The sequence below is a fragment of the Bubalus bubalis genome, chromosome 9 (assembly GCF_019923935.1).
Source record: "Bubalus bubalis isolate 160015118507 breed Murrah chromosome 9, NDDB_SH_1, whole genome shotgun sequence".
In the NCBI taxonomy this organism is placed as follows: Eukaryota; Metazoa; Chordata; class Mammalia; order Artiodactyla; family Bovidae; genus Bubalus; species Bubalus bubalis.
In genome coordinates this window covers 93551103-93658515 of record NC_059165.1, presented here as the reverse complement: position 1 = coordinate 93658515, position 107413 = coordinate 93551103, and the positions used below count along the sequence as shown (strand labels likewise).

Genomic DNA, 107413 nt, shown 5'->3' with positions numbered 1-107413 from the left:
AACAGTACATGAACTATGAATTTCCAGATGTTCAAGCTGGATTTAGAAAAGGCAGACAAACCAGAGATCAAATTGCCAACATCTGTTGGATCATCAAAAAAGCAAGAGCATACCAGAAAAACATCTACTTCTGCTTTATTGATTATGCCAAAGCCTTTGACTGTGTAGATCACAACAAACTGTGATCACAAAATTCTTCAAGAGATGGAAATACCAGACCACCTAACCTGCCTCTTGAGAAAAACTGGACTTGGAACAACAGACTGGTTCCAAATTGGGAAAGGAGTACATCAAGGCTGTATATTGTCACCCTGCTTATTTAACTTCTATGCAGAGTACATCAAGCAAAATGATAGGCTGGATGAAGCACAAGCTGGAATCAAGATTGCAGGAGAAATATCAGTAACCTCAGATACACAGATGACACTATCCTGATGGCAGAAAGTGAAGAAGAACTAGAGAGCATCTTGATCAAAGTGAAAGAGGAGAATGAAAAAGCTGGTTTAAAAATTAACATTCAAAAAATGAAGATCATGGCATCTGGTCCCATCACTTCATGGCATATAGATGGGGAAACAATGGAAACAGTGACAGACTTTATTTTCTTGGTCTCCAAAATCGCTGCAGATGGTGACTACAGCCATGAAATTAAAAGACACTTGCTCCTTGGAAGAAAATCTATGACAGACCTCAGTTCAGTTCAGTTCAGTGGCTCAGTCGTGTCCGACTCTTTGCGACCCCATGAATCGCAGCACGCCAGGCCTCCCTGTCCATCACCAACTCCCGGACTTCACCCAGACTCACATCCATCGAGTCAGTGATCCCATCCAGCCATCTCATCCTCTGTCATCCCCTTCTCCTCCTGCCCCCAATCCCTCCCACCATCAGAGTCTTTTCCAATGAGTCAACTCTTCACGTGAGGTGGCCAAAGTACTGGAGTTTCAGCTTTAGCATCATTCCTTCCAAAGAAATCCCAGGGCTGATCTCCTTCAGAATGGACTGGTTGGATCTCCTTGCAGTCCAAGGGACTCTCAAGAGTCTTCTCCAACACCACAGTTCAAAAGCATCAATTCTTCGGCGCTCAGCCTTCTTCACACTCCAACTCTCACATCTGTACATGACCACAGGAAAAACCATAGCCTTGACTAGATGGACGTTTGTTGGCGAAGTAATGTCTCTGCTTTTGAATATGCTATCTAGGTTGGTCATAATTTTCCTTCCAAGGAGTAAGCGTCTTTTAATTTCATGGCTGCAGTCACCATCTGCAGTGATTTTGGAGCCCAAAAAAATAAAATCTGACACTGTTTCCACTGTTTCCCCATCTATTTCCCATGAAGTGATGGGACCGGATGCCATGATCTTCATTTTCTGAATGTTGAGCTTTAAGCCAACTTTTTCACTCTCCGCTTTCACTTTCTTCAAGAGGCTTTTTAGTTCCTCTTCACTTTCTGCCATAAGGGTGGTGTCATCTGCATATCTGAGGTTATTGATATTTCTCCCGGCAATCTTGATTCCAGCTTGTGCTTCTTCCAGTCCAGCGTTTCTCATGATGTACTCTGCATATAAGTTAAATAAGCAGGGTGACAGACCTAGACAACATATTAAAAAGTAGAGACATTACTTTGCTGACAAAGGTCCATCTAGTCAAACCTCTGGCTTTTCCAGTAGTCATGTATGGATGTGAGAGTTGGACTATAAAGAAAGCTGAGCACTGAAGAATGGATGCTTTTGACCTGTGGTGTTGGACAAAACTCTTGAGAGTCCCTTGAACTGCAAGGAGATCAAACCAGTCCATCCTAAAGGTAATCAGTCCTGAATATTCACTGGAAGGACTGATGCTAAAGCTGAAACTCCAATACTTTGGCCAGCTGATGTGAAGAACTGACTCCTTGGAAAAGACCCTGATGCTGGGAAAGATTGAAGGCAGAGGAGAAGGGGACAACAGAGGGTGAGCTAGTTGGATGGCACCACCGACTTGATGGGCATGAGTTTGAGCAAGCTCCAGGAGTTGGTGATGGACAGGGAGGCCTGGCATGCTGCAGGCTATTTGGTCTCAAAGAGTCCGACACGACTGAGTGACTGAACTGAATTGAACTAAGCAGCAGGAGGACAAGTATCAGATTTTTTTCCCTTCTCTATACAAAATTGAAAGGAGGTTTCTTTTAAAATTCTGTGTTGCCATAACAACACCTGGTTACACCTAAACTTAACTTTTCTCAAACCTTGATCTAACCTATGCATTTTTCTTATGGAAATGTTTTCCTTAAGCTATGTTAATGAACTACCTATTTACCTTAGACTCTCTTTCTTCAAGTTGGTTCTGCCGAAGACTCAGAACCGACTTGACAAATCAGTATGTTTTACTCAACAAACCAGTATGTTTTACTCATGTAAATGTTCTCTTAAGCTCTATTAATGAGACTATGTATTTGCTTGGAAATCTGCCTTTCTTCAAGATTCATATTAATAGTTTTATTACCCGAGATGACTCACCTTGTGCCAATATTATCACAGAATGCATGTTGTGTATGAAGGGCCTGGTGACACTCTCTGAGTTATGAGACATTTCCTTTCTCTAATTAGCAGCCTGCTAGTAGGTATATAGCTCCCTGCTAAAGACTAGCAGGGGGGCACTCATTCTGCCCCATTCTGATGTCTATGTCAGAAGCTTTCTCTATCTCTTTTATACTTTAATAAAACTTTATTACACAAAAGCTCCAAGTGATCAAGCCTTGTCCTGGCCCTGGATTGAATTTCTTTCCTCCGGAGGCCAAGAATCCCAGCGTTTTTCATGGCTCCATAACAACCTTTCAGTAGGAGCACTTGCATGATGGGTCTATTACTTCTCATTGCGTAAGGGTCCATTAGTTCTCTTTTCATCCACGTAATTTAAATAGTACATCACCAGGATGGACCATACTTCAGAAAATGAATTTGGAAACAATGATGGTGGCCAAGGGGGAAAACCAGGTCATGGCGAGTGGCCCCAATCTCCATCTATGCCAAGAAAATAGATGCAACTTTGAGAAGGCTTCTTTAATGAGAGGATTGAAGTCCAGGGTGTGGAAGAGTGTGATAAACTTTATGTTACCCAGTTCCCTGTTATCCTTTCATTTCTCAGCTTACCACTTCTGCAAAGTGAGTACCCATAACTCTGGTCTTAGAGATAGGGTCACCCAGTATGTTATTGTTGCTGTTTAGTCACTAGGTTGTGTCCAACTTTTTTGTGACACCGTGGACTGTAGCCCACCAGGCTCCTCTGTCCATAGGATTCTCCAGGCATGAATACTGGAGTGAGTTGCCATTTCTCCTCCGGGGCATCTTCCTGACCCAGGAATCAAACCTATGGCTCCTGCTGCATGTCCTGCATCGTGGGTGGATTCTTCTACCGTTGAGCCACTGGGGAAGCCCCATCACCCAATGTAATTAAATTCAACCACTTGACTAGTAAAATTCATGACTGGTCCCATTAATATGGTGTCCTGAAATTGTCTTCTCATTCATATTTAAAGAGTCTTGGTATGATCCACCACAAATATTGCAAATATCTCCTAGTTTGACAAGTTCAAATATACATTTAGTGATTGATGTCTTGCCTTGGTTTTATTATAGTTGTGAAACATATCCCTGTTGACCTTGAAAATAAAACAGCCTAATTAATGTCACATTGTAAATGCTTCAATAAAAAAATTTTTTTAATAAAGAAAAAAATAAAACAGCCAGTTATTTTAGCAGAAAAATGAGTTTATTTGAAAGTAGCAGAGAATTGCAATACAGGACAAGCATGCTATCGCAAAAACTATATGTAAGTCCAGAGAAACAAAGGAGAGGAACTGCTTTTTAGAGGGGAACTAAAACCGCTTTTTAGAGGGGAACTAAAACTGCTTTTTTGGAGAAGGCAATGGCACCCCACTCCAGCACTCTTGCCTGGAAAATCCCATGGACGGAAGAGCCTGGTGGGCCACAGTCCATGGGGTCACTAAGAGTCGGACACGACTGAGCAACTTCACTTTCACTTTTCACTTTCATGCATTGGAGAAGGAAATGGCAACCCACTCCAGTGTTCTTGCCTGGAGAATCCCAGGGACGGGGGAGCCTGGTGGGCTGCCGTCTATGGGGTCGCATAGAGTTGGACACTACTGAAGCGACTAAGCAGCAGCAGAAAACTGCTTTTTAGAGGGGAAAAGCAGTTGGGAAGGATTATTGTAAACAAAGGATCCATTGGAGGAATCTGGGAGTTGAAAGTGTAGTGGCTTATCATTGGCTGACCTGTGACAATCTCTCATTGGCTGGGCTGTCACCAAGCAAGAAGAAAAACCTTCCTCCCTTCCACTGGCTAATAAAGCAGTAGTCTTCCTGTTGAAAATGCAAAGTACCTCTCTTTCTGTTTGAGGTCTGCAAATGGCAGTGACTGGTAAGGCATGACAGCGCCCCTTTCTGGTTTTCCCAACTCCATTTTAAATACGGTTTGCTTTATTCAGCTTCACATCCTTGCAATGAGTATCTTTCAGTTTCCCATTTCTTGTTATAAATTATTTAGAGGCAATGCAGTAAAATATTCAAATAATACCTAGATATGGCTGCATAGGTAGGCTGGCAGTCAACCCCTCTGGTAGTATTCAAAATATTTGCTTCATGTGATACTCAAAAAATGTTTCTTTTGAAATAATGCAGCCTTGTAAATCAACCATACTTCAATAAAAGTTTTAAAAATTACAGTTATTAAAACATGGAAAAAAGTTTATTTTGCATGGCAACTTAAAGAACATTTAGATCTATCTTTGTCAGCTGAGGTGAAGTGAAAAGTGTATAAATATTAAAGTGAAATGCCTGAATCCAAGAGAAGTCCATGAAATTCTGAGCATTCCGTGTGCTAGAAGATCAGTCTGCAAGTGAGAGATTATTTGCATGAATAGATGCAAGAATTACCCATCTTTGTGTGTAGTCCACCCATGCTGGCTCTACACTTGGCCATGTAACTGACTTTGGCCAGTGGGATAGCAAGTTCACAGGATACAAACAGAGATTTAGAAAATGTTCACATATTGGGGCTTTCCCTCTCCTGGTGCACTTGAAACCCTAAGATCACCATGTAAATGAGCCCAAGTTAACCTGCTAGAGAATGAGAGGCCATGTGGAAGAGAAACAAGGCTGTCTAGCCAATAATTCTTCACCCTGATTGCCAACCTGCCAGATGTAGGAGTGGGCTGTTTGATCATCCAGCAAACAGCTGACCCACCAACTGACCAAAAATGCATGAAAGAACCAGCCAAGACCAGCCAGGTAGACTAGACCAGAAGAAATCACTTGCCAACCCACAAAATCATATACAGAATAATACAGTTGTTATTTTAAGCAAATGAAATTTGGGGACTGTTTGCTGCACAGCCAAGTCTAACTGATACACTTCACAAAGTGGACTGGAAGGAGTTCTTTCCACACATGTTGCCAGGCATCATACCATGTGACTTCACCTCCCATCCTTTAGGATTGGACCATGGTTTGGTCCGTGGGCATCAATAACCTATGATGTATCCCAAGCAGAGAAGTCTATCTTAGAGCAGTTCTCTCTATTGGATGTTGATTGATCAATCTATCCAAGTTGTGTCTCTCTTGGAGAGTTTGAATCCAAAGCCCGCTAGAGAGGGATTCAGGCAGACAATGCAGTGTCCCATAAATCAAGGAACAAATTGAAAAAGAACAAAAGCAGAGATCATCAGACAGGAGAATCTGCTGATGACCTCCTTCTTTAATCTCATCCTTCCTTGGTCAAGCAAGCCTGTCACACATCACAGGATTCCCGTTCTTTCCTTCACCAACCAAGGGAGCAAATGTTCCATCTAAGGAACAGTTCAATAGGGTATGGCCAACCTCTCAAGCTTTAATAAACATGAGACCATTCAGTTTGAATGATTGTGGAAGAATCTGCTCTCCATCCTACCATCCTTTTAGATGCTGCTTTGTGTACTTGGAGCTGTCCTGTATGGATCATATAATCAGGCTCTTCTTGTGCTCTCTCTTCCAGTTGGGTTTGGAAGAGAAAGAAACAGACAAATGTCAGTGGAAGCCACTTGAAAAACTCCGACAAAGGGTCATAGAGTCAAAGCTATGGTTTTTCCAGTAGTCATGTACAGATATGAGAGTTGGACCCTAAAGAAGGCTAGGTACCAAAGAATTGATGCTTTCTAATTGCAGTGCTGGAAAAGATTCTTGAAGTCCCTGGGACAGCAAGATCAAACTCATCAATCCTAAAGGAAATCAACTCTGAATATTCATTGGAAGGACTGATGCTGAAGCTGAAGCTCCAATCCTTTGGCCACCTGATGTGAAGAGTCAACTCATTGGAAAAGACCCTGATGCTGGGAAAGATTGAAGGCAGGAGGAGGAGGGGGTGACAGAGGATGAGATGGTTACATGGCATCACCGACTCGATGGACATGAGTTTGAGCAAACTCCAGGAGATAGTGAAGGATAGGGAAGCTTGGTGTGCTACAGTCCATGGGGTCACAAAGAGTCAGACACGACTGAGGGACTGAACAACAACAAAGCCAACTAAAGGAGGGAAGAAGGATTTTAAAGAGAGTTGGGGATATTTATTTTCCCAACTCCTTATTCCTGGCAGGGACTGCACATCTGAACAGTGGTTGGATTCTTCTGTCACAGGCTAAAGCCCTTTCCAGTTTGCTATACTTGCCACGTCCAGATGCTCCCTTAAGCCAAGAAGTTATAAGAACCCCACCTCCCCCACTGCTATTATACTTCCAGGGTGCCCCACTCTCCTTTGTTTCTTTTAAACCTGTTGTGGTATTGTGGGTTTTTAAAAATCATTTAATTAATTAATTTCTTTTCTGTTTTTGGCTGCACTTGATCCTTGTTGCTATGCACAAGCTTTCTCTAGTTGCAGTGTGCAGGCTTCTCATTGACGTGGCTTCTCTTATCGCAGAGCACAGGCTCTAGAGCACAGGCTCAGTAGTTGTGGTACACGGGGTTAATTTCCCCATGGCATGTGAAATCTTCCCAGACCAGGGATAAAACCCATGTCCCCTGCATTGGCAGGAGGATTCTTAACCACTGGATCACCAGGGAAGTCTGATATTGTGTTTTAAAATAAGAAATGTGTATTTGGTCTTCATCCTATTTCTGGCACAGAGCTTCTAAAAACCTTGGAACTTCCTGAGTGATGAGAGCAATGGGAACATCTTTTATTACAATATCTTGTCATTGACTCCTGAAACCACTTTACAGCCATAGATGTGAATATTATTGTTATTGTTCAGTCACTCAGTCGAGTTTGACTCTTTGTGACCCCATGGACTGTAGCACACCAAGCTTCCCTATCCTTCACTATCTCCTGGAGTTTGCTCAAACTCATGCCCATCGAGTCGGTGATGCCATCTAACCTTCTCATCCTCTGTCACCCCCTCCTCCTCCTGCCTTCAGTCTTTCCCAGCATCCGGGTCTTTTCCAATGAGTTGACTCTTTACATCAGGTGGCCAAAGGATTGGAGCTTCAGCTTCAGCATCAGTCTTTCCAATGAATATTCAGAGTTGGTTTACTTTAGGATTGACTGCTTTGATCTCCTTGCTGTTCAAGGGGCTCTCAAGAGTCTTCCACACCACAGGTCAAAAGCATCAATTCTTCAGTGCTCAGCTTTCTTTATGGTCCAACTCTCACATCCGTACATGACTACTGGAAAAACCATAGCTTTGACTAGATGGACCTTTGTTGGCAAAGTAATGTCTCTGCTTTTTAATATGCTGTCTAGAGGTGAATATGAATTATTCATAACAAGCCCCTTTCCACCACAACTGCATTTATGTTAATGAGGTGACTTTGGGAAAGTACCTAATGGTTGGGGCTGGTTGCCAGTGGAACCAACCACATAATGAAAGTCCCATCCTCCTGATTTCCAGGGAGGGGAAAGGGGCTCGAGGTCAAAGCAGTCACCAATGGCAATAATTTAATCAGTCATTCCTATGTAATGCCCCGTGCTCATGCTCAGTTGTGTCTGACTCTTTGCCACCCCATTGGACTGTGGTTCAACAAGCTCTTCTGTCCTTGGAATTTCCCAGGCAAGAATACTGGAGTGGGTTGCCATTTCCTCCTCCAGGAGATCTTCGTGACCCAGGAGTTGAACCCGTGTCTCCTGTGTCTCCTGCATTGCAGGCAGGTTTTTTACCTGCTGAGCCATCAGGGAATCCTGTGTAATGAGCCTCTATAAAAACTCAAAAGGTTGGGATTTAGAGAGCTTCTGGGTTGGCTAACACATGGAGATTTGGGAAGAGGGAAGAGAAATAATGTGTGCTTTCCTAGTACCTTGTCCTATGCATCTCTTCCACTTGACAAATCTTGAGTTATACCTTTGATAATAAACCAGTAATCTAGTAAGTAAAATGTTTTCTGAATTTTGTGAGCCATTCTAGCAAACTCATGGAACTCATGGAGGGGGTCATGGGAATCTCTGATCTATAATCTGTTGGACAGAAGCACAGGTGACAACCTGGACTTGTGTTGGCATCTGAAATTGGGAGTTGCGGGGAGTGGGGGCAGTCTTGTGGGACCAAGTCCTGAACTTATAATGCTACCTCTGGGTAGACAGTATCACAGTTGAGTTGAATTGTTGGACTTTCAGCTGGTGTCAGAGAATGGTTTTGTGAAAACCACACACATCGGTACTAGGTTCAGAACTGCTTTTATCTGCCCACACTATTAAGTCTCTTCATTACATCTTCACTAAGTCTCTGTTTAATTCACTTGACTGGTCCAGCTGCTTCTCACCATGTCATTAACTAATACACACCCTGGCACTCTAGCATATCTAGCATTCTACCAAGAAGCTAAACTTCTCTCTCTTTTTTTAAAGATAGTCTTTTAAAAATCTTATGTATTTATTTTGGGCTGTGCTGGGTCTGTGTTGCTGACTTTCTCTAGTTATGGCAAGTAGGGGTTATTCTCCAGTTGCAGTACGTAGGCTTCTCATCATGGGGGCTTCTTTTGTTGTGGAGTATGGGCTCTGGAACCTGGGCTCAGTAGTTGTGGCACATGGGCTTAGTTATCCCAAGCCATGTGGGACCTTAGTTCCTGGACCAGGGATCCAACCTGAGTCCCCCTGCATGGGCAGGCAGATTCTTAGCCACTGGACTACCAGGGAAGTCCTGAAGCTAAACCTTTCTTAGCCACTGTCATGGAAGAGGAAGATATATTTCAAGAGAATAAGGAAACATTCTCCTTTGACCAACACATGAACTTAAAGCACAAAACATAAATGCCACTTCCTCTATTGCCCATCATCTACAAAAAAGTGTTTCTCACCGAACAACACACACTTTGAAATGGTGGGTTTTGGTGTGGGAATTGGTTGAAAATATGATGAAGGTGTCTCATCCTGCAAGACACAAGAATAAAGTAAAGCCCAGTGTCTATGCCCTATTAGAATGGCAGCTTAGATTTGATGCCAAATGGTCCTGGTTAGTGACTTATACAAATATTTTTTTTTTGCCTGGCTCACTGGGCATGAACTGAACCTTGATTGTAGAGTATACCATCACTTCTGTTTCAAACAAACTCTTTGTACCAAGTGGGCTTGGAACCTCTTAGTTCTTCAGTCACAAAATCATGTCTGACTCTTTGCGACCCCATGGACTGCAGCACACCAGGCTCCACTGTCTTCCACTGTCTCCCAGAGTTTGCACAAGTTCATGTTGGCTATCCAACCATCTCATCCTCCATCACCCTTTTCTCCTCCCGCCTTCAATCTTTCCCAGCATCAGGGTCTTTTCCAATGAGTTGGCTCTTCCCATCAGGTGGCCAAAGTATTGGAGCTTCAGCTTCAGCACCAGCCCTTCCAATGAATAGTCAGGGTTGATCCCTTTAGGATTGACTGGTTTGTTTTCCTTGCTGTCCAAGGGACTGTCAAAAGTCTTCTCCAACCCCACAGTTCAAAAGCACCAATTCTTCAGTGCTTAGCCTTCTTGATGGTCCAACTCTCACATCTATGCATGACTACTGGAAAAACCATAGCTGTGACTATATGGTCCTTTGTCGGCAAAGTGATGTCTTTGCTTTTTAATATGCTCTCTAAGTTTGTCATTGCTTTCCTTTCAAGGAGCCAGCACCTTTTAATTTTAAGCTTGGGACAGAAGATGGTTAAAATCATGGTACCATGTGGTTGCACACTTTGACTCTTTGATAAGACACTGAATTATATACACTATAAAATGAGTTAAATGGTAAATTTTACATTATGTGACTTTGATCTCTTAAAAAATTAAGACTAAATTAATTTCTGGCCCCATACAGATTGAAACAGGGAATCTGGTTGACCTGTTTGGATTTTGGCAAAATTATATCCTTTATCCATGAATTTTGATGGGTGTTATTTTTCATAAATTCCAAAAACATTGGCTTTTGTTTTCTGTGGTATTTGTGTAGTTATTTGGGATTCCCTTGTAGGTCAGCTGGTAAAGAATTCGCCTGCAATGCAGGGGACCCAAGTTTGATTCCTGGGTCATGAAGATCCACTGAAGAAGGAATAGGCAACCCACTCCAGTATTCTTGGGCTTCCCAGGTGGCTCAGCTGGTAAAGAATCCACCTGCAATATGGGAGACCTGGGTTTGATCCCTGGGTTGGGAAGATCCCCTGGAGAAGGGAAAGGCTACCCACTCCAGTATTCTGCCCTGGAGAATTCCATGGACTGTATAGTCCATGGGGTTGCAAAGAGTCGGACAAGACTGAGCAACTTTCATTTTCTTTGTGTAGTTATTACAACATGCAAAATGCTAGTGGGGAGAACAAATTATTGTAGTTTGTGTCCTTAAAAATGTGTATATTAATTCCAAAAATTGCATAACTGAAGCCTTCTACATCTTTTTGACTGCACCTCATGGCTTGTGGGATCTTAATTCCCCCTCCAGGGATAAAACCCAGGCAGGCCCACAGCAGTGGAAGCGCTGAGTCCTAACTTCTGCACCACCAGGCAATTCCTTTCTACATTTTCTTTTTAAAGACATTTAGAAATTGCATGTCAAGCTACTGAGAAAATATCAGAACAGACGAGGAGTAAGAAATTGTAATTGAAAAGACTCGGTATACCAGATCATGGAGCTCTGATCTCCATTCAAGGGACAGAAACCCTTGCACGGTGATCTGTAAGGAAGGAGCTAAGAAAACAAATACCCTGACCTCACTCTCCTCCATTTTTATGATATTCTGTTGGTGTTTCCCATTGGCCAAAACCAACTGAAAGCCAGAGGCCAAGAAAGTCCACAGTTATACTCCAGATGTGTTGTCATTCCAGGCAGACCACTGAATGGCTTTGGAGGGTCAACAGACAACATCCAGCCCACTTAGATATTCATTCACATATTTATTGGGTCTCCTTCGCCATTAGAAAGTAGGTTCTATGGAAAAAAAGGCAATGTACTTCTTGCTTATTATCATATCTAGAGAGTAGATACTTAGTAAATATTTACAGAATGAATAAATGACACTGCAAATTTCTAAAATCTTAATTTTTTTTTTGGCCACACTGCACTGCATGGGTGAGATCTTAGTTCCCCTACCAGGGATCCAACCTCATTCCCTGCAATGGAAGCTTGGAGTCATAATCACTAGACCACCAGGGAAGTTTCCTATTTTTTTTTAAAACTGAACTATATATGTCCATTGACCTAGATGAATGGATAAAGAAGTTGTGGTACATATATACAATGGAATATCACTCAACCATAACAAGGAATGCATTTCAGTCTGTTTTAATGAGGTGGATGAACCTAAAGACTATTACACAGAGTAAAGTAGGTCAGGAAGTGAAAAACAAATAGCATATATTAATGTATATATATGGAATCTGGAAGAAAGTACTGATGAACCCATTTACAAAGAAATGGAAATGCAGACATAGAGGACGGACTTAAGGACACAGCAGGGGGAGGAGAGGTCAGGAGAAATTGAGAAAGTAGCATTGACATATATATACTCTCACATGTAACATAGATCACTAATGGGAAGCTGCTGTGTAACACAGGGAGCCCAGCCTTGCACTCTGTGATGACCTAGAGGGGCGGAAATGCGGGTGGGGTGCTCAAGAGAGAGGGGATATATATATATATATATATATATATATATATATATATATATATATAAAATTATGACTGATTTTCATTGATGTAAGGCAAAGACCACACAACACTGTTAAACAATTATCCTCCAACTAAAACAATACAATATAGTTGATTTACAGTGTTTCCTTAGTTTCAGAGGGCTTCCCTGGTGGCTGAGATGGTTAAGAATCTGCCTGAAATGCAGGAGACCCAGGTTTGATCCTGGATGGGAAGATTCCCTGGAGGAGGGCATGCCAGCCCACTCCAGTATTCTTGCCTGGAGAATCCCCATGGACAGAGGAGCCTGGTGGGCTACAGTCCGTAGGGTTGCAAAGAGTCAGACACGACTGAAGCGACTTAGCACGTGCACACATTAGTTTCAGATATACAGCAAAGTATGAAATTTTTAAACATCTCCAAGCCTCCTGTGTTTCCCCAGCTACCTAAAAGATTTTCTTGCCTTTTTTCCTGGCATATGGACTGAACCAGAAATGGAATTTCCATACTCCTGTATAATGATTATGATACACCCTTCTAAAGCTTCCAGAACACCTGCCTGAGTGAGCTGATAGATATGGAGGTTTGGAGAAGCTGCCACTGAAAGGACAAGAGAGAAGTCAGAAGGGTGGAGAGTATCAGTGTGTCCAAAAGGCCTCGGACACGGCTCAACTGAACTGAAAAGACCTATGTGGCTACATGGAGGCCCCTTAAGTTAAGGATAGGCTGGGAGATGGTGCTGCGGTGTTCATGAGTGTACGTAACTCTGTGCCTAAGTGCAGCAGCTCTGGAGCCCAGGAGACAGTGGCAGCCCCCACAATGGGTACAGAACTGCTTCTTACAGCCCAGGTCAACCTGCATCTCAGCGTTCTGTAGACTTGACCAGGCCGTGGGTTGAGATTGCTGTGCTGAGCAGGGAAAGATACCCTGGAGAGGCGTATGAAGGACTTTCAAGATCAAAGCAGAGAAAAGGATGGGAGAAACACGCCCTGCTCCTGCTGCTAAGTCGAGTCAGTCATGTCCGTCTCTGTGCGACCCCATAGACAGCAGCCCCTCACGCTCCTCTGTCCCTGGGATTCTCCAGGCAAGAATACTGGAGTGGGTTGCCATTGCCTTCTCTGGAAACACGCCCTGAGCAGATATCAAATAATACTTCAGCAACACCCACAAACTCCTGAGGAGGATTTTTTTTTTTCTGAGAACTAAGAAAGAGGAAGGAAGACAATCTGAGATCCTGTGGTTCAAACCTAGATATGGAAACTGAGCCAACCCATATTTGTAAGTAAGGCAGGTGAAGCTTGAGAGTTTCAAATTACATGAAAACTGGGGGTTTTTTTTATCATGTTGGGCATGATTCGTGAAGTAAGGTTTCAGAAGATGGAATATTGATTATAAAGAAGTGAGATGCATGTGTGCTAAGTCACTTCAGTCGTGTGCAATTCTTTGTGACCTTATGGACTGTAGCTCGCCAGGCTCTTCTGTCCATGGGATTCTCCAGGCAAGAATACTGGAGTGGGTTTCCGTTCCCTCCTCCAGGAGATCTTCCCGACCCAGGGATGGAACTCACGTCTCTTATGTCTCCTGCATTGGCAGGTAGTTTCCTTACCACTAGCGCCACCTAGGGCTAAAAATTGCAAATAGCATTGGATGCCGTACCTTATAGAACTGCAAAAGAGAAGACGTGCTCCCTCCCAAGAAAAGCATTAGAAATGTCTCCTTCTGCTGCTTTTCCTATTTTTTTAAAAGATGAAAACACTTTATCAAAAATGTATTTGGAAGTATAACAGCCCTGCAGTCTAAGCACATATTTAATATCTTGTATCAACCTTTAAGGGAGAAGGCAATGGCACCCCACTCCAGTACTCTTGCCTGGAAAATCCCAAGGATGGAGGAGCCTGGTAGGCTGCAGTCCATGGGATCGCTAAGAGTCGGACACGACTGAGCGACTTCACTTTCACTTTTCACTTTCATGCTTTGGAGAAGGAAATGGCAACCCACTCAAGTGTTCTTGCCTGGAGAATCCCAGGGACGGGGAGGGCTGCCATCTATGGGGTCACACAGAGTAGGACATGACTGAATCGACTTAGCAGCAGCAGCAGCAACCTTTAAAGTGGTAGTTGCTCAGTCATGTCTGAATCTTTGCGTGTCCAACTCTTTGAGTCCCCATGGACTATAGCCCGCCAGGCTCCTCTGTCCATGGAATTCTCCAGGCAAGAATACTGGAGTGGGTATCCATTCCCTTCTCCAGGGGGTCTTCCCAAGCCAGGAATCAAACCTAGGTCTCCTGCATTGGCAGGTGGATTCTTTACTGTCTGAGTCAAGTATAATCAAAGCTATGGTTTTTCCAGTAGTCATGGATGGATGTGGCTCAGACTGTAAAGCGTCTATCTGCAATGCAGGAGACCTGGGTTCGATCCCTGGGTTGGAAAGATCCCCTGGAGAAGGAAATGGCAGCCCACTCCAGAATTCTTGCCTGGAAAATCCCATAGACAGCGGAACCTGGTAGGTTACCGTCCATGGGGTCTCAAAGAGTCGGACACGACTGAGCGACTTCACTTTCACTTTCACTATGGATGGATGTGAGAGTTGGACCATAAAGAAGGTTGAGCGCCAAAGAATTGATGCTTTTGAACTATGGCTCTGGAAAAGACTCTTGAGAGCCCCTTGTACACAAGGAAATCAATCCAGTCAATCCTAAGGGAAATCAACATTGAATATTCATTGGAAGGACTGGTGCTGAAGCTACAGCTCCAGGACTTTGGCCAGCCATCTCATTGGGAAGGACCCTGACACTGGGAAAAATAGAGGGTAGGAGGAGAAGGAGGCGATGGAGGATGAGATGGCCGAACAGCATCATCAACTCAATGGACAAGAGTTTGAGCAAACTCTGGGAAATAGTGAAGGACAGGGAAGCCTAGAGTGCTGCAGTCCATGGGGTCACAGAGTCAGACATGACTGAGTGACTGAACAACAACAAAATAACCTATAATGGAAGATAATCTGAAAAAGAATATATATACATATGAATTAATTTGATGTATACCTGAAATTAACACATTTTAAAAACTTTTAATTTTGTATTGGGATATAGCCAGTTAACAATGTTCCGATGGTTTTAGGTGAATAGTGAAGGGACTCAGCCATACATATACAAGTATACATTCTCCCCCAAATTGTCCTCCCACCTAGGTGGCCACACAACATTGGGCAGAGTTTCATGTAACACATTTTAAATCAACTATACCTCAATTAAAAAAAAAAAGTTGCATTCTAGTCTCAATAAAGCCAAATGGAAAATGATACAGATGAACCTGTTTGCAGGGCAGGAATGAAGACGCCCTCGTAGAGAACAGGCTTGTGGGCACAGGGTGGGAAGGAGAGGGTGAGATGAATTGAGAGAGGAGCACTGACATATATACACTGCCACGTGTAAAATAGATAGCTAGGAAGAAGCTACTGTAGCACAGGGAGCTCAGCTCAGAGCTCTGTGATGATCTAGAAGGGTGGGATGGGGGGATGTGGGAGGGTGGCTCAAGAGGGAGGCGATATACATCGAGCTGATTCACAATGTTGTACAGCAGAAATCAACACAACATTGTAAAGTTATACTCCAATTAAAAATAAATAAATAAGATCATTTAAAAAGTCAAATGGTATGGTAAACAATCTCTAAGATCTTTTAGAAAGGGAAAGGTTTATCAGAATGTCTGAGAAGTTTGGAACATCATTTGAAATAAACATCTTTTTAGTGCCGTTCAGAATCTCATTAGAATGAGCTCTAAACACATATCCAAATGCTCATACAAGTTCTTCTGTTTGCTGGTCATGAGGATGGGCAGAGTCGTTATTACTGTTGGTGTGTCTCCCTGACCCCCTTTTTGGGTCAGTTGTCTGCCCCCTTCTGAAAATGCTCAGTCGTGTCTGACTCTTTGAGATCCCATGGACAGTAGCCTGCCAGGCTCCTCTGTCCGTGGATTCTCCAGGCAAGGATACTGGAGTGGGTTGCCATTCCCTTCTCCAGGGGATTTCCCAACCAGGGATCAAACCCGTGTCTTCAGCATTGCAGGCATTCCCGTTCTAGCTATAGGATTCGTTGCCGTCTGAGCCACCAGCCCTGCAATGCTCTGTTGGAAATTGGTCTCCATGAAGCAGGAGCTGCTAAACATCTTCCCATCACAGCGTGGGCCGCACACAGCCAGTAACTGACTGACAGAGATTTTTTTTTAATGGCTGTTTCCCTTGTGTCAAAATGGGATGAGGCTGAGATACAATTCATGGATCAGGCTAAAAGTAAGTTCCAGTCGAGACTGTAAACTTGCCTGGCTCCTTCTATTCCTCATCCTGTTTCTTTCACTTTTTCTCTCTTTTCAGAGCATTCTGTCAATAAATCATGAGCACCAAAATCACCCCTCCCACGTTCCGCTTTTAGGGAACCTGACTTAAGTCACCTGTTGTTATTTTAGAAATAGTAGTGTTCAGTGGAAAACAGTGTGGAGCTTCCTTAAAAAAACAACTAGAAACAGAGTGATCATATGATCCAGCAATCCTACTTCCAGATATATATCTGGGAAAGATGAAAAGTCTAATTTGAAAATGTACATGTACCCTAATGTTCATAGCAGCGCTGTTTACAAAATAGCCAAGACATGGAAACAATCTAAATGTCCATGGACAGAGAAATGGATAAAGAAGATGTGGTAAGTATATCCAGTGGAATATTACTTGGCCATTAAAAAGAATGAAATAATGCCATTTGCAGCAACATGGATGGACCTAGAAATTGCGATACTAAGTGAAGTAAGTCAGACAGAGAAGGAGAAATATCATATGACATCCCTTATATATGGAATCTAAAAAGAAATGATACAAATTAACTTACGTTCAAAACAAAAAGAAACTCACAGACTTAGAGAATGAACTTATGGTTACCAGGGGGAAGTATGTGATGGACATGTACACACTGCTATATGTAAAATGGATAACCAAAAGGGACCTACTGTATAGCACAGAGAACTCTGCTCAGTGTTATGTGGCAGCCTGGACGGGAGGGGAGTTTGGGGGAGAATGGATACATGTATGTGTGTGGCTGAGTCCCTTTGCTGTCCACCTGAAACTATCACAACATTGTTTGTTAATTGGCTATACCCCAGTACCAGGGGAAAAAAAGTTTAAAAAAGAGCTGGAGGGTTCTTGGTTGAAAAGCAAGCCAGCCAGTCAGAAAACAAATCATTTATTAAGGGCTACTCTGTGTGTGAAGCATGTGATAGAAGCTGGAGAGGCACGCTTAAAGCCACACATCAGTGGACTTGGGACAAATCAAAGTGGTAGCCAGAAGTTCTTGGTCCTGCCATCTCACTGCGATCTGTTATCTCCATAAAACTCTGAAAAGTCAGAGTTGCAGAACATGGAAGATAAAATGGTAAGCTGGAACAGAAGCTCTTCTTTTCTCACCAGGGCAGGAAGCCATGGGAAGACCACCCCACCCAATCATCCATAATCCAAATTTCCCAGAGAGTTCTAGGGCTGGCGAGATACTGCATTTCCACATTAAGCTGAGAAGAGATTTCAGAGAAGGCTTCTGCAGGCACCTGCTTTCCTGAGATGTTGTTCCACTGTATATTTGAAAGCAAGAAGAGACTTCAACCCTGTGAGAGAAATCAGGATCAGAATCAATGGCAGGATTAGTACAATTTGAATTCAGGGATCATATATATGTGGGCACAGGTCTTACAAATACAGGCAGAGATAAATATGGCAACAAAAACTAGAAGGATAAACATTAAAATGTTAGCAATGATTACCTCCAGGCACTGTTGACAAACTCAAAAGCTATTCTCAGCCTCTTGACTATTGATATTCCCATACTAGAAGCTAGAAAGCAGAATACTTGTTTTGTCAAATTCCTCTGTAACTCTAAGTGTTCATGTGATACTGTTCTGACCAATTAGGTGAAAGGGAAATTCACTAAGGGGCTTCTGGAAAAGCTTTTGTTTCTTCTTAAAGAGAGAGGGTTGAAAGGTGAGTTTGCCACTCTGTCCCATCATTCTTCTTCCTGCCTTGAACATGGTCATGATTACTGGAGCTATGGCAGCCACCTTGCAACCATGAAAATAATTGATGAAAAGTCAGTATGTTATTGGTGAGATGGAAAACTAGGAAGAGCTTAGATCCTTAGCAATCTTACTAAGCAACCGAACCAATACCAGCAACGCCTAACTCTGAGCTTCTATTCTTGCAATAAAAAGAACTTCCTATTTATTTAAGCCACTGGATCTTAGTTACTTGTTCTTGGAATACATCAGAGGGGGAAAATTAATAAGACATTCTGGTAGGAGATGGAAGACCACAAAAGATAAATGCAATAAATAAGGGAATTGTAGAAAGTAGATTGTTAGAAAGTACTGAAAAGAAAATCAAGAAAAGGGGGTGGGAGAAGCATGAATACCTGGATGGATGAATAGGAAGCTGCACAAAATAGAGTTACCAGAGGAAATTCTATTGAAAAGAAATGACTGGAACAAAGATTTGAAGGAAGTGAGGGAGTTATCTATGTGGGTGTCAGGACAAAAACATTCAAGGCATTCAAGAACATTCAGTTCAAGGCTCCAAAGGAGGAAGTGAGCCTGGCATGTCTGAAGAATCTTGAGCAGACCAGTGTGGGTGGAGCAAAGTAAAATGAGGGGTCTATTAATAGATGACAAGGACAGGAAGGAAAAGAGAGTCAGATCAGATAAGGCCATGTGGGCCACAAGGAGGACTTTGGCTTTGACTCTGAATAAGGTGGGAGCCATGGAGTGTTGTAGGTAGCTGTTGCTGCTGCTAAGTCACTTCAGTCGTGTCCGACTCTGTGTGACCCCATAGACGTCAACCCACCAGGCTCTCCTGCCCCTGGGATTCTCCAGGCAAGAACACTGGAGTGGGTTGCCATTTCCTTCTCCAATGCATGAAAGCAAAAAGTGAAAGTGAAGTCGCTCAGTCGTTTCCGACTCTTAGCAACCCCATGGACTGCAGCCTACCAGGCTCCTCCGTCCATGGGATTTTCCAGGCAAGAGTACTGGAGTGGGGTGCCGTTGTGGGTAGAGAAGGGAAGATATCTGACTTGGGTGTTCACAAGTACCCTCCAGTTGCTGCAAGGAGAACAGACCAAAGATAAGGCAGGGGAAAGATTAGAGAGGCAGCAAGGTAGACCTCTTTTGAGTTTATTTCCATCATCCTGGATAGAGACAATAGGACTTGGACCACAGTAGAAGGAATGAAGGGAAAGAGAAGCAACCAGATTCGAGATCTATTTTGAGGAAGAATCAACAGGCTTTGCTGACGGAGCAGAGATGAGGGAAGGGGAGAGGAAAGGCAGGGTCAAGCAGAGTCCACGTTAATTTCACAACTTCACTCTTGAACAATAGAAAAATAGAGGGCCCTCTGTGGAAATGAGAGGTGGGGGAACCTGCTGATGTAACATATTCCAAATGAGATGCTCATGTGGGACAGGTTGCCTCTGAAACATCTATTGGATATCTAAGTAGGCACTTGGTAGGTGGTAGGTTATATGAGTATAGAACTCAGGAGACAAGGCTGGACTGCATGTTATTTAAATTTTGGGGGTCGTTGCTAATAGATGGTGGTACAGCCATGAAACTGAATGAGATCCATTGTGCAGAAGACAATGTGCACTTCAATGGATAATGATGTGTTGTCAGGGGATACCTTCTCTGGGTTATCTGGCCCTGATCTGTAGCGGAACTACTTTACAATTTTATCCATTTGAAGCAACTGACAGTGATGGGAAATAATTTCACGGAAAAAATAATTTTGTCTCTACTTGTGCATTCATGTCGATAATTGAGATTATATATGTATTATAATTAATACACTAGTACACAAACACATTTGTGAATTTTATGTGTTATGTAATATAAATGATTCTATTCTAAATATGTATATTATATGTACATTTATATATTAAATAATATGAATAATTATATATAATGTCTATATATTTAACATTTTATGTACAATTTGTATATAATATAAACTTATATTTATATAGTACATAATTTGAAATGTATATATTATGCAATATGAATAATTACATATACAAAGTCTGTATATACAATTATATGTATAATTTATATATTACATATAAAATTTTTATATACTATATGTATTTATCAGAGAAGGAAATGGCAACCCACTCCAGTACTCTTGCCTGGAAGCTCTATATATTTGTACTTATATGTATATGTATACTTATATGTATATTTATACTTATATATATTTATATTTATTAATATATAGTTGGGCTTCCCTGGTGGCTCAGTGGTAAAGAATCCTCATGCCAATAAAGGAGACATGGGTTCAATCCCTGGGTTGCGAAGATCCCCTGGAGCAGAATATGGCAACCTACTCCAGTATTCCTACCTGGGAAATCCCATGGACAGAGGAGCCTGGCAGACTATAGTCCATGGAGTCACAAAGAGTGGGACATGTCTTAGCGACTAAACAACAATAACAAATATAAAATTTATATATTATAATATGAATAATTAGATATAATGTTTGTTTATTTACAATTATGTGTATAATTATGATATATAATTATGTTATATTATATATACTACATTTATTTACCAATGAGGAAACCAGGCAGATGTTATACCTGGTTCAAAAGACAACACAAAGAGCATACATATGCATAAATTAAAAGTATAGTAATATTATGTATTATGTATACATTGTGAACATTGTATACATTATATGAGTGCTATGCATTATGTATACATTATATGTTATATGTATGATGTAATACACAGACATGTCTGTTCTTTGCATTCTCTTGTGAGCTAGTTACAACATCTGCTCATTCTTTCAATGATTAATAAGCAGAATAAAATCCTTAATATATGCTTATTTCATATCCATGAGTCATGATTTTATCTTTTTTAGTTTGCACAGCTACTGAAATGCAGAGATGGGATTTAAACCCAGGCAGCCTAGCTCCCCAATCCCCACCTTTAAATACCACAGTTTATCAAATGAGTTAGTACACATGAACGTCAAAGCTATGGTTTTTCCAGTAGTCATGTACAGATACAAGAGTTGGACCATAAAGAAGGCTGAGCACCAAAAAATTGACGCTTTTGAACTGTGCTGGTGGTGATTTAGTTTCTCAGTCGTATCTGACTCTTGCAACCATATGGACTGCCACCAGGCTCCTCTGTCCATGGAACCCTCGAGGCAAAAACACCGGAGTGGGTTGCCATTTCCTTCTCTGCCTTTGACCTGTAGTGCTGGAGAAAACCTTAAGAGTCCCTTGGACAGCAAGGAGATCAAACCAGTTAATCCTAAAGGAAACCAACCCTGACTATTCATTGGAAGGACTGATGCTGAAGCTGAAGCACCAATACTTTGGCCAGCTGATGGGAAGAGTCGACTCACCGGAAAAGACCCTGATGCTAGGGAAGATTGAGGGCAGGAGGAGAAGGGGGCAACAGAAGATGAGATGGTTGGATGGTTACCACCAACTCAATGAACATGAGTTTGAGCAAACTCTGGGAGACAGTGAAGGACAGGAAAGTCTGGTGTGCTGCAGTCCATGGGGTCACAAAGAGTTGGACACAACTGAGCGATGAAACAACAAATGCTTAGCTTACAGCACATAACACTTGGTCTGACCAGAACATGCAGACAACACACAGTCTCACCGTTTTGGAAGTGGAGGGAACGGACGACAGTAAGATCCCTGAGGTCTGGGTCTCAGAGCTGGGTTTGGTCTTCCTGGTCATGCATCTTCTGTATTCTTCCCGTACCTGAAGGTGGATACACACCATGGGGAGATGAATCACGTTTAGATACAGGGGGAGTGTGTGTGGCAGGGGCAAGCTCCCTGGAAGGAGCAGGGCTGGGAGGGCAGCAGGTACGCACCTGGCGGCTGAGCACACAATGAATGAGAAAGATGAAGGCCCCCTGCAAGCTGTTGATGACGGTGAACAGATAAGCCATGATATTGGCCATGGGTCCAATTTGGAAAATGCCTAACACCCAGGAGCACCCCAAGATGAAGATCTGGGCAAAGGCTTTGAAGGTCAGCAACCTGGAGGGGAAGATATGCAGAGGATATAGTTCTGGCTGTCACCCTCATGGGCCACCACACTCCCAGGTATAGTCTGAGGCTGCCACCACGTGACCCATCACCTGGGTGAGAATCAATGTGGAACACAGGTTCCAAGCCTAGAGGTAGGGAAGTCAAATCCTACAGCCATTGAAAAGGCAATTGGCTTACAGGTACACATGGTCACAAAGATGTGTGGACACATGTGTTGAATGAAATATTGTCTATGGTAATAAAAGGCTAGACATAAAGCAACCAAGCCATGGAAGCAACCTAAATGGTCATCAGCAGATGGATGCATAAAGAAGATGTGGTATGTATAGACAATGGAATATTACATAGCCATAAAAAAGGATGAAATAATGTCATTTGCAGCAACATGGATGGACCTAGAGATGATCATACTAAGTAAATCAGACAGAGAAAGACAAATACCATATGATATCACTTATATGGGGAATTTGAAATATGGCACAAATGAAGCTATCTACAAAACAAACAGACTCACAGACACGGAGAACAGACTTGTGGTTACCAAGGAGGAGGGGGTATGGGGGAGGGGTGGAATGAGAGTCTGGAATTGGTGTGTGTGTTCAGTCACTCAGTGGGGTCTGACTCTTTGTGATCCCATGGACTGTAGCCTGCCAGGCTCCTCTGTCTATGGAATTCTCCAAGCAAGAATATTGGAGTGCTCTTCTCTGGGGGATCTTCCCAACCCAGGGATCAAATTCAGGTCTTCCACATTGCAGGTGGATTCTTTATCATCTGAGCCACCAGATCATTTAAATAAACTGTGTTCCATCCTTACACTGAAACACTATATCTTATAAAAAGGTATTGTCAATAGATTTTAGTATTGGAAACACTCGTTCCTCCTAGCAATGGTGCTAAGGCATGCTTCACATGCCTTCCTGATCTAGACACTGTGCTATATTCCATTTGGAGTGCGGGACCAGGCTTACAAAAGGTACTCAGTGAATATTTGGGGAAAGAAGGAAAGGAGACTAGAAGATGAGGGGAAAGGAAGGCTGGACTGTACCTGGTGTCTTTGAGTGTGGAGACTTCCGCATTGACACTAGAAAGCTTCTGCCTCAGGATGCATAGTGTCCAAGTCAGGAGGATGGAATTGACCTACAGAGCCAAGCAGAAGGGATGGAAAGACTGGATATACAAATGGATGATGGCCAGACCATTTATGAAAAGAGAACGTTGACCTATAGTCTGCAGTAACCACTCCAGGAAGCCAAACAATAACTCCTTCAGCAACTCAGCCCAGATGATCAGACCTTGACTGATAGTTGACAGCCTCCCTCATTTCTGCTCTGCTTCCAAATTAGGACCAAAAGGAAAAAGCCAGTATATAACCCTAACCAATCACCTAGGATGCCCTGCATTTAATCAGCCTACCTGTAGAGTCCTTGGGTCCACAGCCTCTGAGCAGGGCATACCTGAAGCCTTCCGTTTTTTCCTCTATAAAACTTTCCCACTCATCTGCCTGTTTTTGAGTCTCTGACAAAAGCAAGTGATTTGACAAATGAAAGTGGCTGACTCCCTTACCATGTGTGTTCGTTCTCAGTCGCTCAGTCGTGTCCGACTCTTTGCAACCCCATGGACTGTAGCCCGCCAGGCTTCTCTGTCCATGGGATTCTCCAGGCAAGAATACTGGAGTGGGTTGCCGTGCCCTCCTCCAGGGGATCTTCCCGACCCAGGGATTGAACCTGCTTTTCTTACATCTCCTGCATTGGGAGGCGGGTTCTTTACCACGCAGCGCACCTGGGAAGCCCTGGGTCTCTTTGATCCTCCTCCAAAACACACCAAACCAAGCAATCAACTTACCACTATAATTGTGCACACCGGCCCCAGGAAGCTCCAGATGAACCCCGTTTCTGTATTCAGCCAGCAGCTATAAAGAAAAACAGGAGTCAGTCATTGTATCAAAGTCCTAACCCTAAAATGACTCACACCCTGCCAGATATGCTTATGGAAGAGTATTGGAGGATGAGGTTGAAGTGAAAATTTTCACGATGACCAGGCCACATTTCAGTTTTCTTCTTTCAGACCTTCTTCTTTAGTGACCGTTTCTGAAATGTTCTCTTAACGCCTGGGATAGAGATCATTTCTCAGTTCATAACTTTTGTATTCCCTCTCTCCAAAACTCTCCATGGTACACATTGTCGTTCAATTCTCAGCTCGAATATCACCTCCTCTGAAAAGTCACACTGTGTCTGGTCCTTCCCTAGCAGAATTTGCTGAATTTTTTTTTTCATAACATCTATCAGTATCATAAATTATCTTGCTCAGTTGTTTGTTTAAATTATCTATCTTTCCCTACTAGACTATGAGCTGCAGGAGAACTTGTACTTTGAATTTTTTGTTTATCTCTGAATACCCAGCACTCAGTCCAAAGCCTGGCATGGATGAGGCATTCTGTAATTACTTCTTAATAGAAATGAAGTGAGAAATGGAGTGTTTCCTGCCATATCAGTAAACAAGGATGTCATAGCCATCAGCGATTCCAGCCCTCCAAAAGTGAATTTCTGAGCCTGGAGGGCAATCAGGAAAAACAATACCTGCTATCAGACAGCCATAAACCACTCCCCACGATGAGCACTGAGGACCTAGGTGTGGGGATGTGAAAAACCAGGATACTGGCCCCAGATAGCTGGGATGCAAATGTAAAGAATGATTTTAGTGAGCCCAGACTTTGTTAACAAAGGTCCATATAGTCAGTTATGGTTTTTTCAGTAGTCACGTATGGTCCAAGAGTTGGACCATAAAGAAGGCTGAGTGCTGAAGAATTAATGCTTTTGTACTGTGGTACTGGAGAGTGAGAGTCCCTTGGACAGCAAGGAGATCAAACCAGTCAATCCTAAAGGAAATTAATCCTGAATATTCATTGGAAGGACAGATGTTGAAGCTGAAGCACCAATACTTTGGCCACCTGATAAGAAGAGCTGACTCACTGGAAAAGACCCTGATGCTGGGAAAGATTGAGGGCAGGAGGAGAAGGGGGCAACAGAGGAGGAGATGGTTGGATGGCATCACTGACTCAATGGACATAAGTTTGAATAAATTCCAGGTAATAGTGAGGGACAGGGAAACCTGGCGTGCTGCAGTCCTTGGGGTCACAAAGAGCTGGACACGACTGAGCGACTGAACAACTGTAGCTACTATCTTCTCACACAGAACCTTTGATAAGCCTACCTCACTACCTGTGGCGGATTCATTTTGATATTTGGAAAAACTAATACAATTATGTAAAGTTTAAAAATAAAATAAAATTAAAAAAAATTAAGTCAAACCCCTAAAAAAATAAATAAATAAATAAAACAGACCATGGCAGAGTATTTTCTAAGCCATAAAAAGGGACGAATTTGGGTCAGTTGTAGTGAGGTGGATGTACCTAGAGCCTGTTATACAGAGCAAAGTAAATCAGAAAGAGAAAAACAAATATTGTGTATTAATGCATATACACGGAATCTAGAAAAATGGTACTGATGAAAGTATTTGCAGAGAAGGAATGAAAATGCAGATGTAGAGAACAGATTTGTGAACACAGTGGAGGAAGGAGAGGGTGGGACGAATTGAGAAAGTAGCATTGAGATACACACACTATCATGTGTGAAATAGATAGCTAGTGCATGCATGCCCAGTTGCTTCAGTCGTGTCTGACTCTTTGCAACCCTATGGACTGTAGTCTGCCAGGCTCCTATCGTCCATGGGGTTGTTAGTGAGAAGCCGCTGGGTAATACAGGGAGCCCAGCATGGTGCTCTGTGACAACCTAGAGAGACTGGGGTGGTAGAGGGGAGGGAGGCTCACAAGGGAGGGGACATATACATAATTATGATTGATTCACATTGTTGTATGGCAGAAACCAACACATTGTAAAGCAATTTTCCTCCAATTAAAAACTAAATGAAAAAAGAGAGACCAACAATAACATGTATAATGCTTTACACTGTACCAGACACCGTCTAAATATTTTGCAGATACTAACTCATTTAACACCCACAATAACACTATAATATAGGCATTGCCATCAGCTTGCATATAATAGATGAGGAAATGAGAGTATAGAGTTTAAGTAAGTTGCCCAAGACAGCATAGCTAGATAGTGGTGTAGCCAGGATCCAGACCCAAGCAAGTTGGCTCTAGAGTCCACGAACTGAAAACTTTGCAATCAAGTTTGCTGTTTCCATTGCCACTACCCACCGATAATATAATGCAAACAATGGCTTCCGGATTTGTGCAGTGCACAACCTGGGCTACTGCCCCTGGCAGCCCATAAAGTAAGAGCTCAATATATGGTAGCCATGACTACTGCTCCTGTTATTGTTCTTTTGTGTGTTCATTTAATTATCACCACGGAAAAATTAATAATAACAATAATTTTCAGGGAAAGAGAAGAATGTCACTTACCGATTATACATCCCATAACCCTGTGGTTGTAAGCCAGCAGAGACAGCCACCACCAGCCCCGGGAGCCCATAGCCAAAGGCGCAGAGATACAGCATCTTAATGTTTCGAGAACTGAAGTAATTCACCACTTTCAGGTTCCGGACCATAAGGAAGAGCATCACAGCCTCCACCAGCATCCAGAAGAAGCACGCAAGGAAAAGGTAGTGCAGAAAGCCTGCGATGAGGGCGCAGCCGATCTGCAGAAGAGAATCAGGCACCTTCAGTCTCCCTTACTCCAGGGAGTATATTCAGAGGAAGAAGGCAGAGAAGGGGCTCTTCTGTTGCTGTTGCTCTTGCTTTTGATAGGTAAGAAGTGGATTTATTTAGAGTGCGCATTATTTATTTAGAATGTGTATCTATACATTCCATATGGCTTCCCAAGTGGCTCAGTGGTAAAGAATCCTGACAATGCAGGAGATGCAGGACACGTGGGTTCGATCCCTGGGTTGGGAAGATCCCCTGGAGGAGGGCATGGCAACCCACTGTATTCTTGCCTTGAGAATCCCATGGACAGAGGAACCTGGTGGGCTACAGTCCATGGGGTCACAAAAAGTCAGACGTGACTGAGCATGCACACCACACACACCCCCCCCCACACACACACACACACATTCCATGACAGAATTCTGTCTATCTCAAAAGGCAAAAGCAGCTGTGGTTAGTTTTTATGGGCTGGGTAATTTCATAGGTTAACAAGTAGGAAGATTATTTCAACTATATATTTGGGGGAAGGAGCAGGGGTTTCCAGGAATTGGGCCACTGCCCACGTTTTGGTCTTTGATGGTGGGCCTGGGTGCCTATGGGTGGTCATGTAGCATCCTAATGTATTACAGTAGTGTATAATGAGGCTCAAGGTCTACCGCAAGTTGAATCTTCTGCCATCTTGGACCCGCTGCTGCTAAGTTGCTTCAGTCGGGTCCGACTCTGTGCGACCCCATAGATGGCAGCCCACCAGGCTCCTCCATCCCTGGGATTCTCCAGGCAAGAATACCAGAATGGGTTGCCATTTCCTTCTCTTGGACCAAGTTGGCTCTAATCAGTTCATATTGTATCCTCACCAGCTATATCCTTCTTTCAGGGTTGTGTCCTGCCTCCTTCCCTGATTCATGTTGATGTATGGCAGAAGCCAGCACAGAATTGTAAAGCAATTATCTTCCGATAAAATTAAAAAAAAAAACCATAATGTGGCTACTTTGACTGGACTTCCCCAAACACGGCCTCTTCATTCATTCCACAAATATTTATAGATATAGTCTTCACTACAGGTAGTTCCATCCCTTTAGTAGGGACACCAATCATTCTGGTTTCCCTAGAAATGAGTTTTCTCAGGATGTACAGCTTCCAGTGCTAAAACTGGGAGAATTTGAGAGAAAAACAGATAGATGACCACCCTACTTTAGGGGATGTTTGAAGATACAGGGGTGGGGGGAGGAGAAGGGACCCACAAACTACAGCCATGGACTGGTTGCAGGTTTTGTAACTAACATTTCATTGACACACAGCCTTCCCCATTTACGTATCCTCTATGGCTGCTTTCAGGCTTCCCTGGTGTCTCAGCGGGTAAAGAACCCGGGTGCCAGTGCCAGGAGATGGGTGAGGAGAGGTTCAGTCTCTGTGTCAGAAAGATCCCCTGGAGAAAGAAATGGCAACCCACTCCAGTATTCTTGCCCCATGGATAGAGGAGCCTGACGGGGTACAGTCCATGGGGTCACAAAGAGACACGACTGAGTGACTAAACAGCAACATGGCTGTTTTCATGCTAAAGTGGCGGAGTTGAGCAGTTGCCAACGGAGACCACGGCATCTGCAAAATTAAAAATATTTTTATCTGCTTCTTTACAGGAAAATTTTGTTCACCCTTGGTCCCATGATGACAGGTGGGGAGTGCTACTAGCCTTTGGTTCCCAAGGGGTCTAGGAAGTGAAACATCCCATAGTGAGAGGGTAGTTCTGCTTTAAGAATGATCTTCCCACCTGAAATGTCAGTAGTGCTTCCTTTGGAAATACCCCGAGAATCTACTGTTTTGGACACAGTTAATGGAGCTTAATTGGCCAAAAGTTCTTGTTCTCATGGGGCACACAATCTTGTGGAAGAGGTAGATACACAATGAGTAAAACAACAACCACAAAAATCAATATGGTTTCAAATATTAATAGGTGCTGGGAAAAGATGCAAAATAGAGTGTTTGAAAAGTAAAATTTCTCACCTATGGATGCAACTAGAGATGATCACACTAAGTGAAGTAAGTCAGAAAGAGAAAACAATTACCGTATGATATCATTTATATGTGGAATCTAAACTATGACACAAATGAACACATACATAGTGAACAGACTCACTGTCGCCAAGGTGGGGGGAGGGAGAAGGATGAACTGGGAGTTTGGGGTTGTTAGATGCAAATTATTAAATTTAGAATGGATAGACACAAGGTCCTACTGTACAGCACAGAGAACTATGCTGAACATCCGGTGATAAACCATAATAGAAAAGTATATTAAGAAAGAATGCACTTATGTATATAAATGAGTCACTTTGTTGTATAGCAGAGATTGCCACAACACTGTAAATCAACTATATTTCAGTTTTTAAACAAAGAATTTCTCAACTGTCGTATTACTAATATTTATAACACTGCTATTGCTGTGCTGTGTGCAGTCATGTCTGACTCTCTGTAACCCCAGAGGAGCCCACCAGGCTCCTCTGTCCATGGGATTCTCCAGGCAGGAATGGAATGGGTAACCATTTCTTCCTCCAGGGATCTTCCTGATCCAGGGATTGAACCCGGGTCTCCTGTGACTCCCGTACTGGCAGGGGGATTCTTTACCAACTGAGCCACCTGGGAAGTCCCTATTTGTAACACTATTGCCTTATTATTTTCTGCTATGGGAAGATGAGGGAGACTGTCCTGTGCATTGTAAGATGTTTAGCAGCATCCCCTCCCAAAGGTGACAACTAGCAACATCTCCAGATATTGCCAAGTGTCCCCTGAGGACACAGAATCAACCTGGGTAAGAACCAAAGGCTTAAAGTGTAGGAAGAGAGACCACCCCCATACATTACATGATCAGGAAAAATCATTCTAAACTGAGACCTATCACCAGAAGGCATCAACTAGAAGCTGGCAGATGAGTATGGAAAGAGGGGAAAGCATGTGCAAAGGTCCTGAGGTGGAAACTGGCATTGAGGGAGTTAGGTGAGGATGAGCAGAAGCAGATGGGGAGATGATGGGGATGGATGGGGTCAAAGCCTGAGGGATATGAGACCTGGCTGTCAGTCTTGTCCACACCAGTGAGAAACAGCATCTTGGCCAAGAAGAGGCATATGCAGAGATGCAGGTGGATGTAGGTGTTCTGGTTTCGGAGGGTGCGGCACAGAAGGAAGGTGATGATGGCCATGGCAAGACACACCAGTGAGATGATCGTGCCCACGTGACTAATGAGGTACAGGGTGAACTCCATCTGTCAGAAAAGAGATACACTGTTGGCCTCCGAGAATGACCAGTTATAACCCCCAGGCAGCAAAAAGAACTATCCAGACTCTTGGCTTGGGTATATAGAGCTTGGAAGCTTTTTCTCCCTCGGGCGCTCTGTGTGAAGTAGATATTGTTCATCACCACCCTTCGGCATCCATCAGCACCCATTCTCATCCCTCTCCTATGCCCTATTCCTATAGGGTAAGACATCTACAAACTGCATTTCCCATAATCTCTCGGGGCTAAGGTCCTGAACATCATTTAGGTTCTCCAGTGAGATGCACACATGAAGGTTTTAAAAGGCAGGATGGAGGCAGATACCACTTTTCTGCAGACAGGATTGAGCTATGGCTGGACTCCACATTCCGACTATCCGATCTTTAATTTCATGGATGTGGGGTGAAATGCCAAAGGTAATTTATGGCCTCTGGCTGCAGAGGGGTGATCTTGAAGCCACATTCAAGTGGCAGAACCCCTGACTTCAAGACCTCCATCCCTTCCAAGAATTCTGTGAGCATCCAAGCCCCTGTATTAAAATACTTTCCTTGACATACCTTGAGAGGTTCCTGTTACCTGCACTGAACCAGGACTGATAATAGGTGTTCCGAGATGCTCCAACTTCCGGGAGTGGAGGTGACAAGTTGAGTCCTTCCCTATGCCATTATTTGTAATTAATTTTATCGGGGTGCTTTCTGTGTGTTAAAGATATGCCAGGCACCAGCTTCTCTATGATGTTGTGATATAGTGGTTAAGACTACAATTCTGCCAGTTTCTGGCTGTTTAAGCTTGGGCAAGATACCTAACTGCTCTGTGCCTGTTTCCTCCTCTGTTAAAATGAGGATACCAACAGTAAGTATCATGTGGAATAGTTCCAAGAGGATTCCATGAAAATGCTTAAAGTACTTACAACAGTGCAGAAAACACGCATAAGTGTTCATCATCATTTTCTCTTTTTCCCTAATTAAATGCTGATGCTTTTAATTTTTTGTTTTTGTCTTTTGGCCACACCTTGTGGTATCTTAGTTCCTAGACCAGGGATTGAACCCAGGACATGGAAGTGAAAGTGCTGAATCCTAATCACTGGACTGCCAGGGAACTCCTGAGTCATCATTTTTCTCTTGTTCTCATTTTTAAGATGAAAAAATTTGGCTCAGCTCAGAGAGGTTGAGTGATACACCAATGGAAACACAGCTACAAAGTGATTGAGGTGGGACTTGAAACTAGGCTAGACTTGCTCTGGATCTAATTTTCTTAAGTCTTAAGCCTTATATTCCTCTAAGTAGCAATTTAGGACCTGCTTGGCAGAGAACTGAACTTGGGATCCTGTGATAGACAAGGATACCCATCACAGCACCAATGAGCCTGTCTTTCCTCTCTACCAAACCTAACTTCTCACCAAGGCTTATTTCATGTTCCACCTCCTTCCTGACCTAACCCCAGTTCTCAGTGACACAACTCTCAGTTTCTGTAACACAAATTCTTGCACCATTTACAGGCAGATCTCAGAGACAGCGCAGGTTCAATTCCAGACCACCGCAATAAAGCAAATATTGGCAATAAAATGAGTCACATGAATTTTTATCTCCCAGTGCATATAAAAGTTATGTTTACATGCCACCATACTCACCATACACATTTAAAGTGTATAATAGCATATGTCTGGGAAATGTAGATACTTATTTAAAAATACTTTATTGCTAAAAGATGCTACCATCATCTGAGCCTTCAGTGAGTCATAATCTTTTTGCTGGTAGGTTTAAGATATTGCAAGAACGACCAAAATGTGACACAGAGACATGAAGTGAGCAAATGCTGTTGGGAAAGCGGTGCCAACAGACTTGCTCAATGCACACAGGGTTGCCACAAACCTTCAATTTGTTTTCTCTGTTTTTTTAAAAAGTGATGTCTGCAAAGTGCAATAAAATGAAGTATGCCTATGGACAATTTTGTAGAAAGAGACCTCTGGACTCAGGCCATCCTGGGTTTGAATCCCATCTCTACTAATTACTGGCTTCATGACTAAACAGACTATTGAGGTCCAGCCTCCTGTCCTGAAAAGTGCATCTAAAAAGAGCTAAAGAGTCAGGCACATTGTGTGTTAAGGCGCTTCAGTCGTGTCTGACTCTTTTCGACTCCATGGACTATATCTTGCCAGGCTCCTCTGTCCATGGGATTCTCCAGGAAAGAATACTGGAGTGAGTTGCCATTTCCTTCTCCAGGGGATCTTCCCAATCCAGGGATCAAACCCACATCACTTTACATCTCCTGCATTGGCAGGTGGGTTCTTTACCACTAGTGCCACCTGGGAAGCCCAGGTGCTCTGTAAGTGGGGTTTGTGGTTATTATCGTGCCTGCACCTGTTTAGCGGAGAAGGCAATGGCAACCCACTCCAGTACTCTTGCCTGGAAAATCCCATGGACGGAGGAGCCTGGTGGGCTGCAGTCCATGGGGTCCCTAAGAGTCGGACACGACTGAGCGACTTCACTTTCACTTTTCACTTTCATGCATTGGAGAAGGAAATGGCACCCCACTCCAGTGTTCTTGCCTGGAGAATCCCAGGGATGGGGGAGCCTGGTGGGCTGCCGTCTATGGGGTCGCACAGAGTCGGACACGACTGAAGCGACCTAGCAGCAGCAGCACCTGTTTAGGGTCAGTTCTCATTTCATATACCAGTGTCATGGCTTCTCAACCAGACCATGAATTCTCTAAGGGCAGAGACACGGTACACACCCCTTCTGTCCCCATGACTCCCTCCCACAATGCCCAATTCTATGAGAGGCACACAATGAATGTTAATCAGTATTTTCCCATTGGATTTGAGGATCCAGACTACAGAGCGTCATTACTGACCGTGACCTCCCCGGAAGCCATGATGACGGCCAAGTTCACCATTCGGTTACAGCCGCAGACAGTATGCGTCTTGGAAGCTTCAAGGAGCACACAGCCTGATGCTGTCCATCTGCCTCCCTCCACGTCCGGTTTCCAGGAAACGCAGATAGCACTCTCAAAATCCTGCTTTGGCTGAAAATTCAGAGCCTTTAGTTACCTGAGAATCCATCTTGAATGGATTCAACCTGACCAACCTCAAGAAGATGTGGGCACGTTCTGTATGGAATGGAGAAAAATGCTGATATTTCAATGTGCAGTGATAAAAAGAAATGTCTCGGGTGCCAGACCTGTATCCATTACTAATTTGGTTATAATTAATATAAATAAAGTTCATGTAAATGTTCCTGCATCAACGTTACTTAATCTAACCTCAACCTTGCCCATTGATGAATGGAAAAATGCCACATTGAAATAGAAGAGCTCATTTTTCTAGCAGTGGATTTTGGGAAGTGGTTGAGTTATCAGAAATTGTGGACACTTGCTGCTTAATGTTGTCACTAAGTCGTGTCCAACTCTTTGCGACTCCATGGATTGTAGCCCACCAGGCTCCTCTGTCCATGGGATTTTTACAGGAAAGAATACTGGAGTGGGTTGCCATTTCATTCTCAAGGGGAATGTTCCAACCCAGGGATCAAACCCATGTCTCCTGCGTTAGCAGGTAGATTCTTTATCACTGAGTCACCAGGGAAGATCTGCTTAATGGGTCCCTGTCAAAAAATGAGTTAAGCCAATAGAGGATGTGGAGGCCCAGTGAAAACCTCGTCACCAACCTTAATGTTCTCCAGAGTATAGATGACTGGTTTAGAGAACCCGTCTTTCTTCCCTCCTGTTATGATGCCCCCAACAACACGAGAATTCATCTTCAGCTTCTTCTTGGAGATGGCCCAGGGGATCTGAAGATCTTTCAAGAAGCGCTCATCCAAAATAGACTCCATACCCGCAAAGGAAACGAAAGCCACCCCGTTGATCCCTGAAATTTCCCCCCCAAATTAAAAAAAAAGCCAATCATTTGCTTAGTAGCTATTACAGATGACCAGCTCATCCACACATACACACACACTTTAATATCTCACTTATTTCTGCACCTTCACTGGCCTCCTCTGAGGACTGAAACACCAGTGGACTTCCAGATAGTAAACTCTCATCAGAAACTTTTAAAAAAATCTGAGACTTCCCTGGTGGTCCAATGGTTACAAATCTACCTCGCAATGTAGGGAACGCAGGTTTGATCCCTGGTCAGGGAACTAAGATCCCACATGCCACGGGGCAATTGAGTCCAAGCACCAGAAGTAGAGCTACCATGTACCACAACAGAGACTCAACACAGCCAAATAAATAAATTAACTTGAAAAAAAAAAATCCTGAGGTGGTAGTACCTAAAAAAAAAAAAAACTTGGCTACATTTAAAAATTAATTTGAATTTGTGTTGTTTTTAAGGGACGATTCAACTCAGCAGTGGGAAATAAGTTTCCCTTCTCACATTTATGGTTATTCTTGTTCAGTCTCTTTGGTGGGCTTCCCCTTTCAATGTTGGTGGTCTGTGTCCTAGCCTGTTCCTGGGCCATCCAGACAGCATATAGATCAGGGGAGTGATGAACAATGACCTACAAGCCAATCTGGCCATCATTGCCTTTTTTTTTAATTAAAAACATTTTTTTATGCTGTGCTGGTCTTTGTGGCTGCAAGCAGGCTTTATCTAGCCGCAGTGGGTAGGGGTACTGTCCATTTGCAAGGGAAGGGCTTCTCATTGTGGTGGCTTCTCTTGTTGTAGAGCACGGGCTCTAGGGCATGCAGGCTGCATAGTTCCAGTGAATGGGCTCAGTAGCGGTAGCACACAGGCTTCATTTCCCTGCGGCATGTACGATCTTCTCTGACCTGGGATCAAACCATGTCTCCTGCATTGGTAGGTGGATTCTTAACCAATGGACCTTAGGGTAGTCCCCATTGCCTGTGTGTGTGTGTGTGTGTGTGTGTGTGTGTGTGTGAATAAAAATTTCATTGCAACACAGTCTCACCCACTAATTTACATATTGCCTAGGAATGCTTTTGCGCACCCTGATGGCAGAGTTGAAATAGTTGCAACAGATCCTATCGTGCTCAATGCCTTAAACATTTACTAACCACGGTTTACAGGAAGCGTTCGCTAATCCCTGATACAGATTAGCACTGTATGTTAGAAATTTAGTATGAGTCACATGTGTAATTTTAAATTTTCCAGTAACCACGTTTCAGAACAAAAAAAAAGGGGGGGATTATTTAAATTATATATTTACTCACTACCTGCAAAATATTTTCATTTCAACATGTAGTCATTCTAAAAATTATTAATAAGATATTTTAATTCCTTCATCTCTGGCATCAAGACATTGAAATCTAGTATGGATATTACACTCACAGTCTAACCACACTTAAAGCTCTCAATAACAAAATGTGACCAATGGCTGCTGACTAGACAGGAAACATCTTGTCATTCCCATATTGTAAGATTATTTTTAAATTAATTTTTTGTTGAGATATAGTTGATTTACAATGTTGTATTAGTTTCTGCTGCATACCGAAGTAAATCAGCTATTGTTGTTCCGTCTCTAAGCCGTGTCTGACTCTTTGTCACCCCATGGACTGTAGCACACCAAGCTTCCCTGTCCCTCACTATCTCCTGGAGTTTGCTCAAACTCATGTCCATTGAGTCGGTGACGCCATCCTACCATCTCACCCTTTGTCACCCCCTTCTCCTCCTGCCCTCAGGCTTTCCCAGCATCAGGGTCTTTTTCATAGACTTGCCATACATATACAAATATCCACACTCTTCCAGACTCTACTCCCAGAGATTATTTAACGTCTGACTTCCCTAGAAGATGGGAAACTCCCTGAGGGCATGGGCTATTTCTGCCTCTATCATTATTTTATTTTCAATAAATATTTGCTCAAAATAATAAAAAATTAAAGTTAAAAAATAGAAGCACCCCAATGTTCATTGCAGCAATATTTACAATAGTCAAGGCATGGAAGCAATCTTTTTTTGTTGTTTGTTTGGGTTTGGGTTTTTTTTTAGTTTTTAAAAAATTTATTTATTTTAATTGGAGGCTAATTACTTTACAATATTGTAGTGGTTTTTGCCATACATTGACATGAGTCAGCCATGGGTGTACATGTGTTCCCCATCCTGAACCCCCCTTCCACCTCCCTCCCCATCCCATCCCTCTGGGTCATCCCAGTGCACCAGCCCTGAGTGCCCTGTCTCATGCATTGAACCTGGACTGGTGATCTATTTCACCTATGATAATATACATGTTTCAATGTTATTCTCTCAGATTATCCCACCCTCGCCTTCTCCCACAGAGTCCAAAAAACTGTTCTATACATCTGTGTCTCTTTTGCTGTCTTGCATATAGGGTTATCATTACCATCTTTCTAAATTCCATATATATGCATTAGTATACTGTATTGGTGTTTTCCTTTCTGGCTTACTTCACTCTGTATAATAGGCTCCAGATTCATCCACCTCATTAGAACTAATTCAAATGTATTCTTTTTAATGGCTGAGTAATATTCCACTGTGTATATGTACCACAACTTTCTTATCCATTCATCTGCTGATGGACATCTAGGTTGCTTCCATGTCCTGGCTATTATAAACAGTGCTGATGTGTTTCTTTCAGTTCTGGTTTCCTCAGTGTGTGGCATGGAAGCAATCTAAATATCCATGGACAGGTGAATAGATAAAGAAGATATGGTACATATAAACAATGGAATACTACTCAGCCATGAAAAAGAATGAAATAATGCCATTTGCATCAACATGGATGGAGCTGGAGATTACCATACAAAGTGAAGTAAGTCAGACAGAGGAAATAAACCATGCTGCTGCTAAGTCGCTTCAGTCGTGTCTGACTCTGTGCGACCCCGTAGACGGCAGCCCACCAGGCTCCCCCGTCCCTGGGATCCTCCAAGCAAGAATACTGGAGTGGGTTGCCATTTCCTTCTCCAATACATGAAAGTGAAAAGTGAAAGTGAAGTCGCTCAGTCGAGTCCGACTCTCAGCGACCTCATGGACTGCAGCCTACCAGGCTCCTCTGTCCATGGGATTTTCCAGGCAAGAGTACTGGAGTGGGGTGCCATTGCCTTCTCCAGAAATAGACCATAGGATGTCACTTATATGCAGAATTTTAAAAAATGATCCAAATGAATTTATTTACAAAACTGAAACAGGCTTGCAGACGTAGAGAATGAATTTGTGGTAACTGCTGGGATCAGGGTGCGGAGAGTCTGGGGAAAGGATACATAGGGGGAGTTTGGGATTGATAGAAACACACTGCTCTATTTGAAACAGATAACCAACAAAATATTGTTTTTGTTGTGCTCAGTCAAGTCTGACTCTTTGCTACTCCATGGACTATAGCCCACCAGCCTCCTCTGTCCGTGGGATTTCCCAGGCAAGAATACTGGAGGGGGTCACCACTTTCTCTTCCAGAGGATCTTCCCGACCCAAGGATTGAACCCGCATCTCTTGCATCTCCTGCTCTAACAGGCAGAGTCTTTACCACTAGTGCCACCTGGGAAGCCCAACCAATAAGGGCTTACTATAAAAATTTTGTTTAATTAAAAAAAGGTCTAAAAAGCAGTCAATCTGTGGGGAGGGTGGGAGGGAGGCTCAGGAGGGAGGGGATATATGAATACACATAGCTGATTCTGGAGAAGGAAATGGCAACCCACTCCAGTATTCTTGCCTGGGAAATCCCACGGACAAAGGAACCTGGTGGGCTATACAGTGCATGGGATCACCAAGACATGACTAAGCGACTGAGCACACATATAGCTGATTCACTTTGTTGTACAGCAGAAATGAACATAACATTGTAAAGCAAGTACACTCCAATTAGAAAACATTAAAAATTAAAAAATTTTAAAAAGCAATCAATCCATTAATATTTGTTGCTTGAATGCACCATAACCCTCCTCTTTGTTTCTCAGGAATGGGTTTGTACCTGTGGATTCAGATTCTTCGATTGTGGAACACCAAATCTTCATTTCATCCCCTTTTGCTTTCAACTTAAACGTCTCATTCTCTTTAGTGCATTTTTTGCCAATCACTTTGCTCTCCATATCTAAAAGGGAGAAAGGGAGAAGTGGCAGGAGGTCACCCAGAAAGTGGGATCTGAATTTGGTTTCTGGCCAAGAAAGGAATGCATCTCTAGTTGTAAGCGAGGGAGAGAACAGAAAGAATGATGGGTCATGGGAAAGATCTCAAGGACCTTGATTAATGGCAGGCAGATGGAGGCACCAAACAAATTCGAAACCCAGTTGGAACTCTAGGAGTAAGGGTTCACATCTCAGGAGATGCTTCAGGGAAAAATGAACTTGAAGTGAACAAGGATGGAAGATAACAGTCATGAGCCTCTGACTATGTCAGAGTTAGACTGGTTTTCCAAAACCAAAGGAAATCTAGAGGGTCTGGAGCAAGCCCAGCAGGGTGGAAAAGGGCTCGGGTTCTGCAGTCACAAACTAGGAGGCCCAGCTCTACCACTCACCTGCTGTGTAAACTTGACCAGTGACTTAACCTCTCTGAGCCTCAGATTTTGTAACATGGCAATAATTACAGGACTTTTAATGAAAACAAGATAGATAATGGAACCAGAGGTGTCCTTTTAAAATATAAGCTAGATGAGACTGTGTTTATTCCCAAACTTTTCAATCCCACTCCCTTCCATTACCTCAAGTAAAATTGTGACTCCCTACTATGTGTTCAGTCACCTCCAACTCTTTGGGACCTCTTGGACTGTAGCCTGCCAGGCTCCTCCATCCGTGGGATTTCCCAGGCAAGAATACTGGAGTGGATTGCCGTTTCCTCCTCCAGGGGTTCTTCCTGACCCGGGGATCGAACCCAAGTGTCCTGCATCTCCTGCATTGCAAGCAGATTCTTTACCACTAAGACATCAGGGAAGCCTGCGTTTGTCTACAAAATCTGCCTCTCTCTCTTCTGATCCCTTCTCCTACAGATTTTACTGTGCTCCATTCCACTTTAGGGCTTCCCAGGTGGTTCAGTGGTAAAGAATCCACCTGCCAATGCAGGAGACACAAGTTGGATGTGGTATATGAGAAAGACATGGGGAATCACAATGTCAAAGTCACCCGCCTAAGTCAGCCCCCAGGAGCGACCTTGAAAGATATATCCTACCTAAGTGTTTCGTCTGAATAGTCTGACTGACATTCGCTGAGGGTTTCAGAAAAGCTGCCAACATGGTGCTTTCCACGCTCTCCATCAAGACTGTGGCCAGCGTAGAGGTCTCTTCTTTGGTGAAGTTGGACCACTTGGATGTTTTTTCAATCACAGAAGCAAATCTCTTAGCCGTACTCTGCAAGGAAAGGTGTGTGTTTGCTCTTTCTCTCATCAGTGAAACAGCAGTTGTCCCCCGTCTCTCACCATGAGAATGGGTTGACAGTCTGGGTGGTTAAGACTCGTCCATACAATGCAGGTGGTGTGGGTTCCATCCCCGGGTGGGGAGCTAAGATCCCACATGTCCCACATCCCACACATCCCTGGTTGAGGAGTTAAGATCCTACACATCATCCTACATTTTTTTTTTTTGGCCAAAAAAACCCAAAAGATAAAACAAGCAATATTATAACAGATTCAATAAAGACTTTTAAAAAAATCTTAAAAAAAAAAAAAAAAAAAAAAAGACATTTCCTCAGCCTCTTTTTCCTGATTCAAGAAGCCCTACTGGGGATGTAACTTGGTGTGCCGTAAGTCAGCACTTGCTGCCTTATAAATAACATGTATCCTTTTGACTTAGCAATTTCCCTTCCGGGAAGTCCCTCCTTCAAGAAATACTTTAAAATTGTGCAAGGATCTTGTGTAATGATGTTCATCTCAGCATGGGTTTTGAGAGCAAAAATCTGGAAAGCCTGAATGTCCAAGCAATTGGTTAAATAAAACATGTGAAAATCAAATCATGGGATAGTGTGAAAGTGTTAGTCACTCAGTCGTATCTGATTCTTTGTGATCCCATGGACTGTAGTCCGCCAGGCTTCTCTGTCCATGGGATTCTGCAGGCAAGAATACTGGAGTGGGTAGCCATGCCTTTCTCCAGGGGAGCTCCCATATACAGGGGAAGCCCCCTATGCAGTTGCTAATAAAAGAATGATATAGTATATCCATATACATTAACAAGCAGAAAGGTTCATGAGCTATTTTTAAGTAAAGCAAAGTACAGAATCACATTTGTTGTTTTTCACCTGGTTTTGACATTTACTTCATTATATGAGATGTCACCACCGGGGAAATTTGGAAGTTTGCATAGGATTCTATGTCTATTTTTGCAACTTCCTGTGAGTCTACAATTATATGTCCTCTTAAAAAAATTTTATTTATATTGAAGTATCATTGATGAATAATATTGTGTTAGTTTCAGGTGTACAGTAAAGTGATTCAGTGATACATGTACAAGTATCTATTCTTTTTCAAATTCTTTTCCCATTTAGGTTATTACAGAATATTGAGCAGAGTTTCCTGTGTTCTACGGGGAAAAGCCAGAAACTCTGGCTGTCTATTTTAAGCATAGCATTAGGTACATGTCAATTTCAAACCCCTAAACTATCTCTCTCCCCACCTGTCACCCCCATAACCATAAGTTAGTTCTCTAAGCCTATAAGTCTGTTACAGAACCATGTGCTATATTATCTCATTTTGCTTTTAAAACAGCAAGCATTTTAATTTAAACTTTCATATTTATTGTATTTATGTTTCTGGCACTAATTGAGATTTTAAAATAAATATAATTAATACTTATTGTGAACCAAGTATTGATTATATATTATTTAATTATATATACATTATATATTATTTTTATTTTATAAAATAATATATATTATTTATTTAATAAAATGAATTATCTAATATATGTTATATATATTTATTATATAAAATATACATGAAGATTCATATATAAATACATTTTTATATATTATTTTATATATTATTTAATTTATAATTAAATTAATTATATTTAATTTACATATATTTAATATATATTATATTTTGTTATATATTATATGTATTATGTATAATATAATATACTATATATAAATAATGTGTATAATTTATATAGTGTATATAAATATTATATATTATCATATATAATATATTTTAGATATAATCATATATAATATAATTTATATTATATTATATATATTGCATGTTTTATATTTTTTATATTTTATTATATTTGTGTATTATCATATATATTATATATTATTATATTCTATATTTATATTTTATAGTTATATATAATATATATTTTATATTATATATGTTATATATATTATATTATATATATAATCTTATATATATTATTATATATAATAAGATATATGAGATATCTTATATATAATATATAATATAATATATATACTATATACTATATATAATAAGTATATGATATTATTTATATATTATATATGTAATTTATGTATAGCATATATAAATATTATATATTATATATTATTATATATGATATATTTTATATATAATCTTATATATATAATATAATATTATATATATAACATATATATAATATATAATATAATATTTATATATTATATATTTATACTTTATTGTTTTTGTATATTATTTATTGTATATAATTACATATAATCATATATATTATATATGATTATTTATAATTATATATTATATATTTTTATATTTTTATATATATATTTATATATTTTATATATAATCTTATATATCTTATTATATATAATAAGATATATAAATATTTTATATATCTTATATATAATATAATATATAAGATATATAAGATATATTATATATCTTATGTGTAATATATAATATATATAACATAATATAATATATATACTGTGTATACTATATAATATATATTAAATATAATTAATATATATTATATATTATTATATTATATATTATATAGCATATATAAATATTATATATCATATATAATATATTTTATATATAATCTTATATATTATTTAATTTTATGATATATTATATATTATTTATTTATTATTTATATTATTTAAATAATATTATATATATTATTTAATTTTATGATAACTATGAAATAGAGGCTACTGTTAATACCACTTTGGATAGGAAAACATGAGTACATATCTTGTAGGTAGCAGGACCAAGATTTGAACCTTGGGGGGGTCTGACATCAGACGTTGGATTCTTAATCACTGCTATAAACCACTCAGTAGGTACTCAATAAATGATTCAATGTGTGTGTGTATGTGTGTGGTGTGGATCTGTTTTCCATGTATTCACAAAGTAAAAAAAGATATGGAAAGATACACATCTAAATGTTAACATTTGGTTCTGTCTAAGGAACAGAGTAAAGGAAAGAATAGCAATAATTATATTAACATTAATGCTGATACTATTTCCTTGATTGTTGATTATTATCAATAAATTGACTATAAAATGTGACCCCAACCAAAAAAAAATCAGAAAATAATTCCCAACTTAAGAAACAAAGGGAAGAAATTAATTGAATCCAGTCCAATGGTGAAGGAAATTAACAGAAATCTTAGCAGGGAAAACAATTTCTATCTACCCAACTTTGATAACAATAAGATGAAAAGAACTTCAGTAAAAACTGAGTCAGAGTGAAACTTGAGAGATGTTTGTCTGGGAAAAACAAGATGTACTGAGTTTTGTAACCATATCCCAAATGAAAGGCATGAATTTGGGGTCCCTCTCCACTGACGCAGCAGAAGAATCTCAACTACAATCATCCTGAAAAAGTGTGATTCTCAGTTCTGTAGCAGATGAAATATCATCAAAACTCCCTTTGACATTAAATTTATTCATCTTAGCTAGCTAGAAAGTTTAGTTTATATCTTCAGAAAAGAAAAAAATATCAGGCAGGCTAAAACTCCATAATGGTGAAACATGTGTGTTAATTTTAGGACATCTTTTAATCTTTGGCTTAATTTGGAAGTCTGTTCCTTAATGGTTGGAACAATTTGATGTATTAGAGAAGCAAACCAACCAGATGATTTCATGCCAAAAAGCAATTAGACTTGTGATTTTTATCTGAACAATTTAAGAGAACAATTTTAAAATTGACATACTGCATTGCACATTTTAAAAATCTGAATTATTATATTCATATGTGTGGTTGATTGGATTTATAAATCCTTTAAGAGCATAGTAAGGGCTTCTCAGGTGGTAAAGAACCCGCCTGCCAATGCAGAAGACATAAGAGATGTGGGTTCGATCAGGAAGATCCTCTGGAGGAGGAAATGGTAACCTATTCCAGTATTCTTGCCTGGGGAATTCCATGGACAGAGGAATCTGGCGGGCTATACTCCAAAGGGTTGCAAACAGCTGGACATGGCTGAAGCAACTTGGCACACATGGCATGTAAGGGTATAGTAACCTTGCCTCAGGTTTGTAAATCTTCATTCAGTACTTAAAATTTGGGGAGAAATGAGAAAACATGTAAACATGGTAGAAAATGTTTGCAGGAATTTAAATAAGTTAGTTGAAAGGGCTCATTGTTTATACAAATTTAATCTGAAAACTCCATGAATGAATATACACTTCATGAATAAATGTTATATTAATTAATTTAAAATTCACCAGAATACAAATGAAAGTGTTATTTTCTTATTTTCATTTAGATTTATCAATGAAATAACAACATCCATTAGTTTCAACTTTAAGACTTAATAGAAATTAATGTTTAATATCTGCAACTGTAGAGAACTATATTCAGTATCCTATGATAAATCCATAATGGAAAAGAATATTTTTTAAATGTATATATGTGAGTAACTGAATCACTTTGCTATATGACAGAAATTAACACAACATTGTAAATCAACTATATATCAATAAAAAGATCTGAATAAAATCTGCAACTATAATGATCTAGTCATTCCACTTCTAGGTATTTACCCTGGAGAAATGAAAATGCAGATTCACACACACACACACACACATAATGTTTATGTAGCTCTATTGATAATCACCAAAAGTTAAGGTGGGGGTGGAGGAATGAAGAGATCTTGGTCAACTGGAAACAATTCAAATATCCTTCAAAGATGAGTGGATAAACCTTCTGTGGTCCACCCAGAAAATGGGATACTACTGCCGCTGCTGCTGCTGCTGCTAAGTCACTTCAGTCGTGTCCGACTCTGTGCGACCCCATAGACGGCAGCCCACCAGGCTCCCCTGTCCCTGGGATTCTCCAGGCAAGAACACTGGAGTGGGTTGCCATTTCCTTCTCCAATGCATGAAAGTGAAAAATGAAAGTGAAGTCGCTCAGTCGTGTCCGAATCCTAGTGACCCCATGGACTGCAGCCAACCAGGCCTCTCCGTCCATGGGATTTTCCAGGCAAGAGTACTGGAGTGGGTTGCCATTGCCTTCTCCGAAATGGGATACTGCTGCTGCTGCTGCTGCTGCTGCTAAGTCGCTTCAGTCGTGTCCGACTCTGTGTGACCCCATAGACGGCAGCCCACCAGGCTCCGCCGTCCCTGGGATTCTCCAGGCAAGAACACTGGAGTCGGTTGCCATTTCCTCCTCCAATGCATGAAAGTGAAAAGTCAAAGTGAAGTCTCTCAGTCGTGTCCGACTCCTACTCAGCCACAAAAAGGAGTGAAGCATTGACACGTGCCGCAAAGTGGATGAAACTTGAAAACACAGTGCTTACTGAGAGAAGCTAGACTCTAAAGGCCACTCATTGTGTGATTCGATTTACAAAACATTCTTGAAAAGATAAAACTAAAATGACAGAATAGATCAGGAATTCACAGGCGCTAATGGTTAAGGGATTGAATATACGGCGATAAAGAGGAAACCCAAGGAACTTCTTCCGTGGTCCAGTGGTTAGGACTCTGCACTTCCACTGCCAGGGTGCAGGTTTGATCCTTGGTTGGGGAACTAGGATCCCACATGCCATGTGGCAAAAAAAAAAATTTTTTTTTAATTTTTTAAGTAAAAAAAAAAAAAAAAAGGAAGGCCAGGGAAGTTGTCGGGGGAGAGGAATGGAACAGTTCTATTGTCTAATTGTGGTGGTAATTACACAAACCTACTCAGGTAATAAACCCCACAAAACTGTACAGAAAAAAAGGCAATTTTTCTGCATGTTAATTTTTCAAACCTTACAACTGGAGCAGATTAAACGTTAACTCACAACCCTTTTATGTTAAAGAGGATGTTCTGCACCCAAGGTATGCCCCCAAGATGTTCGACACTCAAAACATGATTACAAAGACTTCAGTGTTACCTTCAGAGAGACGACGGTGGTTTTGTTTTCACAGACATTGTCCAGAACGCTGAGGGTGGCATTTATCAGCGCACAAAAGGAAACCTGTATCCAAGCGGGAAGAGCATCTGTGAGCATTGATCAAGCATGAAATGCACAAACTGGGCCACTGAACCCTCCACATGGGGTGGTCCTGAATTCCTGGTGTCACAAGGCTATAGTATTCTCAGGAAAATAAAAACTCACCTTTCAATCAGTACTGGAGTCACAGCACCTTTCTCTCCCATAAGAAAGAAAAGAAACCATCAACCAACAGCAAAACTATTGAGTGGGGTAAAAAGACAGAAGTTCCAATATTTTGGCCAACTCATTGGAAAAGACCCTGATGCTGGGAAAGATTAAGAGCAGGAGGTGAAGGGGGTGACAGAGGATGAGATGGTTGGATGTCATCATTGACTCAATGGACATGAGTTTGAACAAACTCCAGGAGATAGTGAAGGACAGGGAAGTGCAGAAACTGCGTGCTGCAGTTCATGGAGTCGCAAAGAGTCTAACACAACTGAGTGATTGAACAATAAGAACAAAAACAGACAGAAAATGTGTGAAAAAACCAGTGGTCCAATTGGAATATAATTCAGCTATGAAAAGGACTGAAGCACTGATACTCCCTACAACGTGGTTGGGCCTTGAGAGCATGATGCACAGTGAGAGAAGCCAGACACAGAAGACCATGTAGTGTGTGATTTCATTGATATGAAATATCCAGAATGAACAAGTCTATAGAGATAGAAATTAGATCACTGTTTTGGGGGGGTTGAGGACAGGAGGGAAGAAAGAGTAACTGCTAATGGGCATATAGGGTTTATTTTGGTGGTGATGAAAAAGCTTTGGAGATAGAAGTGGTATTTTCACACCACTGTGAGTGTACTAAATGCCTCTGAATTGTACACTTTAAAATGATCAATTTTATGTGTATTTCACAATTTAAAAAAATCAACTGCTGTCTGAAGTACAGTGACATCAATTTCTGAAAATGCTTCTGGAGTCTTTACTCACTAGAATGACTTCATTAGAAAATCAAGATATCCAAATTCCTTTTTGCCTGGCTTGGAGGCTGTGTATCATCCATTCCACATCACACAGATGCAGCAATACACCTCGCAAAAAGTGAGACTCCAACATTCTTACTTGTTTGAGTAAATGAATTCCCAAGTTTTAGATAGGCAAATGTCCTTCCTTTCCAGCTTTTCTTGAAGATAGGTGTAAGCAAAAGTGATACTAGGTCATGTGCTTAAATAGAAGGACTGTGCCTTTCACTTGCCCTTCTCCCCTGCCCACCAACTGGAATGCAGATTTGACGGCAGGAGCTGCAGCAGCCATTTTGGACCACAATAAGGGAGTCTTGTGTTGATGATGGAAGAGTATTATGGAGCCATCATGTCAGATCTCAGCAGCTTACATTCATATTGCTACAAAGAGAGAAATAAACATCTATCTTGTCTAGGCCATGATTATTTTTGTCTTTGTAAAAGCTGCAGGACAACATCCTACCTAAGTGCCTCCTGGGAGAAACCTCGAAAACTAGGAACCTTCAAAAATACTTACATTTTTAGGCTCCACCTCTGCTCCCACATGGCATAACTGGACCTGCGTGTTGTTGTGTATCACATCATCTTTACACTTGAAGGGAATCCCTCCAAAGAAAACAAAAGCAACCAAATCAAACTTAACCCCAGCAAGTCTGTGTTCATCATCCCCTGCTTGAAATCCATCCATTGCCATGTTATACAATGCAACCATGAAAATGAACAAACTATAGCTACACACTACAGCAGTGATTCTGAGAAGCATGATAGCAAGTGAAGAAAGCAAGTCAGAAAAGACTATACATAATACAATACCACTTTATAAAGCTCCAAAGCAAACCATACTAAACAAGGAATGTTTAGAGGGGGAATATTTTAAGTTCAGTAACTACAAAGTTCCAAGTGGGCCTCTCTTCAGAGGACTCAGGGATATGCATTGGCATTGATGATGTTCTAGTTCTTATGTTGCTAAGGCCTTAAGATATACTCATTTTATTATTATACCCCTTTGCCTCCATATAAGTTATCTATACTTCTAACACATCAAATAGCCCATAACTTAAAATTTTTTAAACCTTTCAAAGTTCCCCATGGTTCTCAGCAAAAAGACTACAAAATTCTTTACACAGCACACAAGTCCTGTAAAAGCTGACCTCTGCCCACATCCTCAGATGACATAAATACCATTTCCCATGCCCTCCTCACTTTGCATTAGCCTCAGGGCCTTTGCACATGCTATCATTTGAAGCACCATGATCTCTACTCTTCATCTAGATAATCCACACTCTTCCTTCAAATTTCTGTTTAAATGACACTTCACAGAGCATATTAAATATCCCACTACACAATGCCCAACAAAGTACACTGCAGTTTTTCAATTATCACACTCATTGTGGCTATTAAATAATTATGCATGTGCTCCCTTCCCTAGACTATAAGCTCCATGAGGGTAGATATCATGTCTATCATATCCAGGATTAAATCCTCAGGACCTAGTGCAGGGGACTGTTGAATTCATTAATTAGCAGATGCTCCAAAAATAATTTATCAAATGAGTGATTAATGAATGAACAAGTGAACAGAAAATAAGAGAATATGTAGATAAAGTAAAAAAAAAAAAAAAAGGAGAATCCAGAGAATGAGAAAAAGTGAGAATTCTACAAAGCAAGACACAGATTCCATTGCCAAGACAGGTAAGGAAATGACTACTTTGGCAGCTGAAGTTGCCGTGTTTCCCGGAGCCTTCTGGATTGGGATGAAAGCCTACAACGCAGCCACAGCTGTAGGAGCCCAGGGTGTTGGTGCAGACAGAATTTGGGCCGCATCGTGAGGGATCCTGAAGGCACTCGTCAATATCTGCAAAAAACTCAAAGATATCAAACAGTGCAGAGGAGTAAGGTGATAATTCTTTCCAAGCAGGTCCAGCAAACTTCCTACTCCCCTATGCAGTCCACCTTTTGATCTATGGAGTTGAGTTTGTCCATTGCTTGGTGCAAAGCCAGAGTGGCAGGTGCAAAAATAGCTCCCAGGGGTGTTGGTGCATATCCCATTGAAAAGGCACCTGTCAAGGCACTCATCAACATCTGCAGGGTACAGACCAGGCATGATGCAGATGGGTCACCAAGCCAACAAAAATCACACTTCCCCTTTCAAAGCAGAGGGTGCACATGTGCTCAGTTGCTTCAGTCGTGTTCGACTGTTTGTGACCCTGTGGACTGTAGCCCACCAGGCTCCTCTGTCCATAGGATTCTCTAGGGGAGAATGCTGGAGTGGGTTGCCATGTTCTCCTCCAGGGGATCTTCCCCACCCAGGAATGGAACCCACGTCGCTTGCACCTCCTGCATTGCAGGCAGATTCTTTACCACTGAGCCACCAGGGAAGCCCCTCAAAGCAAAGAGTTCTTGCTAAAACATAACAGCCCAATCAGGGACTACATTTCCCAGAATCCTCTGCAGCTAGATGGGATCATATGACTAGCTTTCATTTATGGGATGTGAAGGAGTATGACATGTAACTTCTGGGCCAAGGGGTTAAGAAGTTGCTATACTTTTTCTCTTTTTCCCCACTGACTGTAACCAGGAATTTCTTTTTAAAATCTTTTGGCCACACCCATGTGTCCAAAGTGGGACCTTAGTCCCCTAACCAAGGATGGAACTTGCACCCCTTACATTGGGAGCATGGAGTCTTAACCACTGGACCACCAGAGAAGTCCCTGGAACCAGGAATTCTAATGTCTTAAGGGATAGAAGAAGCAAGAGATACAAAGAAACTGGTTCCCTATATCACTCCATGGAGGAAAGTTGCCCCTCAGCCAAGTATATCCGTATTGGATTGGTGTGAGGGTAAGAAATCTCTATTTTGTTGATCTAGTGGTTCTCAACTGAGGGACCTTGGGCAATGTCTGGAGAAATTTTTAGTGGTCACTTGGATCCAATGGGTAGAGACCAAAGACCCTGACAAATATCCTATAATGCACAGGTCAGCATCCCCAACACACAACAAAGAGCTATCCAGCCCCTAAAGTCAATAGTACCAAAGTTGAGGAACCCTGGCTGTATAACCAATGTCCCTCTGAGGATTTCTGAGCCAGCTGCCATGCTCTGAGGAAGCCCAAGCAGCCATGAGGAAAACTCCATAAGGAAAACTGAAGGGCCAGCTGAACTCCCAGCCAGAGGCCATTGCCAACTACCAGCCATGTAAGCAAGGTTATTTTGGACCTGCCAACCATGCTAGGGCCCCAAAAAAACCATATGGTCAACCCACAGAATCATGGGCAAAGACAAATGACTGGGGACTTCCCTGGTGGTCCAGTAGTTAAGAATCTATCTTCCAAAACAGGGGACACGGGTTCAATCCTTGGTTGGGGAACTAAGATTTCAAATGCCATGGAGCAACTAAGCCTGCACGCCCCAACGAAAGATCCCATGTACCACGACAAGACCCAAAGCAGCCAAATAAACAAATACTTTTTTAAAAAGAACAAATGACTGTTGTGATAAGTCACCACCATGTTTCAGGGTAGTTTGACACCCACTGAGAAGTCCCCAAAAACGGCAGGAAGAGTTACCTGCACACTTGAAAGCCTCAGGTTTTTCAGGGGTCCACACACCAGGTGAAAAGAACCCCGGCAAGCAGGAGCAGCTGTATTTTCCTGGGAGGTTGGTGCAGACAGAACTGGGACCACAAAGAGTTGAGTTCCTGGAACATTCGTCCACATCTAAGCAGAAAATCAAAATGCAGAGGACCGATGAGAGTACAGTAGCAGCTCACAGTCCCATCACTGACTAAAGCCAACGGGTTTCCCTGACTCCTTCAGGCTCACCTTCTTAAACATATTTGTGTCACTATGAAAAGAAAGCATTTAGAGACATGTGTGTGACCCATGCAAATCTTCTGATGAGGATCCCCCACAGCTCAGGACAAACTCCACACTCCTCATTAGAACATGTAAGACCCTGAGAGTCTGTTCCCAGCTGAGCTCATCTTTTCCTTTCTTTTTTTTTTTTTTTCCTAAGATTTTTTTATGTGGATCAAGGCTTCCCTAGTGAGTCAGTGGTAAAGAATCTACCTGTCAAAGCAAGACACATGAGTTCGATCCTTCAGTCCAGAAGATACCCTGAAGAAGGAAATGGCAACCCAATCCCATATTCTTGCCTGGATAAACCCATGGATAGAGGAGTCTACAGTCCACAGGGTTGCAAAAGAATCAGACATGACTTAGCGGCCAAATAACATTATTTTAAAGTTTTTACTGAATTTTTTACAGTATTGCTTCTGTTTTATGTTTTGGGATTTTGGCTGTGAGGCAAGTGGGATCTTAACTCCCCAGCAAGGGGTCAAACCTGTACCCACTGCATTGGAAGGTGAAGTCTTAGCCACTGGACTGCCAGGGAAGTCTCTCATATTTTGCTTCTAATGCCTTCATAATCCATGATTCAAATTTACCGATTACCTGTAGGTTCATGAGGCTCATTCTCTCTCACCTGTGTTCCCTCAGCCTCAAATTCATCACTCCCCTCTTTTGTTAATGAATTTCAATTCCTCTCCAAGGAATCACTATATCCAAGTGGAGGGGTAGAGAGCATGGATGTCATGAGTTCAAAGCCTGGCTCTGACCCTTGTAATCTGTGTTTTACTGGACGTTATTGAGTGAATTGTGTCTCCCCAAAATTCATAAGTTGAAACCCTCCTCTCCTCCAGTGGGATGGCATTTGGATGTGGAAAACAATTAGGTTTAGATAAGATCTTGAGTATGGAGCTCTCGTGATGGGATTAATGCCCTAAAAAGAAGAGGAAAAGGGGCTTTCCTGATGGTCCAGTGGTTAAGAATCTGCCCTGCAATGCAGGGGATGCAGGTTCAATGCCTGGTCAGGGAGTTAATATCCCACGTGCCATGGAGCAAATGAGCCCTCACACCGCAACTACTGAGCATGTTTGCCACAACTACTGAGTCCATGCACCACAGGGAAGACTGAGTGCCACAATTAAGAACAACACAGCCAAATAAATACGATGCAACCGTGTGTAAAACAGAACTACATGTTATACTTTTGAAAAAAGAGGCAAAACACAAGAGCTCTCTCTCTCTCTGCTGTGTGGGGACACAGCAAGAATGCAGCTCTGTACAAGGCAGGAAGAGAGCTCTCTCCAGAACCCTACCATGTTGATACTTAATCTTGGACCTCCAGCCTCCAAAACTGTGAGATAATAAATCTCTGTTGGTGAAGCCCCCACCCCCGGTCTATGGTACCTTGTTATGGCAGTCTGAGCTAATACTCTGGATAAGAAAAGTCATCTCTCTGTGTCTCTGTTTCCTCATCTTTAAAATGAAAGCAATAATAGAACCCACCCAATTGAGTTGTTCAGAGGATTAAATAAGATGATGAGATCAAACCAGTCAATCTTAAAGGAAATCAACCCTCAATATTCATTGGAAGGACTGATGCTGAAACTGAAGCTCCAACACTTTGGCCGCCTGATGTGAAGGGCCACCTAATCAGAAAAGATCCTGATGCTGGGAAAGATTGAGCACATAAGAAGGGGACAACAGAGGACGAGATGGTTGGATGGCATCACCGACTCAATGGACATGAGTTTGGGCAAACTATGGGACATAGTGAAAAACAGGGAAGTCTGGCGTGCTCAAAGAGACAGACATGACTTAGTGACTAAACAACAATAAGTATCTTTAAATACTCAGAATGGAATCTGGGGCAGAGCAAATATTATAGATGTATTCACTAGCTAACGTAAAAAATGCACTGCAAACATGTGGCGCTTTCTTTGTGGCAGGCAATGAGGAAAATCTTTTCAGGCATCCACTTCATGGAAGCTCACAGCAGCCCTATGAATTGCAAACTAGTATTCCCATTTTTCAGAGGAGAAAACTGTGGCTTCAAAACTGTGCAAAATCACATATCTTGTGAAAAGTACAACTGTGATTTAAATCCAGGTTCTGTCTGGCTCTGGTATCTTTACATGACAGCTTTCCCAGCTGCCTTGAGTCTCAGGGACTGGGAATTTGAGGATTAAGTTGATATCTGTCCTGCACAAGCCCACCCTGAGATGTTAGCGGTTGCAACCTGATTCAGAGGCAGAAGGGCATGGTGGTTGGGGTATGGAGTCACACTGGGAAGAGCTGAATCTTAACTCTCTTATTTCCTTTCTACTTGACCTTGGTGATTCCATCACAATGGAGGCTGTTCCTCATCTGTAAGATGGGTATAAAATACCATTGTACCATCAGTTTGTTGGGAGGACTGAATGAACACGTTTGGAAGAGCTTAGTGTCTTGGCTTGTCCAGACCACTGCACCTACTGTTTACTCTTCCTGGAACACCCTTCCCCAGATACCCAGGATCTCACTCCTTCAGGTCTTATATCAAAAATCAACTTCTCAGCATGACCTCTCTGTACCATTCTATTAAAACTACATCACCCTCATGTATTCCCTATTCACCTTTCCTTGAACTATCCCTGACACACAAGATTTCCCTGCATGCATTTTGTTGTTACCTTCTTCTCTGCACATTTCATGATAAGTTCCAGGAGAACAAGTAATTTTTACCTGTGTTACTCACTGCTGTATCCTTCATCCCTAGAATAATGCTTGGCATATACTAGGTGCTCAAGAAGTATTTGTAGAATGAATACATGAATGAATGATTGATTATTGGCTTCAGCTCTACAGACAAGGGCTTTGGACTCAGCTGAGACCCACTTCAACTTCTTCCCCACTACTGCTGCCTTTGCAAACAGATTGGACTTGATTCTTCACTTACCTTCACTTACCCTTCACTTACCTTCACATGTCTCTCCTGGTCCCTGGAAATTCTTCTTTCCACTTCTGGATTCATATCCAGTGTTGCAGACACAAGAGTAGCTTCCAAGACTGTTGTGGCAAGTTGAATGCTCTGGGCAACTTCTGGGATTGGCACATTCATCCACATCTGGTGAGTAGAAATCAAAACCCATGTCAAAAAAGGAGAAGTGGTGAAGATGGGACACTACAAACAGGATATCATCTCCCCTTGACCCTCCCCAATATCCAGACTTTCCCCTTCTCCCTAACCTCACTTTAAGTTAGGCATGGCCATGAGAATACATTCTGGCCAATTGTATGCACACAAAAGGTGACAAATAGTTTCAAACCATAATGATCATAGATTGTAGAAATGGCTGTCATGTTCTACTCCTCCCTGTGTCCAACCTTGGCATGAGGCTTGTGCCATACAGTGTGACATTGCCACTCATCTCTCTAACATGTGGAGTTTGATTCTGCAGCCCTTCACTCTAGCTGGCTCTAGGACTTGCACTAGCCAATAAATACAGCAGAAGCAACGTGGTGGCACTTCCAAACAGACCTCAGGAAACCTATTTCTGTTCATACTTTGGGTCCCTTGCCTCTGTCATATGAACAAATCCCAGGATAATAAGAAAAAAACAAAATGAAAGAGACACAGATCATCCCAGATGAGCTGCAGATATATGAGGCAGTCCAGCCAAGATCAGCAAAGCTGACACACAGCTGACCACAAACACATGCTCTAGCCCAGTGGAGACCTAAAGAACTGGCCAGAGCAGAGCCCAACCTAAACTTCCAACATGTGGAGTTAAGAAATAAACAAATGGTGGTTGTTTTAGCCACTAACTTCTGGGGTCATTTGTTACTCAGCAATAGCTAACTGCTACAAATAGATCAGAAGTGTCAGAGATGATTTCAAAATATCTCTAATTCCAAGCCAAGGGAATATGTTGAGGGCTTGATCACTCTATGCCTTGCTTATGGAATCACCCTCCCTTCAGATAATTAATAATGCTGCCTCAGACTCAGGAATTGAAACCCATATCTCTTGGTGACAGTATTCTGCTTGCAGTGTGCAGAATAGATTTGAGAAAGCAACACTAGAAAAATGGAGAGACTAGTGAGGAGGCCACTGTAATAATGATGGAACTTAAGCCAAGGATGGAAAAGAGTAGAGATTCAAGACATATTTAGCAGGTAGATTGCCCAAAACACAATGACTGATTTAATATGGAAGGGAAGGGAATATCAAGAATAACTCTCAGGTCTTCATTCAAATACCTTTCAGGAAAAAAATTCTGAATTTTGGATCTGAGCTTTCCCCAGGACAGAATTTATCTCAGTGCTAATGACACATGGGACCTTCTTGGTTATTCTTGGTTGTGGGGAGGCTGTGATGTGCATTGGAGGATGTTTAGCAGGATCTCTGGTCTCTACCCAGAGACTGACCAGTTGATTAACACAAACTACCCACCAACATCACCAGAACGGAAAACCAAAACTATCTCCAGATACTGTCACATCTCCGACCAGTGAGATGTAAATCAGGCTAGAGCTTGAGCCACGAAGTATTCTCAATACTGACTGAGCCACAGCTTAACTCATAGTAGGCACTCAACAGGAGTTCAAATATGGCTTCTTCTACTTCAAAGCTGTGTATCCTTGGATTAATGACTTTACCTCTCTGAGCCTCAAGTGGATCATTAAGAACATAATCTTTACCTCATAGGAACATCAAGTAAAGTTCTTGATTAATTGAGTAGCTAAAAAAGAAGATCAAGTTCTCTATACTTTCACAGATGGAGTTTTTAGAGGTGAATCCAACATCACAGCTGCAGTAGTTGCTTCCCAAAGAGTTGGTGCACTCAGAATGCTCTAGGCAGACCCCATGGGAGAGGCATTCATTAATGTCTGAGGAACAGTGGAGGAGAGTGAGCAGACTAAAGATTAGGTGTCTCAGTTTAGCACACCATGTACTCAACTCAATAGGAGTTGTCTACCAAAGACCCAAGCCTGAGAGTCTGAGCATATTACCTGTGCAGGTAAAATGACCTGACTTTCCAGGGATCCAATTATTTCCAGTGGGAGAAGAGAAACCAGTCAAACAGCTGCACTCATACCTTCCTGGCAAGTTTCTGCAGCTTGAGTTAGGACCACAAGGTGGGGGCGTTTGAGAACATTCACCTATATCTGGAGAGAAAGAAAGACAGAGTTACAAATTTTCTTTATCTTGTGAAATAGTTTGTACTTTCCAAAGATAGTTGAAACAATGTCTTTCATTCCTAATGCCCTTATCAATGCCCTACTTTGATACACCTTCCATCAAGCAATGAGGTTTCTATTTCCTCCCCTTGAGTCTGAGCATGCGTGTGACTGTGCTGGTGGAGACAACAGCTCATAAAAAGACCGTGAACATCATCACCGTATCACACACTTCCACCTGGTTCTCGTGAGATGCCCATGCTTGACTCAGCTGCCATACTGTGAGGAAGCTCAACTAGCCATGAAAAAAGCAGCTCTCATGGAGAAGAACGTAGACCTCCAGCTTCCAACTCTGGCAGAGCTGCCAGCCAACAGCCAGCACCACCTTCACCTTGTGAGGGAGCCCCTTTCAAAGTGGATCCTCTAGCCCGCAGTTGGGCCAACACAACTGTCGCTGCATGGGAGAATGTCAGGCCATCATCAACAAACTCAGCCCAAATACATGATGGTGTCTTGTTTCTTGTCTGATTCTCTCACCATGAAAAGAAGTTCCAGTAGAATAAATGTTTCTTCTGTGTTATCACAGTATCCTCCATCCCTAGAATAATGCTTGCAATATAGTAGGTGCTCGAGAGGTGTTTGTTGAAGGAATGCATGAATGAATCCATTGCTATTGGCTTCAGCTTTGCATAGGAGGGCTTTGAACTCAGCTAAGACCCACCTCAACTTCTCCCCACCACTTCTGTCTTTGCAAACACATTGGCCTTAATTCCCCAGAAGACCCCTGCACATACCTTGACACATCTCTCCTGGTCCCTGGAAACTTTTCCTTCCACTTCTGGATTGAAAACCCGGGTTGCAGACACAAGAGTAGTTTCCAAGACTGTTGTGGCAAGTCGAATGCTCTGGGCAACTTCTGGGATTGGCACATTCATCCACATCTGGTGAGTAGAAATGAAAGCCCGGGTCAAGGTAGAAGAAGCAGTGAGAACAGAACACTGCAAACAGGAGATTCATTCCACCTGTTCTCCACCAGACGTACCCCCGCACCCCACAATATCCTGACTTTCTCTTTCTTTCTAAGTTCCCTTGCAATTAGGCATGAATGAGAATACATTCTGGCCAATTGTATGCAAGCAAAAGGCAGACAGTCGTTTAAAACTGTAATGATTATAGATTGCAGAAATGGTTGTGTTCCTTTACTCCTCCCTGTGTCTGCACCTTGGGATTAGGTTTGTGCTACACACGGCGACCTTGCCACTCCTCTCTTTAAGATGTGGAGTTTGGTTCACCAGTCCTTGACTCTAGCTGGCACTATGACTTGCATTGTCCAATTGAAATGGCAGAAGCATGTGGTGCCACTTTCAAACTTAGACCTCAGAAACCTATTTGCTTCTGCTCATTCATTGGGCCCCTTGCCTCTGCCATTTGAACAAACCTCAGGCTAATAAGAAAAAGACAAAGGGAAAGAGAGATGGATCATCCCAGATGAGTCCCAGGTATGTGAGACAGCCCAGCCATGATTGGCAAAGCTGAAACACAGCTGACCACACACACAGGAACAAGCTCAGTGGAGACCAGAGGAGTATTGTGCTAAGTCATAAAAACATCAGACACTTTCACCTTGTTCTTTTGGAATGCTCATGCTTGACTCAGCCACCATACTCTGAGGAAACTCAAAGAGCCATGATAAAACAGCTCATGTGGAGAAGAACTAAGACCTCCAGCCCACAGCTTCACTCAGCACCAGCTTCACCTTTTGTTAGCCCCCTTTAAGGTGGATCTTCTAGCCCCCAGTGGAACCAGCTCAACTGGCACTTTGTGGAACAAAGTCAAGTCATCCTCACCAAAGTCAGCCCAAATACAGATGCATGCACGTATGTTGTTTATCATGTTTTTTCCCGCCCTCAACAAAAAGTTTCAGGAGGACAAGCATTTTTGCCTGTGTTACTCACTACAGTATCCTCTATCCCTCAAATAGTGCTTTTCTATATAGTAGGTGCTCAAGAAGTGTTTGTTGGATGGATGCATGAATGGGTGAATTGGCTCCAGTTCTGCAGACAAGACTTTGAACTCAGCTGAGACCTACCTCAACTTCTAACTCTTCCTCCAGTACTGCTGTCTTTCCAAACAGATGGGCTTGATTCCCCCAGAAGACCCCCACACCTACCTTGACATGTCTCCCCTGGTCCCTGGAAACTCTTCTTTCCACTTCTGGAGATATATCCTGGGTTGCAGGCACAAGAGTAGCTTCCAAGACTGTTGTGGCAAGTCGAATGCTCTGGGCAACTTCTGGGACTCCCACATTCATCCACATCTGGTGAGTAGAAATGAAAAGCCGCATCAAGGCAGAGGAAGAAGCCAGGACAGGGGACTGAAAACAGGAGATTCACTCCAACTGTTCGCCACCTGATGCTCCCAAATACTCAGACTTTCCCCTTCTCCAAAACTTTCCTTGCAGTTAGACATGACCTGAGAAAAATTCTTGCCAACTGTATGCACACACAAAGGGGTGGAAAATAGTTTCAAGCCATAATGATCATTGATTGCAGAAATGGCTGTCATCCTTTACTCCTCCCTGTGTCCACACCTTGGGATGAGGTTCGTGCTACAAAATGCAACCTTGCCACTCTTCTCTTTAAGATGTGCGGTTTGGTTCACCACCTCTTCACTCTACCTGGTTCTGTGACTTGCTTTCAACCAAGAAGTACAGCTGAAGTAAAGTGGTGCCAGTTCCAAACTTAGACCTCAAGAAGACTATTTGTTTCTGCTTATGCATTGGGCCCCTCCCCTCTACCATACGAACCAACCTCAGGCTAATAACGAAAAAGACAAAGTAGAAGAGAGATGGGTCATCCCACATGAGACCCAGATATGTGAGACAGCCCAGCCAAGATCAGCAAAGCTGACACACAACTGACCACAAACACAGCAACAAGGCCAGTGGAGACTTAAAGAACTGACCAGCAGAGCCCAACTCAAAGTGCCAGCACATGGTCAAGAGATAAATAGTGGATATTGTTTTAGCCACTCACCTATGGGATGATTTATTACTCCCCAATAGCTAACTGCTACAAATAGGCCAGAAACATCAGAGATGACTTCAAATATCTCCAATCAAAATCAGGTAGAAAATCATAATCTCTACCTCATAGCATCATCAAATGAAGTTCTTAATTACTTGAAAAGGTAAAGAAGATCAGCTTCTTTACACATTCCCTGAATGAGGATGTTAGAGCTGAATTCAACTTGGCAGCTGCAATGGTAGCTTAACAGTTGGTGGACTCAGATGCTCTGGGAAGACCCCACTGGAAAGGCATTCATTGACCTCTGAGGAGCAGTGGAGAAGAGTGAGCAGATAAAGATTAGGTGTGTAAGGTAAGAACATATATGGGCACATGCATGCTAAGCCACTTCTGTGTTGTCTGAATCTTTGTGACCCTATGGGCTGTAGACCACCAGGCTACTCTGTCCAAGGGATTCTCCAGGCAAGAATACTGGAGTGGGTTGCCAAGCCCTCCTCAAGGGGATCTTCTGGACCCAGGGATCAAGCCTGTGTCTCCTGCATTGGTAGGCAGGTTCTTTAGCACCTGGGAAACCCCCAAGAAACTTATGCACCCAACACATTTGGAGCTGTCCACAAAAGACCCATGCCTGAGAGCCTGAGCACATTACCTGTACAGGGGAAATGACCTGGCTTTCCAGGGATCCAATTATTTCCCGAGACAGAGTTACAAATTGCCTTCATCTTGTGAAATAGTTTGTATTTTCCAAAGATAGTTGAAACAGTGTCTTTCATTCCTAATGCCTTTAATTCAATGTCCTTTCTTCGATACTCCTTCCATCAAGAAATGAGGTTTCTATTTCCTCCCCTTGAATCTGAGCATGCGTGTGACTGTGCTGGTGGAGACACCAGCTCATAAAAAGACCGTGAACATCATCACCGTATCACACACTTCCACCTGGTTCTCGTGAGATGCCCATGCTTGACTCAGCTGCCATACTGTGAGGAAGCTCAACTAGCCATGAAAAAAGCAGCTCTCATGGAGAAGAACGTAGACCTCCAGCTTCCAACTCTGGCAGAGCTGCCAGCCAACAGCCAGCACCACCTTCACCTTGTGAGGGAGCCCCTTTCAAAGTGGATCCTCTAGCCCGCAGTTGAGCCAACACAACTGTCACTGCATGGGAGAATGTCAAGCCATCATCAGCAAACTCAGCCCAAATACATGACGATATTTTGTTTGTTGTCTGATTCTCTTACCATGATAAGAAGTTCCAGTAGAATAAATGCTTTTTTCTGTGTTATCACAGTATCCTCCATCCCTAGAATAATGCTTGGCATGTAGTAGGTGCTCAAGAAGTGTTTGTTGAAGGAAAGCATGAATGAATCCATTGTTATTGGCTCCAGCTTTGCATAGGAGGGCTTTGAACTCAGCTAAGACCCACCTCAACTTCTCCCCACCACTTCTGTCTTTTCAAACACATTGGCCTTAATTCCCCAGAAGACCCCTGCACATACCTTGACACATCTCTCCTGGCCCCTGGAAACTTTTCCTTCCACTTCTGGATTGAAAACCCGGGTTGCAGACACAAGAATAGTTTCCTAGACTGTTGTGGCAAGTCGAATGCTCTGGGCAACTTCTGGGATTGGCACATTCATCCACATCTGGTGAGTGGAAATGAAAGCCCGGGTCAAGGTAGAAGAAGCAGTGAGAACAGAACACTGCAAACAGGAGATTCATTCCACCTGTTCTCCACCAGATGTCCTCCCGCCCCCCAGAAGATCAAGACTTTCTCTTTCTTTCTAAGTTCCCTTGCATTTAGGCATGACATGAGAATAAATTCTGGCCAATAGTATGTGAGCAAAAGGCGTGCATTCATTTCAAACTGTAATGATTATAGATTGCAGAAATGGTTGTCATCCTTTACTCCTCCCTGTGTCCCCACCTTGGGATGAGGTTTGTGCTTCACAAAGCGACCTTGCCACTCCTCTCTTTAAGATGTGGAGTTTGGTTCACCAGTCCTTGACTCTAGCTGGCGCTATGACTTGCATTGTCCAGTTGAAATGGCAGAAGCATGTGGTACCACTTTCAAACTTAGACCTCAGAAACCTATTTGCTTCTGCTCATACATTGGGCCCCTTGCCTCTGCCATTTGAACAAACCTCGGGCTAATAAGAAAAAGGGAAAGAGAGATGGATCATCCCAGATGAGTCCCAGATAGGTGAGACAGCCCAGCAATGATTGGCAAAGCTGACACACAGCTGACCACACACACAGGAACAAGCCCAGTGGAGACCAGAAGAGTATTGTGCTAAGTCATAAAAACATCACACACTTTCACCTTGTTCTTTTGGAATGCTCATGCTTGACTCAGCCACCACACTCTGAGGAAACTCAAAGAGCCATGATAAAACAGCTCATGTGGAGAAGAACTAAGACCTCCAGCCCACAGCTTCATTCAGCACCAGCTTCACCTTGTGAGTGAGCCCCCTTTAAAGTGGATCTTCTAGCCCCCAGTTGAACCAGCTCAACTGGCACTTTGTGGAACAAAGTCAAGTCATCCTCAACAAAGTCAGCCCAAATACCATATGCATGCACGTATGTTGCTTATCATGTTTTGTCCCGCCCTCAACAAAAAGTTTCAGGAGAACAAATATTTTTGCCTGTGTTACTCACTGCAGTAGCCTCTATCCCTCGAATAGTGCATTTCTATATAGCAGGTGCTCAAGAAGTGTTTGTTGAATGAATGCATGAATGGATGAATTGGCTCCAGTTCTGCAGACAAGTCTTTGAACTCAGCTGAGACCTACCTCAACTTCTAACTCTTCCTCCAATACTGCTGTCTTTCCAAACAGATGGACTTGATTCCACAGAAGACCCCTGCACCTACCTTGACATGTCTCCCCTGGTCCCTGGAAACTCTTCTTTCCACTTCTGGAGATATATCCTGGGTTGCAGGCACAAGAGTAGCTTCCAAGACTGTTGTGGCAAGTCGAATGCTCTGGGCAAATTCTGGGACTCGCACATTCATCCACATCTGGTGAGTAGAAATGAAAAGCCACATCAAGGCAGAGGAAGAAGCAAGGACAGGGGACAGAAAACAGAGATTCACTCCAACTGTTCGCCACCTGATGCTCCCAAATACCCAGACTTTCCCCTTCTCCAAAACTTCCCTTGCAGTTAGGCATGATGTGAGAATAAATTCTGGCCAACTGTATGCACACAGAAAATGGTGGAAAATAGTTTCAAGCCATAATGATCATTGATTGCGGAAATGACTGTCATCTTTTACGCCTTCCTGTGTCCACACTTTGGGATGAGGTTCGTGCTACAAAATGCAACCTTGCCACTCTTCTCTTTAAGATGTGCGGTTTGGCTCACCACCTCTTCACTCTACCTGGTTCTGTGACTTGCTTTCAACCAAGAAGTACAGCTGAAGTAAAGTGGTGCCAGTTCCAAACTTAGACCTCAAGAAGACTATTTGTTTCTGCTTATGCATTGGGCCCCTCCCCTCTACCATACGAACCAACCTCAGGCTAATAACGAAAAAGACAAAGTAGAAGAGAGATGGGTCATCCCACATGAGTCCCAGATATGTGAGACAGCCCAGCCAAGATCAGCAAAGCTGACACACAACTGACCACAAACAGAGCAACAAGCCCAGTGGAGACTTAAAGAACTGACCAGCAGAGCCCAACTCAAAGTACCAGCACATGGTCAAGAGATAAATAGTGGTTATTGTTTTAGCCACTCACCTATGGGATGATTTATTACTCTGCAATAGCTAACTGCTACAAATAGGCCAGAAACATCAGAGATGACTTCAAATATCTCCAATCAAAATCAGGTAGAAAATCATAACCTCTACCTCATAGCATCATCAAATGAAGTTCTTAATTACTTGAAAAGGTAAAGAAGATCAGCTTCTCTACACATTCCCTGAATGAGGATGTTAGAGCTGAATTCTACTTGGCAGCTGCAATGGTAGCTTAACAGTTGGTGGACTCAGATGCTCTGGGAAGACCCCACTGGAAAGGCATTCATTGACCTCTGAGGAGCAGTGGAGAAGAGTGAGCAGATAAAGATTAGGTGTGTAACGTAAGAACACATATGTGCACATGCATGCTAAGCCACTTCTGTCATGTCTGAATCTTAGTGACCCTATGGGCTGTAGACCACCAGGCTACTCTGTCCAAGGGATTCTCCAGGCAAGAATACTGGAGTGGGTTGCCATGCCCTCCTCAAGGGGATCTTCTGGACCCAGGGATCAAGCCTGTGTCTCCTGCATTGGTAGGCAGGTTCTTTAGCACCTGGGAAACCCCCAAGAAACTTATGCACCCAACACAATCGGAACTGTGCACAAAAGACCCATGCCTGAGAGCCTGAGCACATTACCTGTACAGGGGAAATGACCTGGCTTTCCAGGGATCCAATTATTTCCTGAGACAGAGTTACAAATTGTCTTCATCTTGTGAAATAGTTTGTACTTTCCAAAGATAGTTGAAACAGTGTCTTTCATTCCTAATGCCCTTAATTCAATGTCCTTTCTTCGATACTCCTTCCATCAAGCAATGAGGTTTCTATTTCCTCCCCTTGAATCTGAGCATGCGTGTGACTGTGCTGGTGGAGACACCAGCTCATATAAAGACCATGAACATCATCACCGTATCACACACTTCCACCTGGTTCTCGTGAGATGCCCATGCTTGACTCAGCTGCCATACTGTGAGGAAGCTCAACTAGCCATGAAAAAAGCAGCTCTCATGGGGAAGAACGTAGACCTCCAGCTTCCAACTCTGGCAGAGCTGCCAGCCAACAGCCAGCACCACCTTCACCTTGTGAGGGAGCCCCTTTCAAAGTGGATCCTCTAGCCCGCAGTTGAGCCAACACAACTGTCACTGCATGGGAGAATGTCAAGCCATCATCAGCAAACTCAGCCCAAATACATGACGATATTTTGTTTGTTGTCTGATTCTCTTACCATGATAAGAAGTTCCAGTAGAATAAATGCTTTTTTCTGTGTTATCACAGTATCCTCCATCCCTAGAATAATGCTTGGCATGTAGTAGGTGCTCAAGAAGTGTTTGTTGAAGGAAAGCATGAATGAATCCATTGTTATTGGCTCCAGCTTTGCATAGGAGGGCTTTGAACTCAGCTAAGACCCACCTCAACTTCTCCCCACCACTTCTGTCTTTTCAAACACATTGGCCTTAATTCCCCAGAAGACCCCTGCACATACCTTGACACATCTCTCCTGGCCCCTGGAAACTTTTCCTTCCACTTCTGGATTGAAAACCCGGGTTGCAGACACAAGAATAGTTTCCTAGACTGTTGTGGCAAGTCGAATGCTCTGGGCAACTTCTGGGATTGGCACATTCATCCACATCTGGTGAGTGGAAATGAAAGCCCGGGTCAAGGTAGAAGAAGCAGTGAGAACAGAACACTGCAAACAGGAGATTCATTCCACCTGTTCTCCACCAGATGTCCTCCCGCCCCCCAGAAGATCAAGACTTTCTCTTTCTTTCTAAGTTCCCTTGCATTTAGGCATGACATGAGAATAAATTCTGGCCAATAGTATGTGAGCAAAAGGAGGGCATTCATTTCAAACTGTAATGATTATAGATTGCAGAAATGGTTGTCATCCTTTACTCCTCCCTGTGTCCCCACCTTGGGATGAGGTTTGTGCTTCACAAAGCGACCTTGCCACTCCTCTCTTTAAGATGTGGAGTTTGGTTCACCAGTCCTTGACTCTAGCTGGCGCTATGACTTGCATTGTCCAATTGAAATGGCAGAAGCATGTGGTACCACTTTCAAACTTAGACCTCAGAAACCTATTTGCTTCTGCTCATTCATTGGGCCCCTTGCCTCTGCCATTTGAACAAACCTCGGGCTAATAAGAAAAAGGGAAAGAGAGATGGATCATCCCAGATGAGTCCCAGATATGTGAGACAGCCCAGCAATGATTGGCAAAGCTGACACACAGCTGACCACACACACAGGAACAAGCCCAGTGGAGACCAGAAGAGTATTGTGCCAAGTCATAAAAACATCACACACTTTCACCTTGTTCTTTTGGAATGCTCATGCTTGACTCAGCCACCACACTCTGAGGAAACTCAAAGAGCCATGATAAAACAGCTCATGTGGAGAAGAACTAAGACCTCCAGCCCACAGCTTCATTCAGCACCAGCTTCACCTTGTGAGTGAGCCCCCTTTAAAGTGGATCTTCTAGCCCCCAGTTGAACCAGCTCAACTGGCACTTTGTGGAACAAAGTCAAGTCATCCTCAACAAAGTCAGCCCAAATACCATATGCATGCACGTATGTTGCTTATCATGTTTTGTCCCGCCCTCAACAAAAAGTTTCAGGAGAACAAATATTTTTGCCTGTGTTACTCACTGCAGTAGCCTCTATCCCTCGAATAGTGCATTTCTATATAGCAGGTGCTCAAGAAGTGTTTGTTGAATGAATGCATGAATGGATGAATTGGCTCCAGTTCTGCAGACAAGTCTTTGAACTCAGCTGAGACCTACCTCAACTTCTAACTCTTCCTCCAATACTGCTGTCTTTCCAAACAGATGGACTTGATTCCACAGAAGACCCCTGCACCTACCTTGACATGTCTCCCCTGGTCCCTGGAAACTCTTCTTTCCACTTCTGGAGATATATCCTGGGTTGCAGGCACAAGAGTAGCTTCCAAGACTGTTGTGGCAAGTCGAATGCTCTGGGCAAATTCTGGGACTCGCACATTCATCCACATCTGGTGAGTAGAAATGAAAAGCCACATCAAGGCAGAGGAAGAAGCCAGGACAGGGGACTGAAAACAGGAGATTCGCTCCAAGTGTTCGCCACCTCATGCTCCCAAATACCCAGACTTTTCCCTTCTCCAAAACTTCCCTTGCAGTTAGGTGTGATGTGAGAAATATTCTGGCCAACTGTAGGAACACACAAAACGGTGAAAATAGTTTCAAGCCATAATGATCATTGATTGCAGAAATGGCTGTCATCCTTTACTCCTCCCTGTGTCCACAATTTGGGATGAGGTTCGTGCTACACAATGCAACCTTTCCACTCTTCTCTTTAAGATATGGGGTTTGATTCACCACCTCTTCACTCTACCTGGTTCTGTGACTTGCTTTCAACCAAGAAGTACAGCTGAAGTAAAGTGGTGCCAGTTCCAAACCTAGACCTCAAGAAGCCTATTTGTTTGTGCTTATACACTGGGCTCGTTGCCTCTACCATATGAACAAACCCCAGGCTAATAACAAAAAAGACAAAGTAGAAGAGAGATGGGTCATCCCAGATGAGTCCCAGATATGTGAGACAGCCCAGTCAAGATCAGCAAAGCTAACACACAACTGACCACAAACACAGGAACAAGCCCAGTGGAGACTTAAAGAACTGACCAGCAGAGCCCAACTCAAAGTGCCAGCACATGGTCAGGAGACAAATAAATGGTTTTTGTTTTAGCCACTAACCTATGGGATGATTTATTACTCCCCAATAGCTAACTGCTACTAATAGACCAGAAGCATCCCCTGCTGCTAAGTCGCTTCAGTCGTGTCCGACTCTGTGCGACCCCATAGACGGCAGCACACCAGGCTCCCCAGTCCTTGGGATTCTCCAGACAAGAACATTGGAGTGGGTTGCCATTTCCTTCTCCAATACACGAAAGTGAAAAGGGAAAGTGAAGTCGCTCAGTCGTGTCCGACTCTTAGCGACCCCGTGGACTGCGGTCCACCTTGCTCTTCCGTCCACGGGATTTGTCAGGCAGGAGTACTGGAGTGGGGTGCCATTGCCTTCTCCGAGAAGCATCAGAGATGACTTCAAATATCTCCATTCAAAATCAGGGAGAAAATCATAATCTCTACCTCATAGCATCATCAAAGAAGTTCTTAACTAATTGAATAGGTACAGAAGATCAGCTTCTCTACACATTTCCTGACTGAGGATGTTAGAGCTGAATTCTACTTGGCAGCTGCAATGGTAGCTTAATAGCTGGTGCACTCAGAATGCTCTGGGAAGACCCCACTGGAAAGGCATTCATTAACCTCTGCGGAGCAGTGGAGAAGAGTGAGCAGATAAAGATTAGGTGTCTAAGGTAAGAACACATATGTGCTCATGTGTGCTAAGTCACTTCAGTCATGTGTGAATCTTTGTGACCCTATGGGCTGTAGCCCACCGGGCTACTCTGTCCATGGGATTCTCCAGGCAAGAATACTGGAGTGGGTTGCCAAGCCCTCCTCAAGGGGATCTTCCTGACCCAGGGATTAAGCCTGTGTCTCCTGCATTTGTAGGCAGGTTCTTTAGCACCTGGGAAACCCCCAAGAAACTTATGCACCCAACACATTTGGAGCTGTCCACAAAAGACCCATGCCTGAGAGCCTGAGCACATTACCTGTACAGGGGAAATGACCTGGCTTTCCAGGGATCCAATTCTTTCCCGAGACAGAGTTACAAATTGCCTTCATCTTGTGAAATAGTTTGTATTTTCCAAAGATAGTTGAAACAGTGTCTTTCATTCCTAATGCCTTTAATTCAATGTCCTTTCTTCGATACTCCTTCCATCAAGCAATGAGGTTTCTATTTCCTCCCCTTGAATCTGAGCATGCGTGTGACTGTGCTGGTGGAGACACCAGCTCATAAAAAGACCGTGAACATCATCACCGTATCACACACTTCCACCTGGTTCTCGTGAGATGCCCATGCTTGACTCAGCTGCCATACTGTGAGGAAGCTCAACTAGCCATGAAAAAAGCAGCTCTCATGGAGAAGAACGTAGACCTCCAGCTTCCAACTCTGGCAGAGCTGCCAGCCAACAGCCAGCACCACCTTCACCTTGTGAGGGAGCCCCTTTCAAAGTTATCCTCTAGCCCGCAGTTGAGCCAACACAACTGTCACTGCATGGGAGAATGTCAAGCCATCATCAGCAAACTCAGCCCAAATACATGACGATATTTTGTTTGTTGTCTGATTCTCTCACCATGATAAGAATTTCCAGTAGAATAAATGCTTTTTTCTGTGTTATCACAGTATCCTCCATCCCTAGAATAATGCTTGTCATATAGTAGGTGCTCGAGAGGTGTTTGTTGAAGGAAAGCATGAATGAATCCATTGCTATTGGCTTCAGCTTTGCATAGGAGGGCTTTGAACTCAGCTAAGACCCACCTCAACTTCTCCCCACCACTTCTGTCTTTTCAAACACATTGGCCTTAATTCCCCAGAAGACCCCTGCACATACCTTGACACATCTCTCCTGGTCCCTGGAAACTTTTCCTTCCACTTCTGGATTGAAAACCCGGGTTGCAGACACAAGAATAGTTTCCTAGACTGTTGTGGCAAGTCGAATGCTCTGGGCAACTTCTGGGATTGGCACATTCATCCACATCTGGTGAGTAGAAATGAAAGCCCGGGTCAAGGTAGAAGAAGCAGTGAGAACAGAACACTGCAAACAGGAGATTCATTCCACCTGTTCTCCACCAGATGTCCTCCCCCCCCCCCCCAGAAGATCAAGACTTTCTCTTTCTTTCTAAGTTCCCTTGCATTTAGGCATGACATGAGAATAAATTCTGGCCAATAGTATGTGAGCAAAAGGCGGGCATTCATTTCAAACTGTAATGATTATAGATTGCAGAAATGGTTGTCATCCTTTACTCCTCCCTGTGTCCCCACCTTGGGATGAGGTTTGTGCTTCACAAAGCGACCTTGCCACTCCTGTCTTTAAGATGTGGAGTTTGGTTCACCAGTCCTTGACTCTAGCTGGCGCTATGACTTGCATTGTCCAATTGAAATGGCAGAAGCATGTGGTACCACTTTCAAACTTAGACCTCAGAAACCTATTTGCTTCTGCTCATACATTGGGCCCCTTGCCTCTGCCATTTGAACAAACCTCGGGCTAATAAGAAAAAGGGAAAGAGAGATGGATCATCCCAGATGAGTCCCAGATATGTGAGACAGCCCAGCAATGATTGGCAAAGCTGACACACAGCTGACCACACACACAGGAACAAGCCCAGTGGAGACCAGAAGAGTATTGTGCTAAGTCATAAAAACATCACACACTTTCACCTTGTTCTTTTGGAATGCTCATGCTTGACTCAGCCACCATACTCTGAGGAAACTCAAAGAGCCATGATAGAACAGCTCATGTGGAGAAGAACTAAGACCTCCAGCCCACAGCTTCATTCAGCACCAGCTTCACCTTGTGAGTGAGCCCCCTTTAAAGTGGATCTTCTAGCCCCCAGTTGAACCAGCTCAACTGGCACTTTGTGGAACAAAGTCAAGTCATCCTCAACAAAGTCAGCCCAAATACCATATGCATGCACGTATGTTGCTTATCATGTTTTGTCCCGCCCTCAACAAAAAGTTTCAGGAGAACAAATATTTTTGCCTGTATTACTCACTGCAGTATCCTCTATCCCTCGAATAGTGCATTTCTATATAGCAGGTGCTCAAGAAGTGTTTGTTGAATGAATGCATGAATGGATGAATTGGCTCCAGTTCTGCAGACAAGTCTTTGAACTCAGCTGAGACCTACCTCAACTTCTAACTCTTCCTCCAATACTGCTGTCTTTCCAAACAGATGGACTTGATTCCACAGAAGACCCCTGCACCTACCTTGACATGTCTCCCCTGGTCCCTGGAAACTCTTCTTTCCACTTCTGGAGATATATCCTGGGTTGCAGGCACAAGAGTAGCTTCCAAGACTGTTGTGGCAAGTCGAATGCTCTGGGCAAATTCTGGGACTCGCACATTCATCCACATCTGGTGAGTAGAAATGAAAAGCCACATCAAGGCAGAGGAAGAAGCCAGGACAGGGGACTGAAAACAGGAGATTCACTCCAAGTGTTCGCCACCTCATGCTCCCAAATACCCAGACTTTTCCCTTCTCCAAAACTTCCCTTGCAGTTAGGTGTGATGTGAGAAATATTCTGGCCAACTGTAGGAACACACAAAACGGTGAAAATAGTTTCAAGCCATAATGATCATTGATTGCAGAAATGGCTGTCATCCTTTACTCCTCCCTGTGTCCACAATTTGGGATGAGGTTCGTGCTACACAATGCAACCTTTCCACTCTTCTCTTTAAGATATGGGGTTTGATTCACCACCTCTTCACTCTACCTGGTTCTGTGACTTGCTTTCAACCAAGAAGTACAGCTGAAGTAAAGTGGTGCCAGTTCCAAACCTAGACCTCAAGAAGCCTATTTGTTTGTGCTTATACACTGGGCTCGTTGCCTCTACCATATGAACAAACCCCAGGCTAATAACAAAAAAGACAAAGTAGAAGAGAGATGGGTCATCCCAGATGAGTCCCAGATATGTGAGACAGCCCAGTCAAGATCAGCAAAGCTAACACACAACTGACCACAAACACAGGAACAAGCCCAGTGGAGACTTAAAGAACTGACCAGCAGAGCCCAACTCAAAGTGCCAGCACATGGTCAGGAGACAAATAAATGGTTTTTGTTTTAGCCACTAACCTATGGGATGATTTATTACTCCCCAATAGCTAACTGCTACTAATAGACCAGAAGCATCCCCTGCTGCTAAGTCGCTTCAGTCGTGTCCGACTCTGTGCGACCCCATAGACGGCAGCACACCAGGCTCCCCAGTCCTTGGGATTCTCCAGACAAGAACATTGGAGTGGGTTGCCATTTCCTTCTCCAATACACGAAAGTGAAAAGGGAAAGTGAAGTCGCTCAGTCGTGTCCGACTCTTAGCGACCCCGTGGACTGCGGTCCACCTTGCTCTTCCGTCCACGGGATTTGTCAGGCAGGAGTACTGGAGTGGGGTGCCATTGCCTTCTCCGAGAAGCATCAGAGATGACTTCAAATATCTCCATTCAAAATCAGGGAGAAAATCATAATCTCTACCTCATAGCATCATCAAAGAAGTTCTTAACTAATTGAATAGGTACAGAAGATCAGCTTCTCTACACATTTCCTGACTGAGGATGTTAGAGCTGAATTCTACTTGGCAGCTGCAATGGTAGCTTAATAGCTGGTGCACTCAGAATGCTCTGGGAAGACCCCACTGGAAAGGCATTCATTAACCTCTGCGGAGCAGTGGAGAAGAGTGAGCAGATAAAGATTAGGTGTCTAAGGTAAGAACACATATGTGCTCATGTGTGCTAAGTCACTTCAGTCATGTGTGAATCTTTGTGACCCTATGGGCTGTAGCCCACCGGGCTACTCTGTCCATGGGATTCTCCAGGCAAGAATACTGGAGTGGGTTGCCAAGCCCTCCTCAAGGGGATCTTCCTGACCCAGGGATTAAGCCTGTGTCTCCTGCATTTGTAGGCAGGTTCTTTAGCACCTGGGAAACCCCCAAGAAACTTATGCACCCAACACATTTGGAGCTGTCCACAAAAGACCCATGCCTGAGAGCCTGAGCACATTACCTGTACAGGGGAAATGACCTGGCTTTCCAGGGATCCAATTATTTCCCGAGACAGAGTTACAAATTGCCTTCATCTTGTGAAATAGTTTGTATTTTCCAAAGATAGTTGAAACAGTGTCTTTCATTCCTAATGCCTTTAATTCAATGTCCTTTCTTCGATACTCCTTCCATCAAGAAATGAGGTTTCTATTTCCTCCCCTTGAATCTGAGCATGCGTGTGACTGTGCTGGTGGAGACACCAGCTCATAAAAAGACCGTGAACATCATCACCGTATCACACACTTCCACCTGGTTCTCGTGAGATGCCCATGCTTGACTCAGCTGCCACACTGTGAGGAAGCTCAACTAGCCATGAAAAAAGCAGCTCTCATGGAGAAGAACGTAGACCTCCAGCTTCCAACTCTGGCAGAGCTGCCAGCCAACAGCCAGCACCACCTTCACCTTGTGAGGGAGCCCCTTTCTAAGTGGATCCTCTAGCCCGCAGTTGGGCCAACACAACTGTCGCTGCATGGGAGAATGTCAGGCCATCATCAGCAAACTCAGCCCAAATACATGATGGTGTTTTGTTTGTTGTCTGATTCTCTCACCATGATAAGAAGTTCCAGTAGAATAAATGCTTTTTTCTGTGTTATCACAGTATCCTCCATCCCTAGAATAATGCTTGGCATATAGTAGGTGCTCAAGAAGTGTTTGTTGAAGGAATGCATGAATGAATCAATTGCTATTGGCTTCAGCTTTGCATATGAGGGCTTTGAACTCAGCTAGACCCACCTCAACTTCTCCCCACCACTTCTGTCTTTTCAAACACATTGGCCTTGATTCCCCAGAAGACCCGTTCAAATACCTTGACACATCTCTTTTAGCCCCTGGAAACTTTTCCTTCCACTTCTGGATTGAAAACCAGAGTTGCAGACACAAGAGTAACTTCCAGGACTGTTGTGGCAAGTTGAATGCTCTGGGCAACTTCTGGGATTGGCACATTCGTCCACATCTGGTGAGTAGAAATCAAAACCCATGTCAAAGAAGGAGAAGCAGCAAAGATGGGACACTACAAACACGAGACTGTCTCCACCTGACATGCCCCAAATCCAGACTTTCCCCTTCTCCCTAACCTCCCTTGATGTTAGGTATGGCCATGAGAATACATCGGGCCATGTATGCACACAAAAGAGTGATAAATAGTTTCAAACGATAATGATCATTGATCGCAAAAATGGTTGTCATCCTGTAATCCTCCCTGTGTCCACACTTTGGGAAGAGGTTTGTGCTACACAGTGTGACCTTGCTACTCTGCTCTTTAAGATGTGGGGTTTGGGTCCCAAGCCCTTGACTCTAGCTGGCTCTATGACTTGCATTGAATAAATCAATACAGAGCAAGCCTCGTGGTGCTACTTCAAAACTTAGATCTGGAGAAATCTATGTGCTTCTACTCCTACACTGGGCCCATTACCTCTGCCATGTGAACAAACTCCAGGCTAATAAAAAAAGACAAGATAGAAGAGAGATGGATCAACCTAGATGAGCTCCAGGTATGTGAGACAGCCCACCCAAGATCAGCAAAGCTGACACACAGCTGCCCAGAAACACATGGAGAACAGCCCAGTGGAAACGGAAAGAACTGACCAGCAGAGCCCAACCTAAACTGCCAACACATGGAATCCAGAGAGCTAAATAATGGTTGTTGTTTTAGTCACTAACTTTCAGGGTGATTTTGTTACTCAGCAATAGCTAACTGCTACAAATAGATTGGAAAAGTCATAGATGACTGTAAATATCTCCAACTCCAAGCAAAGAGGATACAAAGAGGATATGGTAAGCGCTTGGCCACTCTTTGCCTTGCTTGATGGAGTCACCCTCCCTTTAAATACATAATAATGCTGCAGCAGACTCGGGAAGATGGAGCCCTTATCTCTTCATGAGAATATTCTGGCTGCAGTGTGGAGGATACATTTGATGGAGTAACACTAGAAAAATGGAGATACTAGTGAGGTGGTTACAGTACTAATGATTGTACATTAGTACCAAGGAGAGAGAAAAGTGGAGAGATTTAAGACATATTTAGCAGATAGATTGCCCAATGATATGATGACAGATTTAATATGAAAGGGAAAGGAGGATCAAGAATAATTCTCAGGTGGGACTTCCATGCTGATCCAGTTGTTAAGACTCAGCACTTCCAATGCAAGATGCGTGGGTTCAGTCCCTGGTGTGGAAACTATGACCCTACATGCCATGTGGAGCAGCCAAAAAGTATTAAAAAAAAAAAAAAAAAGAACTCTCAGGTCTTCATTTAAATATCTTTTAGGAAAAAGTTTTGATGTTTGGTTCTGAGCTTTCCCCAGGACTACTGACATTTAGGACCAGATTATTATTGGTTGTAGGGAGGCTGCTCTGTGCATTGGAGGATGTTTAGCAGGATTTCTGTTCTCTACCCACCAGATGACAGTAACACCAAGCACCCCATCACCACCACCAGTTTGGACAACCAAAAATGTCTTCAGATGTTGTTAATATCTCCCCTCAGGAACGGAAAGGTGTGACTCATGCTAATGATAGAGTTCTCTGTTCCTCTCAAGTACTGCCTGATTCACTGCTTAACTCAGAGTAAACACTCAAGAGTGAAGAGTGAAGCGAAAGTTGCTCAGTCATGCCTGACTCTTTGCGACCCCATAGACTATCCATGGAATTCTCCAGGCCAGAATACTGGAGTGGGTACCCTTTCCCTTCTCCAGGGTATCTTCCCAACCCAGGGATCAAACCCAAGTCTCCCGCTTTGCAGGCAGATTCTTTACCAACTGAGCCATCAAGGAAGACCAGTAGACACTCAATGGGAGTTCAAATCCACGTTCTTCTACTTAATAGCTGTGTCTCTCTGGACAACTGACTTTACCTCTCTGAGCCTCAGTTGGATCATTCCTAAAATGAGGACCATAACCTTTACTTCATAGGATCATCAAATAAAGTTCTCCATTAATTGAGAAGGTAAAAAAGAAGATCAGACTCTCTATACTTTCACAGATGGCATTTTTTAAGGTGAATCCCACTTGGCAGCTGCAATGGTAGCTTCCCAAAGAGTTGGTGCACTCAGAATGCTCTGGGCAGACCCCATGGGAGAGGCATTCATTAATGTCTGAAGAGCAGTGGAGGAGAGTGAGCAGACAAAACGTTAGTTGTTTAAAGTTAGAACACACGTTCCTAACAATAAGAGCTGTCCACCAAAGACCCACGCCTGAGAGTCTGAGCCCCTTACCTCTACAGGTGAAATGACCTCGCTTTCCTGGGGTCCAGTTATTTCCAGTGGGAGAAGAGAAACCAGTCATACAGCTGCACCTATATCTCCCAGGCATATTTCTGCAGATTGAGTTAGGACCACATGGTGTGGGACTTTGAGAACATTCATCTATATCTGGAGAGAAAAAGACTCAGAGTTACAAATCTTCTTCAAATACAGTTTGTATTTTCCAAAGATTGTTGAAACAATGTCTTCTATTTCATATACACTTAATTTAATGTCCTTTTTTGGTACTCCTTCTATCAAGCAGTGGGGTCTATATGTCCTCTACTTGAATCTGAGCTTACTTGTGATACGGTGGTGGTGACACCAAGTCATTAAAATTACCACGATAAGTCATCAAAATATCGCACTCTTCCACACCTTCTCTTGAGATGCTCATGCTTGACTCAATTGCCATACTGTGAGGAAGCTCAATAAGCCATGAAAAAACAGCTCTCATGGAGAAGAGCTAAGACCTCCAGCTCACAGCCCTGCAGAGCAACCAGCCAACAGCTATCACCAGCTTGCCAGCCTTGTGGGTGAGTCTCCTTCAAAATGAATCCTCTAGCTCCCAGTTGAGCCACTTCAACTGACACTGTGTGGAACAAAGTCAAGCCATTGTCAGTGAACTCAGCCCAAGTAGAAGATTCATTCGGGAGCAAAATAAATGATCACTGGTGTTTTAATGCACAAAGTTTGCTGCTACCCAGAAATAGATAACCAGAACATTTTGCAAACCCATTATACAAATTTACTCATGCAGTGCCAATAGAATTATGCAGTCATGGTATCATGGGGTGAAAAGGAAAAAAAAGGAAAGTGAAAGTCACTCAGACATGTCCGACTCTTTGTGACCCCCTGGAGCCTGCCAGACTTCTCTGTCCATGGAATTCTCCAGGCACTTCTACCGGAGTGGGTAGCTGTTCTCTTCTCCAGGGGATATTCCTGACCTAGGGATTGAACCCAGGTCTCATGCATTGCAGGCAGATTCTTTACCATCTGAGGGGTGGTCCTCCCCTAATTTCCTTCACCAATGCTCTGCCAAATCACCCTAAATAAACACTTTCTATGCACTTGTCATGCAAATAGTAATGTTCATTCCAGCCTTAAGTAATGAAACATTAGAACCACCTAATTGTCCATCAACTGCAGGGTGAGTAAGTCTAGAGCTGGCATAAGGAATAAGGTAGTACATTCCTTCATTTGACAAGGAACTATAAAATATTCACAATGTATTAGGTACCACAGGTCAAAGACAGAGTAGATAAGGTTCCACCATTTTCTAGATGGGAAATGTTGCTTCCATCCTTTATCTAAAAACAAGAGCCCAAAAGGCTGCTATGTTTACTGAATAACCCATAAACTGTAGCCCAAAGATTTTTTTAAAAAAATGTTTGTGCAGATGGCCAATAGACACATGAAAAAATACTCAACATTGCTAATTATCTGAGACATGCAAACCAAAACTACAATGAGGTACCACCTCACACTGGTCAGAATGCCCATCATTAAAAATTCTACAAATAATAAATGCTGGAGAGAGTGTGGAGAAAGGGGACACTTACACACGGTTGGTGGGAGTGCAAATCGGTGCAGCTGCTATGGAGAACAGAATGGCAGTTCCTCAAAAAACTAAGAACAGAATTGCTTATGATCCAGCAATTCCACTCCTGGGCATATTCCAGGACAAAACTATAATTCAAAAAGATACATATACCCCAACATTCATAGCAGCAGTATTTACAATAGTCAAGACATGGAAGTAACCTGAATTTTCATTGACAAAGGAATGGATAAAGAAAGTGTGGTACATATATACAAAGGAATATTACTCGGCCATAAAAAAGAATAAATAATCCCAGTTGTAGCAACATGGATGAACCTAGAGATTATTATACCATGTGAAGTAAGTCAGACAGAAAAAGACAAATACCATATGACATCACTTATATGTGGAATCTAAAATATGACACAAATGAATTTATTTATAAAACAGAAAAAGACTCACAGATATACAGAACAGACTTTTGGTTGCCAAGGGTGGGGGTGGGTAGATTGGGAGTTTGGAATTAGTAGATGCAAAGTATTATATATAGGATGGATAAACAAGGTTCTACTGAATAACACAGGGTTAGGGTTAGGGCTATGGTTTACTATAGGATATTCAATATCCTATAGTAAACCATAGTAGAAAAGAATATATATATATAATGCCTGAAACTAACATAATATTGTAAATCAACTATATTTTAATAATAACTAATTTTTTAAGAAAAGGATGTTTGGAGCTCCCTGGGAACTATAATAATGGAAATAAATTATTAAATGGAAATCTTGTTCAGAGCTCAATATACTATAGCCCATGAATCAAATCTGAACTGTCACCTCTTTGTATAAATAAAGTTTTATTAAAACACACCTCCACTCATTCATTTATGTATCACTGATGGCTGCTTTTGTACTACAACTGGAGTATTGAGTACTTAAGAGAAAGATCATACAAACTGCAGTCTCCAAAATACTTACTATCTGGCCCCTTACAGAAATAGATTGCAGACCCTTGCAAATTATGTCAGAGGCATAGTCAGACCTTTACTGTCAAGAAGACAGTTTGGGTCTAAATATAAGGACTATAGACCGAAAATTTAGCTCATTCTAGAAATTATTTTAGTTTCTATTATTTGTATTAATAGTAGCTCTTCGGACTGTACATGTGCCTAGCACACTGCATACACTATTCCATTTAATCTTCTCAAATATCCTTTAAGGTAGGTACTCTTATACACCCATTTTACAGATGGAAAGATTGAAGCTTAGAGAGATTAAATACATTTCCCCAGTGTCTCACATCTGGAGTGTGACAAATAAGTAAGTGGTTGAGAGACTGCCATTAAACTCAAAAAGACCTGGATTTGGATTCCAGTTCAATTGTTCAATGACCCTAAACAAGTCATTTTAGCCCCCCACGCCTCAGTCTGTACAATGGAGATCATCATAGTGCCTATACTATGTGAAAATACATATAAAGAACTTCACCCAGGGCCTGGTATTCAATACATATTAGAAATTACTTGCATGAAGAGGTGACAGGAAGAAAATCAGTGTTTATTTCTGTATATTGACATACAGCATAATTTTCTTTTTGTTTTTTTTTTTAATATTTATTTATTTTTAATTTTATTTTATTTTTAAACTTTATAATATTGTATTGGTTTTGCCAAATATCAAAATGAATCCACCACAGAGAATTTTTTTGCCAGGTCTTAGTTGCAGCACACAGGATATTTAGTTGTAGCATGTGGGATCTAGTTCCCTGACCAGGGATCGAACCCCAGTCCCCCTGCACTGGGAGCATGGCGTCTTAGCTGGATCACCAGGAACTTCCTCTTTTTTTATTCTAACACTTGTCTGTAAAATCATTAGGGTTTTTAGTGACCAGGAATTATTTTTATAATAGAAAGAAATTAAGAAAGAAAGAGAAAGAGATGGGGGAAGGAAGGAGGAAGAAGAGGCAGAGGAAGGAAGACAGACAACAATGCTTGGGGATACCTACCTACATCTGCTGCCCAGCCAGCTTCTATCTGATTTTACTACCAAATGCTGGGCAGGAGAGGAAGGTTTGATGGGGCATGAACTCACCTTTGCATTCCACTCCTGGGTCCTTAAATATCTTCAATCCATTGCTGGACAGGAAGCCTCTTTTGCAAGAGCAGTAGTAACTTCTTGAGGTGTTGGTGCAGGTTGCATATGCCGGACACATGGTGGTATCTGTACACCCATTCCCATCTAGGCAACGGAGAAGAAGGAATTTGGGTTAGAGCCCCGAGTGGAGCAGCAAGGGAGAGGAGGAAGGTTGATCCCTGGCTTGGAAAAATCTCCTGGAGAGGGGAATGGCTACGCACTCCAGTATTCTTACCCGGAGAATCCCATAGACAGAGGTGACTGGCAGGCTACAGTCCATGGGGTCACAAAGAGTCAGACACGACTGAGTGACTAACACAAACACACACACACACAGAGAACAGTATGGAGATTTTTTAAAATTAAAGTATCTATTTTAATTGGAGGCTAATTACTTTACAATATTGTGGTGGTTTTTGCCATACATTGACATGAATCAGCTACAGGTGTACATGTGTCCCCCATCCCGAACCCCCTCCCACCTCCCTCCCCATCCCATCCCTCTGGGTTGTCCCTGTGCACTGACTTTGAGTGCCCCGTTTCATGCATCGAACTTGGAGTAGTCATCTATTTCACATATGGTAATATACATGTTTCAATGCTATTCTTTCAAATCATCTCACCCTCACCTTCTCCCACAGAGTCCAAAAGTCTGTTCTTTATATCTATGTCTCTTTTGCTGTCTCACATATAGGGTCGTTGTTACCATCTTTCTAAATTCCATATATATATGTTAATATACTGTATTGGTGTTTTTCTTTCTGACTTACTTCACTCTGTACCACAGGTTCCAGTTTCATCCACCTCATTAGAACCGATTCAAATGCATTCTTTTTAATGGCTGAGTAATATTCTATTGTGTATATGTACCACAACTTCCTTATCCATTCATCTGCCAATGGACGTCTAGGTTGCTTCCATGTCCCAGCTATTGTAAACAGTGCTGTGATGAACATTGGGGTACACGAGTCTCTTTCAATTCTGGTTTCCTCAGTGTGTATGCCCAGCAGTGGGATTGCTGGGTTGTATGGCAGTTACATTTCCAGTTTTTTAAGGAATCTCCACACTGTTCTCCAAAGTGGCTGTACTAGTTTGCATTCCCACCAACAGTGTAAGAGGGTTCCCTTTTCTCCACACCCTCTCCAGCATTTATTGTTTGTAGACTTTTGGATTGCAGCCATTCTGACCACTGTGAGATGGTACCTCATTGTGATTTTGATTTGTGTTTCTCTGATAATGAGTGATGTTGAGCATCTTTTCATGTGTTTGTTAGCCATCTGTATGTCTTCTTTGGAGAAATGCCTGTTTAGTTCTTTGGCCCATTTTTTGATTGGGTTGTTTATTTTTCTGGTATTGAGCTGCATGAGCTGTTTGTACATTTTTGACATTAAGTCTTTGTCAGTTGCTTCATTTGCTATTTTTTTCTCCCATTCTAAAGGCTGTCTTTTCACCTTGCTTATAGTTTCCTTCATTGTGCAAAAGCTTTTAAATTTAATTAGGTCCCATTTGTTTATTTTTGCTTTTATTTCCATGACTCTGGGAGGTGGGTCATAGAGGATCCTGCTGTGATCTATGTCAGAGAGTGTTTTGCCTATCTTTTCCTTTAGGAGTTTTAAAGTTTCTGGTCTTACATTTATATCTTTAATCCATTTTGAGTTTATTTTTGTGTATGGTGTTAGAAAGTGTTCTAGTTTCATTCTTTTACAGATGGTTGACCAGTTTTCCCAGCACCACTTGTGAAAGAAATTGTCTTTTCTCCATTGTATATTTTTGCCTTCTTTGTCAAAAATAAGGTATCCATAGATGCACAGATTTATCTCTGGGCTTTCTATTTTGTTCCACTGATCTATATTTCTGTCTTTGTGCCAGTACCATACTATCTTGATTACTGTAGCTTTGTAGTATAGCCTGAAGAAACCAGGAATAAAACAACCATATGACCCAGTAATCCCACTACTGAGCATAGACCCTGAGAAAACCATAATTCAAAAAGACACATGTATCCCAATGTTCATTGCAGCACTATTTACAATAGCCAGGACATGGAAGCAACCTGGATGCCCCATTGACAGATGAATGGATAAAGAAGTTGTGGTACATTTATACGATGGAATATAACTCAGCCATAAAAAGGAACAAATTTGAGTCTGTTGTAGTAAAGTGGATGAAACTAGGGCCTGTTTTACAGAGTGAAGTAAGTTAGAAAGAGAAAAACAATATCATATATTAAAGCATGTGTATGGAATCTAGAAAAATGGTGATGATGAACCTATTTGCAGGGCAGGAATAGAGACGCAGACATAGAAAACAGACTTATGGGCAGAGCAGGGGAACGAGAGGGCAGGACAAACTGAGACAGTAGCATTGACACAGGTATGCTATCATGTGTAAAATAGATAGCCAGGGAAACTGCTGCCTAGCACAGGGAGCTCAGCTCAGTGCTCTGCGGTGTCCTAGATGGGTGGGGTGGGGGGAGGGGGCCCCAAGAGGGAGGGGATATATGTGTACTTACAGCTGATTCACTTCACTGTACAGCAGAAACCACCATTGTAAAGTCATTATACGCCAATTTAAAATTAACTGATTTTAAAAACTATGAAAATTATGGCTTTTCATTACTAAGGTCTTGAGAGCCAGACTCTTTGTCACCTACAACATGCCTTGTTTATTTTCCTTCCCTGCACAATGCCTCAGATTTTTATCTTTCTTCTCATTTCCAGCTTCCTCTTTCATCTGCAGAGGCAAAACTTCTCTTTGCAGATTTCCGGTGTATTACCACTTGTGATCTCTCAACACTGAGTTTCCTATTACTTTCCTCTAGCTCTACCTCTCATAACTCAAATCCATCCCAAACCAGAGTAGCAACACAGTCAGTCCTGAGTGACCGGGCACCTGTCAGCCTTCCTGGCTCATCTTCAACCTGGTCCCGCTAGCCACATTCACCTTTGCTCATTTCTCCAAATTTTCTCTGGTCTGCAGATCCTGCCAGAATCAGGCGAGCCAATTCCTTACAATAAATCTTTACACATATTTATATGTGGGCTTCCCGGTGGCTCAGACGGTAAAGAATCTACCTGCCAATGCAGGAGACTTAGGTTCGATCCCTGGTTTGGGAAGATCCCATAGAGGAGCGCATGGCAACCTACTCCAGTATTCTTGCCTGGAGAATCCCATGGACAGAGAAGCCGGGTGGGCTACGATCCATGGGGTTGCAAAGAGTCAGACACGACTGAGCGGCTTTCACTTTTCCTTTTATTATCTCTGCTCCTTGCTCTTAATAAACATACTCCCTTCTGAAATGCTCTGTCTCTGGAAATTCTTTTCCAACATGCACTCGGACTTCCGTGACAGTTGCCATGGTCATGAGCCCTAGAACCAAGATTCAGACCCAGGAAGGGCGATTCCACAGCCCATCTCATGACAACTCCACATGGAGTTGAATCCTCACTTTGGTGGTACTAGTGGTAAAGAACCCAATTCAGGAGAGGTAAGAGATGCAGGTTGAATCCCTGGGTGGGGAAGATCTCATGGAAGAAGGCATGTCAACCCACTCCAGTATTCTTGCCTGAGAATCCCATGGACAGAAGAGCCTGGTGGGCACGAAGAGTCGGACATGACTAAAGCGACTTTGCACACACGCATTACACTATACATAGTAATCAGGTGACAAAACCAAGAGACGGAGGCACTTGCCCAAGGTCTAATTGCCTTCAAGATGGGGGAGTCTCTTACCAAGACTCGACGATGACCGCCGTGGCCGTTCATCTGCAAGAAAAGAAAAGTCAGTAGATTTTTTGAGAGCTGGCCATGCCCCATTGTCTCAAACCAGGCTCCTTGTTTCCCTGGGCACCAGTGACCATGGTGGTGAGTTGTGAAAGTGGGAGTGGAGATGTAAAGAGGAAAATAGCTTCTTCCTGAGGATTTATGTTCATCAGGTAGGTGGAAGGAACTCCTCATGAATTCTTCACACCTTGCCAGGTAACAAAGTGTGGATGCCAATGTTCATGGCAGCACTATTTATAATAGCCAAGACATGGAAGTAACCCCTGTCCGTCCACAGATGAATGGATAATGATGTGGTACATATATACCATGGACTATCACTCAGCCATAAACAAGAATGAAACAATGCCATCTACCACAACGGAGATTATCATACTAAGTGAAGTAAATCAGAGAAAGACAAATAACATATGACATGGCTTATATGTGGAATCTTTAAAAATATAATACAGACAAACTTATTTACAAAACAGAAATAGAGTCACAGACATAGAAAACAAATTTATGGTTGCCAAAGTGGAAAGGGCATCAGGGAGGGATAAACAAGGACTTTGGGATTAGCTAATGCACACCATTGTATATAAAATAAACAACAAAGACCTATTATACAGCACAGGGAACTATATTCAATGGCTTGTAGCAACCTATCATGGAAAAGAATATGAAAAGGTATATATATCTCTCTCTCACTTTTCTGGACACCTGAAACTAACACAACACTGTAAATTAACTATACTTCAATTTTAAAAACCAGTTTTTAAAAAGGGGTACATGTGTGCTAAGTCGCTTCAGTCACATCCAACTCTGTGTGACCCTATGGACTGTAGCCCTCCAGGCTCATCTGTCCATGATATTCTCCAGGTAAGAATACTGGAATTGGTTGACATGCCCTCCTCCAGGGCATCTTCCCCACCCAGGGATCCAACCTGTGTCTCTTATGTCTCCTTATCTTTCTGGATTGGCAGGCAGTTTCTTTACCACTAGCACTACCTGGGAAGCCATTAAAAAGGGGGTAGGGGAATTCCCTGGTGGTCCAGTGGTTAAAACACTGCTTCCATTGCAGGAGCCACAGGTTTAACCCCTGGTGGGGAAACTAAGCATTCTGTGAAGTGCAGTAAAAAAAAAATTTTTTTTTAAGTGGGTAGGGGGGCTAACAGCCATTCCGCCTTTCACTTTACCTAATTGGCATCCCATCTCACACTGTCTCGCTGGCCTGGAAGCACTGCTTGACAGACTTGAGAGTGTAACAGCCTCTGGTGTGATTCATACTCCAGAGCTCCTGGCAGGATCAGGCTGTGACGGAAACTTTCCTGAAATACCTTCTGAATGACTTGTTCTTCCCCCTGCTTAATCCCTGTTCCCCTTCCTCCCCTACAAGTGTCTCCTGGGAGCCCTCCCTTAGTAAGTTACTCACAAGAATCCTCATCTCTGACTCTGCTTCTTTGGAAACTAACCAAAAGCAGGTGCTGGTCCTGAAAGGGACGAAAGAGGACAAGATGGTTGGATGGCATCACCACCTCATCGGACGTGAGTTTGAGCAAGCTCCTGGAGATGGTGATGGACAGGGAGGGCTGGCGTGCTGCAGTCCATGAGGGTCACGAAGAGTCGGACACAACTGAGCAACTGAACTGAACTTTATTTCCTTTTTTATTGTAGTTGATTTACAATGTTGTATTAGCTTCTGGGATATAGTAAAATGATTCATATATATACATATATGTATGTATATATTCTTTTTCATTATACATTATTTCAAGATAGTGAACATAGTTCCCTGTGCTATACAATAGGACTTTGTTGCTTATTTATTTTATATATAGTGCTGTGTATCTGTTGTTTCATTTGCTTTCATCTTTTTCTAAGAAGATAATAATTAGTTATTGTAAAAAACTCAAACAATGCAGAAGTATATAAAATTAAAAGTGTAGATTTCCCTGAGCTCCATTCTTATACCAAGAGATCACCACTGTCAAAAAGAGTGAATACTTCTAGATTAGGTCCTGTTCATAAACTCAGTCATGTAAATATGTTAAATATGAATAAATGTATAAATTCACACAATTTTCTTAATGTGAATGGTACCATGCAATATATGGTCCAATACAGTAGATGGTTGTTTATACTGAAATCTATTAAAATTAAGTAAAATGAAGCATTAATTCTTCAGTTACACTAGCCACACTCCAAGTTCTCGGGTGCTCCACTGACTAGTGGCTACTGCAGATCTAGAACATGCTCATTGAAAGTTCTTTTCAACCACTCTGTTCTGCTTATAACTTTTTTTCCCATGCTACAGTAAGTCTTGCAAACCAAGAGCAGCAAAATTTGCCAAGTGTTGAAGCTGGGCAATATGTACATGAGAGTTTGTTATACTATTTTTCCTACCTTTGAATGTTTATTTCTGTAAGTTAAAAAAATTAAGAAAATAATGTTTTGGGCAACTTGCCAAGTCAGTTCACATGACTGAACTCATGCTTTCCAACAGCTGCCTAGTATTGCATTAAAATGGGCTCTAACTGTGCCAGAGATAGCTCAGTAGCCCAAGATCAAACAAAAACTCCACACTTTCCTTTCTGTGGTATAACACTGAGAGTAGAAGGCAGCTACCCAGCCATGGACTACATTTCCCAGCTCACCTTGCATCCAAGTAGGGTCATGTGACCCTGAGTGGAAGTGACAAGTGTCACTGCTAAGCCTGGGTTTTAATAATGTGCCTTCTCCACTATCTGCAGAGACTCCAAGGCACTAGTGTGGCTGAGTCACAAACAGAAAGCATCTGGGTTCCTGAATCAGCTCATGTAAGAAAACCACCCACTAGCAAGAGATATCCTCATTGGACTCTTGAACAAACAAGAATTAAATTTCTTTTTCTTAAGCCACTGACGGGGGTATATTTGCTGCAGTAGCTTCGGGTACTCTAACAAATGCAACAAGTTTTCCAGCCAGTTCCCAGGGGTAAATATACATTCATTTACTCCAGTGTTGTTACCATGCTTTACCAATGGACAGAACACCTCATTCAGAGTCCATACTTCACAGCTGCAAGATCCCACAGGCTTCCCCTGTGACAACACCCACACATCATCTTGGTAGGAACAAGAGTAGGGTGAGAAAATTTGAAAGATTAACTCTTCCTACAATATAGACTGAGTTTCCCAAACAATGCTGAACCAGAAAACAGACACTGACAACATTAAGAACTGACAGTGTTTCTCTTCCTGAATCCAGCAGGAGCTTGTGTGGAAGATGAGAATACTTAACAAAGCATCCAAAAATGCATTTCTTTTCACACTGAGTTGTAGTTTGATAAAACTCCATACGCATTCCCATGGCACCATCATTTATGAAGCCAGATGATTGACAAAGTTACCTCTTTGGGTTTAAGCTTCACAACATTCCTATAGGATAGGAACCCTTGTTACCTGTATTTTGCAGCTGAGGAAACTGAAGATCAGAGAGGTTGTGTGACTTGCCTGAGGTCACACAGCAATTTTAAGGTACAAGGAAAAGAGCTCAGGTGGGAACCAGGAGACGGGATGTTATCCCTTTCTTGGCCACTGACTAGCTCGTGGCAAGTGTCCAGCAGTGGTGCAGCCTCCTGGGACAGAAGTGTGTCCTCCCCACCACATTGGGCATATGGAGTCTCTTTGTCCAACTTACGCCTTGTCATTGATCCCAGTGTGGGTAATGTGAGCATCCCCCAGGTGTATATACCACAACACCCTGTGAAGAAAGAAAAACACCATGATACATCAAGAAGTTCTTTGGACTCAACCTGAAAAATTACTCCTGGAGTGGTCTCATAGAAGCAGGGCTTTTAAAATTATTTATTAGTTTATTTGGTTGCGCCAGGTCTTAGCTGCAGTACACTGGATCTTTGATCTTCACTGTGGCTTGCAAACTCTTTAGTTGTGCCATGCAGGATCTAGTTTGCTGATCAGGGATCCAGCCTAGGTCCCCTGCATTGGTAGCTCAAAGTCTTAGGCACTGGACCACCAGGGAAGTCCCCAGAAACAGGTCTGATGAGCCTAAATGAAAGCCCCGGCTGAGTGACAACCATGAGTTATTATATAGTCTTCACAGCAGCCATTCCTGCTTTCCGGCACTTCATCTTTGTATTTCACTTTGTTTGTATTACCTTCATTTCCTTTTCAATTAAGAAGAGTTCCAGCTGATTTTCAAAAACATACAATTTTTTTTATCTGGGCTTTGAAATGGAGCAAGACCCTACATAGTCCTTGTGCCTTCCCCCAACCTCCATGTCCTCTGCCTGCCTTTTATCTGTGGAAAATTTGAGTTAAAGGATAAGTTCAATCCAAGAAATGAGAACAGGCAGAAACAAAGGAGAGCAAATAATGATTAATGCAGTCATTAAGCATAGTCAAGGACTTTCAGTTCCTTCTCAAGGGCTACAGACAATTTTCTGAGCCACAGCCTGTGAGCTGTCTTATTCTGAAAGCCCCACCAGGTGGAGAAGTTAACCACATGAGGGCCAGACAGTACCCACGGCATAAGCTGCCACAATTCTGAGAACTGGCCTCAAAGAAATGGAAGTAAACCGATTCAGTTGACTGAAGACTAGGTTGTACAGTTGACTGTACCTAAAACAACTCAAACTCCTTGGGGTCGCAAAGAGTCGGACACAACTGAGCGACTTCACTTCAAAACAACCAAGATGACACTGGTTAGACCACTGATGACCAATTTGAAGATGACTGTCAAAGACGACCACGCTGTTTCTGCATGTAGCCTCCTCCTTCTGTCCATGAAAACTCTTGTCCCACTGACTGCCAGTGTAGGGGAGTTGGCCTTTGGGCAGATGTCCGCCCTCCCTCCTCAGTTGCCAACATTGAAATAAAACAAACTTTCCGCCAGCCTGGCCTTTTTACTGGCTTTTGAGCAGTGAGCAGCTGGGCTCACCACCTTTCTGTAACAGGCTGTAAAACTCAAGTTTATGAACCAATAAAATCAGAGTTATAAGGCAAAATAGAAAACGTAGACCAACACAATGAAAGTCCACCTTCTAAGTTCTCAGGTTCCAGCCTGTATCTGCCTCAGGGAGATTTATCCTTACACTTCCAGTTTATTTCATGCCAGAGAAGGAGCCTCTACAACTTATACGCAAAGAAATTTCAATGCTTTAAAACTATAATCATATGTTTCAGTGGTTGTAATTACTTAAATAAAGTTACTAACTTAGAGCTTGGGTTTCTCTATCTGTTCAAGTTTTTTTTTTTTTTCTAAAACATACATTTAAACAATCATTCTCAAAGGGAATAACCTCTAGTCAAGGCTATGGTTTTTCCAGTGGTCATGTATGGATGTGAGAGTTGGACTGTGAAGAAAGCTGAGCACAGAAGAATTGATGCTTTTGAACTGTGCTGTTGGAGAAGACTCTTGAGAGTCCCTTGGACTGCAAGGAGATCCAACCAGTCCATTCTGAAGGAGATCAGCCCTGGGATTTCTTTGGAAGGAATGATGCTGAAGCTGAAACTCCAGTACTTTGGCCACCTCATGCGAAGAGTTGACTCATTGGAAAAGATTCTGATGCTGGGAGGGATTGGGGCCAGGAGGAGAAGGGGATGACAGAGGATGAGATGGCTGGATGGCATCACCGACTCGATGGACGTGAGTCTGAGTGAACTCCGGGAGTTGGTGATGGACAGGGAGGCCTGGCGTGCTGCGATTCATGGGGTCGCAAAGAGTCGGACAAGACTGAGCAACTGAACTGAACTGAACTAAAATGGCAAACCTTGGCTCTTGTAAAGAGATGAAAAAAAATCTTGCTGTTTTATGTATAGAACACATACAGATATGCATATAATATATAAATTAGTATATAGTATATCCATAGAGCTGCCATGTGTTAAGTGTTAGTTGCTCGGTCATGTCTGACTCTTTGTGACCCCAGGGACTATAGCCCAGTAGGCTCCTCTGTCCATGGGATTCTCCAGGGAAGAATACTGGACTGAGTAGCCATTCCCTTCTCCAAGGGATCTTCCCTACCCAGGGATCAAACCCAGGTCTCCTGTATTGCAGGCAGACTCTTCACGATTTGAGCCACCAGGGAAACTCATAGTATATCCATAGTATTAAATTGGATGGGAGGGTAAGATGATTCTTAATTTGATTTTGGCCATGCCGCTCGGCACAGGGGAATCATAGTTCACCAACGAGGGATCACACCGGGAACCTCTGCAGTGGAAGCACAGAGTCTTAACCACTGGAGCACCAGGGAAGTCCACGATTCTTTTTTTTTTTTTTTTTTAATGTCTAAAAGGCGGTTCAGCTACTCCAGCATTAAGCTCTTCTCTGTCACCATCACTACCACCATCATACTCACATCATCTTCATCATCACCGCTACCACCACCATATCTTTGCCATCATCGTCATCTTCAGCATCCCCATTGTGACCACCTCCACCATCATCATCACCTCCACCATCATCACCACCATCATCACCACCACCATCATCATCACCACCATCATCATCACCACCATCATCATCACCACCACCATCATCACCACCATCATCATCACCACCACCATCATCACCACCATCATCACCACCATCATCATCACCACCACCATCATCACCACCATCATCACCACCATCATCATCACCACCATCATCATCACCACCACCATCATCACCACCATCATCACCACCACCATCATCACCACCATCATCACCACCATCATCATCACCACCATCATCACCACCACCATCATCACCACCATCATCACCACCATCATCATCACCACCATCATCACCACCACCATCATCACCACCACCATCATCACCACCATCATCACCACCATCATCACCACCACCATCATCACCACTCTGCATGTTAAGGGCAGAATTGGAGTGCTAATGGCCAGCACTACTGCTGACACTTCAAAGAACAAGTCTGCATTTTAGCACTTGAGGTCCACAAGTGACCCGCTCCTTCTAATGCAGCCTGCCAGTCAGCAAGTCCCCAGGAACCTAACTCCCACCTTTCTTAGTTTTTTTTCTTTTTGAAAGTCACTCAGTCGTGTCCGACTCTTTGCGATGTCATGGCCTATACAGTCCATGGAATTCTCCAGGCCAGAATACTGGAGTGGGTAGCCTTTCCCTTCCCCAGGGGATCTTCCCAACCCAGGAATTGAAGCCAGGTCTCCTGCACTGCAGGCAGATTTTTACCAGTTGAGCCACAAGGGAAGCCCAAGAATACTGGAGTGGGTAGCCTATCCCTTCTCCAGGGGATCTTTCCTACCCAGGAATTGAACCCAGGTCTTCGGCATTGCAGGTGGATTCTTTACCAACTGAGCTATCAGGAAGCCTTATCTTTAACTGAAATTCTCTTGCTCTTTAATTATTTTAGAGGCAACAAAGCATCATGTTTAAGCATATCAGCTCTAGTGTCAAAATGCTTGGGTTTAAAAATTTGTTATAAGAGGACTTCCCTGTCATCCAGCGATTAGGACTCCGAGCTTCCAATATAGGGAACTCAGATTCAATCAGGGAAGTCGATCCCATGTCAGAGAAGGTGATGGCACCCCACTCCAGTACTCTTGCCTGGAAAATCCCATGGACGGAGGAGCCTGGAAAGCTGCAGTCCATGGGGTCGCTAAGAGTCAGACACGACTGAGCTACTTCGCTTTCACTTTTCACTTTCATGCATTGGAGAAGGAAATGGCAACCCACTCCAGTGTTCTTGCCTGGAGAATCCCAGGGACGGGGGAGCCTGGTGGGCTGCCATCTATGGGGTCGCACACGACTGAAGTGACTTAGCAGCAGCAGCAGCAGATCCCATGTGCCGAAACCAAAAAAGATTCTACATGCCACAACTGAGACATGGCACAGACAAATAAATAAATAAATATTTCTGTAAAAAAAAAAAATCAAACCCAGAAAAAGCTGACATCTGAAGAAAAAGAACAAGGTTGACTCCATCTCACTATTCTTCAGAAATAGCTTCCCTGACTTCCCCCTTCACATAATCCCTAGTCACACTCTATGGCAATTTCTTCCCTAGCAATTGTCATTCCCTGAAATGCTTTTGTTTATTTGTTATTTGGAGCAGCACAGTTTAGAAAAAAATTGCAGGCTCCGCAACAAGGTTGTTAGTGTTAGTTGCAGGGTTGTGTCTAACTCTTTGCAACCCCATAGACTGTAGTCAACCAGGCTCGTCTGTCCAAGGAATTCTCCAGGCAAGAATACTGGAGCGGGTAGCCATTCCCTTCTCCAGGGGATCATCCCAGTCCAGGGATCGAACTCGCATCTCTCACATTGCAGGCAGATTCTTTACCATCTGAGTCACCAGGCTGCCCAGTTTTAAATCCTGGCTGTAACCCCTTACTAGCTAAGTGGGCTTGGGCAAGTTATTTCATCTCTGTTGCCTCATTTTTCTCCTTTGTAAAATGGGATTTTACATGACCTGATATCAGAGGAATTTAGTGAAGGTTGAATGCAGTCTGTTTGAGGAACTTAGAAGGCTGCTATTACTGTCAGAGGTAATATTTCCTTTCTTCCTGCCTCCTCCTGCCGGTATGTCAGCTTCTCAAGGGCAGGAACCTTGTCTGTTCATTCACAGCTCTATCCCTGGTGCCTAAAACAGCACCTGGCACATAGTAGGTGCTCAGGAAATACATGCCAAATGAAGGACTGTAACAAAACTCTTCCCTGATGGATGAATCCCCTGGACTGACTTTTTGGTCAAAGTTTCCCCAGTGAAGTTGTACAGCATCCAGCCTAGAATCATGATGTCCTGGCTGGACAGTCGAGGTCCCCCCTCTTCCTCAGAGTCTGTTTCCCCCAGGCCTCCTATTCCACATCACACTCACCCCAAAAGAGGAGAAAACTGAAGCTCCACATCGTGCAGGTCCTGCCATTCAAAGAGGAGTACTTTCCCCCTGTTCCCAGGCTTTTCAACAACTGAGGGCGTGGAGAGAAGGGGAGGGCAGAGCAAGAATTGCTCAAGGCAGCCAGAGCAGCACGCCCTTTTCTGCTGAGTTGCCTCTACTCAGAAAGGACACTCTGACAAGGCTTGAAGTCTTTCCTTTCTCCACAATGAAGATAAGATCATCTGGTTAGTGTGTCATTGTGTGGGTCTATCTCCCCCTTTCTCTCTTTTATTCCCACTCACTTTTTCCTTACCCCTACCAAGATCTATCTCCCATCTCTCCTCACCTTATTTTATTGCATGCATGCTAAGCTGCTTCAGTCATGTCCAACTCTTTGTGACCCCATGGACTGTAGCCCTACAGGCTCCTCTCACTGTGGGATTCTCCAGGCAAGATTACCGGAGTGGGTTGCCGTGCCCTCTTCCAGGGGATCTTCCTGACCCAGAGATTGAACCTGCATCTCTCGTGTCTCCTGCATTGGCAGGCAGGTTCTTTAGCCACTGAAGAAAGCCCATTTATTTTATTGTACCCAATAATAAATAAGCTACCACTACCTAACCTCAAGGAAGCAAGCTCCTCTCAACCTGCCCCATGCAAACATCATAGCCATTGAGCATCAGACACTGTGTTAAACATGTTTCCAATAAAATTTAATTTCATCATCATTCAATGTAATATAGTAGGGATTCTTACCCCTGCCTATTTCACCAAAAATAAAAAGTACAATTAGAATGGAAACCAAGGGCTTCCCTGGTGGCTCAGTGATTAAGAACCAACCTGCCAATGCAGGAGACAGGTTCCATCTCTAGTCCGGGAAGATCCCATGTGCCAAGAAGCAGCTAAGTCCGCCCACCGTAACTACTGAGCTTGTGGCCTAGAGTCCATAAGCTGCAACTAAAGTAGCCCAAGTGCCTTACAGCCCTTGCTCCACAGCAAGAGAAGCCAGCACAATGAGAAGCCTGTGCACCACAACTAGAGATTAGCCCCTGCCTTCCACAACTAGGGAAAAGCCTGTTCAGCAGCAAAGATGCAGCACAGCCCAAAACAAATAAGTAAAATTACTTTTGAAAAATGGAAACCAAGGCTTGGAGAGGAGACGGACTTGTCCAAGATTACCTGGACCCAAGATTTGAATCCAGGCTCGTCTGACTTCAAGATCTAGAGTCTTCACCATTTTACTTGCTTTCATTCCCCTACAGTATCTGGTCACTGGACAGTGATACTCATATCCCATTCCTAGTACCATCCCCAACCCAGCACACACACACACACACACACACACACATGCCATCTCATAAATATGGTGATCTAGGAATGTCTTAGTTCAGTTGCTCAGTCGTGCCCGACTCTGCGACCCCATGAATCACAGCACGCCAGGCCTCCCTGTCCATCACCAACTCCCAGAGTTCACTCAAACTCACGTCCATCGAGTCGGTGATGCCATCCAGCTATCTCATCCTCTGTCGTCCCCTTCTCCTCCTGCCCTCAATCCCTCCCAGCATCAGAGTCTTTTCCAATGAGTCAACTCTTCACATGAGGTGGCCAAAGTATTGGAGTTTCAGCTTTAGCATCATTCCTTCCAAAGAACACCCAGGACTGATCTCCTTTAGGATGGACTGGTTGGATCTCCTTGCCATCCAAGGGGCTCTCAAGAGTCTTCTCCAATAGCACAGTTCAAAAGCATCAATTCTTCACAGTCCAACTCTCACATCCATACATGATCACTGGAAAAACCATAGCCTTGACTAGACGGACCTTTGTTGGCAAAGTAATGTCTCTGCTTTTGAATAAGCTATCTAGGTTGGTCATAACTTTCCTTCCAAGGAGTAAGCATCTTTTAATTTAGGGTCCCCCAGATTTAGACACTGAGACAAGGATTCTAGTGAAAGCATTGGGTTGGCCAAAAAGTTCTTTGGGGGTTTTCCATAATATTATAGTTCATCAGAGAGGTGACCCCAGAAAACTCCAGCTGAGGATGGGGGAAGTGAGAGAGGGAAGGGAAAGAACATACAGTAGATGTTCTCAAGCAAGTATCTAGTAGAAACTAAAACTTAAGGTGGCTGGAGACTTCTGGAAGGCAGCTTAGAGCACACTCTTCAGAGTTATCGCAACTGAGGGGCAAAGGAGTTGGGGTATTTATTCACCAGCTACTGTAAGTCACTGATTAAGGCTGTGTCAACCCCAGACTTGGGCTTCCCAGCTGGCTGAGTAAGTAAGAATCCACCTGCCAAAGCATGAGACGCAGGAGACTCTGGTTCAATCCCTGGATCAGGAAGATCCCCAGGAGGAGGAAATGGCAACTCCACTCCAGTATTCTTGCCTGGGGAATCCCATGGAGCGAGGAGCCTGGAGGGCTATAGTCCATGGGGTCACAGAGAGTCAGACACAACCAAGCAGATGAGTGCGTGCACGCATATGCACGCGCGCGCGCACACACACACCCCCCCCAAGACCTGGCCTCCAAGCAGATAGAATGGGCTCCAGTTCATAACGTACCAATTGGTAACAAAATGCAGTGACTGGCAGGTGTTAATCTAGCATGCCTTGAGGGATTGAGGGTCACGGGTGTGGGCAGGCTCCCAAAACATCTCTAAGCTAAAACTGAGGTGCAAAGACCACCCCTGTGTTTTTGGAATGACAGTTCCACTTTTATTTTTTAAACAGTTTTAATCCCATGGATGGAGGAGCCTGGTAGGCTGCAGTCCATGGGGTTGCTAGGAGTCGGACATGACTGAGCGACTTCCTTTTCACTTTTCACTTTCATGCATTGGAGAAGGAAATGACAACCCACTCCAGTGTTCTTGCCTGGAGAATCCCAGGGACGGGGGAGCCTGGTGGGCTGCCGTCTATGGGGTCGCACGGAGTCAGACATGACTGAGCGATTAAGCACAGCACATAGCCAATTAACAAACTATGTTGTGATAGCTTCAGGTGAACAGCAAAGGTACTCAGCCATACATATACATGTACCCATTCTTCCCCAAGCTCCTCTTCCATCCAGGCTGCCACACAATATTGAGCAGAGTTCCCTGTGCTCAGTAGGTACTTATTGGTTATCCATTTTAACAGCGTGTGGAAATGCAGAGTCTTCACCGCTGGCCCACCTGGGAAGTCCCCCTGCTTGTTTTTATATTCTCATTTTTGCTCTGTGCAAGGCAAAATATCCACCTTGGAGTTACGATGACTGAAGCAGATTCATCAATGGTTCTGACCGTTCATCAAGAGACCCTACATGGTGAGGCTGCAGTTACAAGCCCACAAAGTTCCCCGAGAAGGAGGGTAAGCAGAGCTGTGTCATGTTTAAGAGAGTTGGACATGACTGAAGCGACTTAGCATGCATGCATGCATGCATTGGAGAAGGAAATGGCAACCCACTCCAGTGTTCTTGCCTGGAGAATCCCAGGGATGGAGGAGCCTGGTGGGCTGCCGTCTATGTGGTTGCACAAAGTCAGACATGACTGATGCGACTTAGCAGCAGCAGCAGAAGAAGATAAACACAAGATTCTGGCATCAGCTTGTTGGGGGTTCAGATATTGTCTGCACCACTTGCTGGTTATGTGTGATCCTGGGCAAGTTCTTTTTTTATTATTTTTATTGAAATATAGTTGATTTACAATTTGTGTTATTTCAGGTGTATAGTAAAATGATTCAGATATATATATATTCTTTTCTAACATTCTCTTCCATTATAGGTTATTACAAGACATTGAGTATAGTTCCCTGTGCTATAGAGTAGGTCCTTGTTGGTTACCTATTTTATATATAGTAGTGTGTATATTTCGACCCCAAACTCCTAATTTATCCCTTTTCCCTCCTCCCCTTTGCTGTTTATGTTGATGGGTCTGTTTCTGTTTTGTAAATATATTCATCTGTGTGATCTTTTAGATTATACCTATGAGTGACATCATATAACATTTGTCTTTCTCTGATTTATTGTATTAATATTTCACTTAGTATGATAATCTAAGGTGTCAAGACCAGCTCGAAAAGCAGGGTTTCCAAAAGCGTGATACGGCGAGAGAATGAGAAACGAGACACAAGAATGCAGAGAAAAGCGAGGATCAGGGGACCAGCACCGCTCCAAAGTGAAGGTGCTGAAACTAAAGCCAAGCCAGCTTTATTATACTCTCAGCCATGAATGAAAGAATATGCAGGGAGTTAAACCAGAACTCGTGTGGCCTTCAGGGCCAAAGAACAAAATGATCATTAACCATTGAGTAATTAGGAAACAGTAATCAATAACTAATCAGTAACTAAGACTAATATTCTTATCTATAGATTTTCCACCAGATACGTAAAACATGTGACTCTGAGATGCCAGTTGAGAAGCAGTCTGGGGTCAGTTTTCTGACCCCAGGATCACATCTTGTTTTCAAGATTATGAACTGTTTCCTCTGGACTTGTTCCAAGAGTCTCAAACCTTATAGCATCCAGTTTATCATTATAAATTTCTCTTGCGGCCCTTGCCAGGGGCTGCTTTTCTTTTATTCTTCCTGTCTCCTACACTAAGTTCCACCCATGTTGCTGCACATGGCATTTCATCCTCTTTATGGCTGAGTAATATTCCACTCTGGGCTTCTCAGGTGGTGCTGCTAAGTCACTTGAGTCGTGTCCAACTCTGTGCAACCCCATAGACGGCAGCCCACCAGGCTCCCCATCCCTGGGATTCTCCAGGCAAGAACACTGGAGTGGGTTGCCATTTCCTTCTCCAGCGCATGAAAGTGAAAAGTGAAAGTGAAGTCACTCAGTTGTGTCCGACCCTCAGCAACCCCATGGACTGCAGCCCCCCAGGCTCCTCCGTCCATGGGATTTTTCAGGCAAGAGTACTGGAGTGAGGTGCCATTGTGATAAAGAACCCACCTGCCAATGCAGGAGATGCAAGAGATGTGGATTTGATCCCTGGGTCAAGAAGATCCCCTGGAGGAAAGCACAGCAACCCACTCCAGTACTCTTGCCTGAAGAGTCCCATGGGCAGAGGAGTCTGGCAGGCTACTGTCCATGGGTTGCAAAGAGTTGGACACGACTAAAGTGACTTAGCATACATACACACAATATTCCAATGTATAAACATATCACATTTTCTTTATCTATTCATCCATTAATGGACATTTAGGTTGCTTCCACGACTTGGCTACTGTAAATAGTGCTGCTATGAACATCAGTTTAATTGAACATTCATTGTTTTAATGCTGTTACATTTGGAGAGCAACTTGTTACATAGCAAAAGCTAACTGATACACTTAGAAACAATAATCCTTGTCAGTTTTTTTAGAAAAGGACAATCATTACATCACAGGGTTTAAAGTTTACTGTGATACAACCCTAAATCCTTCCTAACCAAAAAAAAAAAAAAAAAAAGCTCAATGCTATTAGTTATTATTGACATTATTATTATCCCACTGTGCCAAGTGGTCACAGTTACTCATCAAAGGTGTGGTACCCGTAATGACTGAATTGGAAGTCAGCAATTTCATTTCAGGCAGGACTTTCCAGTATGTGTGAGCTGGTTTAGACCTTCCCTGTAGGGCAATAGAAGACATTTCAGCAAGGGAGTAACGGTCACGCTGGTATCTTACAACACTCACGTTGTGTAGCATGGGTGTCAGGCAGGATGTGGTCATGGGTGGGGAGATGGGAAGAAGAAAAGGGTAATGACCTGGACTAGGGCAAGGGCTGTGGAGATGGAGAGGAACAGCAGAATGGGGGGAATGTCTGGATGTGGGCAGGGAGTCTGGGACCAATGGAGGAATTGACCTTTGGAGATTGGACTCAAGAATCAGAAAGTTTTTTCAATCAAGTACAGGTTCCCCAGGGGTGATGGGGGTGGGATGAGGTGATGTATGGGTTTCCTGCTGCACCAAAACAAATCGCCACAAACTTAGTGGCTTGCAACAACACAAATTTATTACGTTACAGGTCTGGAGGTCAGAATCCCAAATGAGTCTTAGAGGGCCTGAAATCAAGATGTCAGGGGGGCTGCATTCCTTTTGGAGGTTCTAAGGAAGAGCCCATTCTCTGTCTTTTCCAGCTGCTGGAGGTAGTCCATTCTCTGTCTTTTCCAGCTGCTGGAGGTAGTCCATTCTCTGTCTTTTCCAGCTGCTGGAGGTAGTCCATTCTCTGTCTTTTCCGGCTGCTGGAGGTAGTCCATTCTCTGTCTTTTCCAGCTGCTGGAGGTAGTCCATTCTCTGTCTTTTCCAGCTGCTGGAGGTAGTCCGTATTCCTTGGTTCAAAGCCCCTTCCTCCACCTTCAAAGCCAGTAGTATAGTGTCTCCTAAATCTCTCTCTCTCTCCCGCTATCACACACATTCACTCCATGGCTGGATGGATAGATAGACAGATAGATTAACAGACAATAGATAAATAGACAGACAATAGATGGTAGATAGATAGACAATAGATAGACAACAGATGATAGATAGATAAATGATAGATAGATAGACAATAAGTAGATAGATTTCTCTGTCTTCATCCTCTCTCTCTCTCTCTTCATCTCCCTCTCTCTCTGACCGTCCTTCCTTCCCACTTAAAAGGACTTTGTGAGTACATTAGACCTACTCATATAATCCAGAATAATCTCCTGTTTTAAGATCCTTAACTTCATCACACCTGCAAAGTCCTTTTTGCTGTATAAGGTCATATATTCACCATTTCTGGGGACTATGGTCAACCTGTCTGGGGTTGGAAGGGAGGCTCATTATTCTACCAACTACAGAGAGGGTCTGGGGTCCTGGTGAGTGATTGAGGATTGAAGGTGCCAGTCATCCTTCAAACACTAAAGAGGTGACCAAGGCTATGAAATCTGAATAGCAGAGATCCTCTAGGGATGAGCGGGGGTGTAAGGAGAGAAGAAAGGGAAGGAAATGTTCAACTCTACTCAAGTGACTTGCGGAAGACTAACCTTTGTGACTTTCCTGGCAAAGGGGAAATTGAACGAACATTCATGACTCAAGAAGTCAGTTTGGAGAAGCCCCAGACACGTCACTCAACTGTACTCTTAATGAGAGTGTGGGGCGAGGGGTGGCTCCAGGGCAGCCCTGCCTGACTAAACTATGTTCCTCCTCTACCCTAAATCCTCCTGTGGCTCCCTATTAACCTCAGGATGAAGTGCAGGCTCATTAATACAGCACTCAAGACCCTGCCTAATATAGCCAGTGAAAGTGTCAGTCACTCAGTTGTGTCTGACCATTTGCAACCCCCATGGACTATAGCCCATCAGGCTCCTCTGTCCATGGAATTTTCCAGGTAGGAATACTGGAGTGGGTAGCCATTCCCTTCTCCAGGGGCTTTGCCAACCCAGGGACTGAACCCAGGTCTCCTGCATTGTAGGCAGATTCTTTACCATCTGAGCCACCAGAGAAGCCCATATATACCCAGAGCAAACCATAATTCAAAAAGATACATGCACCCCAGCATTCACAGCAGCACTATTCACAGCAGCCAAGACATAGAAGCAACCTGAATGTTCGTCAACAGAGGACTGGAGAAAGAAGATGGGATACTCATATACAGTGAAATGCTACTCCACTATAAACACAAGAACAAAATAATACCATTTGCAGCAACATGGATGGACCTAGAGATTGTCATACTGAGTGAGACAGAGAAGAACAAATATCATATGGTATCGGTTATATGTGGAATCTGAAAAAAAATGGTACAAATAAACTTATTTACAAAACAGAAATAGAGTCATAGATGTAGAAAACAAACTTATGGTTACTGCAGGGAAAGGTAGGTGGGAGATAATTTGGAATATTGGGAGTGACATATACACACGACTCCATATAAAATAGATAACTAGTAAGGACCTACTGTAAAATAGATAACTAGTAAGGACCTACTGTCAGAGAAGGCAACGGCACCCCACTCCAGTACTCTTGCCTGGAAAATCCCATGGACGGAGGAGCCTGGTGGGCTGCAGTCCATGGGGTCGCTAAGAGTCGGACACGACTGAGCGATTTCACTTTCACTTTTCACTTTCATGCATTGGAAAAGGAAATGGCAGCCCACTCCAGTACTCTTGCCTGGAGAATCCCAGGGACAGAGGAGCCTAGTGGGCTGCCGTCTATGGGGTCGCACAGAGTCGGACACGATTGAAACAACTTAGCAGCAGCAGCAGCAGCAGCAGCAAGGACCTACTGTATAGCACAGGGAATTCTGCTCAATACTCTGTAATGACCTATATGGGGAAAGAATTTTAATGAGTGGATATATGTATGTTTAACTGATTCACTTTTCTGTATAGCAGAAACTAACATAACTTTGTAAACCAACAATACTCCAATGAAAATTATAATAAAAAATAAAAATAATATGCAAAAATAAACTCAAAATGGATTAAAGACATAAATGTAAGACCAGAAACTATAAAACTCTTAGAGGAAAACAAGCACAACATTCTATGACATAAATCCTCTATGATCTCCTTCCTAGAGTAATGGAAATAAAAATAAACAAGTGGGATCTAATTAAACTTAAAAGCTTTAGCACAGCAAAGGAAACCATAAACAAGGCAAAAAGACAACCTTCAGAATGGGAGAAAATAATAGCAAATGAAATGACTTATAAAAGATTAATTTCTAAAATATACAAGCAGCTCATGCAGCTGAATACCAGAAAAGCCAACAACCCAATCAAAAAGTGGGCAGAAGACCTAAATAGACATTTCTACAAAGAAGACACACAAATGGCTAACAAACACATGAAAAGATGCCCAACATCTGCTCATTATTAGAGAAATGCTAATTAAAACTACAATGAGATATCATCTCATGCCAGTCAGAATGGCCATCTTCAAAAAGTCTAACAAACAATAAATGCTGGAGAGGGTTTGGAGAAAAGGGAACCCTCTTGCACTGTTGCTGGGAATGTAAATGGATACAGCTGCTATGGAAGACAGTGTGGATATTCCATAAGAAGCTAGGAATATAACTACCATATGACCCAACAATCCCACTACTGGGAACATACCTTGAGGAAACCATAATTGAAAAAGACACATGGACCCCAGTGTTTATTGCAGAACTATTTATGATAACTAGAACATGGAACCAACCTGGATGTCAATCAACAGATGAATGGATAAAAAAGTTGTGGTACATATAGACAACGGAATATTACTCAGCCATATAAAGGAACACATTTAAGTCAATTCTGATGAGATAGATGAACCTAAAGCCTTTTACAGAGTGGAGTAAGTCAGAAAAAGAAAAACAAATATTGTATACTAGTCCATATATATGAAACCTAGAAAGATGGCACTCATGAACCTATTTGCAGGGCAGCACCGGAGAAGCGCAGAGAACAGACTGTAGACACGGGGGCAGGAAGGAGAGGGCGTGATGAATGAACAGAGCAGCATAGAAACATATATACTAACATACGTAAAATAGGTAGCCAGTGGGAATTTGGTGTATGACTCAGGGAGCTCAAACCAGGACTCTGTGACAACCTCGAGGGATGGGGTGGACGGGAGGTGGGAGGGAGCAAGGGGGCATATGTGTACCTACGGCTGATTCATGTTGATGTATGGCAAAAACCAACACAATATTGTAGGCAATTATTCTTCAATTAAAAATAAATACATTTTTAAAAATTAAAAGAAGAACAATGCAAACACACACACACACACACACACACACACACAAAAGACCCTGACTAGCCTTATACTGGTCCGCCTCTGGCCTCACTGCTCCCTCATCCCTCCAAAGCTCCAGTCATCCTAAACTAACCCGTCTCCTGTAACGGGCCCTGTTGGTGGCCTTGTCCAGCCACCTTTAGCTGCTGGAGCACCCATCCCCCAATTTCGGTTTCTGTGGGTGTTGCCTGCTAACAGCTCACAGCTTCCCCTTCTCCAGACAACTGCTCTTCAGTTCAATGCCTGCACAAACCCTCAGACCCAACCCATGGCCCGTAACTGATGGTCGTGAAGGTCAAAATCTCGCCCCAAGGTGAAGTCAACTCAGGGGGTGTTATTCAGGCTCCAGGGAGCCCTGTGGGATCAGGCTAAGCCTAGGCTCCAGGTAGGACCACTTCCTTGCTCAACTCTTTCTTCCATCTTACCCTCCTTCCTCTGCTTATTGAATTTCTATGCAGAATATATCATGTGAAACGCTGGGCTGGGTGAATCACAATCTGGAATCAAAATTGCTGGGAGAAATACCAAAAACCTCAGATATGCAGATGATACCACTCTAATGGCAGAGAGTGAAGAACTAAAGAGCCTCTTCATGAGGATAAAAGAGGAGAGTGAAAACGTTGGCTTGAAGCTCAACATTCAAAAAACTAAGATCGTGGCATCTGGTCCCATCACTCCATGGCAAATAGATGGGGGAAAAGTGGAAACAGTGACAGATTTTATTTTCTTGGGCTCCAAAATCACTGAAGACCATGACTGTAACCATGGAATTCAAAAGATGCTTGGTCCTTGGAAGGAAAACTATGACAAACCTAGACAGCATGTTAAAAAAGGACATCACTTTGAGGGCGAAGGTCCAGATAGGATAGTCAGAAGCCATGGTTTTCCCAGTAATCACACATGGATCTGAAAGCTTAACCGTAAAGAAGGCTGAGTGCCAAAGATCTGATGCTTTCCAACTGTGGTTCTGAAGAAGAATCTTGAGAGTCCCTTGGACATCAAGGAGATCAAACCAGTCAATCATAAAGGAAATCAACCCTGAATATTCATTGGAAGGATTGATGCTGAAGCTGAAGGTCCAATATTTTGGCCACCTGATGAGAAGAGCCGACTCATTGGAAAAGACCCTGATGCTGTGAAAGACTGAAGGCAAAAGAAGGGGGCAATAGAGGATAAAGTGGTTAGATGGTTTCACTGACTCAATGGACATGAGTTTGAGCAAACTCCAGGAGAGAGTAAAGGCAAAGAAGCCTGGTGCTGCAGTCCATGGGGTCACAAAGAGTTGGACACAACTTAGAGGGTTTGCACACAAATCATCTTCCCCCCACTCATCCTCTGCCATGCCCTCCATTAATAAACCCCAAAATAAGAATCCTCATGGCAGAGTCAGCTTTCAGGGAAGCCTAAGAACCCCTTCCCACCATTAGACACTAAGCTGTCTCCAACAACACAAGAGAAGACTCTACACATGGACATTACCAGATGGTCAATACCAAAATCAGATTGATTATATTCTTTGCAGCCAAAGATGGAGAAGCTCTATACAGTCAGCAAAAACAAGACCAGGAGCTGACTGTGGCTCAGATCATGAGCTCCTTATTGCCAAATTCAGACTTAAATTGAAGAAAGTATGGGAAATCACTAGGACATTCAGGTATGACCTAAATCAAATCCCTTATGGTTATACAGGGGAAGTGACAAATGAATTCAAGGGATTACATCTGATAGACAGAGTGCCTGAAGAACTATAGACGGAGGTTTGTGACATTGTACAAGAGGCAGTGATCAAGACCATACCCAAGAAAAAGAAATGCAAAAAGGCAAAATGGTTGTCTGAGGAGGCCTTACAAATAGCTGAGAAAAGAAAAGAAGCTAAAGGCAAAGGAGAAAAGGAAAGATATACCCATTTGAATGCGGAGTTCCAAGGAATAGCAAGAAGAGATAAGAAAGCCTTCCTCGGTGATCAATGCAAAGAAATAGAGGAAAACAATAGAATGGAAAAGACTAGAGATCTCTTCAAGAAAATTAGAGATACCAAAGGAACATTTCATGCAAAGATGGGCTCGAGAAAGGACAGAAATGGTATGGACCTAAAAAAAGCAGAAGATATTAAGAAGAGACAGCGAGAAAACACAGAAGAATTATACAAAAAAGATCTTCATGACCAAGATAACCATGATGGTGTGATCACTCACCTAGAGCCAGACACCTGGAATGCAAAGTCAAGTGGGCCTTAGGAAGCATCACTATGGACAAAGCTAGTGGAGGTGATGGAATTCCAGTTGAGCTATTTCAAATCCTAAAAGATGATGCTGTGAAAGTGCTGCACTCAATACGCCAGCAAATTTGGAGGACTCAGCAGTGGGCTGAAAAGGTTAGTTTTCATTTCAATCCCAAAGAAAGGCAATGCCAAAGAATGTTCAAACTACCACACAATTGCACTCATCTCACACGCTAGCAAAGTAATGCTCAAAATTCTTCAAGCCAGGCTTCAACAGTATGTGAACCATGAACTTTCAGATGTTCAAGCTGGATTTAGAAAAGGCAGAGGAACTAGAGATCAAATTGCCACATCCATTGGGTCATTGAAAAAGCAAGAGAGTTCCAGAAAAACATCTACTTCTTCTTTATTGAGTATGCCAAAGCCTTTGCGTGGATCACAACAAACTGGAAAATTCTTAAAGAGATGGGAATACCAGACCACTTGACCTGCCTCCTGAGAAATCTGTATGCAGGTCAAGAAGTAACAGTTAGGACTGGACATGGAACAACAGACTGGTTCCAAACAGGAAAAGAGTACGTCAAGGCTGTATATTGTCACCCTGCTTATTTAACTTATATGCAGAGTACATCATGAGAAACGCTGGGCTGGAAGAAGCCCAAACTGGAATCAAGATTGCCAGGAAAATTATCAATAACCTCAGATATGCAGATGACACCACCCTTATGGCAGAAAGCGAAAAGGAACTAAAGAGCCTCTTGATGAAAGTGAAAGAGTCGAGAGTAAAAATGTTGGCTTAAAACTCAACATTCAGAAAAACTAAGATCATGGCATCTGGGCCCATCACTTCATGGCAAGCAGATACAGAAACAGTGGAAACAGTGTCAGACTTTATTTTGGGGGGCTCCAAAATCACTGCAGATGGTGACTGCAGCTATGAAATTAAAAGACACTTAGTCCTCGAAAGAAAAGTTATGACCAACCTAGATAGCATATTAAAAAGCAGAGACATTACTTTGCCAGGGCTTCCCTGGTGGCTGAGATGGTAAAGTGTCTGTCTGCAATGTGGGAGACCCGGGTTCGATCCCTGGGTCAGGAAGATCCCTGGAGAAGGAAATGGCAACCCACTCCAATATTCGTACCTGGAAAATTTTGTGGATTGAGGAGCCTGGTAGACTACAGTCAACAGGGTCACAAAGCGTCGGACACGACTGAGTGACTTCGCTTACTTTGCCAACAAATGTCCATCTAGTCAAAGCTATGGTTTTTCTAGAAGTCATGTATGGAAGTGAAAGTTGGACTATAAAGAAAGCTGAGTGCCGAAGAATTGATGCTTTTGAACTATGGTGCTAGAGAAGACTCTTGAGAGTCCCTTGGACGGCAAGGAGATCCAACAAGTCAATCCTAAAGGAAATCAGCCTTGAATATTCATTGAAAGGACTGATGCTGAAGCTGAAACTCCAATACTTTGGCCACCTGATGTGAAGAACGGACTCATTGGAAAAGAGTTGGGAAAGATTGAAGGTGGGAGGAGAAGGGGGTGACAGAGGATGAGATGGTTGGATGGCATCACCGACTCAATGGAACTGAGTTTGAGTAGCCTCTGGGCATTGGTGATGGACAAGGAAGCCTGGCATGCTGCAGTCCATGGGATCACAAAGAGTCAGACACGACTAAGCAACTGAACCGAACTGAACTGTCTTAAGAACTGAGGTCTGTCACGGATACTCATGAGTCCCATATCCTATGTGTGTTTCCTATGTAAATATCACCTCTTGAGAGGGCAGCAGAGCTTTCCAGTGTAAATATCACCTCTTCCCAGGACTTCCCATGTAACTATCACCTCCACCAGGGAGCCTTCCAGTGTAATTATCATCTCCCCCAAGAAGCTTTCCCATATAAATATCATCTCCTACAGGAAACCCTCCCTGCCCTCTGCTTCAAGATTAGGGACTTCTTCTGTTGCTTCCCTGGCGGCTCAGAGGTTAAAGCATCTGCCTGCAATGTGGGAGACCTGGGTTCGATCCCTGGGTCAGAAAGATCCCCTGGAGAAGGAAATGGCAACCCACTCCAGTATTCTTGCCTGGAGAATCCCATGGACGGAGGAGCCTGGTGGGCTGCAGTCCATGGGGTCGCAATGAGTCAGACACGACTGAGCGACTTCACTTCACTCACTCTGCGCTTCCCCAAATCCCAACGCTCAGCATGATCTATGCTTATTGGAAAGAATGAAAGTGAAGTGTTAGTTGCTCCACCGTGTCCGACTGTTTGCAACCCAGTGGACTATAGCCCACCGGGCTCCTCTGTCCATGGAATTCTGCAGGCAAGAATACTGGAGTGGGTTGCCATTTCCTTCTTCAGGATAACTTCCCAATCCAGGGATAGAACCTGGCTTTCCTGCATTACAGACAGACTCTTTACTGTCTGAACCACCAAGTCTGCTTCCTTCAAAGACTGGGAGCATCACAGGGGCTGGAAAGGGATTCTGTGGGACACTGTATCCTAGAAAATGAGGAAACAAAAGAAGAAAAAAGGTGAATTAATGAATATCCTGATCCTCCCCTGACCCCAGAGAGATGACCAGAGATTTGATGCATTTGGGGGTGAGTAGCAGCAGCCTTTCTACTGGACTAAAGGAAAAGGAGCCCTGAGAGGGAAACAGGTGATAAAGGCCAGAGCCACTGCTTTCTCTGAATGATTCCTAGTTATCCTGGGCTCCTCAGACCCCTGCCAAGTAGCAGTGATATATTGACAATCCCCCAGAACCATACCCAGTTCAATGATTCCCTAGAATAACTCTTAGAACTGGGCACATAGCTATCCTCTCAGTTCAGGTCAGATCAGTCCCTCAGTCGTGTCCGACTCTTTGCGACCCCATGAATCACAGCACACCAGGCCTCCCTGTCCATCACCAACTCCCGAAGTTCACACAGACTCATGTCCATCAAGTCAGTGATGCCATCCAGCCATCTCATCCTCTGTCATCCCCTTCTCCTCCTGCCCCCAATCCCTCCCAGCATCAGAGTCTTTTCCAGTGAGTCAACTCTTCACATGAGGTGGCCAAAGTACTAGAGTTTCAGCTTTTGCATCGTTCCTTCCAAAGAAATCCCAGGGCTGATCTCCTTCAGAATGGACTGGTTGGATCTCCTTGCAGTCCAAGGGACTCTCAAGAGTCTTCTCCAACAGCACAATTCAAAAGCATCAATTCTTCGGTGCTCAGCCTTCTTCACAGTCCAACTCTCACATCCATACATGACCACTGGAAAAATCATAGCCTTGACTAGACAGACCTTTGTTGGCAAAGTAGTGTCTCTGCTTTTCAATATGTTATCTAGGTTGGTCATAACTTTTCTTCCAAGGAGTAAGCGTCTTCTAATTTCATGGCTGCAGTCACCATCTGCAGTGATTTTGGAGCCTAGAAAAATAAAGTCTGACACTGTTTCCACTGTTTCCCCATCTATTTGCCATGAACTGATGGGACCAGATGCCATGATCTTCGTTTTCTGAATGTTGAGTTTTAAGCCAACTTTTTCACTCTCCTCTTTCACCTTCATCAAGAGGCTTTTTGGTTCCTCTTCACTTTCTGCCATAAGGGTGGTGTCATCTGCATATCTGAGGTTATTGATATTTCTCCCGGCAATCTTGATTCCAGCGTGTGTTTCTTCCAGCTCAGCGTTTCTCATGATGTACTCTGCATATAAGTTAAATAAGCAGGGTGACAATATACAGCCTTGATGTACTCCTTTTCCTATTTGGAACCAGTCTGTTGTTCCATGTCCAGTTCTAACTGTTGCTTCCTGACCTGCATACAAATTTCTCAAGAGGCAGGTCAGGTGGTCTGGTATTCCCATCTCTTTCAGAATTTCCCACACTTTATTGTGATCCACACAGTCAAAGGCTTTGGCATAGTCAATAAAGAAGAAGTAGATGTTTTTCTGGAACTCTCTTGCTTTTTTGATGATCCAGCGGATGTTGGCAATTTGGTCTCTGGTTCCTCTGCCTTTTCTAAAACCAGCTTGAACATCAGGAAGTTCACGGTTCATGTATTGCTGAAGCCTGGCTTGGAGAATTTTGAGCATTACTTTACTAGTGTGTGAGATGAGTGCAATTGTGCGGTAGTTTGAGCATTCTTTGGCATTGCCTTTCTTTGGGATTGGAATGAAAACTGACCTTTTCCAGTCCTGTGGCCACTGCTGACTTTTCCAAATGTGCTGGCATATTGAGTGCAGCACTTTCACAGCATCATCTTTCAGGATTTGAAATAGCTCAACTGGAATTCCATCACCTCCACTAGCTTTGTTCGTAGTGATGCTTTCTAAGGCCTACTTGACTTCACATTCCAGGATATCTGGCTCTAGGTGAGTAATCACACCATCGTGATTATCTTGGTCATGAAGCTCTTTTTTGTACAGTTCTTCTGTGTATTCTTGCCACCTCTTCTTAATATCTTCTGCTTCTGTTAGGTCCATACCATTTCTGTCCTTTCTCGAGCCCATCTTTGCATGAAATGTTCTCTTGGTATCTCTAATTTTCTTGAAGAGATCTCTAGTCTTTTTCCCATTCTGTTGTTTTCCTCTATTTCTTTGCATTGATTGATGAGGAAGGCTTTCTCATCTCTTCTTGCTATTCTTTGGAACTCTGCTTTCAGATGCTTATATCTTTTCTTTTCTCCTTTGCTTTTAACTTCTCTTCTTTTCACAGCTATTTGTAAGGCCTCCCCAGACAGCCATTTTGCTTTTTTGCATTTCTTTTCCATGGGGATGGTCTTGATCCCTGTCTCCTGTACAATGTCCCGAACCTCGGTCCATAGTTCATCAGGCACTCTGTCTATCAGTGAGATACAAAGCAAATCAACAAGAGGAAAGTACTGGGACTTCCCTTGTTGTCCAGTGGTTCAGACTACATGCTTCCAAGGCAGGGGGCCTGGGTTTGATCCCTGGTTGGGGAACTAAGATCCAAATGCCAGCAAAAATAATAATAATAATACATTAAAAAAACAAACAAACAACAACAACAACAACAAAAAAAAAAACAAGAGGAACGGGTTGAAGTCCAGAGGAAATTACGTTCAATCTTCCAGGATTGCCTAGGGCCAGGAGTGGAGGGAGGGAAGGATGATCAAAGGGATGAAGAAAATTTAGGAGGAAT

General features: G+C 42.9%; 1 protein-coding gene across 13 annotated transcripts; it reads right to left on the bottom strand.

The window, feature by feature from the left end:
- Nucleotides 1–17313: 17313 nt before the first annotated feature.
- ADGRE1 (adhesion G protein-coupled receptor E1) lies at nucleotides 17314–90474 on the bottom strand. Of its 13 annotated transcripts, XM_025293350.3 has the most exons (31): nucleotides 90348–90471; nucleotides 85174–85236; nucleotides 81463–81495; nucleotides 77689–77835; nucleotides 74026–74181; nucleotides 71620–71766; nucleotides 68992–69138; nucleotides 67616–67762; nucleotides 64988–65134; nucleotides 63615–63761; nucleotides 61266–61412; nucleotides 59893–60039; nucleotides 57544–57690; nucleotides 56168–56314; nucleotides 55206–55361; nucleotides 53170–53316; nucleotides 49935–50084; nucleotides 48077–48223; nucleotides 46887–46975; nucleotides 45303–45386; nucleotides 39202–39379; nucleotides 38012–38131; nucleotides 33797–33996; nucleotides 32988–33158; nucleotides 29929–30123; nucleotides 26628–26863; nucleotides 24044–24110; nucleotides 23247–23338; nucleotides 22021–22189; nucleotides 21801–21905; nucleotides 17314–17744 (listed from the first exon to the last, which is right to left on the bottom strand). In XM_025293350.3, exons 1-31 carry the CDS (start codon nucleotides 90376–90378, stop codon nucleotides 17739–17741), a joined length of 4065 nt encoding a protein of 1354 aa, XP_025149135.3. In that variant the 5' UTR covers nucleotides 90379–90471; the 3' UTR covers nucleotides 17314–17738. The 13 variants fall into 13 exon arrangements, with proteins under 13 accessions (XP_025149135.3, XP_045022613.1, XP_045022614.1 ...); XM_045166678.1 differs by lacking the exon at nucleotides 61266–61412 and having other exon boundaries at nucleotides 90348–90473; XM_045166679.1 differs by lacking the exon at nucleotides 63615–63761 and having other exon boundaries at nucleotides 90348–90473.
- Between the last annotated feature and the right edge of the window lie 16939 nt (nucleotides 90475–107413).

Excerpts from the sequence above, each read along its gene's own strand:
- ADGRE1 (XM_025293350.3), bottom strand. The coding sequence starts at position 90,378 with ATGTGGAGCTTCAGTTTTCTCCTCTTTTGGG. Across the intron at positions 81,496-85,173 it reads ACTGGGATCAATGACAAGGC|ATGAACGGCCACGGCGGTCA; the intron begins GTAAGTTGGACA and ends CTTTTCTTGCAG. Across the intron at positions 65,135-67,615 it reads ACCAGGAGAGATGTGTCAAG|ATGTGGATGAATGTGCGAGT; the intron begins GTATGTGCAGGG and ends TCTACTCACCAG.